Source organism: Brienomyrus brachyistius, chromosome 17 (assembly GCF_023856365.1).
Source record: "Brienomyrus brachyistius isolate T26 chromosome 17, BBRACH_0.4, whole genome shotgun sequence".
NCBI classification, from domain to species: domain Eukaryota; kingdom Metazoa; phylum Chordata; class Actinopteri; order Osteoglossiformes; family Mormyridae; genus Brienomyrus; species Brienomyrus brachyistius.
The window spans coordinates 17634192-17746972 of record NC_064549.1 but is presented as its reverse complement, the minus strand read 5'-3'; the positions used below and the strand labels follow the sequence as shown (position 1 = coordinate 17746972).

General features: G+C 41.2%; 4 protein-coding genes across 9 annotated transcripts; 2 read left to right on the top strand and 2 right to left on the bottom strand.

Moving 5' to 3' along the window:
• Positions 1-6112: 6112 nt before the first annotated feature.
• On the bottom strand, positions 6113-22634 carry dhx40 (DEAH (Asp-Glu-Ala-His) box polypeptide 40). The gene is made up of 17 exons (XM_048982376.1): positions 22177-22634; positions 21927-22072; positions 21514-21633; positions 21159-21395; positions 20065-20131; positions 19573-19704; positions 16960-17059; positions 16691-16777; positions 13563-13745; positions 13176-13256; positions 11591-11748; positions 10127-10241; positions 9821-9929; positions 9619-9713; positions 9319-9388; positions 9016-9244; positions 6113-7285 (listed from the first exon to the last, which is right to left on the bottom strand). Exons 1-17 carry the CDS (start codon positions 22352-22354, stop codon positions 7164-7166), a joined length of 2229 nt encoding a protein of 742 aa, XP_048838333.1. The 5' UTR covers positions 22355-22634; the 3' UTR covers positions 6113-7163.
• Positions 22635-28730: 6096 nt separating this feature from the next.
• LOC125712394 (uncharacterized) lies at positions 28731-39905 on the bottom strand. Of its 4 annotated transcripts, none has more exons than XM_048982415.1 (13): positions 39528-39905; positions 38709-38934; positions 38096-38446; positions 35142-35252; positions 34837-34893; positions 34495-34548; positions 33888-33923; positions 33509-33529; positions 30434-30490; positions 30275-30325; positions 30060-30110; positions 29885-29914; positions 28731-29018 (listed from the first exon to the last, which is right to left on the bottom strand). In XM_048982415.1, exons 2-13 carry the CDS (start codon positions 38776-38778, stop codon positions 28960-28962), a joined length of 948 nt encoding a protein of 315 aa, XP_048838372.1. In that variant the 5' UTR covers positions 38779-38934; positions 39528-39905; the 3' UTR covers positions 28731-28959. The 4 variants fall into 4 exon arrangements, with proteins under 4 accessions (XP_048838372.1, XP_048838373.1, XP_048838375.1 ...); XM_048982416.1 differs by having other exon boundaries at positions 34849-34893; XM_048982418.1 differs by lacking the exon at positions 34837-34893 and having other exon boundaries at positions 39528-39904.
• An 11464-nt stretch (positions 39906-51369) lies between these two features.
• On the top strand, positions 51370-83535 carry LOC125712378 (integrin alpha-E-like). The gene is made up of 32 exons (XM_048982367.1): positions 51370-51512; positions 52737-52842; positions 52980-53065; positions 53147-53214; positions 57674-57785; positions 62108-62161; positions 63069-63140; positions 63414-63535; positions 64985-65136; positions 65217-65370; positions 65845-65992; positions 66095-66165; positions 66472-66598; positions 66857-66993; positions 68038-68175; positions 68393-68608; positions 68862-68974; positions 69367-69491; positions 69611-69765; positions 71630-71749; positions 72757-72827; positions 73083-73218; positions 80010-80099; positions 80219-80295; positions 80425-80505; positions 80611-80683; positions 81587-81682; positions 81784-81804; positions 81930-82010; positions 82144-82224; positions 82457-82573; positions 82668-83535. Exons 1-32 carry the CDS (start codon positions 51464-51466, stop codon positions 82749-82751), a joined length of 3333 nt encoding a protein of 1110 aa, XP_048838324.1. The 5' UTR covers positions 51370-51463; the 3' UTR covers positions 82752-83535.
• Positions 83536-98637: 15102 nt separating this feature from the next.
• LOC125711694 (P2X purinoceptor 5-like) lies at positions 98638-112190 on the top strand. Of its 3 annotated transcripts, none has more exons than XM_048980899.1 (12): positions 98638-98989; positions 100369-100519; positions 101332-101403; positions 102823-102898; positions 104886-104982; positions 105186-105266; positions 106059-106200; positions 106526-106662; positions 106876-106969; positions 107055-107120; positions 110706-110788; positions 111482-112190. In XM_048980899.1, the coding sequence occupies exons 1-12, from the start codon at positions 98853-98855 to the stop codon at positions 111528-111530; spliced, it is 1185 nt and encodes a 394-aa protein (XP_048836856.1). In that variant the 5' UTR covers positions 98638-98852; the 3' UTR covers positions 111531-112190. The 3 variants fall into 3 exon arrangements, 2 of the variants coding, with proteins under 2 accessions (XP_048836856.1, XP_048836855.1); XM_048980898.1 differs by having other exon boundaries at positions 98645-98989; positions 111505-112190; XR_007383087.1 differs by lacking the exon at positions 111482-112190 and having other exon boundaries at positions 98643-98989; positions 107055-109712; positions 110706-110753.
• Positions 112191-112781: the final 591 nt, after the last annotated feature.

Here is a 112781-nt window from a genome sequence, read left to right as displayed (position 1 = left end):
AGCATCGCACTGTTATTTAGGACCTGGTTGAAGACAGCTTCAAATTTTATAAGCGAATCAGAAGTTAATCAGAAGTTAAATCTTACTAGCTATATATACATTCTGTTTGCCTCCTGATGTTATAACAAATTGTTTTTGTGAACACACTTCTTCGTCACCTTTTGCAAACAGGTTTATGTCTCAACTTACACACTTAAGACTAGTTCATGTACACTTTTCCGCGTGCGCTTACGGTTGTGCACGCGGAATCTTGTACGAAAAAACATTCCTTACAATACACAACAGGGTTCTCCAGTTGCCAGTCTGCAACACAGTTTGCAGATTTCTCTGCTCAAACACACCTACCAAACCCGACAATTAGCTGATGAGCTGAATAAGGTAGCCTATGTTTAAGGAGGGAAAACTGTGTTGCAGGCTGACCCTCCAAGACCAGAATTGGGGAAAACTGATATACAACATACAAGCACTTAAAGTCACATATGTAAAAACAATAAGGTAAAAAAAATATTGCACAAAGTGAAACTGGAATATTGTTGCTACATTAATACAATGTGGAGTGTTGTCTGCATATTACTGTAAGTAATATGAATGAATGAAAGTGTACAGTCCTGCGGAAGAAGCTGTTCTTCAATCTGTTTGATAGCTTTGAACCTCTTCCGTGATGGCACACTGATGAGACAAAGAGACTGTGCCCTGGGTGGGTTGGGTCCCTTAGCCTTCTTGCACAGGTACCTAGCATGCACAATTTCAATTTTTAAAGCTCAGTTCTTATGATTTTCTGAGCAGTTCTTGCTACCCGGGCCAAGTCCTTTTTGTCAGGTGTAGCTGGCATACCCAGGGACGGATTACGGACCGGGCCAGCGGGGCCGCTGCCCAGGGGCCCTTGGGGTGCAGGGGGCCCGTGGGGCCCCTAGCCCAAAACAATTTACAACGCTTATCAACAATGTATTTTCGTTTGTCTATTTTAGAGGGCCTACATTCTTTGATCCTCTGCCTACAAGGGCCCCTGACCCTATAGGGAGTGCGTTTGGCTGCCAAGGGCCCTTGAATTATGGTGGTTGTGGTGGTGGTGCTGGTGGTGGTGGGGGGCCCTTGCAAACATTTTGCCCAGGGGCCCACACAACCCATAATCCGTCCCTGGGCATACCACACCATGGAAGAGGATGCTTTCTACGATGCTGCAATAAAAGTTGGCCAGGAGCTGTGGGGGGAGTCCACTGTGTTTGAGTTTCTTTAAGAAGAGTCTTTGTTGAGCTTCCTTCACAAGGTGGGAGGTCTTAAAGGACCACAAAAAGTAATCTGTTCTGTGAACTCCCAAGAGTTCCCAGGTCCTCTGTTATGTGTTCACCCTCTCCACCACTTCACTATTTATATCGAGAGAGGAATGGGTGGTCTTCCTGTGTCTCCGGCATCCAAAATGATCTCCTTGGTTATAGTGGTGTTAAGAACATAAGAAATTTACAAACGAGAGAAGGTCATTTGGCCCATCAAGCTCATTTGGGTGGCTCATCGTTGTATATGCACCACTCAACCAGCTGTTGGACCTCCTCCCTGTACCACAGGCATGAGTCCCATTTTAGTAGTATAGAACTTCACTACAGCGATACATGAGTGTTGGGGTGCAATCATGGGTTTATTGCAACAAACACAGATACAATAAGTATAATCAAATGGGTAGATTTTTATGTCATCTTTTAAGTGTTTGCAACTTGGTATTATGCTTGGGTAGTATTGAAGTAGGGAGACATGGTAGTGCAGTGGTTAGCACTGTTGCCTCACACCTCTGGGACCCAGGTTCGAGTCTCCTCCTGGGTCACATGTGTGTGGAGTTTGCATGTTCTCCCCACGTTTTCATGGGGTTTCCTCCGGGGACTCTGGTTTCCCCCCCACAGTCCAAAAACATGGTGAGGCTAATTGGACTTGCTAAATTGCCCGTAGGAATCCGTGTGTGAGTGACTGGTTGTGAGTGTGCCCTGCGATCCTGGGTTGATCCCTGCCTCATGCCCATTGCTTCTGGGATAGGCTCCGGACCCCCCATGACCCAGTTGGATAAGCGGTTTGGAAAATGGATGGATGGTATTGAGGTATTACAGCGTCTCTCAGAATTTTGAAATACACCCCCTCCCCCCCCCCCCCCTACCCGGTGCACAACCAAAAGTGAAGTAGGAATTGGCTCTTACTTCGCTTTTCCATGTGCACTTCAGTCTGTGCATAGGGTGAATTTTGAATTGTGTGTAACCCAGATTTTTACATTCAGCTGACATTATAAGCCTCAGTGCATGTAGACTGCACATATGCAAGAAAATTTACTATGTGTTTCCAGTAGGTGGCAGCACTGACTTTCACAGAGTATAGGTCAACCAACAAAGAGTAGAGTAAGAAGAATTGTTGTTGTAGTAGTAGTTACCAATTCATTCCATCGGTTAGTTTTAGTGCAAGGTGAAGTATGTGTTTATAAATACAGAACATTTTATTGCATCTTATATTTAACTAACATTCAGCATTTTTTAATGAATGACTTTTTCGATTCTAATATACAGTATCTGTTGTGTAGAATCTAAATTACAGGTGTGCACACCCATATATAATAGGTACAAAAAGGCCTGTAAGTTTCTCACACACAGTATTATCATGGCATATTTATTATATATGTGCAGCCAAATACTAAGGGAGCAAGTATTTAGAGATCACAATGATTAGTTTTTCGAATGACTTGTGGCTTATCAGTCATTTTATAACAGCAAAAGCAATTCTGAAGTTTGATGATTTGGCCAGTGGTCCTTGAACAACCTACATTATGAAATCATGCTGTTCCTGTCCATCTTTAAGTACTGACAGCACTTGGACTCTTAGCGACAGGAACATACCAACGGGAACTGGCTGAACGATCAGGTATTTCCCAGCCATTTACTCCCCCAATAAGCAGACCTTTGTATTTAAATTATTTTAGCTGTGCCCCCCAGTCTGAAACACTCTATGCCATTGATCCCAGCCCATTATTCTTTAAGTTATGGCTGGTATTAACTAACTGTCAAGGCACAATATGAAGCTTCCTTAGTGAAAATGTACAGGGAAACATCACAATGCAATTTGCAGCAGTGTCTGGCTTTCCTAATGTCAGTGCTATTGACTGCATACACATTGTAATAAAAAGCTCCATCAGTGAATAAAGCTGCTTTTGTGAACAGAAAGCAGTTTCATTCCATCAATGTGCAACTCATCTGTGACTTCAATACTAAGAAACTCCAATGTAAGACATTTTTATATACAAGAGGTGTGAGACATATGCCTTTTGTACATACACTATATCTATATACATAGCAGTATTGGGTCACACCTCTCACTTATTGAACTCAGGTGTTTAATTCAGATCCTTTGCCACAGATATATAAAATTAAGCACCTAGCCATGCAGTCAGGTATACAAATATTTGTGAAAGGAGTTGTGAAAAGATCTCAGTTAATTCAAGCATGGTACTGTCATAGGATGCCACCTTTGCAATAAGTCAGTTCGTGAAATTTCTTCTTTGTTAGATATTCTATGGTCAACTGTAAGTGGTGGTATTGCAATGAGGAAGTGATTAGGAACTGAAACTCAGCCATGAAGTAGCAGACCATGTATAGTAACAGAGAGCTGAGGCATATAGTGCATAGAGGTCCCAGCACTCTATTAACTCGATAATTGCAGAGTTCCAAACTTCCTCTGGCATTAACCCCAGCACAAAAACCGTGCGCTATGAGCTTCATGGAATGGGGTTCCATGGCAGAGCAGCTGCATGCAAGCCTCAAATCACCAAGCACAATGCCAAATGTCGAATGGAGTAGTGTAAAGCACGACACCACTGGACCCAGGAGCAGTGGAAACATGTTCTGTGTCGTCATGAATGACGCTTCTCCGGCTGTCAGCCTAATGGACAAGTCTGGGTTTGGCAGATGCTAAAAAAAAACATGACCTGCCTGATAGCATTGTGCCAACTGTAAAGTTTGGTGTAGGAGGGATAATGGTATGGAGTTATTTTTCAGGGGTTGGGCTAGGCCCCTTAGTTATAATGAATGGAACTGTTACATGCCATAAGAGTTTTGGATATGTCTACAGGACACCTCAGTCTTCTGCCCCAAGCTCCACTCACCACTTGCTGCTTCAGCCCATCTCCCAGTTTCCGGCCACACCCCTTCCGCCCTCTGACCTCTGACCCTGGCCCTGTGTTCCAGTCGAGGATAAAGCCTGCTGATCACATCCAGCTTGAGCTCTTGCTCAAGCTTCGTCTTTTGCTGTTGCTGTGTTGGTTTGCTGTTTGATTGACTTCTTGTGTATGATGGTTCTGTTTGGTTTCTGGTTTTCTGCTTCGCCCCTTTTTGTACCTTTGTCTTTGGTTTGTTTGTCTTCTGGTTTTGACCTCTTGCTTAGCTCCTGACCGCTCTCTTTGCCTCGCCCCTTCGGATACCGTGTTTCGGCCTGTGTGTTTTCTGTACATGTCTGTCAGGTGCGTAAGGAGTGACTGCCTTTTTGTTTATGCGTACGTGGTGTTTACTGTGGTTTTGGTTAGGGAGTTAGATTTAGTCTTTGTCATTTCGTTTCCTCTCGTTTTCATTACCTTTAGAGTTAGCTTAGTTTGGGACGTGTTCATTAGCCGTTTTGGTTGTTGTTTTGGCCTGGGTCACTCCCGAAGTTTGTTGCACCTCGTATTTGTAAAAGTCTCTGAATAGATATAAAAAAATACAAAAAAATATCCCTTTGTTTCCCGTGTTCCCTTTTCCCATCCCTTGGATGTCTCATCTTCTCCTCTCCTTTTCCCTCATCTTTCTGTTGGTCCTTAACCCTAGACTGGGGATCGTAACGGAACACTTAATGCATCAGCATACCAAGACATTAGACAATTCTACAACTTTGGTTGAGTGAGTTTGGGTGAGAATTTGACTGGCCTGCGCAGAACCCTGACCTCACCCTCATCAAATATGGTCCAACCAACTTATGGATCTGCTGGAGTTTGCCTACCAGCCCCGCCTAGGAGTGGATGACGCCATCAACCGCCATCTACCTGCTCAACCGAGTTTACACCCACCTTGACAAGCCAGCGAGTATTGTGAGGATCATGTTTGTTTTAAACATGTTTGATTTTAAGTTTGATTTCTCCAGTGTGTTTGACACCATCCGTCTGGCTCTGCTGGGCAATAAACTAACAAGGATGCAGGTGGATGCCCCACTGGTATCCTAGATTGTGGATTATCTGACTGGCAGACCACAGTATGTGCGCTTAAAGTGCTGTGTGTTGGACAGTGTGATCAGCAACACCGGGGCACCGCAAGGAACTATGCTCTCTCCATTCCTTTTCACTCCCTACACCACGGACTTTAGCTACTCCCCAGAGACCTGCCACCTTCAGAAGATTTCTAATGACTTGGCAGTAGTTGGATGCATCACTGGTGGTGACGAGAGTGAATATAGAACTGTGGTGGACAATTTTGTTACTTGGAGCAAGGAAAAGCACCTTCAGCTCAATGTGACAAAAACAAAGGAGTTGGCAGTGGACCTGAGGAGGACCAAAGTGCCAGTGACAGCGGTTAACATACAGGGTGTCAGTGTGGACAGGGTGGAGGAGGACAAACACCTGGGAGTGTACTAGGACAAAAAACTGGACTGGTCTAAACATGTGGACATCGTTTACAGGAAGGGCCAGAGCCGTCTCTATTTTCTGAAACGGCTAAGGTCCTTCAACATCTGCTGGATGATGCTGCGGATGTTCTACGAGTCTGTGGTGGTCAGTGCCATCATGTATGCTGCTGTCTGCTGGGGCAGCAGCCTGAGGGTCATAGACATCAACTGAACATTGACTCAACAAGTTCATTAAGAAGGCCAGCCAAGTTGTGGGAGTAGAACCGGACTTCAATAAGGTGTTGGAGAGGAGAACATTGTCCAAAATAAGGACAATACTGGACTTTCCTTCACATCTGCTCCACTATATGCTGAGCAGCCACAGGAGCTCGTTCAACAACAGGTTAAAACTTCCACACTGCACAACAGAGAGACAGGAAATCATTCCTGCCGGTCCCAATAAAACTGTTTAACTCGCATATCTGATCACTCAAACCAAAAAACACAAATATAAGCACAATCACCTTAAATAACCATGTATTTATTTAATACATTATTAATTAATTTATTTATTTATGTTTGCTGTAATAACCCAGGAACTATGCAAATTATGTTTAATATATGCCAATGTTAATTATACTTGCTGCTATACGTTTACTTTTTATTGATTATTTTATTATTTTATTTTAATTACTTTATTGTTCTATAGTTCTATCTAAATCTCTTCTATCATCTGTACATAACTGTCCTAAATCTTTTATTTTCATCAGGAGTTTGTTTTTGTAATGTAAGACAATTTCCCTACGGGGATTAATAAAATAATTCTGATTTGGAAATACCTTTTGGATGAACTAGAAGAAGATTGTGAGCCAGGCCTTCATATCTAACATCAGTACCTGACGTCACAAATGCTCTTCTGAATGAATGGGCAAACATTCCCACAGACACACTCCAAATTCTTGGGCAAAATCTTCCCAGAAGCAAATACACAACTGACAACATTTGCTAACTTCTTACAAAGTCTTTTTAATGTAATGGGCATTTAACACTGTAGCTTAAAACACACTCAAAAGATAAACTATGTACATATATAAACCTAATACTAACAATCTTAAATTCTGGTTCTGGAAGGTTCCACTGTGTACAGGTTCTGATTCTGCAACTGAGTGAGGCCAAATATCTTGGTATTCCAATGCCCCCGTTGCACATAGCCAATAAAAATCTTGATATTATTGTTATTCTACTTTCAAATTAGCAAGGCTAATAATTCTTGGAAGATATCTAGAAAACCTGAATATACTCGTGCCCCTACAGAACCAGGACTGAACATTTCTGGAAACTTAATTTGAAGGCTTCAGTTCTGTGTTTGAGACACCCAGCAATACCTTATGGCATAAGAAGGTAATGAAACAGTGAGCTTTTTGGTCTGTCATTTAATTTATTCTACATTTATAACGGCTCCCCCTTCTGTCATTACCAGACTGATGGAGGACAATCCTAGACTTCAAAGCTGAAGCGATGCTCTGTCTCTTCACATGTTCTAATGCTCAGTAATGGCAATAGCACCTCCCTTAAGATGCTTTACTCATCTGACGCTCCTGCTTCCGCTGCAGGTACCGTGATCGGGCTGCTGACACAGAGTCTTCGCTGTTCCTGCGTTCCAGCTTCTTCAGCGCATCTTCAGCAGCCACTCCTGCAGAGAGCAATTAACCACAAACCTTCTGAATATCTGAAAGTGCTGTACAGTCACCAGCATATACATAAATAGATTTGAACAGTTCATCAATTCAATAAAGACGCATCCCATCCATGGTGCACCCCACCCTCGTCCCCTTTGCTGCCTGGGATGGACTCCGGCCCCATGACCATGACCATGATAAGTACTTAGAAGATGGATGGATCAATTTAACAAATAAAACCATTATTAAAGCTCCAAACATAGTGGTTAAATCCCACTGTTTATTATTATTTGCATTATGCCCTACAACTAAACAGTGAGCAAAGATTCTAAGGCAGATAGAGAACAAATTAGGTGGAGTAGGTGCAGTTATGGTCTGTGCATTTATGTTTCGGCCCATACCATGAGTGGTACAATTAAAAAGATTTTCCACAAATTGCTTGGCTTGCGTGAAACAAAACCGCAATATACACCAGCCTACTTAGATCTTTTGCTAATCTATAGCCTCATCTTTTTTATGTAGTCCTAGGAGTTTGCCTAATCTGGATTAATGTGGTCATGAAAGAATCAGGGATTCAAGCGTATAAATAATAATAATAATCCATCCATCCATCCATCCATTTTCCAAACCGCTTATCCTATTGGGTCGCGGGGGGTCCGGAGCCTATCCCGGAATCAATGGGCACGAGGCTGGGAACAACCCAGGATGGGGGGCCAGCCCATCGCAGGGCACACTCACACACCATTCACTCACACATGCACACCTACGGGCAATTCAGCAACTCCAATTAGCCTCAGCATGTTTTTGGACTGTGGGGGGAAACCGGAGTACCCGGAGGAAACCCCACGACGACACGGGGAGAACATGCAAACTCCGCACACAAGTGACCCAGGCGGAGACTCGAACCCGGGTCCCAGAGGTGTGAGGCGACAGTGCTAACCACTGCACCACCATGCCGCCCCTAATAATAATAATAATTATTATTATTATTATTATTGATGTAAAAATTTTGCTAACAATACAGCACCAGCCACACCCAAGTTACACTCATTTTAAACAAACACCGGCTAGTATTCACAAAATCTGATGGGCAAGCAGCAAAGGGTGATTGTAAGGAGCCAGTGTAAGACCGGTGCCTTTTCATGAATAAGGGGTGATACAAAAATGTAAACATATATCTGTCTAATTGTTTTCTGAATCCAGGTGAAATTCTGTGCATTTGATCTTCACCTTAACTGAAAGCTAATGGTATTGATGGCAACATGTGTTTTTAGACATCAGCCAATGGGGTTTCAGCAGCTATTAACAATGGCCAATCAGGACTAAGCCTGTCTAGTGGGTTCCTATGTGGACTTGTCATACAGTATAGATTTCTAAAAGACTACCACCACCCATAGTTACCCTGGAGTAATATTTATACTTTGTTCTATCGGTTTACATTCGCATTTGTATAATTTCCTGGCAGATCACAACCAGTAACTGCCCTTTAATTATAATGCCCCCCCAGCACATATCACCAACAAATAAATGCAGATTTTTGTTATTCGAGAGATAATTATATTGTATTTTACACTGATTGTGCAATGTTCTTTGCTCAAGTTGCAAGTTAATCATTCCTGGGGATTTCAACAGTTCACTCAGAAATGCTTGATCTTGTCAGCCTGCAATTTGGTTCCTAAGCAATCCACTTTTACCAAAATTTAAAGTGCTACTTAAAATATTCTTGCCATTGTAGGTTTCTCACCTGGAGGTCTTTTGAAAGCTTCCTTAGTCTCCCATTTGGTTATTTCTTTATCTGTTACTTCTTCCCGGGCGACACTGCTCAGCTCATGGGCTTCTACCTCATGTAGTTTAGGCAGCAAGTCCTTCACCCACTCGTAACGGATTGGACACACCGCTCTTACATATATTCGAGAAGTGACTAGGACATCATGGAAGAGGATCCACTCCAGTTTGGCCTCCTGTTCAAACAGCTTAAAGAACACCAGGAATCCTATTAGATCAATGGAATTCATATTCCTTATAGCACTGAGGAAGTGGTCCTTACAGTTGATGAAGGGTGAATGTGAACAACAGACCCATGTCCATCCATCGTACTGAATGTCCTCCCTACTGACCTAGTGAAGAAAAACAAAGACTTGTACTTCAGTAACATCATTTTTTGATACGTATAATATGTTGCAAGTTATGAGGCTGCACACAGAAGAATAGGACATATAAATAAAATCAGTTTACTAGAAGCACAGGAATCAGATACATACAAGTAAAGAATAGATACATTTCTACAACAAATATCCACATGAAGAAAACAGCCATCATTTTTAATATTCAATACTTATGTTCTTACCTCCTAGCTACATTGGCAAAGTATCCTGAGCACAGACATCTCCGTAAAAGTTCACTCCGATGACCATCAAACTTCTCTACTGGAAAATCTGGATTCTGCAAATGCATAAGATTAACAAGAGAAATGAATACAAAATTGAAATTTAAGTGTGAATGGTATAGAATAGCATGTGCTGATTGAAAATGCCTGACTGGATGGTCACCTGTTTGAGACGGGTGAGAATCTCTGTCAACTGCTTTTCAACACTGAAAGCCATCTTCATTGCTCTCCAATGGATCCAGTTCTCTCGACACCATGCTGGTGGTGATTCACTTCCCATAGAATAAAAAACAAAACACAAATCTAACTGGATAAGGCTGACAAATAGAACTTAAATACCAGACTGAATGTGGCCATTAACTGGAGTGAAATACTCAGAAATTACCATTTGCAAGAAACATCCTACTTAAAACTTATATTAAGTACTTATGTACTTTATCTAATGGTGAAATGGGGAAAAATACAGTACCTGGCTCTGCACTTCTCAAATACACTGAGCAGGACGGCAAAGTCATTACTACTGCCAGCCTCTGTAGCCAACTGCTTGTGTTTCAATTCTGCCTCATGCTGCTTCTCTGGATGACCTGTAGGTGGCACCACACATAGGGATTCTGTTCCTCTGTATATCCATAATCAAAGACCATAATCCTGTCCCAAATATCACGCAAGATACCCATAGGCTTCAACAAAATCAAAATATAAAATGGATGATACAAAAACTGTCATGAATGTGGTTAACCCTGGTCACCCCTAAAAACAGTGAACCTAACATTCTATTACACTGAGCAACACTGAATTTGTAACTGACTTAAGTGTCATATTCTATAGTATTCTGATGTGCTGAACATGAAAATGACCATGAAATATTTTTATTGACTCTCGTTTGGAAGATAATTCATATAGCGCATTTTCTACATTTCACCGTGTAAATTTATCTAGTAGGACTGTAACAACATCTTAAATAAGCCTAGAATGACGTAATATTGCACCAAATGGCACAATAATTATAATCCAGGGTTTTTTATTGCATCATTTTCTGAATAATAATGAACCTGCTAGGCGGCTGCTGAAGTAAGCTAACGTCAGCAGTGTACTAGCATGAGCAACGTCAGCATGCAATATTATGCAAGACTTCGTGGGATACAGATGAAGCTATTGCTAGATTAAACTAATTATATATTAATTATTTCATACATTTAGTCATAACAGTAATGCCTCGAAAGTGTGTTAATAACATTGACAACTTTTGCTAATTAGCCATAGACCTATTACTATTGGCATTCAGTAATAGACGTAAACAATATATTGCAAATAACAAAAAAACTAGAGCCAATTTTGCATTTTAACTGTCATATTCGTGTTCAGCACATAGAAATTGATAAGAATTGGCTAATTTCCTTTCAGTTACATGACTTTTGTCAAAATTTGTTGCCCAGTGTTATTAGGATAATATCCCAAATATCGATAAAACCAGATATTATGCTTAAAAATGCAGACCTCACCATTTGTAAGATTAATCTCAGTGTAGAGTAGATAATTAGCAAAATAGTACAAATAAACTTTCATTTAATTATCAACTAAATCTCTTACAATTAAAATGTCTCACTAATATAAAAATGCAATAGAAAAATTATGTACAAGATATTCACTCTTTAATGATTGAGGTATCTAGTGTAGTGTTTCCCAACTCGGTCCTCTGTCCACGTTTTTACTCCCTCCGAGGTCCCAACTAAACAGTCCACATGTGGACTGTCTGCAGGTCCCTGAGGACCAGGATGGGAAAACACTGCTCTAGTGCGAAGAAAGGAGTTGAACTGTAGCAGAGTATGAAGAAACAAATATAACCGATTTACATATTCTAAATAAATACATATTTTTGTCTGCTACTTCTGTTTGAGAATCAGCAGATATTTTTGTGGCCAGTGACAGTCACCTGGCCGTATGAAGATGTTCTCCACAGACAGCATGGCAGCCACAGGAAGCAGCAGCTCCTCGCACTGGAGCGCAGCAGCCTTCAGCAGCACTCGAGTAAGGTTAGGGGGGAGCGGAAACTCCACTATCAGCTGCCCGAACCTCGTTACTTGACCCCTTCTTCATAAACACAAGAAAAGGCAGATAATTAAGATATGTGCTGCTTCAAAATATCAATGTCAGAAAAAAACTAACCACACAGACATATACATCACCCAACTGAATGTGCATAACATGCGATGCTGGTATTAATATTGCACATCCTTCAGCCCGATAATATATTACAGCAATTTTTCGAATCCAGTACAAAATACTCCGCCTCACGTTGTGATATCATTCAGTGCTGCTACCAGTTTTTACACCAGTGGAAAACTAATATTTTGAAATACTGTACTTTTCCAAAGCATTTACAAATCAAAGTATTTGTAACTCTTGACTCTTTCACTGACCGCATACCAATTCCTTGCCCACCAAACAAGGAATACTGATAAACAAGTGACTATCTTTCATTAAACAGCATGATCATGTGAAAGGGTCATTTGTATGCTACAATAAAACGTATACTACAGGTCAGAAATTTGGGCCCGCCCTCCAATTTTTAATACAATTGTTTACATCAATTCTCAAAATGAAAACATTCAGATTGAACCAACTTTCAATATCAATCCACACATTGCTATTAGCCTGTCTTATCTGATGACAAGGGGCATGTTAAGGTGTTTGCAGCTGTTCTGGTTGCTTATGTTTATGTTGGTTACGTTTACGTTCCTTATTTTTTTAAAGCTGTTTAATATGCCTCTAGAATGTAAGTATTTTCTTGTAATAAAAGTTTGATAAAGCAGTGTATCGTTTATTTAAAAAAAATCTGTGGGTGGGCCCCTCCATGAATCACCACCTAATCGTGATGAAGGGATTTTTGTGCCTCCATGATCCTAGTAGCTACGCTGTCGGGGGCAACTGCCCCTGGTAGGGTCTCCCAAGGCAAACTGGTCGTAGGTGAGCAGCCAAGCTAAGTGTGATTAAGAGCACCCCATGAAGAAAAATAAAATAATGGATAATGCTGCCCCGTCCAGATTGGGGAGACCAGGGCCTTGCCCTGGAGCCAGGCCTAGGACGGGAGTTCAAGGGCAAACGCCTGGTGGCCGAGCCCTCCACCCATGGGGGTTGCTAGAAAGTGCCCCCTTTTGGAGACTCCACTATTCTGCTGAGGGACTTTAATGTGGGTAATGACAGTGGGTAATGACAGTGAAACCTGGTGTGATTGGGAGGAACGGCCTGCCTGATTGTAATCCAAGCGATGATCCATTATTGGATTTGTGTGCTAATCATAGCTTGTCCATAATGAACACCATGATAAATGACTTGTTAGGTGATTTCGTTGTTGTGCGAACATAAAGTGTTCTTACACAAACCTATATGGTACAGCCTATTACACACCTAGGCTATATGGTATAACCTAAATAATGAAACAAAGTACAGTTGCAAAGTTGACAAAGATCCATCAACATACCATCCATCCACACAATAAGACTAGGGTAGATACACACCTGTCAATGGCATCACACTGGTACAGCTGTTTCAAAGCAGCCAAGATAAACTTCTCCTCTGGGTGGTCCAAGTATGGAAATCTTAAGAGTAAAAACATAATAAAGAAAACAATATATTGTATAAACATAAATCAATGAAGACATTAAATGGTTTCAAGTTAATATATTTATATTACATTAAATTTAGATCTTGGTATTTAAAATTTATATTGCATTTACATATCCATTCTTATAGCATTTTCTGAAAAAATATGAAAAATTATTTACATTTTCTTGACAAACGTCACAGCAAATTTATAGAAAATTAAAATCCATCTGACAGAGATAAGAAAAACAGATCTTTAAACAGTTATTCCATCTCAGAGCTAGTGTGACCGATTTAAACACCTGATGACATCATGGACTCCTAGGCACTTTAGGGTGAGGATGACCATGGTCAGGCTGGTCCTCTGGACCTCAGGAACAGTGTAATCTGGCATGCATTTCTCCCAGAATTCCCTGCTGTATATCCTAAAGCATTTTCCAGATGAGGTTCTGCCAGCCCGTCCAGCTCTCTGCTGAGCCTCGCTCCTGCAAAGCAGAGTCTTCATCAACTATGCAAAACCAGTAACCTTATAACAAAAGATGAGACAAGTGAGAAAACATTTGTAAACCATCTGAAATTACTTGCATTCTTGCACATAAAGCTCCTAACATGTGATCTGAAATTCAACAAAAGGATAAAAGTTTTTACAAAACATTACAAACTTTTTACTCTATGATAACGCTGTAAATGAAGGCATCCTTTCTCACATGCACTTAAGTCAAAAAAGCACTTGGCTGCGCATTTTTTTATTTTTTTACTTTTTTTTTATCATATTCTCCCATCTACATAAGTGCGGAGTTTAAGTGTACTGAGGCTAGATACATACTTTTGGTGGAGAAACACAAAATATGGACATGTTGCATGTAAATGACCCTTAAGCACATTCTGCCACTAACTTAAGTGCATTTTTCCGTATGTGATCTGGAGGGCTGTATTAGAAAATACACGCCTACCTGGACAAATGCAATATTGCAGTTTTCAGAGAGCCAAACATGTAACGAAACAAAACTTTCTGACATGTATCATAGGTTTAGAAACAAATGTTAGACTCCAAAGCTCATGCGAATAATTTTTATAATAAAAGAATTACATAAAATTTTATAACACAATACTATATAGGGCAGTGTGTGGCTCAGTGGGCTACGGCTCTGTGGCTGCAATTGGCAGAAGAGTCACATCTGTGGGCCCTTGAGCCAGGCCCTTAACTCCCAGCTATATGGGTGCCGCTGCATGCAAGTGCCCTAAGCTGCTAAGCTTGCTCTCACCTACATATGCATCTGTGTGTTCTGGAGAGCAAGACGGGGTAGGCGAAAAGAGAATTTCCCCACTTTCCCATTTTAAAGTGTCATTAAAATATATATGCACATACAAGTATATTACTCAGGATTCAAGTGACACCTACCTTGCCAACTTGCCAAGTAAGCAAACCAACTAGGCTAAATGACTGGTCAATTAAAACAATTCTTTCAATTAAAATGAGTTTTAAAAAAAGCACCATTATTTTATATGCAAAATTCTTTTGAGCATCTCCCAACCGAAAAAAAATCTACCAAATCATACGGAATCATTCCCATTCCCATTCCCAAAAGCAGGAATGAGATGACAAACAGCCATAAAGTAGAATGAATGTATCTACATTGCAGTTTCACTTAGCAGAATCAATACAGTATTGCTTAATGACAGGGAAACATTTTGAGAAATGCGTTGATGGGTGATTTTGCCACTGTGAGAAGATCATGGAGTAAACATACACAACCCTAAATGGTACAGCCTGCAACACATCTAGGCTATATGGTATAGCTGAAATAATGATTAAAAAAGTACAGTAAAGTACATAAATTAGCAACAATTATTATTATGTACTGTAAATAATGGACATAATGACTGGTCAATTAATTTTATATGACTGGCAGCACAGTAGGTTTGTTTACACCAGCATCACCTATAACGAGTAATGTGTTGCACTATTATATTACGACAGCTGTCATTACGCAACTAGATTTTTTCAGCTACATCATAAGTTTATGAAAGTGAAAGTTCTATTTGCAATTACTTCAATTAGTAAAAACAAGTGCAAATGTAGCCCTTTCGTAAAAATGGAGTAAAGCGAACATTCATAAAGCCGTGTATAATTAAGGAGACAGATTTATGTCTAATGATTAAAGTAACTGTACATAAAAAATGAGCTGCAAATCTGAAATTATATTTCCATGTCTGTAACTTACCCTATAAGCAAAGATTTTGCAACAGATTCATACATTCAGTTTGCACTGCACGTTACAAGTTCACAGATTCTCAGTTTACGAGAGTAGTTTAGACAGTTTGCACACGCTAATGTTCAATTCATAGGTGTAGGCACATACATTTACATCTAAGGCAATCATACTTAAATGTCACAATGTTCTTATAATTGGATGAAATGCAAATCCATATTCAAGGTTCCAAAATGTGTACCTGTCATTCAAGGTTTCACGAAATCAATCTTCATATTATAATAAGGAATCACAATTTACAAATTTACAATGCTCAAGCTGTGATTACAAATCAGAGTTGCATTTGGGACTCGTACTACATTGAGTAATCAATTGTTACGTGGGGAAAATTAGACTGCCAATGGATTTCAACAACAAAAAAAAAAATCTCACTTTGATTTTGGATTTGCAATTCATTTTTTTTTTACATGCAATTACTTTACACATACATCTTCTCCTGCTTTCAGACCAGCCCCTCAGTTCGCTGGAGCTCTCCATTTGGGTTTTGCTCATGAGAACTTGATGAGAACTAGAACCTAACTTTCCCCACGTAACTAACCGTTCATAAATGAAGTGCTGAAGTTGTAAATGTGCAAAATGAAATTCGTAATCACAACCTGAACATCATAAACTCCTAAATTAGGATTTGTAAATACAAAATGAGGATTGTAGTTGTGAAACTTAGGTGGTACACCGGCACACATTTGCAACACACTTTCATTTTAAAAATTAAAAGGTTTCTGTGGATTTCCATTAGGTTCACAATGTAAATGAAATAGTCCATGTTCCATGTTTTGCCTGCTGCAAAAATCACTGAAGGCATAACCCTTTTCCTGCTTGAGTTCAGCACAGTGGGTATGACCAAGCTGATGAGGGGAGAATACCCTTAACTCAAACATATGTAACTTTTGAGGCTTAAATGCTTCATGGGAGAATCGACCCCTAAATGAATAGGTACAGTTTAAAAGTCACATATCACAAAAATCATCTTTATTATTTTAAAGTTAGGATTTTGGTCCACTTTGATGTGATTGTGACTCTGCAAGCACGTCATGGGTAATATCCCAGCATGACAAAGTTTAAAATCCTGAATTGGGTGATGGACATGTCTGTGTCATTGACAAAGAATATGTGGTGAGTGTCTGATGGGAGACATCCCAAAATCTTTAGGAGCTTACTTTGAAATTGGTACCACTTCCAAAACATCCAAGCCCACTCTGGAGTTATGGTTCAGCTGCTTCACAAACCCACTGTCAACGATATACCTGCCCGACAGAAATAAAATCATCTTAAAAATCTATAATTATTTCTCCTAAAAAGCAGTTTATTTCCCACAGACAGAACAATGGTTATACCCTGACAATTGTATAAAGAGGACTAGTTATTAACTGTACTCCACAAACATTCATGTGATTCACCTTATTCCACTAAGAGTGGCTTCACTTACCGGATTCCTGGTATGGTCAAAGATGTAGCTGCGATGTTGGTGGCCACAACACACTTTCTGACACCAGCCGGAGAAGACTGAAAGATCATCTGTTGCTGATCTGTAGACAGGCATATAAATATCACTCTAATCACTACAGACACCAACCACTACAGTTTAAACTATTATTTTATCTAGATATGTGACTGTTGGAAATGACAGCACTGTATTCCCTGGACAGCCCCGATACCCGCTCCCCCCATCTAATCCTTACTCATCTCACACCCTCTACAATTTCTAGAAGTACTGAATGGATCAACTGAAAATGTAAAAGCCCATAAATGTATCCTAATTGTGACACATAACTCTGAAACTATACCTATTAATTTATTGCACAATTAACTTGTATGCCAATTTGCACAATCTTTCCCCACCAATTAGGTGGTTACCTGTATTTCTTTATATATGTCTTAATGTCCATGTTTTAAAACATCAATTATTTTATATATATTTTATATGTCTAAATATGTATAGTCTATTTCTCAGCACTGGTATATATGGGAACTTGGAGTAACCACAGAAAGATGCTTTTTTGTTTTAATGGGTAAGGTGTGCTACATCATGCACACAATTTAGTTTAACGTTCCCACAGAATACTAAACTAAGCTCATAAAATACATTATAGTGCACATAATGTACGTTTTTATGCTGTCAATATGTCATTTTCAGTTCTCAAAGAAGCTGGAGACAATTATATGAATTCCATGGGTCTTACGATGGAAAATTTACTCAAATCTTTGTAATAATGCACGTCTCCCAATCCAATTTAGAGCAGATTAAATCTTATACCGCTAGACCTGGCACTTGTCCAAAAAAAAAAGTTTAAACCAATTTTTTGGTTTAAATTAAGCGTTATGGCAATCATATTTTTCATATAGCGCATAGTAATAAGCAACATATCCATACAACTGAGTTCATGTCTTTATATCTCAAAGTTTTCCCTCATATGTCTTCATTCCAGATTCCTACTCTCTTACTTTTTTAATGGACATGAACTACACTTTGTGTTCTTTTATGTATCAGGTGGGTATTTTAACGAGTAGGTTACACAGCTCAACATTAATGTTGTGCACTGCATTACATTGCATTACATACAAACCAAAGCACATATTTGGTTCCCTTTGCTGTTAGAGTTTTCAGCCTCAGGGTATCCCCTAAATGCCAACTTCTGTCAACCAAAGAATTAAACTGCATGAATCAGCATTTTCCAAATCTCATGGTTTTTCCCTCATGGTGTTGTTGTGTTTGGCCAACTACAGAGGCAACTTCTTACAGTATTTACATGGGATTAGCTGCAATCAACACAAACAATATTTAGCCTTTTTTGCTTAGAGTATACCAATTGCTTGATGAACAAGTAACTATATTGCCTGATGGCTGAACTCACATTCTGAGTGAGTAAATACAGTTAATCACTTAGATAAAAACAAACATACAAAGAAATACAGGTCTGACCTGCTGAGGTATGGACTCCATAAGGCCTCTTGGTGTCCTTTGGCATCTAGCTCAAAATCAATAGCAGATCCTTTAAATTCCAATGCCAGGACCCAAGGTTTTGCAGCAGAACATTTTCCAGAGCATCACACTGCCTCCGCCAACTTGCCTTCTTCCCATAGTGCATCCTGGTGCCATCTCTTTCCCAATAAACGATGCACACATACAAGGCTATCCACACGACGTAACAGTAAACGTGACTCATCTGACCAGGCCACCTTCTACCACTGCTCCAGTTCAGATGCTATCCTGCCCGTTGTAGGCGATTTCTGCAGTGGACAGGGAGCAGCATGGGCACTCTGACTGGTCTGCGGCTACACTGCTATATAAACAGCAAGCTGCAATGTACCGTGTCTTCTCACATCTTGCTACCATAGACAGAATGACCTTTTTCAGGAATTTGTGCTACAGCAATTCTGCCATGGGATCACACCAGATGGGCTAACCTTCACTCTCCATGTGCATCAATGAATCTGGGGTGTCTGTGGCCCTGTTGCCATTTCAGTGGTTGGCCTTTCTTTGACCACTTTGGTAGGTACTGACCTCTACCTACCAGGGAACACCCCACAAGACCTGCCGTTTGGAGATACTCTAACCCAAACATCTTGCCATCACAATATGGCCATTATCAAAGTTGTTCACATGCCATTGCTTCTGCTTCAAACACATGAGCTTCAAGAACTTACTGTTCACTTGCATAATATTTGACAGATGCCACTGAAAGTAGAAAATCAATGTTAATCACTTCACTTGTCAGTGGTTTTAATGTTATGGCTGATCCATTTGGGAAATACACTTAAATTGATTGAAATATTCAGAGAAAGTCCAATCAAAGCATGTTTTAAAGAAATCTTCTGCCTTCTTTTGACCATTTGAGATATTTTAGGTATGTGAACCTGTCAGTATTATGTCTTTTTAGAGATTGGTATAGCCAAACAAACTCTTTACAGGACAGCAAAATGCTGTAAGGGTAAGGCAAAATACATTTGTTTATTCATGAAAGGTCACCCATATAATACTTGACCTGTATTACTGCTGAGGACAGGGAGACTGCAAAAATCTAATTCTCAATGCCCCCACCTGTCGGCATGGATCCATATAAAGGCAGAATTAGAAGACCTTCCACAGAGTGATCATGGACATCATAGGGGTAGTGTATGGACTCAGCCTTCTCATAGAGCATGTCACAAGCTTTCTCAATCTCTGACTGTCCTGCTCAAAAGAAGCAAAAAATGTGCTAGTCAACACATATAAAACAGAATTCAACTAAAAACTACTGCTAATGCTGGATTTTTCCACTATGCAGTACTAAGCTATATATTCCCAAAACTCTGGAAAGTTATGTGACTATATACCCCTTTCTATAATCATGACTGCCAGTTTACAAGCAAATTAACCTTCCAGATTGCCCCGCAATTTTCTGAACTCTGAAGAATTACAGTACACAAAATGCTAATTAATCCCCTTATGTTTAGCTACTATTTTACCCAAATTTACCGATCTTACCCAAAACATTTCTCATAAAATTTCTGCAGTCTCCAGCCAAATAGAAAATCTGGTGTGGTGACTTACCAGTAAGAAAAACAAGAATATCCCCAGCTGGCTCACTCGTGTGTAGGTCCAGTGCCATCTTTACAACCTGAGAGGAAACACAGACAAGGATAAATCAGACAGCATGGGGGTGGCTCAGAAGGCCAGGATTCTGTGCCTGTAATTGGACAGTTGCCAGTTCAAATCCTGTGGCTGACAGAGTGAATCACATCACCACTTCGCCCTGAACAAGGCCCTTAACCCCACCTGCTACAGAGACTGGCCAAAGGCGTAAATCATTGTAAAAAATATCATTGTAAACCTAACTATGTAATTTTAAATATTTTGATAAATACTGAAAGCGGTTCAGCAAATTATAAATGCAAAACAAAGCATTTTTAACTCTGGATAGAATTTGTTCCCCCTTTCCCTATCAGTGGTTTGATCCATTGCCTGCTATCCCAAAACCCACTACCCACGCATTAGACTGGCACGACTTCCCTTGATCTGTGGTGGCTGACCACCAGTAAGTACTTTACAAATGTTCACTTAAAACAGCACATGTATCAAACATGTTTCTTTACTTCTCTCTCTTAGTACAATAACACATATTTGCACTTGTAACCAGACTGCATCTTTTCCACTCCATTATCTCTTGGGTGGACCTTTAGCTTTATCAGCTTCAGATCAGTTAATGGGTATTGCTTGTATGTATTATCCCGTTGTGGGGAGTTGAGAAAATGTTCCTTTTAGTTATGCACTGGCAAATTTGATCTGAATGATCAATCAGACTGAATAGATTGTTAAGGTGACGATACACAGAACAACATTTTGAGCAATGATATCTAGCAACTGCCAACCAGGTGACACAAAGGGCAACTTATCTTCATCTGGATGACCGTGAAAAGTTGCCCACTGCCAAAGTTTTTCAAATATAAATTTATTGCCCAATATCAATAGGAATGTGCCCAAGCAACATTGATCAGCAATATTGCCTGGAAACATTGCTCAAAAAGCTGCCCTTTGTATCTTCACCCTTAGAGTTCTGATTTAGTTTACAATGCATCTAAACAGTCACTCCCAGTAAAACCTTACGACCTGCACCCAGCAGCCTTGTAACACATTTTATGTCTCACCTCCTTCACATAGACAGAGCTCTCTGTGTCTTTGGGGCCAATAAGATTGCAGAACATCTCCGTCACAGGAAACATGCGCCCAGGAATGGTGAAGACCGGACAGTCTCCCAGAAAGACAGAAAGCTTATTTGTCTCCAATGTGGCCGACATCACCACAATCTTTGCAGGGACTTTGCGGCTTGAAGACTCCCCTCTGTCTTGCAGAAATTTCTTTTTCAGCAGGCCCAACAGGATGTCCTACAAGGCAGACAGGCAGAGTTAAACTAAATACTGTGAAAAAATAAACCAGGAGGAAAAACAAAAAAATCTGTGACTTTTAAAAAATCTATTATACCAGCTGTTATATCACTCTCACCGTGTTCAAACTTCTCTCATGGACCTCGTCAAGAATCACCACACTATACTGCTTCAGCGCAGGGTCTGCCAGGATCTCTCTCAGCAAGCAGCCATCGGTCATATACTTAATGACTGTATCCTACAGAATGCAACAGAAACGAAACTTAAAATTCTAAACTTCACATTCTAAACTAGACAAAATTACTAAATAGTACCCACTCTACTGATTTTGTCTATAGCATTCCATAAATAAATGCAACAGGAGAAGAACTCATCTCCCACTTGAGCACTATAGTTTTACCCAGTCTGGATAAATAAAATCAGTGCCTGTTTCTCAAGTTTAGTTTCTCATAATCTAGGACACAAGAACAACCCAGGTATCTATTTCTATGCTATATTTCCAAGCAACCGAATGTCCCTTTGGAGTCTCACCTTGGATGTGCAGTCATCAAAGCGCACCTGATATCCCACTTCACTTCCGAGAGAACAGCCCAATTCCTGGGACACCCTTTGAGCCACAGTGATGGCAGCCACTCTCCGTGGCTGAGTGATGACAATCTTACCATGTTTGCAAAAACCTTATGAATGGGGAAACATTGATAGAGAACGTCAATTTTATTAATAAGTAATTAAGTGGCAGTTATCAGAATAACAGCTTGCAAAGTATATACTGGCATTTTACCGGCTTGATGAAGGTACTGTGGAAGCTGAGTGGTTTTACCGCTTCCAGTCTCTCCAGTAACAACCAAACACGAAGTATTTTTGATTGCCTGGACAAGTTTTTCCTTGTGTTGGTAAATGGGCAGCTTTTCAGTCTCCAAAAGTTTAACTTTGCGGTGCGATTGTTTGCGTTCTGACATCGGTTTAACTGACAATCAAATATTAGGTGAGAAAACTACTAAAGAACAACCAGGGATGATTTTCATCGCAAAAATGCTAAAGTAAAACGTTTTACAAAACACATCAATAAATAAATGGCTTCCAAATTGCCGACGTAAAATGCAATAAATTATATCACTTTATGTTCTATACTTTAGTAATAAATATTTCACTTAAAAAAATCCGAGTAACATAAATGAATTACGGTTACACCACACTAGTTTATTTTTACAGTTCTTCCGTATTTCTCTAAATAGTTCCGGAGGTAGCCGGAAGTAGATGTGGAACATATCGCGAGATTTTACTATTAACGTATAACTGGCGTGTACACGATTTCCAACCCAGTTCCAGCAAATAACGTCCCCAGTTGTGTCTAAATCATAGCTGTGGTTAAGCATTGGCATGGTGAAGATTTGCGATCGTGACAACTCTGGTGGTAATTCAGATTACTGACATGCTTTGTGCCTCGTGGATTATATTCATAATCATTCAATTTTAAACGTTTGTAATTTAATTGTGTGTTATTTAATGTGTTTTTTCGTTGTAGAAAATGTTGTATCCGTATAATAGTGTATCCCGTGTCTGTGCCCCTTCTCATTGTTTTCGGCATATAGCGGCTTCCTCTTTATTATTATTATATAAAATCATCCACCACATAAATCGGAGTACAATAATACACTGCATATCAGCGATTCTTAACCCGTGGGTCGCGATCCAAATAAGTTCAAAAATGTTCGTGAGGCAGAGAAAGCCCCAGTGCTGATCCCTGATCAGATTTCCTAGTCCCAGTCCTCGAATTTACCTGAACAAACGGGTCTTGGGTCTGCAACTGCGTAATGCAAAACTAGTGAATACAACCAATCGAAGAAACCAAACCACAGATATTTATCAGTCACTGGCACGTCCAGTCAGATTTGTGCGAAAGCATTGAGTGGCGTAAATTGCAGAGTGCACTTCCACGATCACAGCGTTAATGTAAACCTGCACTTGATATAGGGTCGCAATGTAAATATAGCTGGAATGTAAATATTGGGTCGCGTTGCAAACAGAGAACCACTGCTACATGTTGAATAGTGTATAAGCGACGAGTGACCACTGTTGAATATTCGAGAATATGTATAAAATCGAAACAAAAAATAAAATCGAATAATGAATTACAATTTACTATTACTTACTATTTACTATTTTACTATTTACTATTTTAAATATTACTTAGAAATATAATCAGCTGAGATTTGTTCGCCCTTTATCTGAGTTTGCAATTTATTTGTTCTGAAGTTTATGTCGGTTAACCACTGTTTTTGCGAGAGCTCTCCGACCCAATACTAATCATCCTTGTTTATTCAAAGTAAAAATTTTAACAAAATTTAGTGAGGCGATCAAGCGAACAAGATCCGATCTCAAGATGACATTTAACTCTCTGTAGCTGTATGGGAATACTTTGAATTCCAGAGAGAGGATATTCAGCAAAAGCAAGTGTAAGGGAATCTGATTATGCTGCTGATGTTAACTGTACTATATTGTAGTGAGTGTGTGATTCATTTTAATAAAAGGGGACTGCCCCTTTTAGAGGGAGAATCAGTCTTAATGATCACGCGCCTCAAGCGGCAGCACAGACACATAAGTCAACAAATTTACAAGAAAGACGCACTTACAGTTACTCACTTACGAAAACACAACTTTCACAGTAAACATTCCACAATTATGACACTTACTGTTTACCACATAAATGCATTAATACACAAATTAATTTATACATGCTGATGCAATGCATGCCAGTAACCGAATAATTATTTATGCTGACCAGCCCTGTGGCATCACATTGCCCCCACCCGAAGGTTCAAGTCCAATACAAAGTCCCACAGACGCCCAGGGATCCTGACTTACCTTCTACTTTTAGTGTGTACCCCATAGCAACTGCATGGCGATCAGTTCAGGCCAGGGGGCGATGTTGTGCTAGGTGATTCTGATACAGAGCCTTTTGTTACCTGGGCAGCCGCAAGCATTAAATGATGTCAAAGAGATGCTTGTGGATCTCTCACAGTCCCCCCCCCCCCCCCCCCCTCCAGTGACTGTCCAGCTTGTATGACTGCTCCTTCTTGTGAATTGGGCTGTACATCCAAACTGGGTACCCAACATCTGCCTGTAGCTGCGTGCATCATAAGCCTGCTTCTGTTGGGCAGTCGTTATGCCTTGGTGCTACCGAACCAACTCCTATATGGCCTTCAGACTTTCCTGGAAGCACCAAGGATACTCCATGCCTGGCTGCCTCGGTACCTTGGCTCCAGGGGCGGTTTGAACACCAAGTCCAGAAAGCAAGCAGCAGAACGTCTCAATGAGCTTCTCAGCTGTTGACTCTGTGCTCTGGTCTGAGACCTGTACACTTTGGGCCACATGGTGAAACAGGCCATGGGCATGTAGCGATTAATTATGTCATTAAATGGCCGAGTATCTCCACCCCAGCCCTCTCCATCAGCACCCTTTTTTGCTATGTCCAAGTGCTCTCTGGACTGTTGGCTTGGGCCCTTCTGGACAGTGCATGTGTCACCGCAGTGCACAAACAGCTCTGTGTCCGGATTGCATCCAGGGCAACAGAGGTGGCTCTGCAGCTAAAACACCCAGCTGTTTGTTCCAGGTTATCATTTTCTGTGACTAGTTTTGCAGTCATGTCCTGTAATCCTTGTACCACCAATGTTCCTTGTATGTCCTAGTGTTTGAATCCATAGTGCTTTGTGATTGTTTAAGACCCACACCTGTCCCTTATTTAGCCCTTGTAATCAGTGTATGTATGTAGCTGCTCTTTTCATTTGTCAGTCATTGTAAGTGTTGTGGTCGCTGAATGTATGTACTGTTAGTTGGTCCTTGCTGTATGCTCTGTTTGGAGCCTGTGTTATTCCTCTGTTGTATCCCTATGTGTTAGTCTTTATTAGTTATTGTTTTGCCGACCTGCCTTTGTTTAGACCTCTTGTGTCCGTTTTGTTTAATGTCCTTTAGAGTTTATTTTCTAATAAAGAACCCATTGTTCATAAATCACAGGTGGATCATCATCCCTCATGGCCTATCGTGACAGGGAGAGGGCTGGTAAACGTCTTTCATACCAATTATCCCAATCTTTAAACAATAAACTAATATGAGAAATTATTGAGGAATCTCAACTAAAAGAAACAGACCATGCAAATATAAATGACATATTCAAACATTACTATTCAAACCTCTGTGCCTCTCATAACACGTCACACCCCTCTGACATTAACTTGAAAATTCGGTTAGCCAAGATCAGCATGCAACTTTGGAAAGCCCCTTTTTACAATGTGACATTGAACAGGCTATTAGTGCGTTACTTGATCCATGCTTTTCCATGAATGCCTCGTTCTCTTCCTGTGTGGTCATACTCTTGATCCCCTGCCTGGTGAGTCTGTGTCTTGATTCTTTTCTCAGTGTGTGTGTCTCTCCATTCTTCTGTGTCTGACTGCCTTCCCTTTCACCCCCAGGAGTGACCTTCTGCTTTTCTGACTTCTGCTTGTGTTTCTGATTACGTCTCCTACTTTTTCAGATATAGCTCTGAAAAACATTGAAATCACAGCAGAGTTCTTTTCCATCCACTCATTTTCTGAAACCAGGGTCACAGGGGGTCCAGAGCCTCAGCAAGTTTTTGGACTGTGGGGGGAAACCAGAGTACCCAGGTCCCAGAGGTGCAAGGCAACAGTGCTAAGCATTTGTTTTTTTCACTCATTTCTCATTTTTTGGGTGTGCAACCTGTGAATTTTTTAAAATATATATATAATATAGTGTGGGGCGGCATGGTGGTGCAGTGGTTAGCACTGTTGTCTCACACCTCTGGGACCCAGGTTCGAGTCTCCGCCTGGGTCACATGTGTGTGGAGTTTGCATGTTCTCCCCATGTCGTCGTGGGGTTTCCGTCGTGGGGTTTATATATATAACATAGTGTGTGTATATATATATATATATATAACATAGTGTGTGTATATATATATATATATATATATATATATATATTGTCATGCCCGGCTCGTCCGCTCCTCGTGTGTGCCACGCCCCCTGATTACCCACGTGTGCTTCCCTGATCGTCTCCAGCTTTGTCCACTTACTTTGATTAGTCCCATCCTATTTAGGTCCTGGTCTTACCTGTTTGCCCTGTCCGTCATTGATGTTAGTTGTCGTCAGATGTCTCCTATCCCGAATCCTGGAATTAAAACCCCTAGTTTTGCCCTGTACTCTGCCTGCCTGCGTGATGCTTGCCTGCCTACCTGTCCGTGCGATACCCGATTTCGGCGAATCGTGACATATATATATATATATATATATATATATATGTATATGTGTATGTATGTGTGTATGTGTATATGTATATATGTGTGTATATGTATGTATGTATGTGTATGTATGTATGTGTATGTATGTATGTATGTGTGTATATATATATATATATATATATATATATATATATATATATATATATATATATATAATGTGTGTGTTGTGTAGAGGGACGTGCCTGTAGATAAAAACTGCATGTGCAGTTTTGCTTTTTTATTACTTAGCTGTCTATGACCTTTTTTCTATCCATCTTTCATCTGCTTGTTTTAGTTAGGGCCACCTGGACTTTATCCCAGAGAACACCCTGGATGGGATGCTAGTTCATAACAGAGCACTTACACACACACTCAAAGCCATACAATATGGGTCATGGATAGATACTTGGTAGTCTAACTGCATGTCGTTAGCCTGCAGTGGAAACCCAAAGCACCTGGAGGAAACCCACACAACTTGCAAACTTCACACGTAGTAGAGGCGGAATTCAACCCCAGCACTCTAGGTGTGACAAAACAATGCTACCCAGTGAGCCACTATGCTGCACTTCGTTTTATTTTGCTGATTATTTAGTTGGTTCCACTTGTAGGTTTTTCATGCTCAACAACAACTGCACTATCTCTGAAAACCAGGATTTATTTTACATAGTCATAGATTTGCTAAAAACACTCTTCTTCACAAAAGTTTATGACCATTATAAGGATAACATGAGTGATTAATTTAGGCTTGCTGGTTTTAAGCTTTTATTTATTGGATGGAGTATGTGTCAGTACGGTAGGATTCCAGGAATACAGTGTAGCAGTATTTTAATCCTAATCTTATATATAATTTAAGTTTTAGTACGATTCAGGCAGCATGAACATGAACTGTAAGCCTAATTGGCAGCTTTGAATCAGATTTGATGGTGCAATACTGACACAAACCAGGAATTATGTGGAAAATGAAATATTCTGCTTTGAGTCAGCTACTGTATATGGTGGAGCAAGGGCTTGGGCATCTCACAGCATCCTCATTCATTCACCTTCAGCCAATTTCCCGTGATGTATCATTTTTTTGTTTTATTCTCAGGTTTTGAAAGCCCTGATACTCTAAGACCTCTCCTGTGCTACATCTCCATCTGTTTTGTGTCCCTGTGTTGTCTTTTGTTCTTCCACCCATCTGTGTTGTTAAACTGGATTTAAAATAAATTCCCCACTCCTACCTCACATTCCATATTGTAATACCCATACTGCAGTAAGCCATAAACAATTCTTCCGATCCATATGAACAATGGTCACAAATGAGTGACCCACACTATGTTTGGTTTGGTTTACTGTGGTTTAGGCATGTGCTCTTATGATGCTTTTCTCAGGTTTAATGCTCACATTGTCAATATTTCAATTAAACCTCTATTTTAAAAAAACAGTTTGGCAGGAAGTATTACAATTAAATAGTTTAATAACATACTGTATATAAGAATAATTGGGTAAAATTGTCATCCATCCATTTTCAGTACCTGGTTGTCCTGTTCAGGGTTGTGAGGGTCTGGAGCCTATGGGCATATGGCAGGAAACAACCAAGGAGGAGGAGCCAACCCATTGCAGGGTGAACACACATTCACTCAATCAGGCAACTCCAATTCATTCAGCAGCAAACTGGAGAACCCAGAGAAAACTCCACGATAGCATGGGGAGAACAAGCAAACACACAGAACCAGGGCAGAGACTCGAACCGCAGCCCCGGCATTATGAAGCAACACTGTACCACCCCTGTATGGAAAGCAGAAAATACTAATGCAATGAGTCCTGTGCATGAGTAAGGGATAGTATGATAAGATGGGAGCTGTGCAGATGGCAAGAACTGTAAAAGTAACTAATTATGGCACGCTTATGTCAAGGACATGGGGTGGTAATAGTGGCAAACCTAGATTGTTGTAGTCTTAGTTATACTCTTTTGTTTGTAAGTGGGTATAGATAATGAATGAACGAATGAATGAATATTTTCTATACAATGTACAATGTATTCAGTATACCATATATCTGAGATATAGAATATGATGCCTGCTATTTTATTAAGCATACAACAAAACTTTCATCATCTGAATGAAAAACATGTAATTTAGATTTTTGGTACAGGACATGCAAAATCAATTATCAATGCAGTTATTCAAAACATAAAATTCCATTATTGCGGCTAAAATAATCATCATAGCATTAAGTAAATAGACTGGAAAACACATTCTGTCTTTATACAGTGTTATAATTAGGTAAAATATTCTAAAGCTCATGAAGCTGCTCTCTGCTGTTGGAATAGATTGGGTTTTTGTATTCAATACCTGTTAGAAAGAGGAAGAATAAGGATGTTTAATTGGTTTCATACACAATGTATTACAATTTAATGAAATGCTGATGGTATGACAAGGATATATTCCTCGGATGACCTTGTCAGCCCTCCCCCATTTAATCCCTAGTCCTCTGGATCCCCCCAACCTCTATATTCTCTTGGCCCCCAGCTCATCCTTTTGATGTCAGCATGTGGAACTGGTTTAGTTTTGGTGCAATTGGTCTCAAAAGATATGGAACTATGAACCCCAGATTATCATCTATACAATGTGCTTTAAAAAACTTTTAGAGGTGCTGTCTTCTGCAGCTCATTTGTTGCCACCTAGTACTGCCAATTTAATTGTGTTTTGTTTCTAAATTAAGCCAGGTGTAGATATTCATCCATATGATGTTTTGGTGAAGTGGTAAAAAGATCCATCAAATACTTTTTGTATTATCGCACCAATGAGATCAAGTTTAATCAGTTCCAGATCTTTACCCACATAGTTTATCTACAAAGACCCATCAAACTGAGTTATCTCACTAATGAGAAAATTGTCTAAAGTGGCAGTGGTGAACCCATCCAGGTAATACAATTACAGTATATAGTTCACAGTTTCACACACTTCATAGCTGTAGAATGAAATATTATGTCATTGCTCCGTATACAAAACAGTTAGGATTGTACCAATTGTTTCTTTTTCTTTCCTTCATTTGTTTGCTTGCTTGTTTATTTATTTTCAACCACTTAATGTAACCACAAAACAACAGAATTTGTCTCGTATTTATGTTTTTTCTTCAGTAAATAAAATGACTCAATTTAGGTATCAAATAAATGTAAGGTAAAACTCACTGAAATACCTTTAGGAAAAAAACTTACTGTCATTAGCTTTTCTTCTCCATAAGCTTCCTGTCAAGAAGGTTAAAAGCTAGTTATCTTTCTGCTACTGCTCAAGCAAATATTGTTAATATATATTAATAATTTTGTTTTTTTGTACAACATATATTGTCACAGTCACTAAATAAGTAACAGAATTTAAGTGATGAATCCTTACTTTTATTCTTCCTTGTTTTGGACTCTGTGTGCACAATTTCAGACTGGTTGACTGAAACAAATGGCAAGCATAAAAATGACAATTTCCCCTGGAGAATTTAGCGTGAAGTGTTTAATTAAAATTAGCTTGCACTAAGTTATCATATTCTCATACTTACATGTTTGACTAAGTGATAATCAGTAAATCAACGAATATATCCAAATGTTTAGGCTTACCATACTGCTGTTTTTCAGTTATATGTTGTGTTCTGGAGGTAGATATAGTGTCTGGAAATAATACATTTATTAGAGCTTGATACCTTTTGTTATAAAACATATAAATATATTAAAGCATGTATTGCAGCTCAGAAACAGTGCTGCAGTTCTGAGACTTACTTTGGTATGAATTAATTTCTCTCACACAGGTCCAGCTTGGATCATGTTCATTGTTTTCTGAGATTTCAGAACAATAAAAAAATCAAAAACACACATGAAAGAATGCAACACTGGAAGCTGTGATGTAGTTAAGACCACATAAACCGAGACCAAATCCTTACCAAGACCAGAGTATATGGAGACAAGACAGGAGCAAGACCAAGGCAAGCCGAGACTGAGACAAGACCAAGAGCAGACCAAGGCCAAGACTAATGTTTCAGTCTACATAACACAACACAATGTAAAATGTGGTGCATAGGCACCATCTTGAGGTTTAAAAGTTATGTGACAGTATAATTAACTATGGACATTTTTCTTAAAATTTCAATATAAATGCTTATGTACGAATGAAGTTTTTTTTTTTTTTTAAATAAGACATCTTATTTGTTGCATTTCAACTTCGAAGCAGAATGTTTTATACCCAATCACAGTACTGTGTTAACCCTTTGAACCCTATTCATTTCTGAGCATTTCCCTGTCCCTTTGATTTTAAGCTTATTACATTGTATGTACATGATACACTTCAGCCACATGGTTATGGTTTTGTTTTTGGGACAACCTGGGCTACTCAGATATGTCATAATTTGACATGTGAATGCTGACACAGTCTTGATATCACCTTCTTATGAGGAAAAATTACTTGTGCCTATTGAAATTTCTCAATTTTTAGTCTCATCTAATATAAATATTTTGCAGGCACTACAAATATAATCTTATAAATGTTGAGATTCTCTATGAGCCTCTATGATGTGGGAATGCAGGGGTTCACAGGGGATCCTTCTATGGCTTAGTATTGTGAAGGAATACATGGTTAATGTAGGTGAAAATTTATATTTGACTTTGCATCGATATGGTAACTTGTTGAAGTTAAATGATAGATAGCTATGCGTGGTTTTATATATTCATTTTTGTGTGTTACTATATAACATCTGAAAGAAATTGAAATGTAAAAGCATTCTTTAGTTTATGATTCACTGGATGAACACAGACAGACAGTTTTAGAATCTGATGCTTAATGTTTATCACTGTCATTTTTCCACCTATATATGCTATGATTGAATTTGAATTTAGTGTTTAATTGTCATTGTTGACACACCACAGCACACAGACACAACAACGAAATGTGTTCTCTGCATTTAACCTATATGTGACAATGTGACATAGCAGGGGGCAGCTAATTCAGAGCACGGTTAGCAGTGCTTCGGGATGGTACTTTGGTGGTTGGGGATGTGAACCGGCAATCTTTCCGTTTTTCAAGTACAAGTGTGCTTCCCTAACCATTAAACCACCACTGCTCAAACCAGTTGGAAATAAAACGTTGAGTCAGCATTTTAGCCTCAAACAACAAACCAACCAGCTGATGGACACGTTCTATTTCATATGTTTTGATGGAGCTCGACATCAAACATACACATACAATCTTCTGTAAAAAATAAATGTGAAAGTATCAAGTAATTATATATAATTTTGCCTTATTTCTAGAAGAACTCCAGCCAATTTGAGAGTTTTTCTATCCATTTATTTATAGGCTTAAAATAAATTATACACGTTTTGGTAACACTTTCTGTGAAGCCCATATTCATAAACTCTATTAACTTTTCTCATCATTCATTGTAACATTCATACACTATTATAGATATTGCTATAATGTCGTGCACGCCGACCGGGGAAGCAGGAGCAGGGAGACGAGGAAGCAGGGATTTATTATTGGAACACGAAAGGCAAAGCACAAGACTGATGGAAGACTTCCATGACCGGACTGGGGAAAACATACCTAACGCAGACTTAAATATATTGGACTAATGACAACAATCAGAAACAACTGGTAAGCATAGGAAATCCACACGAAGGAGCAGATGATCAGGGCATGACATATCCATCCATCTGTTTTCCAAACCTATCTTACTGAGTTACGGGGGGTCCGGAGCATATCCTGGAAGCAATGGGCACGAGGCACGAGAAAACCAGAGGAAACCACACAACGACATGGGGAGAACATGCAAACTCCACACACATGTAACCCCGGCGGAGACTCGAACCCGGGTCTCAGAGGGGTGAGGCAACAGTGCTGACCACTGCACCACCATGCCGCCCCGGCACGACATATAAATAAATAAATAAATAAATATTATTTATTTATTTTTTAAAAAAGATATAGCACATTATAGCCATGTTTCTCATGCATTATCGTGCTCTATGAAGGTCTCATCTATAATACACTATAAATACCTTCATAATGCATAATAATAGTCATTGTAACAATTAAGGATGCTTTGTGCTGCATTATGAAGGTATTTATAGTGCATTATAGATGAGACCTTCACACAGCATTCATAATGAATAATACACATGACTATAATACTTTATGCCTTTTTCTGAATAGTGATAGCCATGTTTATGATACTTTATGAAGGTATGACTGCTTTAAGTATTACGTGTTACCAATATTTTTCCCAGAGGGGCAGTAGGTGGATCATTGCACATGTACACTTAGCTTTCCTTCTAATGTGAATAATAACAATGTTTTATGGATTATTTGGGGTACTTTTTGTGTAAAATCTTTAAAATATATGCCTCATTACACACAGAATTAATGAAATATTTTAGTGCGCAATGCTGCAGCTTGGACAACCGGATATAGCAATTTCTCTCCATTGCAAAGATATGCGATTCATATGTCTGTGCATTATACTTATGTAAAGTATATAAAGACTAGTCTGAGGTTAATGCGTGCGAAAAACAACACATTTTGCGTTCTCGGGTTCTCATAGATAACTAACAGACCCGTTGTGATAAATTCTGAGACGTTTTGATGAGTGATCTTAATTGGTCTTTGTCCTCTATGTCAGAGACCGAGACAAGACCGAGTCAAAATACAATTGATTCCGAGACAAGACCAAGACCTACAACACTAATCGGAAGTGAGAACAGGTTTCTCTACTGTATGTCATACACAGTATCAACACTTGCCACAAACTGAATTAACAAATATTAGCCTAAGAATTTATATTCATGGGTAACCTTGTTTATACATACCATAAATGGTTACTGGATTTCCTGTTTAAAATGAAACATATAATGTCAGTTTTTCATGAAATGCATTAAAAAATAAGTAAAAATGCCACTTAAATGGATCTTGGTTCAATGTTGCAGATTGCTGGTGGTTATGCATTCAGTGCTATTAACATTCTGTTAAAGTTTTTACTCTTTATAATAGGATATCCCAATACCCTAAGAAGTGAGAGCAAGTGTCCTATTGTTCATATTAAATTTCAGTAGGTGAAGTGAATTCAAAGTAAATGTATTATTTAAACCTATGCAAAATGATTAATTTGGCATAATTTGAGGGCCATAGCTGGAAGCTGATGTTTTATCATCAAATTTCTGGTAGTGCTTTAAATAAAAATGACTGTACCACTTTGCTGTACGTCGGAACTCTGCAGTTGATTTTCTGAGGGGCCAAAAGAGAAAGTGACTTGAAGACAAAGTTGATAATGATAAGTACAAGCATATATCAAATGTACAGATAAAACTATGCATGTATAATGAATATCTACAGCCACAGGGAAAAAAAAAAGAACACTATATTTTTAAACAAATTTGCATTTTTAAATCCTGGTTTAATTGTGGTTCTGCTGGCATCCAGGTTCACCAGTATACAAGAATAAGGTGAAGCAGGAGACACTGCGAATGATGGGAAAGTCGGCAGTTAAAGGGCAAGAGTGACTTTCTAATGCCAGAAATGACTGTTAACCCATCTGACAGTTTCTCACAAATCACAGGATGACATCAAGTGACCTTCAAAAGGAATGGGAAACATTAACTGGAGGTGTGACGTGCACTGCTAGGACAGTTCGTGTCAGACTTCAAGAAGCAGGACTGAAGTCCCAGAAAATAAGGAAGAAGCCCTTCATTAATGACATACAGAGAAGAATCAGAATTTTTCCTATGGCTGTATTTCATGAGTTAAAAAAAATCTAAATTAAAAGTATTTTGTTATGTTACACTAGCAACAGGTGTACCTTTGCTGGCTTCCCCATCCATCTGGCCACATACGGTATCCATGGGCTCATTGCCTAGAAGACCACAAAAAATCACATAAAAAAAAATTCAATTATGAGGTGAACAGTCTGAAAACCCAGAAGGTTTTTCCCGTTAGACATACTATAAAATTTTCCTGTGGCACCCAAATGATCTTACTGTTATTCCACATGGCTCAAGCCTCAGTGAAAGCAATTAAATCTATAGTAGGTGTAAGTCAATAACATCATTTTTAAAATAAACTGGAATTTAAGATATAAATATATATATTTAAGATGTATAAGGATTATCGTTTATAAGCTGAAATTTATGAAAAGATGTACAAGGATCCCAACTTCCAGTGTAGCCTTCATTGACATAATCAGCATCATCAGGTTCACCTAAAAATGGGAAAATGTACAAATGTGTGTTTTTCAGCCTGACCTTATTGTCTCCTGCTACAGCTTCCATAATCCATCCATTCATCGATTCATCCATCCATCAATTCATCCACCCACTCACTCATAATCACTGCTTATTCAAATAAGGGTCAGTTAATTAGGATCACAATAAAACTTGTTTCTTAAAAAGAGAGATACAAGATTATAGCCTTTCGCTGAATGAGAAAACAATGAGTGCATGTGCTTACTTCTTCTCTTCATGTGGCAGGCACAGATGACGATAAGGGCAATGAGCACCAGGACTCCAGCAGCGGCAATATAGTACCAGCTGCCTGCCAAGAAACGCTTCACAGAGTTCCCTGCGATGGAGCCAGAGAAAGAAAAGGGTTCACATCAACATTATTAAGAGACACCAGGCTGAAAAGAAATTTGCAGACCAAGGCTCAGAATTAACTGGATATTTCAACTGCATCCTAGCAGTAGTGAATAGAGTATCTGAAAACCATCCTTGATGAAAACCAGACTCTGGTAAGTCACCCATTAAATATCACTTTAGTAATACTGACTCATCCCCCCTCCAGGACCTTGCGATCTCCTTCGACAACTCCCTGATCCATCCTTTGGTTTCTGCTAGAAACCTTGGAGTTACCATAGATGATCGGTTGTCATTTTCCTCACATATCGCCAGTCTTTCTCGCTCTTGTCGGTTTATCCTCTTTAACATCAGGAGGATACGTCCATTTCTTTCCACTCAGGCTACCCAGATACTCGTCCAGTCCCTCGTCATCTCACACCTTGACTACTGCAACTCGCTTCTAGCGGGTTTACCACTGAGCGCCATCCGTCCCCTCCAACTGATTCAGAATGCAGCTGCTCATCTTGTTTTCAACCTTCCCAAGTTCTCCCACACCACTCCTTTGCTGCGCTCCCTCCACTGGCTTCCTGTAGCTGCACGCATCAGATTCAAAACACTGATGCTCGCATACAAAGCCAAAAATTCTCTGGCACCATCCTACCTAAAGGACCTCATCACACCCCGCACTGCACCACGATCTCTCCGATCCTCCAGCACTGCTCGACTGGTCCCACCTCCCCTCAAGGCACAAGGAAGACACGCATCTCGGCTCTTCTCTGTCCTGGCACCTAATTGGTGGAATGAACTCCCCCTAGATGTCCGAACAGCTGAATCCTTGAATGTCTTCAAGCGACGACTCAAAACTTTTCTTTTTCAGAAATACCTGACGTAGAACTTCTATATTCTTACTCGACTCGACGTGTGTGTTTAAAAAAAAAAAAATAATAAAAATAAAAAATTCTGCACTACTCAATGGATTTCTCAGAGATAGTATTCATAGCTTGGGTCCTTATTGAGCTAGCATCGGAAATTCATTGCAGAGTCTCAAAGCACTTATGTAAGTCGCTCTGGCTAAGGGCGTCTGCCAAATCCTGTAAATGTAAATGTAGTAAAAGTTTGATACTAACAGTAAAGTATCAAAAGTATTTTGCTGGTGTTAAATGTATGCTTATGTAAATTCATCTAAATATTATATCTGAGCTTAAGGTAAATATAGAACCACGATGGGGTGTGAGATTAATACTGATTAATCATTTTACACCCCTCCTTATGTACCTTCCCCTCCCCCATCACCAAAAAATATGTCAGGGGTTACAGTCAGATGGAGTTGGAATTGAAGTGTCATGACTTTATTTTGTATTTGTTGTGTTAAGACACTAATTGGCTATTTAATTATACTTTTGAAACATCACATTTGTATGTAAGACCACGTTCCTCTGTGTTAATTATGTGAGCATTTTCATGCTTAAGCGTACACCACATCACATTGTAAAAGTTGGCATTGGGTTTAAGTCGGGCTTGATCTTATTAATTCTGTTAATATTTGTGCTATAGTTGGGATTGGTCAAGCTGATGTTTCATTTTGTATTATGTATTACTTGTAATTTGTATTACTTTTGTATAATTTTTTTTCCTATGCCACAGTAGGCAAAATTACATTAGCCAGTCAAAAGGTAACGAGTAATGACTCTTGTCAATAGAAATTGTACAAAAATCTTTTATAATTATAGTTCAGTAGTGACAGTTACTAATATTGTTTATACTCAGTGGAAGTACAAAGTTACTAGAAAAATAAGCCAATTTAAGTATGGCACATAACTGCACCTATTATTAGGCCATAGTGAATTATCCATCCATCCATTTTCCAAGCTGCATATCCTACTGAGTCGCAGGAGGTCCGGAGCCTATCCGAGAAGCAATGGGCATGAGGCAGGGAACAACCCAGGATGGGGGGCCAGCCCATCGCAGGGCACACTCACACACCATTCACGCTCACACACGCATTCCTATGGGCAATTTAGCAAGTCTAATTAGGCTCAGCATGTTTTTGGACTGAGGGGGGAAACCGGAGTACCCGGAGGAAACCCCACGACGACTTGGGGAGAACATGCAAACTCCACACACATGTAACACAGTGGCCTTATAAAAGGTGCAGCGTAGGGCCACAAAAATGATTCCTGGTCTTAGAGGAATGTCATACGAGGAATGGTTACTTGAGCTAAATCTGTTCAGTCTCAAGCAAAGGAGATCCAGGATCCAGGTATATAAGATTCTAACAGGTTTGGATGCTGTTCAACCAAATAGTTACTTCAGCATTAGTTTAAATACACAGACTCGTGGCCATAGGTGGAAATTAGCGGGAGAACATTTCAAGCTGGATTTAAGGAAGCACTTCTTTACACAGCGTGTAGTCAGAGTATGGAATAGCCTTCCTGATAATGTAGTGCAAGCTGAATCCTTGGGTTCCTTTAAATCAGAGCTAGATAAGATTTTAACGACTCTGAGCTATTAGTTTAGTTCTCCCCAAGCGAGCTTGATGGGCCGAATGGCCTCCTCTCGTTTGTATAGTTCTTATGTTCTTATGTAACCCAGACTCGAACCCGGATCCCAGAGGTGTGAGGAAACAGTGCTAACCACTGCACATAGTGAATTATTCTTATACAAATAGCTTCTGCAAAATAACATTTTGCAAGAATGCATATTTAATGCATATAGTTTCCACATAAAAGGTATAGTAGTGTAAATAGCATAATATTAAATTCAGGTAGCAAGGTATGCAACCTGTTGGCTATCACTGTATCAAATATGGAAAAGCTTTAATATCACAAATGTGTGTTCTTACTGTACCTTCTAGATTTTCTTCTAAATCCAGAGTAACGTTCACTTTGTTGCAGGCAGATGATGATCCACCCTGTACCTCACAGCAGTAAATTCCCAGGTCGGACTGCTGGAGATGTTCCAGTCGGATCGAGAAATTTCCTTTGTTGGACAAGTAGGGAAATGTCTTCACTCTGCCCTCTCGGTTATCAAAGAAATTGACATATCCATGTGTTCTGATTGTCACTAAATCAGCGGCTTGGCTCCACATCACAGTTTCAGTGTGATACACGGTTATGTTGCACGGCAGTAGGACAGCAGAGTTAATGGTACCCTTGACCAACGCAGTAATCTCACATGCCTTGTTACATCTGCTATGACCTGAGCAGGCAAAAAATGAAAAAATGGCACAACAATATAAGTTTCTTTACATCCTGAAATTTATTGGTATTCTTGGGATGAGTTGGCATTCTACAGAACAACAGATCTTTCATATAAACTTTCCATAAAATCTAATACCTCCTAATAAGAACAAAACTATAAAAATCAAAATCAAATTAAGTTTAATGTTAAGGAATATTTTCTAACATTTAATATTTAACCTTATATGAATTTATTTATCCATAAGTGCAGATGGACTTACCGCATGAAGTTGGAACGTTACAATACAGTAAGATCGACAAGACCCAAATCTGAATTTTGTTCAACAGCATGTCTCCGAATGCAGATATATATGAATAAAACACAAAGAGTCTAGTTCAACTAAGAGCATTCAGCTTGTGTGTGACTTCACTTGCACCACCTTTGAAACACAGTGGTTTAGGTCATTTCCTTAATGCCGACTTGTTTCCTACAAACTGTTAACACCACTGAAAAAAAAAATCATGCAGATACACAAGTAGCATAAGAACAGTTCTTTTGCATTCTTTATAGTAAAAATAACTGCAACCGAAAAGCTCTATTGTCTGCTCAAATAGCATAAAGTATTTTATAGTTACTCCTGTTATTTCTAATCACCTAGTTAAAGGAATAACCTACTTATAACAGTGCTTTACCTCTGTGTGTATCAAAGGGCATACACAGGTATAAGAAACCTAAACTCAGCAAAGTTTAGTCATTTAAATATTTTAAAACATGTCTATGTCTGATCTTCATGTACACACTATCAATGGAAATTTGTACTTTTCATTTGTTTATTCACCAAACATTAACTTGCTTTATTTCATAGGGCAGAAACACTAAATACACCTTCAGCTTCATCTTATTAGCTGGTGAAGCTATTTACTGCTGCTGCTGCTGCAAAAAAGATCTTTCCTGTTCTGATGCACGTAACTATAGTATAGATCAAAAATAAGAAGTATGAAACTCTTCAGCTACTAAAAGAGTGGCTGCATCTATTAACTCAGCCTGATTCTGTGCTTTGCAGCTACAGTCTACAGAATATTTATTATTTAATTCCTACCAGCGGAACCCCAGCTCTCTCCCAGTCTTCATGTCATTCAAGTGCTGAGCACTGAAACACAGACAACTACAGTATTAAAAGGATTTCACTGCTGAATACCAGTAGGTCACATAACACAAAATGAGTCACAGTGTATTTTAGTTTTTGGCTGGCCTGTCATCGCTGGTATTTTTAGATTTTCCATGGGTGGCACAGTGGCTTAGTGGGTAGCTAATATTCACCTCTGCTGCGGCCAAATAAATAAATAAATACAATTTGAAAGTTTAAAGAAATTAGCTTTAAGGGCCGAAGCTTTTGCAAAAATTTCTTTAATTTGCTTTATTTTGAAGCAACCATTTTCTCACGTCTATATATAGCTATTGTATAGAAAAACAATACTTATTCTAACAGGAAGACAGAACTGAGGCTGTTCTGAAACAGTTGTGTCTTTAACCTACAGTAGTTTCCTGTGTTGATGCATCTGTGTGACAACAGAATGGTTTCCGATGAACTGGAAAAATCTAGATGACAAATAACAATAGCGTAACTGCTGCTACCAAGTGAGGGGCTGCAACTATATTTTAGCTCAATCTGAACATTTTTAACTACTGGGGCTACTGAATATTTATAATTTGGAATTCCATATCATGGATTTTTTTTTTATAAGGTAAGATGCCGAAGTTATACTTAATGGGCATAGCAGCAGTTTCCAAATAAAAGATTATGTAAAAAGCATGATAGCGAAGTTATGCAACAATAAGTTTGGCCAGTATTTTATTTCTACACTCACTGGCCACTTCATTAAGAACACCATTCTAAAACTGGGTTTATTCTGAGAACAGTCTGAATTCTTTGAGGCATAGACTCAAATAGACAAAATGCTGGAAACCCAATGTGGTCTACTGCTGTTGTAGCCCTTCCACCACAAGGTTTGACTGTTGTGTGTTTTCAGATGCTGTTCTGTTTGTCTCCGTTATAAGGATTGTTTTTTTGAGTTACTGTTTCTTCCTTTTGGCTTCAACTAGTCTGGCCATTCTCTTCTGACTGCTCTCATCGACAAGGCATTTTTCTCAACAGAATAGTTGCTCTCTGAATGCTTTGTTGTATTCTGTGTAAACTTAAGAGAATGATGTGTGTGAAAGTCCCAGCTGTTCCTGAAACAGTCACACCACCCCATCTGGCACCAAAAACTATGCGATGGTCAAAGTCACTCAAATCTGATATTTCCCCATTCTGTGGTTTGATCTGGCCATTAACTGAAGCTCCCAAGCTGTGCCTGCTGATTGTATGCAGTGAGCTGCTGCCACATGATTAGCTAATTAGATATATGTATGAATAAGCTGATGTCCAGGTGATGCCAAACAAAGTGGCCCATGAGTGTATAACAAATATACAACAGTTATTATAACTCAACCTTACAGTGGACCATAGATAAACATTCACTTAGTTTCAGCATTGAGTTCCCTTGTTGGACTGATGGATACAAGTTAAGTCAAGTAGGTTTTATTGTCATTTCAACCATACACACAGTATATTGAGAAATGAGATAACGTTCCTCCAGGACCATGGTGCAACACAGAGTAGGACAAAGACAGAGCAACATCATAAGTGCAGACAGGACAGCATAACAGTGCAGATTGACAAGACAAGACAACATACAGTGCCAATTAACGGTGGTATCAATCTGAATACAGCATTTAAGTTACTGTATGGTAGCAGCGAAGGTTATATGTGCAAAAAAGCTGTGCAAAAATGCCGTGGTATAGAAGAGTAAGGAATAACTAAAGAGTAAGGCAATAAATAACAATAAATATTTTATACAGATGTACAGATGTGTATGTGAGTGGGGGGGGGGGGGGGGGGGATTGTATTCAGTTCCGGTTGAGGAGTCTGATGGCCTGAGGGAAGAAGCTGTTCCCCGTTCTGGCAGTGGAGGCCCGTATGCTACGGAACCTTTTGCCAGACAGGAGGAGGAAGAAGAGTGTGTGTGAGGGGTGTGTGGGGTCATCCACAATGCTGGTGGCTTTGCGGATGCTGCGTGTGGTGTAGATGTCCATAATAGAGGGGAGAGAGACCCCAATGATCTTCTCAGCTGTCCTCACAATCCTCTGTAGGGTCTTGCGGTCCGAGATGCTGCAATTCCCGTACCAGGCTGTGATGCAGCCACAGAGAATGCTCTCTATGGTCCCTCTATAAAACATGGTGAGGATTGGGGGTGGAAGGTGCACTGTCCTCAGTCTCCGCAGGAAGTAGAAACGCTGCTGGGCCTTCTTGGCAATGGAGCTGGTGTTGAGGGTCCACGTGAGGTTCTCCGTGATGTGGACACCAAGGAACTTGGTGCTCTGGACGATCTCCACCGAGGACCCGCCGATGCTCAGCGGGGAGTGATCTCTCTGTGCCCTCCTGAAGTCGACAACCACCTCCTTTGTTTTGTCCACGTTCAGGGAAAGATTGTTGGCTCTGCACAAGTCCGTCAGCCGTCGCACCTCCTCTCTGTAGGCTTCCTCATCTTTCCCACTGATTATACACACCACAGTTGTGTCATTGGCGAACTTTATTATGTGGTTTGAGCTGTGCATTGCTGCACAGTCGTGGGTCAGCAGCGTGAAAAGTAGAGGGTTGAGCACACAGCCCTGGGGGGTTCCCGTGTTCAGCGTGATGGTGCTGGAGATGTTGCTCCCGATCCTGACTGACTGAGGTCTCCCAGTCAGGAAGTCCAGGACCCAGTTACAGAAAGAGACGTTTAAGCCCAGCAGTCTCAGCTTCCCGATCAGATGCTGAGGAACGATGGTGTTGAATGCTGAACTGAAGTCTATGAACAGCATTCTAACATAAGTGTCCTTTTTATCTAGATGGGTGAGGGCCAGATGAAGGGTGGTGGTGATGGCGTCATCCGTAGAGCGGTTGGGACATTATGCAAACTGCAGGGGGTCTAGTGAGGGTGGCAGTAGGCACTTGATGTGCCTCATGACGAGCCTCTCGAAGCACTTCATGATGATGGGCGTGAGTGCAACGGGACGACAGTCATTGAGGCATGACACTGAAGACTTCTTTGGCACAGGGATGATGGTGGCGGTTTTGAAGCGTGTTGGGATGACTGTGGTGCTCAGGGAGATGTTGAAGATGTTTGTGAGAACATCAGCCAGCTGTTCTGCACATCCTCTGAGCACACAACCAGGGATGTTGTCTGGTCCAGCAGCTTTCCGCGGGTTGACTGTAAGCAGAGTTTTCCTCACATCAGCCACGGTCAGACAGAGCACCTGGTCGTTGGGAGGTGGGATGGACTTCCTCACTGCCATGCTGTTTTGGGCTTCAAACTGTGTGTAGAACCTATTCAGCATGTCTGGAATGGAGGCCTCACCGTCACAGGCAGGTGGAGATGCCCTGTAGTTGGTGATGGCCTGGATACCCTGCCACATGCGCCAAACATCCCCAGTGTCTTTGAAGTGGCTGTATAGTTTCTGGGCATGGGCACGCTTCACCACTCTGATGGCCCTGGACAGGTTGGCCCTCGCTGTTCTCAGGGCAGCCTGGTCACCTGAATTGAAGGCGGTATCACGGGTTCTCAGCAGGGTGAGCACCTCCGTAGTCATCCAGGGCTTCCGGTTGGAGCGTGTGGTGATGTTCTTGGAGACGGTGACATCCTCAATGCACTTGCTGATGTAGCCAGTGACCGAGGTCGTGTACTCCTCCAGGTTAGTAGAGTCACCGTAGGTTGCAGCCTCCCTGAACATGTCCCAGTCATGCGCACAAAACATGCACAAAACTCTTGAAGAGCAGAGATGGCTCCTGGGGGCCAGATCTTTGTCTGCTTCTGGACGGGTTTGGCGCATCTGACGAGAGGTCTGTAGGCTGGGATGAGCATGATTGACACGTGATCAGAGAATCCGAGGTGGGGGCGGGGCTCAGCGCGGAACGCGCCAGGGATATTTGTATAAGCACAGTCCAGCGTGTTCACCCCCCTCGTCGGAAAGTCCACTTGCTGGTAGAATTTGGGGAGAACTGTCTTGAGGTTTGCATGATTAAAGTCCCCAGCGATGATAAACAGTCCGTCGGGGTATATGTTTTGGAGTCCACTGATGGCTCTGTTCAGTTCTGGCAGCGCGTTGTTAGTATTAGCGCTGGGTGGGATATACACCGCGGCTATAAGCACGGTGCTGAATTCCCTCGGTAGTTGGACCCGGAGTGACCGCTGCGACCTAGCGCGCCGCCATCTTGGAATTTTATACAATCTAGGGGCATTGAGATACTGCCCTGATTATTATTAAAATTCCTTCACTGGAGATAGATGGTAGCTAGACCCCATCCATTTTCCAAACCGCTTATCCTATTGGGTCGCAGGGGGGTCCGGAGCCTATCCCGGAAGCAATGGGCACGAGGCAGGGAACAACCCAGGATGGGGGGCCAGCCCATCGCAGGGCACACTCACACACCATTAAGCAAGTTTAGCAAGTCCACTTAGCCTCAGCATGTCTTTGGACTGTGGGGGGGAAAACCGGAGGAAACCCCACGACGACATGGGGAGAACATGCAAACTCCACACACATGTGACCCAGGCGGAGACTCGAACCCAGGTCCCAGAGGTGTGAGGCAACAGTGCTAACCACTGCACCATCATGTCATCCCAGTAGCTAGACCCTCTCAACATAAAACACTTTACCAGACTAAAAGGTTTCAGGATAACTATGATGTTTTCCTCAGACTGGCCCGTCACCCGTCCACCACCTGTGTAATCCCTATATTTTGAGAATATTACTGTAATACTGCCAAAGCCTAGCTTACATACTCTACATACTTCTCCAAAATCAGTCTTTACTGAAAACCAGACTTTGTGTGACTTTTCTCAAAATAATCAAGTTCACCAGATATGTGCTTGTTTTTTCATAAGTTACCCCTAACTATAACTAGGTCTAGGGTTAAATTGATTAAATTCCCTGACAATTTCACTCAGCTCCCCATGATAAATTTTGCTCCCTCACTATGGGACTGTCACTTATGAAAACTGTTGAGCCTCTGGGGCTGCTGAAGTAAATACAATAAAAAAACTATAATTTATAATTGTTAAGATCAGTAATCAGGATTAGTAAATTGTTCCGACATGTCTCTCATTTGTCTGGTATTCATTATCTATTTTTCTCTGTCAGTCATTTTTAGTGCTGTGTGTTTGTTCCTGCTTGTGGTTTGCTGGTGTTCGCTGTAACTGTATTTGCTAGTATTCCCCTGTGTTTAGTTAGTCCTTGTTCCTTTTGGTTTACCCTTTATGCTGCATTTGTTCACCCCTTGCGGTCCTTTGTTTCTGGTTAAATGTTACGCGTTGAGTAAAGTCCCTTTTCCTGTCTGAAAGTTGTGTCATGAATCACCAAGCCTTTCCCGATAGGACAAAAATATTCAGAAAATCTTGCACCCCACAATTTGAGTCCCACTAACCCTAACAATGTTTCAGGGACATTTGAAAAAGATTCATCCAGATTTATATTCTTCACAACACGACTTCAGCCTCCCTTTCCGTCCTCTTCTGTCACCTAGTGGTACTGCTACAAAGATCAAATACAGTAATAAGATCAAACAGAGTTATCCCGAATTTTAGAATTTAATTGTTGACACACCATAGCAATATGTGTTCTCTGCATTTAACCCATAGCAGGGGATAGCTAATTCAGCACCCAGGGAGCAGTACCTTGCTCAGGGTACCTCAGTGGTGCCTTGCTGGTTAGGGATTCAAACCTGCAATCTTCCAATTACAAGTGTGCTTCCCTAACCATTAAGGCACCACTGTCAAGCGTTTTCTGTAGTCCCTTCCCGTTTTCTACTGTATTCGTGGCGTTACTTCAGTTTTAGTGAGATTTGTTGTTAAATTTTAATTATTTTCACAAATTTATGATTAAAAGGTTGAAAATGATTTGTCAAATACTTTCTATATTTTTATATCATTATGCAGACCAGTTAGAATCTTATACACCTGGATCATGTCCCCCCTTAGTCTCCTTTACTCGAGGCTAAACAGATTCAGCTCAGCTAAACTCTCCTCATAAGACATTCCTCTAAGACCAGGAATCATTCTCGTAGCCCTATGTTGCACCCTTTCCACGGCAGCAATGTCTTTTTTAAGGTATGGTGACCAAACCTGCACATAATATTCTAGGTGGGGTCTTACCAAGGAATTATATCATCGTAGCATCACCTCCTCCACCCACCTCCACACATCTAGAGATATAACCCAACATCCTATTGGCCTTTTTTATTGGTTCCCCACACTGGCGAGAATGGGACATGGAGGCATCAACATACACACGAGGTCTTTCAAAAAAAGTGTCCTATCTTTTTCAACTTCAAATTTAATATTTATAGAGTCATTAAGGGGTGGCATGGTGGTGCAGTGGTTAGCACTGTTACCTCACACCTCTGGGACCCGGGTTCAAGTCTCCGCCTGGGTCACATGTGTGTGGAGTTTGCATGTTCTCCCCATGTCATCATGGGGTTTCCTCTGGGTACTCCAGTTTCCCCCCACAGTCCAAAAACGTGCTAATTGCTAGGCTAATTGGAGTTGCTAAATTGCTCATAGGAATGCATGTGTGAGCGTGAATGGTGTGTGAGTGTGCCCTGCGATGGGCTGGCCCCCCATCCTAGGTTGTTCCCTGCCTCGTGCCCATTGCTTCCGAGATAGGCTCTGGACCCCCCGCGACCCAGTAGAATAAGCGGTTTGGAAAATGGATGGATGGATAGAGTCATTAACTATATTCAGGACATTATGGTGACTTGGTCAATTTTTGTTTATTGTTTACTACCAGAAACCTGGCAGTGCTCCTGCTAAGGAATGTGAGTAACATTTGCATTGAGGGAGTTGACAGTGGACACTCTGACAATGGCCTCTCATCTCATAAGAGTTCAACTATTTATGGGTATTCAGCTAAAAAAAAGTGCCCAGAAGTGCTGACATGCACACTGTCTCTACTGCACCACTGACAACTTGTAGTGTTCTTACAAGATGAGGCAAGACTGAAAGCTTTAGTGTACATTATTGACAAGTTGTTAGCAAGTTAGACAGACAAACCATGGCATCCCACGCTGCAGGCTGTGCCTGCGCACTTGCGTGTTGAAGACTGTTGCTATCTTTGGTTGATGTTGGAGGACTCTTAAAGCGTGATTACCGTGAAACCAGTAACCATTTCATCCAGAGCTCTCAAGTCTCACACATTGACCCTCAGACACACATTTCACCCAGGTGACAGGCACACATACCACACCTTTCTCATGCTGAGAAGTAAAGGATAATGCCCACCAAGGTGTCCCTTTATATAGAATTAGCGGACGAGGTGCAGGCAAACTTAGTGGAGTTTTCTGCCAAGTTATTAACTGTCTCAAGCTATACAGAGTTAATAATCACCTACCAGCCAATCATAAAATAGCATTAGTTGTTTCCAGGTAAATTCCAAAATAAATTACATATGATCCCACTGCATGCACATTATTACATGGATGCACTCGCAGATGGAGTGCAGAAAAGGTGGAAGAGGAAGAGCAAAATCTGATAGATGCGGTAGGCAGGGCTCTCAACAGGGTTGCCAGCTCTCACGTATCTGGCGTGACACTCACGCTTATAGACTCTCACACAAGAAATCTTATGGCAAATTTATATTATTCTATTATAAACCTAAAATTACGTACAATGGGGTATTTTGCAAACCCTATAGACTATTTGCAAGGTTGCATACATGTAAATGCATGTGCAGACTATAGTCTCGAATTGAAAATTTCATGCCAGCAGCTGACCAAAGCTGGCAACCCTGTCTCAAGTCTTTTTGCCCTTAATGTAATCTAACTCCAAACTTTTGATGAACAGGCAACGTGCATCAGGAGACACAAATTCTTCAACATCCCATAGGGGGCACGATTGAAGGTTCACACCCAATCAAGTTCTTTATCAAAAGTCTTGCCTGTAATATATATCTAGGTCACATTACCTGGTTCAGTTTATTTGTTATCCTGTAGTCATCCTGACCAGAAATCAATATGGCCGCCAGTGTTGAGGGTCTGCTGCCCAGCTGGAAAGTAATTATATATGTATCGCAGTTATTTTCAATAAAACAGTAATATACATTCATGAAACTATTTATTACTATTGCCTTAATATGGCGATGAAGAAAAAAACGGTCAAACTGTGTTTGTTGTAGTGTGGAGCAACTTGTGAAATGTACGTATCCACTGAGATACAGTACATTGTACGGCTAGAAAGGTGGTTAATGTGAATTATTCAAAACTTAGTTTCAGTCTGGAAGATGTTAATATTCACTGCAAAATCTGATATTATAATGCACAATTATGCGGATTATGACGGTAAACCCATATATATTTTCCTGCAGTCCATCACAGTTAGCTCATTTTAAGGTGACAGAAAGGCATGTAGATTAATGACAGAGAGGATGAGAGTGATAGAGGAGATCCCAGCAAGCTCTTCAGACTTTGACTTGATGAAGATGAGGAAATCATTTTCTGACAGCATGAAAATATGGAGTCGGTAAGTGAAAATAGTTCTACTGGGGGGAGGGTTGAGGAGGAGGAAGAGATGAATCAAAAGTTGACAAAAGCCAATGGATTTAGGTGACACTGTTTCTATTGAGGGAAACTTACATATGCAATCTTGAGGAAATCTTTGGAAGGTACAGTCCATAATTATTTTACTGTAAAACATTTAAATATGAACTAGCAATATGAAAAAAATATGAAACAATAACACTGCTGTAATGTGAAAAAAACAAACTTACTGTATGGTTATGATGTTTACTGAAAGGGGGCAAACTACCCAGCTAACTTGAAATACTGCTTTATACCGGAAGAAGCAAAGTGAGTCACTTCTTGTTCAGTATAATACGGAATTCTTTCTTATGCTGGAGGTGTACACCAATATGTACCCTTCATAAGGCAACGCATAAAATCCAAAATATACAAAAAAAAAACTTATTGCGCAAATGTTGTACTTAGGTGCAAATGAGATAAGAAGTAACATTAAATTATTTTTTACAACTCATTTTCCACTCCTGCTTGTTCAATGGTTAAGAACCTTGGTATTGTGATGACATGTGATTGGGAAAATGTCATCAGGTGGGTGTTTAGCGGTTCAGAGGATTATCGGGGCATTGTTTTAATTGCATGAGAGGCACCTGGAGGAAGTTTTAAGGAGAGAGGACCTTAGTTAGGGGGAGAGACGGTGGAACTGTTTTTCGTGAGGCAGAGATGTTGTTACGCCGCTTAGTTCACAAGAAAGGATGTTTGGGCTGTATTGGATTGACTCTCGGATGGAGTGACCGGCAAGGGACATACGGGAATACTTTGTGTGCGGCATATTGTTTTTGTGTGTGTGTGTGTGTGTGTGACAGAGGGAAGTTCAGTGGGGTATCTACTTTAGTTTAGCGTGGAGAGTGGGTGGTTTGTTGGGGAAAGCTGTATGTATGGAGCATTTAAGTCTAGTAACTGCCCTTTTTAGAGTGACGTTTTGTTGTGCCTTGTGTTACTGAATTGGAGTGGTGATTTATTTGTGAATAATGAAGTGTTAAAGTCTAACCTATGACATCTACAGGCCTTTTGGGGGTGTGCAATACTACGTGATGATGGGTGGTGCCAGTGGCTGGCTTGGTGTTCCATAGGTTGGATAGCAAAACCATATTCCTGCTTACATTCACCTAAACCTGGCATCTTATGAACAGTATATTTTTGTAAAGAATAGAGGAAAGTGTACTTGTTACTGTTTTCTGTGTGTGGGTTTTTTGTGGGGAATCTGGGAACGAATGTTGCCATTGTTGTTGGTAGCCACTTTAATAAGGAAATTTCTTTTACGTTACAGTATCATCCCTAGTGCAAAGCAAAGACTGATTTCACGGGCAGATTAAGAGTACAATAAATATGTCGCGTATGAAACTGTCTCGCGGGTAGTTTGAGACCCCCACCTTGTTTCGCGTGCCGATACGCGGATTGCCGACATGCGCACTGTAGTGCACGTACAATGTGCGCGCCGCCGTGTACGAACCCGGACCACGAAGTGCGCGCCTAACCTTGTAATGTGGGTTAAACAGCTTTTCTTTGACATGGCGGATTAGAAGGAAATCAGTTCTTTTCACATTATCAATCTGAATTAACACACTGCCAAATGTATAAGCCTGTTAAAACGCTAACGTAAGATTTTACTGCGGCACAGTAGATCAGTAATGGGGTTTCTACCTTTTGAAACAAGCCTTGTTGTTTCACAAGTCCAACTTTAAGCCCACACTTATAACATCTGAATTGTGGTATAGCATCAGCACAGCTTGCGCAAAACATGTTATCATTCTGAGTTTCATCAGAGTGGCGAGCAGGCAGGCAGCATTTATCATGTGCTAATGAAGACACATGGGGTGTTACATAACATCTTTCAATTTCAGGAAGTCATCTGGTCAAACAAATTTTAAGAGATTACTTTCAAACCTTTTTGTGTACACAACCGGGCACATTGTAGTCTTTTTGGTTCTGCTGATCGGGTCTGATATGAAAAATGTGGCGAGTTATTTCCTGTGCGGATGTGGTCATGAAAGTCCACACGCAGGAGCATTGCCGTTAGTAACAAATGTTCGATTGCCAAAAAAAAAAAAATCTAAAAATGCTCTACATTAAAAAATACGAAAATGTGAAACTAACCGGACATTATAAAACATTACACTGTAATCACCCACGACATTCCGAAAGTGACTGTCAGTTGTGCACTTGCTTTGCCCACAGCAGCTTTGCCTCTAATCTTGAGATGTGCAGATGAAAAAAACATCTCAAAAAACATTGCGCTATTCTTGAGTGTCTTCCAATAGAAAATACTCGACTATTTCTATCGCGTATTTCAGTTGAACGCATGTATATATCAAACCTGAATATACAGTCAACTGACACGTTTATTAGGAAAACAATGCAAATATCTAACAAGACAATCATTTGGCAGCAAATGATTTTCAATGTCTAAAAACATGCAGGTCAAGAGCCTCAGATAACATCCGAATGTCTAAAGCGCGATCTAACGCAAAAACGCGAAGTTGACTTTGACCACGATTGTTGGTGCCAGGCTGGGCGTTTTGAGTATTCCAGAAACTGATCTCCTGAGAATATCACATGCAAAGGTCTCTAGAGTTTATACAGAATAATACAACAGCTACATGACTAATAATAATAATAAGAACAATAACACGCCAGCCCTTGAGGTGAATGGGCTAGTAGGTGGCCACAATGGACCACACTCCTATAGTTATAGTATAGGACCTGAGACTATACAGTGGGCACAGGCTAACTGATACTTGATGGTTGAAAACTGGAAAAATTCTTAAATTTAGACCTGTAGATGGGTGAGGTCAGAACTTAAAATGAATCAATGGATCCAATTAACCAGCCTTGTGCCAATAGTTTAGATGGTGGTCGTGCTGCAGTGACATGGAGAATGTCTTCTAGGCACGCATTAGGTACCTTAATACCAATCAAGCCACCAAACAAGCCACCTTTGGGATGTGATTTAAGACCATTTTTGGGAGATCTGGCCAATCTGCAGCAATTACATAACACAGTCACCATGAACCTGGATCTCTGAGGAATATCTCCAACATGTTATTGAATCCATGCCTCAAAAATTTTAGCCTGTGTTCAGAGCAGGGGGGTCCTACCCATTATTAGAATGGTATTCTTCTAGAAAAATACGTTCCGGCAGTTGCTCATTTGGGTTTATTCAAAGGAAAAAAAACTCGTCTATTTTACATTATACACATTACGGAAGTTGAAAAATAAAGAAGAATGTGGTTTTCCGACTTGAGCTTTTTTAAAAAAAGAAATCCGTATGACGTGTAATCAAAAGTTGGCCAATAGCAATCTTTAGAGATGTACACCTCCTCCAGCTATGAAATTAAAACGAGGTAAATACGAGAAGCGACAGGAACCAAGGATTTTAATCGCAGAGTATGGGACGCTATATTTTTAAAATGATTCATGGATACATATTGCTCACAGGTATGTACTTATACATAACTATTTTTTAGGACAAACAACCAGTTTATTACCTGTGGCGGGAACTACTCCTTACCTGAAACATGAATATTTTCGTTTCCTGTTGTAGCAATATTATAATTATAACCGTGATAACCTGAGAATTTAAAAATGTACATTATTTCCGTGCATCGGAATACATCTCCTTGCAATCTGACATACTGAAGTTTTATAAAAACGTAGAATTACTATGACCGGTAAATTATACCTTTAATTACCTTTTATCGGATGCTGCTAATTGCATTATGATAATATATTATAATATAGATGTATATTAGGACTTTCAGTGCTATGAAATACTGCTACGAAACCCACAAACACTAAGTTCCTCATTAGTACAAAATTTCTTCAGATTCAGGTCCTCACATCAGGTTGACAATTAATGTAACTCACAATAGGTTTGTAAAAGAGGAAACTCAAATTGGGATAAAAACGAGGAAATGAACCTAACGTAGAAACATGCTTTGAGAAGTATTTTACAAAATCAAACAGTAATCCTTACAGGAACGAAAAGTTGGATTGACTTTGAAATTGTAAAGCATACTAGTGATCTATATGGTTATACATATGTATAAAAAGGCTTGATACATTATAGCTATGTTGCATTATGAAAGCTTTATGAAGCTGTCATGTATGATGCACTATAGATACCTTAATAATGCAGTTCAAAGAATCCTTAATTCTTATACTGACCATTATAATGCAGTTTTATAATGAAGTATTATAATCAGCAGTATAAAGACTTATGACTGTCAATAGAAGATCTTGTAATGCCTTATGAAGGTATCCATAATTCATTATAGATGACAGCTTTAAGGAAAGTGTTACCACATATTCTTTTGGCTTTTGAAAGTAGTCCTAATATCAATATCATTCTTAGGCTAGACTTTTGCATTGATCATTCTTTTGTAGCTCTATTTCCAACCATACTCTCAATTAAAATATTTGTTGTGATGCGAGGAATCATACATTAAGAACACAAACTTTTAATATTCATTTATTATTTTGGGCCGGTAATTTCACCATTGGGGCCTGCTTTCTCAGTATGACATAACTTTAATAAAAATATCTGGTAAATAAAAGTGTAATTTTATTCAGCAATCTGTGTTCAGAATGCGTGCATGCATATTTGCTGCAGGTGTCTGTGGAATGCCATGCTGGTCAATGTTATGTTTTCTGTCAATTTAGTCCTCTCTTCAGTGGTGACCTTCAACATCCACACCACACCTGTGGGTCGCTTTTCCAAAAAAGATGAGAAGCAATTTGGACAAACTATAATTCCATACAAAAATGGGTGACTACAGACTTTTTTATAATGTGTTTTTCTATATTGATTCAGGTATTTCATATGTATTTAAATGTTGTTTTAGTTAATAATATGCATAAACAAATGAAGAGAGAAAAAGATAAATTCTCTTTTGTTCTGCATAGAATTTTGGTTGCCACTTCAAATTCAACAGTCCGAAAACTGCATCATTGCACTCTGGAAAAAAACTGTACTGAATTGACCATTAAAGGTATAGTAGATCTGTAATCTGAGTGATCTTTAACAACATTATTGAATGAAAATTGGGTTACCAAGATGTTTTTTTCTGCAGGGAATGCAACTAAAGGACTCAAGCCCATTGTTTCAGCAGCCAAAAGTCTGAATGGAGATCAGTTTGTGGTACGCAGTTGATTTTATCATTCTATGTTATAATAATTAGTAAATTAAAGTAAATTAAAGAAAAAGATACCTGATCATTTATTAAGATGCTGAAAATATTCAAAATGTAATTTGAGTCACTCAGACTAATCTTGGGCTGGGTGATTTTGAAAAATATTTTATCATGATGATTTGTATTCCATATCAAATGATATTGATAATTATTGCAGTATAATTCCTGTCATTATTTACTTCAAAGCTCCATTTTTGCTTAAAATTCCCTTAGAATTACCCTTAAACAGATTCAGAACAGAAAAAGGAGACAAATTGAATGGACTGCAAAATGGAAATCTAATTTTTATCAATAAATCAAATGAAACTACTCTTTTTTAGTCATAGGGTGTAACCCTAGAAAATACCAAAAGTACATTTTTCTTGCTCAGTTTTTTTCTCATACTGCCTTGTTCGTTCTAAAATTCATATGTAGAAACAAATAAAATATGACAGATGGTTTTGAGTTTTGGGGCGGCATGGTGGTGCAGTGGTTAGCACTGTTGCCTCACACCTCTGGGACCCGGGCTTGAGTCTCCACATGGGTCACATGTGTGTGGAGTTTGCATGTTCTCCCCATGTCGTCGTGGGGTTTCCTCCGGGTACTTCAGTTTCCCCCCACAGTCCAAAAACATGCTGAGGATGATTGGAGTTGCTAAATTGCCAGTAGGTGTGCATGTAAGAGTGAATGGTGTGTGAGTGTGCCCTGCGATGGGCTGGCCCCCCATCCTGGGTTGTTTCCTGCCTTGTGCCCATTGCTTCCGGGATAGGCTCCGGACCCCCCTGCGACCCAGTAGGATAAGCAGTTTGGAAAATGGATGGATGGATGGGTTTTGAGTTTTTCTGTTCATGACAACCATATTGTTTTGCTAGTAGTTATGGAGCATGTGACAAGTATAATGATAAATTATGCCAACAGGCTAAGAGTTTGATGGAATTTGTGTAAAAATGGTGCATTATAAGGATTAAGACAACAATCACAATACTCAAAATATTCAGATTGATTATGATATGAAGGTACATAATCACAATAGGATATTTTATCAATATATTGGCCAGCCCATGGTTGTGCAGTGATTTGCACTATTGCCTCATACCTCTGGGACCTGGGTTCAAACCTCCACTTGGTTTGCATGTCCTCTCTGTGTAATTATGGGGTTTCCGTCTGGTACTCCAGTTTTCCCCCACATTCCAAACACATGCGGAGGTTAATTAGAATTGCTGAATTGCCCCTAGATGTGCTTCTGTGAGTGAATGTTGTGTGAGTGAGTGGTGTGTGAATGAATGGTGTGTGAGTGAATGGTGTGTGAGTGTGCCCTTTAATGGGTTGGTGCCCCATCCTAGGTTGTTCCCTGATGTATGGATACTGCCCAGCCCTATATTAGTCTCTGTTCTTCTGTGTGTTGCTGATCTGTATTTTGTAGCAGTTTTCTACGTAAAAAAAAATCTGCAGTATTGAAATGTATGAAATTGCTAAGTCCGATGCTTCTACAACAGGATGCCGTATATGGAGCTGTGAATAACATACAGACTTATTTAGGTTATGTCTGTTTTACAAGCCACAGTTTCCTCTTCTTTGGTGTCAGATGCTACAGTTTTTCTTATGACTCAGATGACAGCAGGAAACTCTTGTGTGGCTTTCTATATATCGGTGTCTGAGAAATGGTTTGTTAACAGCACCCAATGGAAGGTAATTCGAAGACGGGAATTGCTACCAGGCATAAGTTGACTTACAGGGAAATAATAATGAGCAGGATAGTTTTTAGTAATTTTGTTGTGAAAAATTCTTAATTCAAAATACATTGCTATGGGATATGGGTTAAATTTCTGTTTCCAGCTTGGTGGAAAGTCAACCTTTGCAGCTGGGCCTGTGGTAACTAATACAGCTCTAGGGTTTTTTTATTTTAACTCATTTCAGTTGTGGTCTTACTGGAACATCAACCTTTATCCCAGAAGAATATTAAATAATCTCTATAGTAGTTATTTTGTTAAATTCATTTTAATGTCGACATGATTCCCTCCTGCTGAAAACTAAACCAATTGCATGGTGCTGCAACCACCCTGCAGACTCTAGGGATGGTGTCAGCTGGGTCATGGGACTGTTTTGTACCAAACATGAGAGGTTGAAGTCACATTGTTATTATGTGGGCTAAGTGGGTAGAGAACACATTGAAATGTGTTTCCCGCAGACTTGTTGTAGCTAAAGTGGCACGATGTATGTTATAAATCAACGGTCTTGCGATCAGTATGATGTGCAAACTCTCAGAAGAGCCTTGCTTTAGAGAAGAGTTTTGCACCAGTTACAGGTGTCACACATATTGTGGTTTGGGTGACTATATCAGATAAGATATTGTGAGGGAAGAAGACTTTTGACGTTGTACATTTGATCTAAAAGGCAGGGAATTAGAGGTTTTACAGTTTGGCTATTGAAACAAGATAGATTCAAGAGAGCAGTAGGATCAAACCTAAAAGAACAAGATAAACCTTTAACCCCTGATCAATGACAAATATCCCCTAATATTGCTCAACTTAGGAAGTGTGATAGAGATGTATTCCCAAGTTGCAAAAGCCACTGAAGTTGGTCTCATGTATTACAAACTCCCATCTGACTTTTATAAGACCTCTCTAAAATTCTCCAGAAAGTACTGTGGCCAAAATTGTGGAAACACTTCCAGTTTTTAGAGATTGCAGAACTTTATTCCAGTTACTTATTTAATCATCCAATGTATGATATTTATAAATAGTCTTTGTTTGTTTATAAACATTACGGCCAATATACTTGCTGTAATTTGCTTATCCTGGAGCCATCCACCCAGTCAGTTGCTCAGGTCTTCCTGGTTCCCTGTTTCTAGCATGATGTATGCGTGGCCCAGGTTGAGGTGTTCTGTCACAAACATAGTTTTATGGAGGCCGATGAATGTTTTTTTTAACAGTAAGCCACGTCTGGGTTGTGACAGAGTGCCTCCCAAAGCACGGCTGGAGGCCTTGCCAGTTATTGACATTCCCTTTGAATGTTTGGGAATGAATATTGTAGGTACTGTAGCATGTAGATGTTGGAATTTGTTAGTAACAAATTCGATACCCTGAGGTCTTACCTCTAAAGAACATTAAGGCTAAAGCAATATGTTTTTCTTTTGTCCACCTTTTTCCTGGGAATGTTTACAAAAGAGATTCTAAAGCATAGAGGGTCTAAATTTACCTCCTTATTTGCTTATTGAGATGTCCCTCAATTGTCAACAGGTTGTCCCCTGTTCTGCTTGTGCATGGCCATGAAGTACTGGGTCCCCTCACCTCTTAAAAGATTCTAGAGAGGGAAGTTAATTTGAGTGAATCATAAGTTAGTGTTGTCAACTATGTATTTAAAATTGCAGAAGTGACACCGGCTTGAGAGAAGTGAGAGTGTCTCAATGATTTACGTCATTTAGCCACTCAGGATCAGACAAAATGGTTGGTATGGTAAGAACCAGCGTAAACTCCTGGGTAAGTGGCAAAGGCCAGTTGGGGCACCCATATCAGAGAGTTGACAATGATGAAGCAGTTATTTGAGCAGTACCTACCGGTCTCAGAGCAAACCCAGCATTGACACCAATGATCACCTGCCACTTTAATGGCAAGAACAGAAACTAAGTCTTTGTGATCCCGAGCTTGTTAAATGTAAAGTGGAATTCTTGGCAGTTCTGTTTTGAGACCTGACTAAGTTTCAGGGACAAATAACATGAACATGTTTGATGTTTTGCCAGAAATTTTATGCAAATAGCTCTCTGTTAAAATGACCTTTAGCTCTTTCGACTTCCTATTACCGTTTCCTGGTGTTTCATTGGTCAGGATCTCATAGATAACAAAGAATAGACTTTAGAAGACCTATATGTTGAACCATCTCTTTCTATTCCCTCATTCCGCATTCTCATTTCCCTGGGCAACAAAGCTAAGACCAGATTGGTAGATTCCCATTTCTTTTTTCTGAAAGTTGTCTTGGTTATCTTCTTTTTTTCTTCCCAGCAGACTTGTTATTAATTAATTCACAAACTGAAACTGCATCACTTTGCTTCCGGTCGATGTGACCACAGTAATCATTGGGGATAACAAGGAACAGGCAAATTTGGTTATTTTGGAAGGCTTTATGATAATGATAACAGTGGCCTACAGTTGAGATGGGTACTCATGTCTGGGATTTAGTCAGCATAGCATTGAAAATGTAAGAAAGAGATGGATGCAGAATGGTAATAGTAAGAATCGAAGGAAGGTGAATAATAAAGTCTTTATGACTGTTCTGATAAAACAACAAACCATCAACCAGAAGCCAGTCATCACTCAATCATATGCCAGCAACCACCCTGCAATTAGACATCAGGAACTTGTCTTTCAGAAAGTAATTGCATATGAAAAGCCAAACTTTTTATAGATGTCCGGTGTTATCTTCTCTCATTAGATTTGCCAGCAAGTCAGAAGGCGTCAGTCAGAGGATGAGGACTTGAATGGAGAGTGTAACCTTATGTCCGACCCATTAACAGTAGAAGTGACCTTGCCTCCCGCAGCTCGAGGTAAGCAAACGAACTGGAAACATGAATTGTCACAATTTTTAAAGATTTTTTAAAATAGAAATTATAATTCACCATTTGTCCATTGACATATATGCACATACTGTGCCTACATTTATATGGACTCAAGATTCACATATATCAAATAAAAGATTCAAGATTCCTTTATTTGTCACATATGTAGTTATACAAGTATGTAGTGAAATGTATAAAAGTATTGGGATGTCTTGCCATTATACTTACAGGAACTTTTATGATATGATTCTAAATCTATATACATCAATAAGGAGCTGGTCCTACCTTTGCAGCCTTTGCAACAGTTGACACTCTTTTGAGAAGGCTTTCCACGAGATTTTATAGCGTCTGTGGCAATTTTTGCCCAATCATCTAGAAGAGCATTTGTAAGGTCAGGCACTGATATTGGGTGCTGGAACTAAGGGGTTTACCCCAACCCCTGAAAAACATCCCCATACTGTACCATTATCCCTCTTCCAGCAAACTTTACAGTTGGCACAATACAGTCAGGCAGGTAACGTTCTCTTACCCAGACTCATCCATCTGCCAGTCAGAGAAGTGTGATTTGTCATGACACAGAACACGTTTGCAATGCTCTAGGGACCAGTGACAGCATGCTTTACGTGCCACTCCATTTGACACTTGGCATTGGGCTTGGTGTTGTGGGACTTGCATGCAGCTGCTCGGCCATGGAAGCCCATTGCATAAAGCTCCCAAGGCACGATTTTTGTGCTGGGGTTAATGCCAGAGGAGGTTTGGGTCTCCGCAGTTTATGCCGTATGTGCCTTAACACTTGGTGACCCGTTCTTTTAATTTACATGGTCTGCGACTTCGTGGCTGAGTTTCTGTTGTTCCTAAATGCTTCCACCGTGCAATAATATCGCTTACAGTTAACCATGGAATATCTAGCAGGGAAGAAATTTCATGAACTGATTTATTTCAAAAGGTGGCATCCTATGATGGTACCTCGCTTGAATTCACTGAGCTCTTCAGAACAACCCATTCTTTCACGAATGTTTGTGAACCAGACTGCATGGCTAGTTGCTTGATTTTATACACCTGTAGCAATGGTGTCACGTTCCGTACCGAATTAAGCAGATGATCGCTTGGGCAAGCGAGCAAGCAGGAAGCAGGCAGGCAGAATATGGGGCAAAACAAGGGGTTTAATCGGAAGACGGGGACCAGGATACATCACACGCCAACTAACATCAATGACAGACGAGGGAAACAGGCAAGACCAGGACTTAAATACAACAGGACTAAGCAACGTAATCAGACAGGGCTGGAGACAATCAGGGAAGCACACGTGGGTAATCAGGGGGCGTTGCACACATGAGGAGCCGACGAGCAGGGCATGACAGAACCCCCCCCCAAAGGCGTGCTTCACTGGGCGCGCCAGGGAGGAGGCGACAGACGGGACACGGGAACCAGGACCTGGAACCGAAGAACAGTACAATTAACGCGATACCGGGAACAAAACAGAAGAACACGGCGAGGGACAGGACGTAAGACAGGACGTGACAAAGGATCAGGAAAGCAGAAAGACAGATAAGGGAGAAACAGGAGGGACAGGCGGGACACTAGAAGCAGGAGTGCAAGGAGGGAACACCGGGAAATGAGGAGCATGAAAGGGCGGAACAGATGGGCGAGGAACAAAAGCAGGCGGGGCGAAGACAGGAGGGACAAAGGCAGGGGCATAGGGCGAGAAGGAGGGGGGAGTAAAGGGTCGGCCGAGGGAGCCTGTGCGGGCCACGGGAGGCAGCCGGAGGGGTCGCAGGCGGCTGGGAGGCCGGAGCCGGAGGGGACCCCGGAGGGGCAGAGGAGGCAGGGCGAGGGACCGATGGAGGGGCCAAGGAGGGAGCAGGAGGGAGCACCAGGGAAGGGGACGAGGGAGCTGGAGGGGACCCTGGCGAGGGCAAGGAGAGGGGGGGAGCCGCAGCAGGCGGCGACGTCTTCCAACGCGCCAGAGCAGGGGGAACCGCAGGCGATCGAGGAGCCGCCTCTGGGGAGCCCGCCGGCGACCGACCAGGCACCGGAGGGGGGAGCGAGGCAGGGCGATGAGGCCGCGGAGCGGGACGCGCAGGCGATTGCCGGCCCGGAGGGCCAGGACCCGCAGGCGCCGACCAAGCCACATCGCAGGCGAGGGAGAGCGAGCCAGGGGGCAGGGTGGGAGGGACCCCAGCCCTACGTCGGTGTCCTCTCCCCTTGCGGGACACCGACATGGGGGTCCTTGGCCGGGGTCCCGCTCGCTGGGGTGAGGACCAAGGAGTCATCAGGGAGGTCCCCGAGGGGTCCCACTCAAGCTCCTCTACCTCAACGGAGGGAGGAGCGGTGGTCGAGCTCACTGGGACCTCAGGGACTGGGACTGGAAGGACCAGGGCTCGGTCAGGGACAGGAGTGGGGCCAGAAACAAGAGCCCCAGGGAGCACAGTCACAAGAGGCGCAAGGGGCGCCTTTGGGCGTGGGGGCTGCAAGCAGGAGCGCCTCGGGCACGGGCGCGGGGGCTGCAGGCAGGAGGAGCGCCTGCTCGAGAGCTGCAGGCATAGCGCCTGCAGGGACTGTAGCAGGTGACGGAGGCGAAAGGAGTGCCTCGGGAGGCACTGTAGCCGCTGCTGAGAAAGCCTGCCCCTTCTCTCCTCTCTCTCCTCTGCGACGGCCAAGCTCTGGAGCGGAGACTCTGAGGTAACGGCGGCGAACTCCTTCTGCAGCTGTTCCAGGAGCTCAGCCACCTCTGGGGAGTCTCTGAAGGCTGGTTCCCCCCTCACGTGCCAGAACAGATCCTGGAGGGCAAAAACTGCTTGGCCAGGATCATGGCTGCGGACTGAGTAGGAGCAGGGAGTGTACTGGCTGTAGCAGGTGCCGGAGGCAGCGCCTGAGGCGGAGACAACGCCTCGGGTGTAGTTGCTGGCGGGTTGTCCGCTGGCGGGACAGGCAGGTCCCGCGCAGACGAGACGGGCGTGGCCCCTTTAAGGATCCGGGGAACCCGTGGAATAGCATCCCTAACCGAGCTGGCCCCTTTGTTGGCCAGTCGCTCCGGCCGGTAGGAGTACTGCTCGAGGAGAGGCGGTAGCTCCTCGGTGACGGGTCGTGTCCTCAGGAAGGAGGGAGCAGCCCGTGCAGGCAGTTTAGCAGCGGCGGTGATCCCAGAACTGCCCGGAGAGTCCTCCTGATCACTGGCAGGGAGACAAGCGGGGACGAGAGCGCGCGCCCCCAGGACGATCGTCAAGGCGATCGCCGGCTTGCTCTTCCTTTTCTTCCGCCGGTTCCTGATGACGGCGGGAGGCTGCGCACTGTCAGCAAAGGCGGACGGCGGGAGAATAGTCCCCGGCTCGCGCGGCTTGACATACTGCTCCTTCCGGAGCTCGTCCAGCCGCTGAAAGTTCTCGCGCACCTCCTCCGCGAGGTGCGCGTCCTCCTCCAGGGACATACGGTCCAGGATATCCCAGCTCTGGTCAACAAGGTCCCATGCCGGGGGATCTTCCCGGATACCGGGCTGGGCAATCCAAAATAGCAGCTGGTCCACGTAACTGCGGTAGTCCTCCTCAGCTACGGAAGCTGGCTTTTCTTTCGGGTCTGTCATTCTGTAACGTTCCGTACCAAATTAAGCGGGCGATCGCTTGGGCAAGCGAGCAAGCAGGAAGCAGGCAGGCAGGCAGAATATGGGGCAAAACAAGGGGTTTAATCGGAAGACGGGGACCAGGATACATCACACGCCAACTAACATGAATGACAGACGAGGGAAACAGGCAAGACCAGGACTTAAATACAACAGGACTAAGCAACGTAATCAGACAGGGCTGGAGACAATCAGGGAAGCACACGTGGATAATCAGGGGGCGTGGCACACATGAGGAGCCAACGAGCAGGGCATGACAAAGGGGTCTGAATGAAACACTTGAATTCAATGAGTGAGAGGTGTGTCCATATAGTGTAAATATATACACACACAGGGGTATGAAGAAAAACTCTAGCCACATTTTGCATTTAATTTTAGGGTGTCTATGCCCACCATCGCCACAGTGTGTATGTGTGTGAGCGGGTATACCTATCCTTATGGGGATACAATGTCCCCATAACGTGATAAATATCTGTTTTTCCCCCAAAAGGGGAAACTGTATTTTATAGAAATTGGTGACTGCTATGAAAAAACTAAAATACAAAAACTTTTGTATTTTGTTTGGTAACTTATTGTGTGAGTCCCCACAAAGATATTATTACAAACCTGTGTATGTGTGTGTGTGCTATTTTGAAAAATGTTTAATTGTCTAGATCACAGAGTAATTCAGGACTTCTTATATTGTTCATTACAGTTGTAGAACAAATGAAAAATGATATCACCAAAAACAAAAGTACTCTAGAAGAAAGTAAGTATATTATTTTGTCATTGTTTAACTCCTTTTGCATACACATATTTTTAGAGCTAATAAGCAAAACACTATAATGTATGTGTGACATATGGTATATATTGCATATTGTGCCATGGATAACTGCAATGAATTTAAAACTGTTTGGGACATAAAACGTTTTGGCTATAGTTAACATTGCTATTATCCAAGTGTTCTTGGTGGATCACTTCACATACTGCTTTTTTCAGCTAAACTGTTCTCTGAGAATTACTCTTTAAAGTCAGATGGTTTAATGTGATATTTGGTAGTTTCTACTAAAAGATCCAGAGATGCACCGATTGTATCGGCTAACTATCAGTATCAGCCGATACAGCAACAATTCACCATTGGCCACTGATTAAAAATGAGCCGATATTTACTGCTAATAATTCCCTTTAAAATGATGACCTGTATTGCCTTGCACAACTATGTACTAAAGTTAGAAAAATGTCTGTTATGTGGAATTATTTTAACGTTAGTGAAAATGATGTTTAAAATGCTTTTTGCAAGCATTGCTATCCTGCCTATCCACATACGAGTGGTTGTTTTTATTTGGCTCCCTCTAGTGGTGGTATTCCCACGGTATTCTCACGATATTTCAGTCTGAATAAGGAAGTACATGGCGTACCGACGGCGTGTCTCCTGTAGCAAACCTGATGTCGCCTAATCTTGCGCTGTAATTGGTTTTGTGCGTGGGAACGCATAGTCTTTTAATAACCTTTGTATACTGTTGATATAACAGAAACAAAAGAATGTATGTGACTATGACGGGATAGCAGGAAAACAACCACTGCTCTAAGAACATAGATGTGAACCACAGTAATAGGGCAAGTTTAAATCACAATTTCGTTAAGTGTCTAACTAATTATCCTGTTGTGTGCTGCAGCTAATGGCAAGACCAGAAGTAAACGCGCTAACAGGAACAACAACAACAACAATAACTATGAGGATGAGGAAGGTAATGGGCATCTGGTACAATATTAAGTCTCACAGAGCATCTGACTCCATATTTGAATGCACCATTCAAACAGATAGGCATCCATTAGAACACCAGACATTTAGTTAATACAAGTTTAGATTAAAATATTTTTTTTTAATGAGATTAATTCAAGTCTCAATGTGATTATTTTTTTATAGATCAGTCTTTGTGAAAAAGATACTTTGCTAGCAAAATAGTTTAAAGGAATGTTTTATAGCGGCATATATTCCCTAATTGAACTTCTTTTTATAGATGCTGGGACAGAAATTGCCTTTGTTCTTGATGGATCTGGAAGTATTGAACCTGAAGACTTCAAAAAAGCAAAAAAATTCATTTGCGATATAATGAAAAAAGTTTGGGAAAGCTGTTTTAGTGTACGTACTTTGGCTTAATATCTTGCAAAATATAATATAATATATGGGAAGTCGAAATGAAAATGGTAAGGTATCTTGAGCAGTTCAGTTTACAAGGGTATTCTTCTAGTACACAAATCCGGACTTGGGAGGATAACACCTGTTGCCCCTTCTAGAAAAAGAAAATCATGAATTTTTTCAGTCTAGGTTTAGACCACATGACGGGATGGAAACTGCATTAATGAAAGCAGTGAATGGAGCATTTTATATTGTAGTTGATAATATCCTTTTGGACCCATTAGAATCATTAATTGATGTTAAAGGACAGCTGTTGAAGGTCGATCCACTGTAGGTGAACCTTTTTATCCTTAAAAAACTTCAGCTGGTGCAGAATCCTGCAGCCAATAAGTTCGGTCATATTATACCTGTTTTGTTATTGTTACATTGACTTCCTGTTAAGTTTCCTATTTATTTAAGCTGCTATTACTAACTTATAAATCCCCAGATGAACATGCCCCAGGCTACTTGTGAAATATTTTCGTTCCATAAAAGCTCTTTGTCCACAGAAGAAAGGGAAAGGAGTTGCAGAGCAAAATCCTCTATAGTTTTAAACTGAATGTGTAAGATTTAGGCTCACTCTCAGTATTTACATGTAGGCTAAAAAATGCTTGTTTTGTTTAACATATAGGAAGGTTATCTCTTGGTAGTTACTTGTCTCCAGCTAGGGTCGTAGAGCTGGGTGGGGATCAGTGTCATCAGCTTCAGACGAGCTGCCCTTTTGTCTGGGCTCCCAGTTACCTCTCCCTCCTGGTTATACTTCTTTATGGTTCCCACCCTGCTGTCTTGCACTGTTGCTTTTCTGCCCCACATTTGCTCATTCATTTTGCTGACCCTCTCCCCCCTGAATACCAGCCCCCTGCTTCTTCTACACCAGGGTTCCCCAATTCCGGTCCTGGGGGGGCCAGTATGCAACAAAATTTGCAAAGTTTCCTTTTGAAACACACCACATTCAGCTTACTAGCTAATTGCCAGGTTTAGTAAGTGTGGTTGAGTCTGGACCCTCCCAGACCGGAAGTGGGGATTCCTGTCCTACAGCCTGCCATTGCCACTGAACCTGCTACCTCACCTGTTCAAACTGCCTGTGCCATACTTACCAGCGCTATCCCACCCTGCCTGAATTAATCATTTATCTGGACTCTCCAGAGGACAATGGGCTTCTCCCAGTCTGGCTTCTCCCAAGGTGTGTTACTCACTGGGGACTGGGCCTGGGATTCTCTAAAGTGCTTTATGACAAGGGCCCTTCTTAAATGTTACATGTCCTCTATACGGATGGAAATGGAATTGATTAGAAATAAATTTAATTAGTAATTTGGTTTTTTGTTTTTGATTTATGGGTGAATTAAACATATAAACGACCATATAAACTCAATCAAGGGATTATAAACACTTATTTTTCTTTTTTTCTGATAGTGTAACTTTGCTGTTGTTCAGTATGGAAATGTAGTACAACCAGAACTACTACTCAGTGAAAACGCTGAGAGCGAGAAAGCCCTTATGAAGGTTCAAAACATAAAACAGATTGAGAAATACACGATCACTGCATCGGCCGTAAACTATGTGCTGTAAGTATGGAATTTTTTTGCCATATGTTCTTTCAGACTCATTGCCATTTTTTCTGAAATTTTTCTACTTTTCATTACAGTGAGCATGTCTTTGTGCCTGAAAATGGGTCAAAAGAAAACTCAAGAAAGATAATTATTGTGCTGACAGATGGAGAGATAACAGAGGATAAAATGGATCTTGCAACAGTTTTAAATTCACCTAAAATGAAAGGCATCACCCGTTTTGCTATTGGGGTTTGTTTTTTTATTACAATTTCTGCATTTTATGTATTTTAGATTGTGAAACTTTTAGGAATTATCCATTCATCCATTTTCTGAAACTGCTTATCTTAATCTCACACACACAATTTGGTAACTCAAGTAGCCTCAGCATGTTTTTGGACTGTGAGGGAAACCGGAGTACCCAGGGAAACCCCACGACGACATGGGGAGAACATGCAAACTCCACACACATGGAACCCTGGCAGAGACTTGTGCCAGAGCTGTGAGGCAACAGTGCTAAGCACTGCACCACCGTGCTGCCCCACACTTTTAATAACTAAATAATTGCAAGTTCAGAGTTGTATTTGTGTGCCACCCTGTTATCTAATTGAAAGCATTGTGAGAATGGGGCACGGGGGGTAATGGCAATGGTAAAAGTTGTCAGTTGCGGGGGAAGGGGGGCTTATTTTTCCCATTAAGTACAGCAAGAACTTTTATGACTTTTAGGTAGGAGAAGCAACCAGAGGAAAGGGGCAGAAAGAGCTACAGCAAATTGCTTTGGAGCCACACGACAAGCACTTATTTATGGTGAATGACTACGGTGCCTTGGAGGATTATCTCCAACAGCTAGAAACAAGCATAATTGGAATTGAAGGTGAGACTACTAAAAGTGACTTTGCTGTTGCTCAGTATGTATCACAGCAGTATTTTAAAAGGCTGCATCAGTTTGCAGTTATTAAATGCTCTGCTTCCACAGGAATCCAGCAGGGGGCGGCATTTCACTTCACCCTTTCTGAAGCTGGATTTAGTTCTCATTTAGCGCATGATGTAAGTGAAGGTTTATGTAATGTGCATAAAATGACATGCAGTGAGCCTGCCATTAGTATCAGACTAACACATTACTAGTGTATATATTAGATTTTTATGATACAAAAAAGTATAAGAATGCAATTGTAAAAAATGCGACTGGTAAAATACAAAATGTGTAATTAACAGTATTGATTAAAGATGAAAATACAATCTTGAAGGTCCAACACTGAATTCAACCTCTAAAATGAGTACTACTCAATGAGTGCTTGTACCAGGGTGTTCTGCACTATTAGAGACTTGATATATGTGTTTGTGTCTATACAGGGATCACGTCTTTTTGGTGCTGTGGGGGCATATGATTGGAGTGGGGGAGTGATACTGAGTTATCCTACGAATAACCGTGTGAAATTTCTAAACACAACATCCACAGGAAAAGAGTTTTCCTATTTAGGTAAACACCTAGAAAATTAAACAACAGTATGTTCATGTGTTAACCCTTATAAATTTCAGTCAGAAATGTATCTACTAGTATTACTGTAAGTTCCACTTTATCAAAGTTGAAGCATTCCCAGCATATGATATATACATTTGTTTGTATTAAATGCATGATACTGGGTATTTAAGAACTAATGAAAAATATGCACATAGTACATACTGATGAAGAATGTAGATATTATGGTATACAGAACTGTGCTGTTTCTCTTTGAAGGATATAGTGTGACATCTGCCAGGACACCCAGCTTTAGCCTGTACATTTCAGGCGCACCTCGACACAATTTAAGTGGTGCTGTCTTTGTGTTTGTCGAACCCTCCCAAAAGTCGATACAGACCCTATATGGAAAGCAGGTCAGTGATTCCTTTGGTAGTGATTGAAAACTTCAACCCATCTCAAATTCTGCCAGACTTACTTTGCAATTTAAAGAGAACTTTTTCACTTAACATTTTAGTGTTTCATCAAGTTTTTTGACGAACTCTATGCACTGGGACCAAGACATAACTTTGACTGTGATTGAAAACAGGGGCTTCATGATTTAATCAACATCTAATCAGTACTGATTGGTTTTCACTTCAGATTTGTTATAGGAACTTCTGATCGATTTTGTAAATTAACTACAGTTCACAGGGGTTACATCAGAATCAGAGAGAAGGAGAATCACTGTAAGGTACGGGGGGGTGGCGGGGGGGTTAGGGTTTGGGGTGGCTGGAAAGTCCCAAATAAGCCACTCAGTACATTTGTTTATTAGTTAGTTATATTTGCTATAGGTATTCTATTGTGGCTAAATAGTGCCGGATTTTTTTTGAAACACGTCAATGAAACTTAAAAATGCATCAAGATAGCTTATCACTGCAAGTGACATTCTTGCTTATTCATTCGTAATATTCGCATGAAAATTCATTAAAATATTAAGTTATTTGCCGACTGCTTCTTAAATACATCTTAAACTCTAGCACAGTTTGGCTAGTTTGTTAAGTTTTGGGAGCAGTATAGCAAACGAAATTAGACAAAATGCAATCAGTCAGGACATAAATCAAGGAGTCATGTAGAAATATTTCAGCCACTGGAGAAATGACAATACCAAGAAGAAGAAAAGGAAGAATAATGAAAATTAAAGTTGATGAAAAAAAAACATGATTTTTTTGTGCAAAACTGGCTTTTTATTAAACTGTCCACTTAGAATCTTTTGCTAAATTCTGGGACATTAATAAACGAGTTAACGTTGAAGGAGGCAGAGCAGCACTCCAGCAATTAGGATGTAGGGGGGAGAAGCTGGGCTCTGCAAGGCTCCGTCTATATCTGTAACCTAACAGTACATATGAATACGATTGTCTAAGCAGACATGATTTCCAGCAGTAATGTTCTTAATGTTCAGTCTGTCCCAAATGGCTCAGGTCGGCTCATACTTTGGATCAGTGCTGTGTGCCTTGGACCTAGACAGAGACCAGAAGACTGACTATCTGCTTGTTGGCGCACCTTTCTTTCATGCTGAAGGAGAGGAGGGAAAGGTTTACATTTACAAACTTGAGGAGGTGAGTCACAAGCCTTAGACTGTTTACCTACCCTGAAACTGGTATAACTAGACACTGTAGGTACAGGTTAACTCCATCCATTCAAAAAAATGTCAAATCTGAGTGCCAGGCAGTTTTTGTCAGAAGATATTTTGCTTTAATAAAAAAAAATTACACCCTATTCTGGGTAAGTGTTTGAAACGTGGATGCATAGAACTAATTGGCTGTGATCATGCAGGGAAAATTTACGGAGGAGTACTGGGAGATGGAGGGCATGGATAAATACATCTTTGCCAGATTTGGCTCTACAATCACAGACATTGGAGACATTGATGGAAACAGTTACAATGATGTTGCTGTTGGAGCTCCACTAGAAGAAGATAATGGCCAGTCCAGTGGCAGCATCTATATTTTCAATGGCTATGAAGGAGGCATCAGGAACCGTTTCTCACAGGTCAGCTACCATTTCTGTCATGAAGTCACACTTATACAAATAACACAAGATTTTTCTAATTAATTCAAGCAATGATTGTTTCTTTACGTAACTACCATAGGTAAAAGCTAAGCACATATTGCATATTATTGCAAAAATAAAGATTCACAGGTATTATAGTAAGCCCCTGAAAATACATACTTAATTTGTTTTATTTTCTTTAAAAATGTGGTACATTAGAAGTGTTTTATCTGCTGTCTGTTTTTCTTTCTAGAGAATTTCAGCTGCGCATTTTGAAACGGGGCTGCAATACTTTGGCCAGGCAATCACTAAAATGTCTGACCAATACCTTGCAGTGGGAAGTGAAGGAATGGTCACTATTTTAGAGTAAGTATAAACAGAAAATGCCATTATAATGCCATCAGCATCTAAGTGCATTCAAATGTTTCAAAAGCAAACAAAATGAAAAATCTTCATGAAATATTTCTTTAAAATCTTCATTGCAAATCTCAAAGTAACTTTTAATGAAAATATATGTGTATATATATATATATACATACACACACACACACACACACACACATGCACACACATATATATATATATATATATATATCCATCCATCCATCCATCCATTTTCCAAACCACTTACCCTACTGGGTCGCGGGTGGTCCAGAGCCTATCCCGGAAACAATGGGCACGAGGCAGGGACACGTATATATGTGCACATATATATTAAAATTAATTGTGCTGATCTGTTTCTTTACTGTTTATCTTAGAGCTGTTGCTGTTATACAGTTAAGCCCAACAATACAAGCCGATCCTAAAATTATTTCTCTTTCTCAAACGGAAAAAAATATTAAGTTAAAAATTTGCTTCAAACCAAAGAGAGGGGGCGTGAAGGGTAAGTATATGTAGCTACCTGTAAGCTGTTTCTATCTGTCACTGTCAGTAAAATGTTTTATCAGCATTCCATTTCATTAGCATGATTGACTGTATTGTCTGTTATCCATTTTGCTCCAGAGGGGCATCTCTTCATTCTTTATAAAGTGGACCTGGATGCTAAGCAAGAGGAAAAGCGTCTTATTTTTGTTAATGGATTAAAATCATCGACTGATGGCACCTTTAGTTTGACAAAAGAGATAAACTGCCCTGATTTAATGATCACCAAATTAAAGGTATGTAAAAAAGAGGAACATGGATAGGGCAGTAAGGGAACCATCATGAAAATGCAAAGTGCACCCTGAAGTTGCAGTGTTGTGGCTGACCCATATTCATCTATCTTGATTGTGTATCCAGTCCATCCCTCCAAGTCGAAAAATATGCAGTCAAATACATCAATGTCCCTAAATGATCCATAGCAACTCTGCGCTATGCAATACTGCTCAGGGCCCCCCCTCTCTCATGCCTGTGATAGTGGCAGTTCTAGCTTGTATAGCAACCTGGCTGAACCTCCCGTTTTAGCCCCGCCCCCCCAAACAAAAATTTTGTTCATCTCTCACTCCCTGCCCCCCCACCAACAAAAAGCACCATTTAAATACCATTTTTAAATACTATATAAATATAAACACATATACAAAATGATGCATAAATATCAAAACCAGAAATAAACACAAATAGAAACAAATTGTACATAAAAGAATTGAATTATAATTTAAAAATAACGTTTAATTTATATAAAACATTTCCAGAGCTGAAAGTTGCCTTACAAAATCTTACAACAAACCAAGATAATACATTAAAAACAATTTAAACTAAACAATTTAGAGATTAATTGTCATTGTTGACACACCACAGCACAAGGTGCACAACAGCGAAATGTGTTCTCTGCATTTAACCCATATGTGACAATGTGACATAGCAGGGGGCAGCTAATTCAGTGCCCGGGGAGCAGTGCTTGGGGGCGGTACCTAGCTCAGGGTACCTCAGTGGTGCCTTGCTGGTCAAGGATTCGAATCTGCAGTCTTTCAATTACAAGTGCGCTTCCCTAACCATTAAGCCACCACAACAAACAAAGCAAGTTAAAAATTTCAAACAGAACATAAAATGAAATTAAGCAAATTTAAGGTAAACAATACAAACATTATGACACGAGACATACTCTCGTCATAGAGAATGACTTTGAGAAAGATGTAAATTATGCAGTTAAGACATCACAAAACCGCACGTCGGACCACTTCATTCACATATAGGTAAATAAATATCTAAATGAAAAATAATAATATTAACCCATAAATAAATCATTTATATTTACGACAGTATTATATTAAGACATGAAAATGCGAATGCGTCTATCGTTCTGAGAAGAGCCACAGCTTCATGCTCAAAGAGCTGAACACGGCTGGTGAGTTGCAGGTTGCCGACCCCTGACCTAAGAGTTTGGACAGGAGCAGTTCAGTTAAGTACTGTGGCACAAGGCCATGGGGTGCCTTGAAAGTAAGGAGCAATATTTAATCTAATGTATTAAATATAGAAAGTGAAAATCAAAAATGCTTCAAAATGGCTTATCACTGCAGTGAAGGTTATACAGAGCAGGCGTAATATAAGCAGAGTGTTTTGTGGGAGTAAGAATCCCAGTGGCAGAATTCTGGACATACTTGTCACCCCGACAAGAGGAAACACAACCCAGATGCAGACTGCAATGCCTCACAGGGAACTTTAATAGCAGGAACAAAAGCTATAAGCTGTTGATCCCTATAACTGGGATCACCGGGGTCATCCCAAAAACCCGCATACACACTGGCTCTTTGTGGAAAAGACTGGACACACCTGGCTTCGACCGTTTCTTACCCGTTTGTGTTATTTTGGCACTTGAGCATCAATACATTATCCATCTCCCAACTGTGTAAACTGACAGTCAAAACTAAACAAATTCACCTTAGAGGTCTGCAGACTGAGCTCTGAAACTAAAATCAGACCACCTTGATGTTAATATGATACCCTATATCAAGCAAAACAATTTGTTCTGCTTGCAACAAGTCTTGTGTTGGGTATGATTTCCAACAGCTGCATGCACTCACTGATTTATGAATTTTTTTTCAGGCATGCACTGACTGCTTCTCTCCGATAGAGATAAGGCTGAAATTTCAGTTGGTCAATGAATCTGGCAACATTCCATCACGTGTTTTGGATGCATTCAGCCCCATGGAGTCAACCATACAGGTATTAAAGGGGAAGTGAGTTCCTTTTAAAAATGCCCAGTCCTTCATTGTATTAGTGTGCACACAGAAACTGTCAGGCTCTCAAAGCATTCAGGCCAGTTGATTCCACGGGTCATATGGTCCTGGCCAGGGTCTCTGAGGTTCCTAATGTTAACAGAAACACTTAAACAACTGGGAGAGGTGCAATGCTGTGGTGCAGTGGTTATGAGTAGCACTGGTACTTCTGTGAGCAGGGTTTGAGTCTCTGCTATGGCTCCATGTGTGTGGAGTTTGCATGCTCTCCCCATGCTGTTAAAGTTCACAGGTTTCCTCCAACTGTCCAGAAACATGCTGAGGTGAATTGGAATTATTAAATTGTCTGTAGGTATGCATATGTGAGTGTGCCCTGTGATGGGTTGGCAGCCTTTCCTGTGTTATTCCCTGCTTTGCACCCACAGCTTCTGGGATAGGCTTGGGACACCCCCCTTCCCATCCGCAACCCTGAATAAGACAAGCAGTTACAGAAAATGGGTGGACTTTAACAATAGTGAAGGGCATTTCAAGGAGAGCTACAGCCCATTATTTACAAACACTAGTTTAGTAATGCCTTGGATTAATAAAAGAATTTGCAATATTCTTTTGTAGGAATGTTATTTGCACTGATACAAAGCTTAGTGATTGAAAACACTTCAGGATAAATATTCCATAATTCCATATCACCTCCTGTATTCCTAACTTGACATTCCATTGAAGTAATAAGTAATAAGTTTCCTGCATTGCATAGTTTCAATTTAAAAACAAATTTAAATGAAGCAGAATGAGCACACCAACAAACTACATTTCTGTTATTTTGTTTAGTTAATACATTCCCTAATTTCCTAGTGGCAAAACATTTGTGTTAAACCCATGCTCTGAATAAAAGAATGCAAGCCATCAGAATTCGGACCTGTTCTTCATTATTTTGACTGGATTTAAGTCTGTGTTGGCCCTGTGTTACGTACCTATATACTTACTGATTGCTTTCCACAGATTCCATTTGAGGTCAATTGTAGCAGAGAAGTATGTGTGCCACAGATATCGATATCAAACTCAAAATTGAGGTGAGTCACATACGGTTTGTCCCATGCCATTTAGTTCCCTTTTTGTGTTGCCTATGTTCTACACTGAATCACAAATGTAGACTTAGACTTAGATATTACCATAAACGACAAAAGTAGATACAATCACGTGACGTTGTAGTATACATGGAAATGCACACGCAGTGGGAGGGTATGCCCATATTGGCTGCTTGTTACTGCGTCATGTATATAAATGTTATGTATATAAACATTTAAATATTTGTGTTTTTGTTACAGTACAGACATTGTTGTATTGGGAGTTACAAAGAATTTGAATATAGATTTCAATTTAACAAACGAGGGTGAACAATCATTCCGTACCAACCTGCTCTTGACATATCCAGACGTCTTTAAGTTCAACAAAGTCTCAAAGGTAAATCAGCTGTCTTTCCAGTAACGGTTTATGCATACAGTAAGTCGGGCAGTTGCCTCCATTCAGTGTGTTTAAAAGCATATAATGCATAGTTTGTAATGCATTAACCTGTGATACCAAGTGTACCGCGTATTTGGCTTATACATTTGTACTTGAAGGGCTTATTGTCATGCTTAGTAATCAAAAATTTGTTTATTCATAGAACTACTATTTAGGCTTGGGGGGACCACCCTCCCCTACTCGGTGAATTTTATCACCAAGATATTAAAATACTGGAATACCATTGCTTTTTTTAAAAAAGTTGAATTACCGTATACCATGATGTAATGTGTGGAAAGCATGAAAAATTAGATACCAATCAAGCTTACTACTAATAAACATTTTGCTCATATATTACTCAAGCAACAATCTTTAATTTTAAATTAGTCAATTGCCAGTTTGAAATTGCCTGTTGTTACATGCAAAATCAGTCTTTTTGTACAAACATGCAAGTGGTAACTTAACTCAAAGCCATGTATTATATAGTTTTTTGATATAAATATACACACACACACCACACACACACGCTTCATTTATTTATTTATTTAGTTACTTTATTTATTTATTTTATTTTATTTGGGCATGAAAGGACATTACGTCATTAATTAGGAAAGGAAATTACGTCGTTTGTATAGTTCTTATGTTGTTATGTTCTTAAATCATTTTAGTATTTCATCACTGACCTCAGCCTGAAGCACTGTTCTTGTTTACATGATCTTTAGTAATTTGTTTGCTTTTGCTGTTTCTGATAAGTAATGCTAGTTACATGTAAAGATTATAATCACGCATTGATTTACTACTGGGATCCCCCTGGCTGGCTCTATGTTTGCTGATATAGAAAATTAATCAACACTCTTCAAATTAGAGAATTCGACAGAGCCATGGTATAAATTGAATTAATCATATTCTCTGGATGGGCAAAACATGATTCTGGGACCGGTCCACTGCTGTCACCGCTGCTGCAGGCACTTTCTCTCTGAGAGCTATCATATTTTGAGACAAATCACATAAAAATTGAAGCAACGCCAAACTATGATAGAAAATAGTATTTTTAACGCTTGATCCCGTTATCGTGCGATAAATCAAAATTTATATGAAGAATATTTTTCAAACATTGTTGACATATTGTATTGGTAAACAAAGGATAAAATTTTGAGACAAATTGTCCCTAAGTTGAAGCAATGCTGCTTAGTGACATGTTTGATATTGTGAATGCGATAAGTCAACAATTTTGATGAATGTTATTACTGTTACACAAAAACGTTATATGATTGAAGATCTACACCTGATTTCATTTTGAGACAAACTGCCTAAAAATGCAGCAGTGCTGTATGGCAGCAAAGGAGCAAAAATGCAGCTGTAGAAGACAATTGGGCGTTTGAACACAGTAACTCTAAAATTATTTTTTTTTAAAACTTTGCAGACACATTGTAGGGGTGAAGATCTGGAAGTCTTCAAACAGATCACCCAAAAACAGAAGGACAATTGCATACCACAAGGGGCAGCTTCTGAAACTATATTGTTACTGCCATAACTTAAAAAGTATTTGACAAATCTTGTTCATCATATTGTGGGGGTGAAGGGTGAAACTGGTCAAATTTTGAGAAAAATCACTCCAAACTTAGTAGCAGCAAAGTGAAGAGTGACTGAAGAAGACTCAACTTACTCTATTTGATTTTTGTTGGATTTTGTTGACATTTCATAAACACATTATATGAATGAAAATGTACATTTGATAAACCTGAGACAAATTACCTCAAAACTGATGCACTAGTGTTAGACGGCAGCAGAGCATGAAAACGAGGCTGCAGAAACCATGTTGAGAAGAAAGTCAGTCTTGATGGATCTTTTCAGATGTCCCAGTAACGTTGTATAGGTCAGTATTTCTCAAACTGTGATAATTTTGTGAATATTCTGGTGACGGGGCTGCCTGGGAATACATTGTTGTAGTTCTGATAGCATCTTTTCTAGTTAAGGAGATGTTATATGCATGTAACTGGAAAGCTACATGTTGATTACAGTGTCAAAGTGTCAGAATGACAAAGTTTGCATATTTTTTTGTCACCAGTCCCCCACTCTTGACAAATTTTATCAGTAGTTGGTTGGTGAAATTCATTGTGGTAAGCTTAGCAGAATTAATTGTGGGGACATTTAAAGTTGGAGAGTTAAATTTGGGCAGAATTATGGTAATTTTTTTTCTTGTGCTAGTCTTAACTCATATGTGACATAACAGGGGGCAGCTAATTCAGCGTCTGGGGGCGGTACCTTGCTGGCTAGGGATTTGAACCTGCAATCTTTTAATTATAAGTTCATTTCCCTAACCATTAAACCACCACTGCCCACACTGAAATACAAAGGAACACTTTTTAATCAGAGTATAGCATCAAGTCAATTAAACTTCTGGGATATTGATTCTGTCAGTGAAGTGGTACAGCGGCTTGTTAATTAGTTTCAGCTGCTTTGGTGTTAATAATATTAACAACAGGTGCACTAGAGGGGCAACAATGAGACGACCCCCAAAACATTAACGGTTTAACAGGAGGAGGCCACTGACATTTTCTTAAACTTTTCTGACTGTTTTTTCACTAGTTTTGCATTTGAATATGGTCAGTATCAATGCTGGTAGCATGAGGCGATACCTGGACCCTACAATGGTTGCACTGGTAGTCCAACTCCTCCAGGATGGCGCATCAATACGTGCCATTGCCAGAAGATTTGCTATGTTTCCCAGCACAGTCTCAAGGGCATGGAGGAGATTCCAGGAGACAGGCAGTTACTCCATGAGAGTTGGACAGGGCCGTAGAAGGTCCTTAACCCATCAGCAGGACCGGTATCTGCTTCTTTGTGCAAGTGGGAACAGGATGAGCACTTTCAGAGCCCTACAAAATTACCTTCTGCAGGCCACTGGTGTGAGTGTGTCTGACAAAACAATCAGTAATAGACTTCATAAGGGTGGCCTGAGGGCCCGATGTCCTCTAGTGGGCCTGGGCTCACTGCCCGGCACCTTGGAGCTCGATTGGCATTTACCATCAAATACTGGAATTGGCAGGTCGACCACTGGCATTCTGTGCTTTTCACAGATGAGAGCAGGTTCACCCTGAACACATGTGACAAACGTGAAAGGGTCTGGAGAAGCCGTGATGAGTGTTATCCTGCTGAAACATTGTTCAGCATAACCAGTTTGGTGGTGGGTCAGTGATGGTCCGGGGAGGCATGTCCATATCCATGGAGGGATGCACAGACCTCTACAGGCTAGACAACGGCACCTTGACTACCATTAGATATCGGAATGAAATCCTTGGACCCACTGTCAGACCCTACACTGCTGCAGTGGGTCTTGGGTTCCTCCTGGTGCACGACAATGCCCGGCCTCATGTGGCTAATGTATGCAGGCAGTTTCTGGAAGATGAAAGAATTAATACCATTTACTGTCCCCCATGCTCACTTGAACAACATACAATAGAACACCTCTGGGACATTATGTTTCGGTCTGGGGCCACCAGGTTGCACCTCAGTGATGCCCTGCTTCAGATCTGGGAGGAGATCCCCAAGGATCATCTCATTAGGAGCATGCCCTGATGTTGTCAGGCATGCATACAAGCATGTGGGGGCCATATAAATTACTGAGTATGATTTTGAGTTGGGGGTGGCATGGTGGTGCAGTGGTTAGCACTGTTGCCTCACACCTCTGGGACCCGGGTTCGAGTCTCCGCCTGGGTCACATGTGTGCGGAGTTTGCATGTTCTCCCCATGTCGTCGTGGGGTTTCCTCCGGGTACTCCGGTTTCCCCCCACAGTCCAAAAACATGCTGAGGCTAATTGGAGTCGCTAAATTGCCCATAGGTGTGAATGTGTGAGTGGATGGTGTGTGAGTGTGCCCTGCGATGGGCTGGCCCCCCATCCTGGGTTGTTCCCTGCCTCGTGCCCATTGCTTCCGGGATAGGCTCCGGACCCCCCGCGACCCAATAGGATAAGCGGTTTGGAAAATGGATGGATGGATGGATGGATTTTGAGTTGCTGCAATGAAATTTCATGCCGCATCATTTTTTTCACTTTGATATTCTAGGTGTCTTTGAATTCAGCCCTCTGTAGGTTCATCATTTTCATTTACATCAAACAATCTGGCATCCTTTCATTCCTAACACATTACCCAGTCCATATCAGTATAGCTATCCAGCATGACTTTTTTTCCCATTGAGTTCCCATTCAGATTGTGTTTTCAACGTGTTCCTTTAATTTTTTTTGAGCGGTGAACCATATTCTGGTAGCATCTTTTCTAGTTAAAGAGATGTTATGTGTGACGCCCGCTCCGTCCGCTCCTCGTGTGTGCCACGCCCCCTAATTACCCACGTGTGATTTCCTGATCGTGCCCAGTCGTGTCTTGTTTCCTGCTGCCTTGTTTCATGTATTTAAGTTCCTGATTTGTACTAACCCGTGTCTGTCATTGATGTTAGTTGGCGTTACATGTCTCCTGCTCCCCGTTCCTTTATTAAAACCCCGTTTTCCCCGTATCCCGCTTGCCTGCCTGCTCCTTCCACTCCTTGCCCGCACGATCGCCGCTCTGCTCGCGATCGCTGCCGCCGTTCCCTTGACATTATGCACTGAATGTAACTGCAAAGCTACATGTTGATTCCAGTGTCCAAGTGTCAGAATAACAATATAGCGCCAGGGTCAAAGTAGGATTAGTATTAGAATAAGGTTTTATTATAATTACATTTGGTAGCCCAAATTATAATGAAGTATGTCAAGTTAATTTTATTTTTAGAGCATGGTCAAAGCATGACAACGGCAGCTGATTGCACAATTTTTTGTCATAGACAAATAAGTGCATAAAACAGAGTAAACAACCAATAGACACTCATGCTAGATTAAAAAGCCAAGGAGAAAAGATGGATTTTTAAAGGGGCCCTATTATATTAATTTTTACCATTCATAATTTTATTCTGGGGGTCTACTAGAATAGATTTACAACCTTCAATGTTCCAAAAACACATTTTGTTTCTCATATTGTACATCTCTATTCATTCAGTTTGAAATGCTTAGTTAGACCTTTAAGCCCCCACCCCTGATGAGCTCAGCTTGCTCTACACATTCTTCCTTTGTTTTGCAGTCTACAGACAGATCTATGCGAAGAGTTGGTCAGTAAGGATTGTGTTACAATAAATGTGACTTTATCATGATTAGAGAAGAGTGATTCTTGTTTTCCTTTGATGTGTACTTTGGGCTTTAAGACCTTGCAGACCGTTAACAAGCATGTAAAGCTATACAACACACTAAAGTAAAGGGAAAAACAGGAAAAGAATAATAGGCCCCTTTAACATGGACTTAACGGTGACTGAAACTAGAGCTCGGCATGACCATAAGCATCTGTTCAGAGGACCTGAGCAATCTGGAGGAAGAGGGGGCTAAACCATTCAGACATATAAACAAACAATAACATTTTATAATCAATCCTGTAGCCAAAAGGAAGCCAGTAAAGAGAGACTAAGACTGGTGTGATATTATTGTTTTTGTGTGCCTATCAGGAGCCTGTCCACAGTGTTTTGGACTAACTGTAGATAACAAGGAATGACTAGTTGACTGCAGTGTAAAATTTATTACAATTGTCTAACTGAGACAAGACAAAGGTATGAATGAGCTTTTCAAATCAGCCACAGAAAGAAAAAGCTTAAACTTTAGCTAATACCCTGAGCTGATAGAAACAGGTTTTGGTGACTGAGTTAACTGGTACCACTTTACAATAAGGCTCCCTTTTGCCACTTGTAAATGGTAGTAACTCATTAATAAAAATAAAATTGTTATAACTTGTTTAAAATTGTCTATTAATAATTTACAAAGTGTTACAACATAATTAATGACCAGATTATAAACCATTCATAAACTCTGTATATGGGTAGTCTAATTGTAAAGTAGCACCAGTTAATTTAATTGTGAAATTTGAGTGCACTATCAAAAATCATACCGTCATAATGCTTTTAGCAAAAGGTTTTCAGTAGGTTGTCAAAAGACCAAAGTTACTTGCAGAAGCACAGGTAGGGTCAGTGGGCCCAAACATCACGATCTGTTTTGTCATTAAGAAAATTTTGTGACATTTTTACTTTTTTTTTTAGAAAAATTGTGTTCCTTTTTTCAGGGGAAGATATATATATGTATATCTCCTACCTTGCAATGAATGGAATTGTTGCATATTTTGAAAATAGATCATAAGGGAAGCATTAACGGTGGCATGGTGGTGCAGTGGTTAGCACTGTTGCCTCACACCTCTGGGACCCGGGTTCGAGTCGCCGCCTGGGTTACATGTGTGTGGAGTTTGCATGTTCTCCCCATGTCGTCGTGGGGTTTCCTCCGGGTACTCCGGTTTTCCCCCACAGTCCAAAAACATGCTGAGGCTAATTGGAGTTACTAAATTGCCTGTAGGTGTGCCTGTGTGAGTGAATGGTGTGTGAGTGTGCCCTGCGATGGGCTGGCCCCCCATCCTGGGTTGTTCCCTGCCTCGTGCCCATTGCTTCTGGGATAGGCTCCGGACCCCCCGCGACCCAGTAGGATAAGCGGTTTGGAAAATGGATGGATGGATGGATGGGAAGCATTAACGGGTAAAATAGAGTAGTCCAAGGATGAATCCTTGGGGCATCCCTTTAAGTAAGAGGAGCCAAGGAGGAGCACAATCATGAGGTCCACCTGACTTTATTAACATTTTATTTAGATTCTTCTATCATTTGAATGTCATGTAAACGTTGTTTTTATTATTTACAGAATGCTGGGTCTATAGTCTGTATAAATGAAGAGTCCCAGTTTCAATTAAAGTGCAGAATTTCATATCCAATGCTGGAACAATTTGCTAAGGTAACACCATCTCTCTTATACTGTCTAATAAAGGAATGCTCTTTTTTGTTTATTATTTTATAATAAGACTGTATCATTAATAATAATTATTAATACTTTATCTTTTTTTTGCAATGCAGGCAATTTTCTCCATCTCTTTGCAGCCTGTTAAAGAAATATCAATGAAGACTGTTAGTATCAGCTCTACATTAACATGGTTAGAAACCTCCTCTTTCCCTGAAAATATCTTGAAGAAAAATATTAAGTCATAATATGTGGTCAATATGATAGCAGTCTTAATGTTCAGTATTTAACTCACTGACTTATTCAACGTCTACTCCCTAAGTGAGAACAATGGCATTCAGATTCTGGATAGAAAGAACTACACATTAAGAATGAAGAAGGCCTTGAAAGTTCAGTTAACTGGGTGAGTATGATTTTTCCTGGTAAAAAAAATAATTAGTAAAAGCCCATTTTAGGCCCCTTGTGTAATCTTTGTGCAGTGTACATTATGGTGATTTCTCTGTTCTAGAAAGGTTGACCGATCAGTACTGAACATTGCTGAAGACAAAGGAGTTGAAGAACAATTCAAATTTACTTTTGAGGTAAACTTCTTGTATGTCAAGTATGTCTGTCTGTCTGTCTGTCTGTCTGTCTGTCTGTCTAAAACATAGTTTTTTTTTGTAATAACAGCATGCAGCTCCAGCTCTGCATAGTGTGGAAAGAACGAAAAAGTGTGGAAATGTCACATGGGGTGGGAAGAACGAAATAAAGACTTTATTTAGGAGGGCACTGAAAACTAACAAGACTAAACTGACTGAAAATTGTGTCAAATGATGACAACTGTATAAAACCATTTGCATGTACGTATTAAAACATTTGTAAATCTGTGTGAAGCAATGAGAAATGATGGTGTCTATGCAGAAGTGAAATTATGGTGTAGGGATTACACTTGTAGTTTTACAAATGTTAATTTTCATTTGAGAAATGTTCCAAGACAATCAAGGAAAACTGTAACTGATGCATTAAATGTAATTGAGGTACAAAAATAATTCCATCTGCTCATCTTTTGCATTACTTCTGTCTCTTTTCCCTGTAACTTCCAAGTTAGTGTCTGTGCTTGTGGTCAATCAGTCAGGAAGTTCCTCATTCCAGAAATAGGTTCTGGTTACTGAGAAAAGTTCCTGAGGCATGAAAGTGTCCTATGAGACTCTGAAATCTCTGTTACATTACAAAACTCTGAAATCTTAAACCCTGAAATCTTTTCGGTTTCAGTTCACCTGTAGGTGGGCTGGTTTATAGTTCTGGGGGTTATCGGCTCTATGTCGGTGGTAGAGTAAACATATCAATATTGAGCTGTTGAGCTCTTAACCTCACGTGAGATGCTTAGCAGATGATAACATCTAACCCCAAGGTGTCTGCTAAATGTACTGATGTTAGCAGGACTGTGGATATAGGACTAATCTGTATGACACAATGTAACAATGCATATGCCTCTGATGTTACAGATCATGGGAGAGAATAAGTACAATGCTTTAATCACAGTAACCATTAACATACTGCTCTCACCACCTGAGCTGAAAATCCAGATGGGTATGTTGAAGGTAGGCCTACTATAAGCAAAACCTTAAACGATGCCTTGTAAATTCTAACTGACTGTGAAATCTCACTGCCATTTAATTTTTGCTTCCCGGATGTCTTTCAGGAAAACTGTACTTGGAAATCCGTAAGTACCACATCCTCCAAATCTTGTATTGTTTTACTAATATTCTGTATTCCGCCATTTTTAAAAAAATTCTATCCACTTGTCCTGAGAACTGTGGTAATAACAGTGTGTTACATTTACTTAAGAACACTTCCATCCAGTGCATGGCCAGAATGCTGCCAAAAGAAATTGTGGTTGAGGGCAATGTCGTGATTGACAAGAATCAGGTAGGGTGGATCCGTATGAATGGTGCTTCAATTTAAAATTTACAGTTATCTAGTAATTTACTGGCCAATGAGATTATTCATTGTTGGGATTACTCATTATTAACTTTTACATCAATGTTTTTTCTCATGGCAGATGCTGGTGTCTAACATACAAGCCACAGCATCACTAAGCTTTGATCAGGAGGTGTATGACGCAGAAGAAACGTATGAACCGGTAAAGTATGCAATACTGTAAACCAGGGTTCCCCAATTATTCTTCCCCTAAGGTCAGATTCCATTGAGAACACAAAGCCAAGGACCACTGCTCCTAATACAAGTCTCTGGGGTGACGGGCGCTGATGATAAAATTTGCCAACTGTGAGGGACCCTGCTATATACCATCACACCATGTAGACGTTTAAGGTTGTGAAAATTACTGACTGCCCAGAGATTTGTGTGTCAATCAGGTCTCTCAGACTATGACTATTAATAAGCTGAAGGTGGTGAGTTCAACCTCTGCCATAATAGGAGGTTCCATGGGAGGTTTTATTCTTCTGATCATTATCATCATCATCTTGTTCCAGGTACAATTTTTCTTCCTTCCTTTCTTCCTTCCATCCTATTCCCACATTTTACAAACTTTAATAATGAATATCTCTCATCTGTTGTGCTTTTCAGTTTGGCTTTTTCCGAAGACGATACCAAGAGAGTCGGAAGGCCCAAACTGAGTCTCATAATATCCAACCTTTGGATGACAACTAAGGACATAACTAAGGAAAAAATGTGCTTTTCATTTAAGTAAACTTAAAGTGCTAAATAGTAAACCACAGAAATTGGCCAGAGATAGCAACTGTGGTTGAAGTAGTTCCCCATTGCTTCTGTAAAGCACTTTAGGTATCTAGGAAAGTGCTATTTTAATGTAACATTCATTCATTCAGATGAGACTTCTAAAGATGCAAGTGTCAGTGATTTCCAGGTTAACAGTTACTCAGGGCAAACTGTCAGGATCAATCCCTTGCCAGTCCTTTTCTGTCATTTCCCTGTTTGGTCAGCAAGTGTCACTGTGCTGCCATGTAGCTGGATGGGCTAAACTGTGATACTCTACCATCGTGCTTAATTATTAGTTTTGTTTACCCATTGTTAATATGTTATTGTATGTTTACTATAGGTTCTTGTTTTTGTCTCCTTGTTTCTAGTTACCCCTACCTCGTTTAGATTTGTAGTAATATCATGTAGCCCTTGTTCCTAGTCTTTTCTAGTGTTTGAGTACAAAGTGTTTGACAATAAACTTCACCTGTTCCCTTTAGCCCTGAGTCCGTCCTGTGTAATTAGTAATTAACCCATACTTGCCCCTTGTCCATATTTGTGCCTGCTAGTGTTACTGCTGTGTGTTATTCTCCTGCATACTGCCAGTCCTATAGATTCCTGTGTTTCCCTTTAGATTCCCTGTGTTCAGTCCCAACCCTTGTAGTCCTTCTGTAACCCACTTGCTTTTGTTGCCTAATTTTATATTAATAATAAAATAACAGCACAAGCTCCACCTCAATCACTGAACACTTCTCTTCTTTTTATTAATAATTCCCCGCGTATGTCTCTTTTTAAGAATAAGACAAGGGCAAAGCACTGCCACCCTATGGCAGCTCTAAAGGGACACAACCCACAAGAATCACCTAAGCGAAAGTTTGTTGCACATGCCCCCACACAAAAAAATGTCCCTGTTTCAACAAAAGAAAAGAACAATCACAAGTCCACAGCCCACAACAAACAAAAATGAAAAACTCTGGGTGTCCAGTACAGAACCAAATAAATTCCAGGGCACAGAGCTGTACCAAAACAGGGATACGTTTACATGAAACAAAGACCAAAACAGGGATACGTTTACATGAAACAAAGAACAAAACAAGCAAAACAACAGCAAACAGAACATCCAGTAAACCACAAAGTCTGAGAGATGTACAGGAGGCCGCAAAACTTGTCCGGCCTGAGAGCGCGCCTTCCTGGGGTCTAGCAATAGTCTCTCCGACAACCCTGTATCCAATCGAGGCCCTGCCTCGTCCAACCCAGGAGATGGAGGGTGGGTGGGGCGCTGACCACAGGGGATTAACTCAAACTGGTTGAATGGGCAGGGGGATCCAAAATATGGGGGACTGGTAACGTGTAAGGTTTTAGTCCATTCTGATGGACCTGTTCCACCTGTGCCCTTCCATGATAAGTTAGTCCAGCTTCCCCCTCTGAGTCCATCACTTACACAATCTGGTAGGGGCCCTTCCAGTGGGGGGGGGGGGGGGTCAATTTAGTACGGCTCTCTGAGGGGTCATTTAACCATACCATATCACCAGCAGCGTAGCCCCCATGGTGAGCATCTTCATCATGGTACAATTTCTGTTTCCCATGTCCCTCAGCCAGATTAACCCTTAAAGCCAACTCAAGTTTGCGCTGCCGCAAAATCTGCAAGATTTCCCCCATCCCTTTGGTCTAACAACCTGCAAGGCACCAGCACATCAGCTGGGACTCGTGCCTCACAGAAAGTTAACCTTCCTAACATTGTATATTTTTGTTTTGGACTTTGCTCTTCAGACACTAAAATTAACCTCAAATTTAACTATGCTATGATCACTACCGTCCAGTGGTTCTAAAACCTCTAATTTTCCAATCCTACCCTAGTTATTAGAGAAAACAAGATCAAGAATGGCTTCTCCCCTGGTAGGGGTATTAACAAAGTGAGTAAAAAAACAATCCTGTACTAATTCCTGTCACGATCCTGGGCGTGCGAAGCAGCGATCGTGCGGGTAGGCGTACAAGGAGCAAGCAGACAGGCAGATATCAGGGTAAACTAAGGGTTTAATCGGGGAATCAGGACTTGAGAAAATCGACAGGGTACAGATCACACCAAACCACAGCTAACCACAATGACGGACAAGGGAGACAAGCAAGACTAGGACTTAAATAAGACAAGACTGAGTAAAGTAATCGGACACAGCTGGAGACGATCAGGGAGGCACACGTGGGTAATCAGGGGGCGTGGCACACACGAGGAGCGAACGAGTCGGGCATCACAATTCCACCATCTCAAGTTAATTTACGGAAGAGCCAGAGACTGTGTCCCACTGAATCCCAGGTAAATTAAAATCACCCATAACCACCACATCATTTTTATTACTCATAATCCTGATATAACATCTTATAGCATATATAAGATATAATATATATCTTATATTATCTTATTTGTTATATATATCTATATAACATTCATATATATATATATATATATATATATCCATCCATCCATCCATTTTCCAAACCGCTTATCCTATTGGGTCGCGGGGGACCGGAGCCTATCCCGGGAGCAATGGGCACGAGGCAGGGAACAACCCAGGATGGGGGGCCAGCCCATCGCAGGGCACATTCACACACCATTCACTCACACATGCACACCTATGGGCAATTTAGCGACTCCAATTAGCCTCAGCATGTTTTTGGACTTTGGGGGGAAACCGGAGTACCCAGAGGAAACCCCACGACGACATGGGGAGAACATGCAAACTCCGCACACATGTGACCCAGGCGGAGACTCGAACCCGGGTCCCAGAGGTGTGAGGCAACAGTGCTAACCACTGCACCACCATGCCACCCCCATATATATACATATATATATATATACATATACATATATATATATATACATATACATATATATATATATATATATATATATACATATATATATATACATATACATATATATATATATATATATATATACATATATATATATATACATATATATATATACATATATATATACATACACTGAACAAAAATATAAACGCAACACTTTTGTTTTTGCTCCCATTTTTCATGAGATGGACTTAAAGATCTACAATTCATTCCAGATACACAATATTACCATTTCTCTCAAACATTTCTCACAAATCAGTCTAAATGTGTGATAGTGAGCACTTCTGCTTTGCTGAGATAATCCATCCCACCTCACAGGTGTGCCACATCAAGATGCTGATCTGACATCATGGGTAGTGCACAGGTGTACCTTATACTGCCCACAATAAAAGGCCACCCTGGAATGTGCAGTTTTGTCTCACAGCAAAATGCCACAGATGCCACAAGCATTGAGGGAGCGTGCAATTGGCATGCGGACAGCAGGAATGTGAACCAGATCTGTTGCTCGTGCATTGAATGTTAATTTCTCAACCATAAGCCGTCTCCAAAGGCGTTTCAGAGAATATGGCAGTACATCCAACCGGCCTCACAACCGCAGACCACGTGTAACCACACCAGCCCAGGACCTCCACATCCAGCAGGTTCACCTCCAAGATCGTCTGAGACCAGCCACTCAGACAGCTGCTGAAACAATTGGTTTGCATAACCAAACACTTTCTGCACAAACTGTCAGAAACCGTCTCAGGGAAGCTCAACTGCATGCTCGTCGTCCTCATCGGGGTCTTGACCTGACTCCAGCTCGTCGCCGTAACAGACTTGAGTGGGCAAATGCGCACATTCGATGGCGTCTGGCACGTTGGAGAGGTGTTCTCTTCATGGATGAATCTCGGTTTGCATTGTTCAGGGCAGATGGCAGACAGCGTGTGTGGCGTCGTGTGGGTGAGCGCTTTGCTGATGTCAATGTTGTGGATCGAGTGGCCCATGGTGGTGGTGGGGTTATGGTATGGGCAGGCATCTGTTATGGACGAAGAACACGGGTGCATTTTATTGATGGCATTTTGAATGCACAGAGATACCGTGATGAGATCCTGAGGCCCATTGTTGTGCCATACATCCATGAACATCACCTCAGGTTTCAGCAAGATAATGCACGGCCCCATGTTGCAAGGATCTGTACACAGTTCTTGGAAGCTGAAAATGTCCCAGTTCTTGCATGGCCAGCATACTCACCGGACATGTCACCCGTTGAGCATGTTTGGGATGTGCTTGACCGGCGTATACGACAGCGTGTACCAGTTCCCACTAATATCCAACAACTTCGCACAGCCATTGAAGAGGAGTGGACCAACATTCCACAGGCCACAATTGACAATCTGATAAACTCTATGCGAAGAAGATGTGTTGCATTGCATGAGGCAAATGGTGGTCACACCAGATACTGACCGGTTCTGAGTCCCCAGACCCCCAATAAAGCAAAAAACTGCACATTCCAGGGTGGCCTTTTATTGTGGGCAGTATAAGGTACACCTGTGCACTACCCATGATGTCAGATCAGCATCTTGATGTGGCACACCTGTGAGGTGGGATGGATTATCTCAGCAAAGCAGAAGTGCTCACTATCACACATTTAGACTGATTTGTGAGAAATGTTTGAGAGAAATGGTAATATTGTGTATCTGGAATGAATTGTAGATCTTTAAGTCCATCTCATGAAAAATGGGAGCAAAAACAAAAGTGTTGCGTTTATATTTTTGTTCAGTATATATATATATATATATACATATAATAATAATCCCCACTCGCCCTCCTGTGGGCGGTCTTTGTCCTTCAAGCTCGGGTCCTCTACCAGAGGCCTGGGAGCTTGAGGGTCCTGCGCAGTATCTTAGCTGTTCCTAGGATTGCGCTCTTCTGGACAGAGATCTCAGATGTCATTCCTGGAATCTGTTGGAGCCACTCTCCCAGTTTGGGCGTTACTGCCCCGAGTGTTCCAATTACCACTGGGACCACTGTTACCTTCACCTTCCACATCTTTTCTAGCTCTTCTCTCAGCCCTTGGTATTTCTCGAGCTTCTCATGTTCCTTCTTCCTGATGTTACCATCGCTTGGGATTGCTACGTCTATCACTACGGCCTTCTTCCTCTGCTTGTCCACCACTACTATATGTCCAGTTGGTTAGCCATTACCAGTTTGTCAGTCTGTATCTGGAAGTCCCACAGGATCTTAGCCTTATCATTCTCAGCCACCTTTGGAGGTGTCTCCCATCTTGACCCTGGGACTTCCAGCCCATACTCCCCGCAGATGTTCCTGTACACTATGCCAGCCACTTGGTTATGGCGTTCCATGTACGCCTTGCCTGCTAGCATCTTGCACCCTGCTGTTATGTGCTGGATCGTCTCGGGGGCATCTTTGCACAGCCTGCACCTGGGGTCTTGCCTGGTGTGGTAGACCCCAGCCTCTATTGATCTTGTACTTAGAGCTTGTTCCTGTGCTGCCATGATTAATGCCTCTGTGCTGTCTTTCAGTCCAGCTTTGTCCAGCCACTGGTAGGATTTTTCAATGTCAGCCACTTCCTCTATCTGCCGGTGGTACATGCCGTGCAGGGGTTTATCTTTCCATGATGGTTCCTGTTCTTGCTCCTCTTCCTTCTTGGGTTTCTGTTGCCTGAGGTATTCACTGAGCACGTCATCAGTCGGGGCCATCTTCCTGATGTAATCATGGATCTTCGATGTTTCATCCTGGATAGTGGCTTTGACGCTCACTAGTCCTCTGCCTCCTTCTTTCCGCTTAGTGTATAGTCTCAGTGTGCTGGATTTAGGGTGAAACCCACCATGCATTGTGAGGAGCTTCCTTGTCTTGATGTCAGTGGCTTCCATCTCCTCCTTTGGCCAGCTTATAACGCCAGCGGGGTATCTGATGACTGGTAGGGCGTAGGTATTGATTGCCCGGATCTTGTTCCTCCCATTCAGCTGACTTCTCAGGACTTGCCTTACTCGTTGCAGGTATTTGGTTGTTGCTGCTTTCCTTGTGGCCTCTTCATGGTTCCTGATTGCCTGCGGGATTCCAAGGTACTTGTAGCTATCCTCAATGTCTGCTATGTTGCCCTCTGGCAGTATGATCCCCTCGGTTCTGACTACTTTCCCCCTCTTTGTTACCATTCGACTACACTTATCCAGCCCGAATGACATTCCGATGTCATTGCTGTAGATCCTGGTGGTGTGGATCAGTGAATCGATGTCTCGTTCACTCTTGGCATACAGCTTGATGTCATCCATGTAGAGGAGGTGGCTGATGTTCGCCCCATTCCGTAGTCGGTATCCGTAGCCAGTCTTGTTGATGATCTGGCTGAGAGGGTTAAGGCCTATGCAGAACAGCAGCGGGGACAGGGCATCTCCTTGGTAAATCCCGCACTTAATGGTAACCTGTGCTATTGGCTTGAAGTTGGCCTCTAGAGTTGTTTTCCATAGCCCCATTGAATTCCTGATGAAGGCTCTTAGAGTCCTGTTGATCTTGTATAGTTCCAAGCATTCTAGGATCCATGTGTGAGGCATTGAGTCATAGGCTTTCTTGTAATCAATCCAGGCGGTGCTCAGGTTGGTATGTCTGGTCTTACAGTCTTGAGTGACTGCTCTATCTACCAGTAGCTGGTGTTTTGCTCCTCTGGTATGTCTACCAATTCCTTTCTGGGTCCCGCTCATGTATTGATCCATGTGCCTATTCATCTTAGCCGCTATGATGCCTGATAGGAGCTTCCATGTTGTGCAGAGGCAGGTTATTGGTCGGTAGTTGGATGGGACCGGTCCCTTCTGGGGGTCCTTTGGTATCAGGACTGTCCTACCTTTGGTCAGCCATTCCGGGTGGGTCCCATCCATTAGCACACTGTAAAAAATTATTCATTGACTCAACTTGACTTAGTCAAGTCATCTTGTTGCTTTGACAGAGTTAAGTCATATCTATGTAAAGTGATAAATTAACTACAATTAAAATAATTTGTTGATACAACATGAAGCATGTTGACTGAACATTTTGTGTCAAATAATTTGGATTAAAAAAGATTAGCTAAAATAAACCAATGCTGGGTGAACTTAATTCATTAAATTGTTTTTACAAATGTGAATCATGCTTGTTCAACATAAAATACTTATTTTTTTCAACTTAGTCCTCAAATTTAGTTTGGTTAAGTTTACAGAGGTTGATAGAGCATTACAAAACCTACCAGGATATGCAAATAATACCTACAAAGCTACTACTAATCTACAAAAGAAGTAGTCCAACAAATATTAGCATAGAAAATAACCCAAGACATATTTCAATCTGGAATATTTATTCTCAACTGCAGACAAATGTCAACTAAGACACATGGTCAACTATCTTAACATCAAAAGTACAGGTACTGCTCAAATGTAAACTCCGTTCAAGGCTCCTTTAAAACCAAATAAAATAGTGTCTCAGAGACACATTTCCTCTGAACAGAGTGTCACGATCTGGCGCGGGGAGAGCGGCGATCGTGCGGAAGGGCGCGGAAGGGCGTGAAAGGAGCAGGCAGGCAAGCGGGATACGGGGGAAAACGGGGGTTTAATAAGTAACGGGGAGCAGGAGACATGTAACGCCGACTTACATCAATGACAGACAACGGGTTAGTACAAAACAGGAACTTAAATACATGGAACAAGGCAGCAGGAAACAAGACACGACTGGGCACGATCAGGAAATCACACGTGGGTAATTAGGGGGCGTGGCACACACGAGGAGCGGACGAGCCGGGCATGACACAGAGCAGCCACAACAAAAAATATCAAATGTCAATTGTACAGCTGCCAAAAAATAATAAAAATAATATAGTGTCTTGCTGATACATTAAAGAGATACTTTAAATATTACAAAAATGCCTCTGTTCACGGGAATAGGGCTGAAATACATAAAGTGTATAAGTAAATATAAGTAAGTATATAGACACATTTGCTTCAAAGATCAGCAAGAACATCAAGACACAGAAAATCAAAACATAACCAATGAAGATGCTTGCATTATCTAATTAAATGAACAATTTATTCTTCAGAGAGTGGACTCTGGCAGTGCATGCGTCCAGCCCTATTCCCATGAATAGTCGTTGAATTACTTCAAAAGTGTACTTCAAGTCTTTTGGATAGTCAATGTTCAGAATGTACAGCAGTCCCATCAGATTGACAAAAGCACTGGGTACATCTCGCAAGTGGCGAATGACAATAATTTCTTCAACCACAATGGCAATATCATTGTAGGAAGCTGGAAGGGGCTCCTTCACATCCTCAGCAACTAAGAGTATTCCAGTGAGCATTCCCCTGATGACATCCTCCTCAGGATCCGTGGGCTTTAGGAAAAAATACAAGGGTTTGTTCTTTAGGAAAGTTTTGCCAAATAATGCACAAGTGTATCCCTGTTCCATGTGAATTAGCTTTTTGGATGACATGACACTTCTTACCTCACACATCTTCATGAATGCAGATGGATTTTCCTTCATGTACCACGGTAGACCATGCAAAGCTGTTGCCCTCTTCTTTTGGTTTGATACCTGCCAAAACACACGAGTAATATTTATTTTAGTTTGAAATCTAAAACTGGGGATACACAATAAGAAACATTTTGCGCATGACACTCAGCTGCATCACAATAAGGTGATGAACACATGTCCGTAATTAACACTGAACATATCAAGCAAGTGGCAGTGTTGCAAGCAGAATGCTGGATGCTGCTATCAATCAGCTAAAATATGAGTTGTAAAAGGGAGGATTTGACTGAACTGTAGCACGTGCTGGAGTTCCATGTGGGAGTGAGCATTTACATGGTGAAAGATGTCACTGATACGGTTTTATGCAGGTGCTTGTTTTTGTAGACCGATGAAGGTGTGTTGGTGGTGTGCTGGCGCTTGTTTCCAGTCAGACATCATGAGTGCAATGTCCCCTTTTAAAAGGCGCTATCTGCCAGCAAGCAGTTTCACCAATTCTATTAGCCAACTTTATCAGATTTAATGTATTTTTTCGGGGCAATAAAAATATCGGCCGATAAATTATCTGTCCGATAAATATCGTGCATCCCTACCTAAAAGTAAAAAGAAAGTGATAAATCAACAGTAGGGTGAAGTAAGAGTTTACCCCTCATTTTCTCTCTCCTTCACTTCTTTCCATCCCCACTCCTTCTCCCTAGTCATAAAAGATCCATTCTCCCACCCAACTTGTTACATAATATAGGTGTGTAAACTACTGCTAACAATGAGTGATGAAGACCTGCCAGTTGCAGGGTGTTCACCTTACACACATAATGAAAGAAAAGTGAAAAACTGAGTGATTGTCATTGTGAACATAGCACAGCACAGCACCACAACAAAATGTGACCTCCGCATTTGACACATCTGAAGGAGCAGCGGGCGGCTAACATAGGTAGCAGCCAGGGTCCAGGGCTTGGGAATGGTACCTTGCTCACCAGTGGTACCTTTAACAGTCTGGGACTCAAACCTGCGACCTTCTGATCACGCGGCCAGTTCCCTAACCATTATGCTACAGACTACCATGTCAAATAAAAGCATTTTAGTTTTGTTCAAACCCCTGAAGTTTGAGCTCTGAGTAGTAAAAAAATTGTGCATGTATATGTGATGAAAGTGACACAGTGTACAGCACCTTTGGTTGATAAGATTTGAAATGTTTGACTGAGACTATATTCCACTCATGCAGAGAGCTTTTCACAACATGGAACAAGCACAGCATACCCGAGGTATCCAAGAAGCACCTGTATGACCACAAAGACCCAGCAGAAATATACTCACATCCTTGTCAAGGCTCTCCAGTAAGGATGTCATTTCTTTACTCCCCTCAAAGCGCTTTGACCTCAACAACTGAAGAAGTCTGAGCAGGTGACTGTCCAAACGCTCATAGAACAAAGTGAGGTCCATAGACATCAGCCTGGTGAATTCTTTGACGATCTACAATAAGAAGGGACATTTTAAAAACTTGTGACAGTACACTGGCCTTTCACTATTTACTTAAATATAAGTGACAGTAATATTTACATTCCAGCAAGCTGTCCAGAAACAATACTCAACATTGCCCTTGCCTTTGTAGACGGTCTTCTCTTTTCAGGCTACCCTACTTTGTGCTGAATGAAATCTTCAAGAAGGCACTATAGAGGAAGGAGATTACATGTTAACCCACAACCGCTTGAATCACATATGATTAAACTCGTTTCAGTATATATAACTAATAAATATTTCAGGAACATAGAACAAGCCACCTACCTCTCCTCAGAGGGTAAAACTTGCCGTTTTAAGTAAGCATGGCGACAAAAAACAAAATTCACAAGAGCTTCCAATAATGCGAACAAAAAAAAGCACAACCTACGTACATTGAATAGGATCTTCAACAAAACAAGATTGTTAAATAATCTCTTCCTTATAGTTATCCCGTTATTGGTGAAATGATTTATGAGCTATATAAATATTGAAGATTTAACAACTTCTCTGCTACACATACATGCATGATTGAACGCAGTTTACATTAAAACACTCCAGTGATTGAAACGGATTTTCGCTTGAAGCGAGATCAGTTTGCTATAATATACGCGTATCCACTCACCCTTAACCTTATACTAAAAATAAAACGCGGCATGTTAAAAGTTAGCCAAATTATCACATCATCATAAAAAATCCAACCAACGGCTAGCCAGAGCTACCTAAGATGCTAATCTATGTCCAATAACCACAACGAACTAAATATAAAATATGGATAAAAGGTTATGGTAACTGGCCGTGTAAGACAGAATAGTTTATTAATTAACTATGTTGCCTAATAAACTGTGTCCAGGTACTTGCTTGTTAACAGCATTGTGGTTCCAATTTTGACGAAATGGCGGGCAATTTCTTCATCGGGCTTTGTGTGTCATGTGACCCTGGCGCAACATTAGTGCGCATGCGTGTTATGTAAAATGCGGATTGCGACGCATTTTTTGCAGTTAATTGAACGAAATATTTTGAGTTCATGAGTATTTTTGTGAGTTGGAGTTGTTCTAACTGATCTTACTTAGTCACAATGAGCAATGAGTTCACTCAGCATGATTACACTAGCCCATCTGACTAAAACCCCAGATCACTTTTTACAGTGCAGCTGGTTCATCTGTGCTGCCAGGCGCTCATGGAGTGCAGTTAACTTCTTTAGCCAGTAGGCGTGGATCATGTCAGGACCTGGTGCTGTCCAGTTCTTCATGTTTGAGACTCTTTCTTGGATGTCTGCCAATGTGATGGTTACTGGGGCTTGTTCAGGGAGGTTGCTGTGGTCTGCTCTTAGTTCCACAAGCCACTGTGCATTGTTGTTATGTGATGCCTCTTTCTCCCATATGCTCTTCCAGTATTGCTTAGTCTCCAGCCTTGGTGGGTCTATCTTCATGCTATTACCCTGCCACTGAGAGTACACCTTGGATGGTTCAGTGGAGAAGGTCCGGTTTATTCTCCTGTCTTCTATATCTCTGGTGTACCTCTTCAGACGGGTAGCCAAGGCTGTGAGTCTTTGCTTGGCAGTTTCTAAGGCCTCAGCTATGGACAGCTTGTTATACTTCTTAGGTACCTCTTTTTTCATCACACCTTTCTGTAATTCCGATAGCTGGCTAACTTCCCTCCGTGCTGCCTTGATTTTAGCCTCTAACCTTCTCTTCCATGGGGGATACTGCTCCTTGCGGCTGTTGTTCATCTTATAGCCAAGCACCTCAAGGATCACTGTTGCTGTGGTGTAGATCAGCTGGTTGGTGTCAGTGATGGTTGTAGTAGGGATTGTCCGTAGTGCTGCATTCACATCTTCTAGTAGACCTTCTGAGGGTACTTCACGCATTCTTGGTAATCGGTGTCGGAGGGTCCAGGTTTCCAGCTTAGCCATGATCTTATTTCTCAGGTCAGCTGCTCTTGTATTCAGCCTACTAGGGCTTGTAGTTCTTGGGGCTTGGTACCCAATCTCGGAATGTGGGGATGATGATGATGATGATATCTCCCCCCTGACCTGTCGTCCTGGCTCCCCCTTGTCGTAGCATTCGTGTTGTACCTCATCAATCTCTAGTTGTGATAGCAGTTGTTTCTTGCGGATGTTGGAACATTGAGCTACTAGTTGTTTTGGTGTTAGTCTTGATGTGGGGTGTCGAAGAATCCATAGGTCCCACATCCGCTTCATGTAACCTCTTTCACTGGGGTTACTTGTATAGTAGCATTCCAACAGTCCCTTGTTCTCATCTCTTGTCCATGCATGTCTTGTTCTTGTTCCAGTAGCCCACTTATCGTCAGATTGTCCTGGTTCCTCAACATCTGGCGCAGACCTTGTTAATCCGGGCGACGTCTGAGCCGGCGTGACTCTATTCGTATGTTTGTCTCTCATATTTGAGGTAGGCACAGTATAGCGTGAGGAGGTCTTGCCTAAGGACCCCTACTGGAGGTAGGCCACAACCGGGATTCGAACCCCGGTCTCCCGTGTGAAAGGCGGCGATCTTACCATATATATATATATATATATATATATATATATATATATATATATATATATATATATATATATATATATATATATATATATATATATATATATATATATATATATATATATATATATATATATATATATATATATATATATATATATATATATATATATATATATGGGGGCGGCATGGTGGTGCAGTGGTTAGCACTGTTGCCTCACACCTCTGGGACCCGGGTATATCATATATATGATATAATGTAATATAACATTCTGCTTTCCTCTGCAGCTACATTAGATGCTCTATAACAAACACCGACAATTAGGCCATTTGAGTTTTTAGCATCTACTTTTATCCATACAGCTTTACGTATCCTGCAACACCACCTCCCTTCTTGCCTGTCCGGTCTATACATCCATATTACACGTATAACCATCCATATTAAATTCTTCACCATCCATTCACTCATTCATGTTTCAGTTATTCCTATAATGTTGTAAGTGTCTGATGATATTAAAGCCTCTAAATCATGAATTTTGTTCCTAATACTCCTAGCATTTAAATACAGACCGCAAAGGGTAGGTCTTTTACAGTGCCCACTTTTAATATTTATTAGGGCTTTCTGTCTCTCCCCACCTATATTCTTAACTAACCTCCCTGCCCCCCCAGATCCTAGTTTAAACGTTCCTCAACTCTACACATACGCCACCCCAACACACTGGTTCCCCTCTGGTTTAGATGCAACCCATCTGGCTTGAACAGGTCCCACCTGTTCCAAAAGGTCTTTCAGTGCCCCATAAACCTAAACCCATCTTCCCTACACCACCATTTTAGCCACGCATTTAATCCCCTTATCTCAGCTAACTTAGCCTGGCTTTCATGTGGCATGGGAAGTATTCCAGAGAATACCACCATGGATGTTCTGCTTCTAAGCTTATCCGCAACTTCCATAAATTTATCCTGCAGAACAGCCCTCCTACCCTTTCCTATGTCATTGGTGCCAACATACACCACCTCTAATAATTGAATGCCCTACTACCACCACCTCCCTCCTCCTGGGTGTAGGAGGCTCCTTGGTGCCCAAGGACCCACCTGCCTCCCCAGTCTGTTCCAGCTCTAAGGTTGGAAGCACCTGAAAGCGGTGAGACCACCGTTACTTCCGGTGATACCGCCTCTGTGATCTGTATACGCTCTTTTCTACGTCTATGACCTACGTTCACCCAGCTCTCTTGACCTACCTGTTCATCATTCTCCCCCCCCCCCCCTTGTGACATACACACAGTCTCCCTAAAAAGCGTATTATCTCTCGTATTATCGTATTATCAACTCATTGTTGTGTTGGATGAGAGCCAGTTGCTCCTTGAGGTCCCGAACCTTGACCATGAGTGAGTCCACTAACTTACATCACTCACAGATGAAGTCCGACTGGATGCAAGCTTCCAGAAGGGCAAACATCTTGCAAACACAAAACTGAGCTGGCCCCATAATTAACTAGCTCACTATGACTCTGTCCTTTACTCTCAATGCAATATATTTATATAGCTTATTTAACTTTGACTTGATTTAATTATCCATCCATCCATCCATTTTCCAAACCGCTTATCCTACAGGGTCGCGGGGGGTCCGGAGCCTATCCCGGAAGCAATGGGCACGAGGCAGGGAACAACCCAGGATGGGGGGCCAGCCCATCACAGGGCACACTCACACACCATTCACTCACGTTGATTTAATTAACGTATAGTTAATATAATAAAATGCCAAGTACAATAAAATACTAAAGACTTGCATTGAAACTGAACTTTTCAAAGTATCCGATAGGGTCAGAGATAACAACCTTAGAAATTAACTTTTAAAATAAGAGCCTGCTTGAGGTAGGAAAAGGCCACCTCAGTTGCAGTCCATTCAAAGGGCATGTTTTTACCTCTCAAGTGATTCAAAGGTGCAGCATGTTGTGAAAGGTTCTTAACAAACTGCCTATAGTATGAGTAAAGGCCCACAAATGATCGGACCTCAGACGGGGTATGAAGGGTGGGCCTGGACCGTACTTTGTCTGTGTTCCTTGGGTTTGGAATGAGGCCATCAATGTGGCTGTAGACCAAAATATCATTCAGATACACCATGCAGATGTGCCACGGCAGACTCCTTAGCACCAGCTTCATCATCTGCTGAACGATAGCCGGTGAATTGGTCAGGTCCATGGGCATGGCTTGCTCCTCATATAGGCCCCTCCCTGTCACAAAGGCTGTCTTTTCCCTATCCTCCTCAGCCACTTCCACCAGCAGCCATTAGAAAAGTCAAGAGTGGTGAATCAAGTTCATCCAGCTAATGCGATAAGGCTGTCATCTAAATTGGGAAAGGGATGGGAGTCCTTGACTGTCACGGCATTCAGCTTACGATAGTCCGCACAGAACCTCCACTCAACCTCTTTCTTTTTAACAAGCACTACTGGTGATGCTCAAGGACTCCAGTTCTCCTCAATGACTCCATCCGCTAACAGTCCAACCAACTCATCATTGATTTCTGCTGATTTCTCCAGAGAGGAGCGATAGGCACGCTGTTTGATTGGGGGGTGATAACCCATCCTTATAGAGTGCTTTACAAGTGTACACCGGCCCATATTCAGTTTATAAAGGATGAATACATCTTTGAACTTGAACAGCAGGGCCAATAGCTCTGCTCGTTCCTGCACTGTAACAGGAGACTCATCTAATGTGATTGGAAGCACCCGGGGTGAAAAAACCCCAATCTCCTCCTTCCCAGTCTTGGAGGGAGACGCAATATCAGAGTCCTCGATAGGATACAACTCCCCCATGTGTAACCCCTGCTTTAATGTAATGAGTGCACCGGTAGGGTTGAGCACATGGGCCAGCGTGACACCATCACTCACAGTGGACACTGTATGGGCTACCACCTGTCCTTGTTGTGTTTGGCACATTTGGCTCCATATAGCCACTGAAATAAGCGACCATCAGTGTGCCTGCTGGGGCATGTAAGGCCACTGAGACCATGGCTTCACTCAAGGGTGGAACTGTTATAGTGGTGGTCAGTAACTCATTGCAGCACTCAGGAATTAACTCCCTGCTCTTCTTACTTCACCCTATGGATCTTCTCTCCGTACTTACCTCTAGTCGAAACAGAAACTTGTAATGTAAACTTTATTTCTCCCATTTTACAAACCTGATATATATGATGAACTTTATTGATAGATAAATAAATATATATTAATGTGTATGCGTGTGTCATATTTCTATTTTTATATATTACATGACACGGGGTTAAGATAGAAATGCAACAGAGACTAATACTGTTGTAACGTGAGACGTCGCAGCTGTTCGCACGTTTGTATAAATGTCGGATTATTTATATTCCACTTAGTTATACTGTTACATCACCTCATTCAAATTTTTACCTTTATTAGATATTACCAGACATTTACTCCGGTGGGAATAAGAGGTTTGACAAAGGATTGATGGATTAAACAAATTTAATATTTATCATTTACAAGTTTGTACAGAATTTTATGATCTACAAAACAAGAATCAAGTTTAATTACAGTTGATATGATAACTAAACACAGTTAATTGCAGTTTTAACCGCATTTAACAGTAATATGTATAATATTATAACAGGAGCGCACCACTTCTCCTGTAGGTTTAAACACTTCCCCACGCAGTTTTACTTAGCGATAGGCGGCCGTTAACAGGAATGGCTGGGACCGGCTGGCGGGGGCATTTCCTCTCAGTATTTGATTATAAAACGGAAAAATACGTAATTGCAAAAAACAAGAAAGTCGGCGTCCTGTATAGATTTGTGCAGCTAGCAATCCTGGCGTATATCGTCTGGTAAGCTGTCTGTTTTTCGCTTTGTACCATTGTTTTTTTTGCCGTATACAATCCATGCAATATACTTGTCAATGATTCCTGTGTCTTGTAACAGGCATGTTGAGTTACTTGGCAATTATGACGTGAGTAATATATCCAAGAAATTGTAAGGTTTACTACTTTAATGGAGGCGTATCGGTAGTATGCCTCAGCTTGCTTATTTATCGGGATTCATTTTTGAGAGAGTCCCAAAAAAATAAACAGGAAAAGAAAACCTGAACAATTCATTATCGAAATAAAAGCTGATTTCATTTGCCCTTTAAAGTAAGCTTATGTAAAGCCGTGTACGTATGCAAACTGGTGCATACTCAGAATGGCATACTCTCCTCAGAGCTGTCTGGTAGCTTTTATTTTTATCGAGCTCATGGAGCAGCTTTTTATTGTAATAGGAGCCCTTGATTAAGTTAAGTTTATTACATGAAATCTTCCTTATATCAGCACACTTAAAGATAATTTATAACACTTCCTTTGTCCACAATTTTAGTTAGAATTTGTGTTTCATTGGTGTCTCATTAAATTAATGAGAAACTATTCTGTTTACAAAATGGCTAACTTAACAGATAAAATCCTCAATGTAGTAATACTGGTATGAATTTAAAGATTTTAATTTATTCTCAAACTATTCATGTACAAAGGCATTTCTGAGAGAAATATGAGATTTTATATAGTGCCAGTCAAAAGTTTGGACACACGTTTAATGTTATTCGCCTTATAGTAAAAGGTCTATAATATATATGAAATAGGCCTATTGCAATGATCAACAGAACAAATATTTCTCAAATTTTACACTCTTCAAAATAACCCCGTTTCACTTTTATGACAGCACTGCAGACTCGGCATTCTTTCAACCAGCTTCCAGATTTAGTGACCTAGCTGGAATGTTTCTCCAACAGTGCTGGAGGAGTTTCCACAAGTTCTGGGCATAAGTTGGCTACTTTACTCTTATTCATCGACATGGGCGTTGTTAGGCCCGATCAGTCGGGGCTATAGCCCAGAGTATTTTAACCCTGATGCCCATTTTTCTTCAAAAACAAAAAAAGACAAGCCCCAGGTAAACTCCACTTACCCCTGATCTTTTCAATAGCTAGAAACCCCCCTGCTCACCCCGAACCAGCTGTACAAGGTCATATTAGGTCAGGGAATTGTGGGGGGCAGGTCATCTGTCACAGTACTCAATCTCTTTCCTTGTTCACCAGATAACAGTATTTACACTCTTGTACTTTGAGGTGTGCTTAGGGTCATTATCGCATTGAAAAATTATTTTTAGAAAGTGCATCCAGACTTTTGATTGGTGCTGTACATGGATATCTGGAAGTTTTATATCCAGTACACCTGTACAGGTGGGTCTTCCTGACAAAGAAAGGCTACCAGGAAGTGGAGGAATCTATCCAGAGCTCAGTGATCACTAAACTTAAGGGTGTGATACTCACCAATACCACAGAAACGGGAGTACATATGTGGGGGCCAGAAGATTACGTCATTCCCCCCCAGGTAAGTGTATGACTTAAGTTCCTTTTTGTTATAGCATATACATATTGCAGCTTGACAATATCAAAATATGTTCCTTGTAATAGTTTAATGAATTCATATAGAGCACACAATACTTTCTTTACGACAAAGATTCAGGTAGTTTATTGTCATATGTATGGAATACACAATAAAATTCTTAGTTTGTTCACTCCCACAGATGCTGCAAACAAGAAAAAAAACAATAGTACATTAGATATAAATATAAAACATACATATCCACCACAGATAAAACCATTCAAGAAAAAATAGGAGTACCTAACAATGTAAAACTTGTATTAAATATATGTAAAAATATGCATATATTGTATGCATACGTACATAGAATATGCATAAATATATACCTATATTGTTTGGGAATATGCAGAGTAAAGTGGCTGGGACTTCTTAGTTAAGTAAAAAGCAGTGAACACAGAAACAGAAGAAAGATCTGCAGCAGGGGGCGCTATCTTGAATTTAACATTTTTATTTATTGACATTAAATCTAGAATGGACAGTGTAATATTTTATTGCCTGCTAACTTTTATAAATTATATTGGTCACATATTTCTGTCTTGTCAGCAAAGAGTCAGCTACTTGTAAGTTAATTTAGAATTCTACTTTTTGACACAAAAATTTTTGATTTAACAGACCTTATGAGCTTATTGTTTAGCTGCTGTGAACAAGAACATTCACGGGTAATTTCTTCTTTTCTATAACTCGGTGGTTTTTCTTATTTAAAAGAAATTTATAAAAGTAGTAGTGTTTGAAAGAAATATTACTGTGTGTGTTTCCAGGGGGAGAAGGTCTTTTTCATCATTACAAACTTTATTGAGACACCAAAACAGGTGCTTGGATACTGTGCTGAGGTAAGAGAGGTTGAACAGTAGTTTGGCAATGTCTGGCAGATTTGGTGACCCGTTCTTTGAAGCATAACAGTAAATCTCTCTTTACAATCAGTGTTTAGTACTCACTGAAGTAGACTGCATTAGTTAGTTGTAGCTGTGAAAGTTTTGGTTAAATATCAGTTAAAATCTATTCTTTATGCGATACTGGCAGTGGTCTTCATTAATGTCAATCACACTGCGTGTTCTTCCTGTGTTTGCAAACAATCCAAAAGCATGATTCCTTACTAAGAGGGTCTGATAGTGAGTGTGTACCTGCTATGGACTCACATGCCATTCAGTGTGTTCCCTGTTTTGTGTTCTGTTCTTCCTGGGATAGACTCCAGGCCCACCGCAACCCTGTAGTGTATAAGATTTATAGATGTATGGATGGATGGTTGGCTACTGTTCCAAAAGTCGACTAGATCAGCAATGACTCCGTAATGAATAGCAAAAAGTCAGTATAAAGATTATGAGATACTTTCAAGCGCTAGCCTACAAAGCTACATGAGCATTCAGTGTGCCAAAATGGAGATGTAATAAAAGAGAGTGTTGCCGTCCTCATCATCTCTGTGTTGGCCAACATTTTACTTTTCATTAAATGCAACTGAAATTATCTTAAGGAAGCACTTAAAGAGGCACTTCTGAAACTACATTCACTATTCATACTATTATTCATCACATTTTCATAGTTGTCTCTTTAAAGCATTTCTTAATTCTGAAAAATATAAACAAAAATTGCAATGCCCCTTCACTGCGTTCTCCCAGCACTGGTAATTTAATGTTGAAAAAGCATTGATGTTCTTATTGCAAGAACTGTATTCCCCACTCTTTTAAGTCAGTTGCTGTTTTTAGTGGTTGAAGTAAAGGTAAAGTTAAAACATTGAAGAATATTGAAATCTTTCTGGATATAACAATGCTAAAGTTAATTTACTGGCACCCTAGCTAAGAATGGACCATGAGACCACAAAGTTTGCATGTAGGTGAAGTGGTAGGAGAGCCTACATCATTGTTTCCTGGTCAAGAAATTGCCACAGAAACTTGCCTTACAGAAAGGTCTCTTTCTGGGTATGACTTTTAGACCATGCCAGCTGACGAAATCTTTCCTTACATGGGGCTATAATCCTAAGGTAGCTGGGCACAATTCCAGCATATTTTCCACCCTGGACAAGAATCTATATATACAAAAGTGATCTCAAGTGTAAACTGTTTTATTTTCCTGATGAATCTTTTGTGAGTTATTGGCATGCAGTAAAATCACTGTTCAGCTTTAAACAAGACATAGTACAGTGTCGTAGGATGTTTATAAGCCATTTCACTCAGAAAACTGTGTTGAAACTAACTAGCCTTTAAAGCAAATCAAACTGTAACTGATCAATAACATGGATATGTTTGTTTTTATAGAGTTCCAGGGTCCCAGATGGCCGCTGTACTGAGAATATAGACTGTGCAGAAGGAGAGATGGTGGTGGCTGGGCATGGTAACAATTAGTGAACAACAGAGATATTTCTTTGAATGAATTACTGATACAGGAACATGCTTGTACCTGAAATACAAAGTCTGAATACAAATGCCACTGCAAATTATAAATAAGTTCATACACATTTATGTTATTTTCATTTTATATACCGATTAGCCATAACATTAAAATCATCTGCCTGATACTGTGTAGGTCCCCGTTGTGCCACCAGAACAACTTGATGCATCAAGAGGTTGTCTTTCCAAGACCTCTGAAGGTGTCCTGTGGTATCTGGCACCAATACATCAGCAACAGATCCTTTAAGTCCTGTAAGAGGCAGGGCCTGTTGTTTGTCCAGCACATCCCACAGATGCTTATTCGGATTGAGATCTGGAGGCCAAGTCAATACCTTGATACTATATTTCATGTTCCTCAATCTGTTCCTGAACAATTCTTGCATGGTGCATTATCCTGCTGAAAGAAGCCACAGCCATTGGGGAATTCCGTTGCCATGGAGGGGTGTATTCGGTCTGCAGTAATGTTAGGTGGTATGTGTCAAAGATACATCTGTATGAATGTCAGGACCCAAGGCTTCCCAGCAGAGCATTGTCCAGAATGTCACCCTGCCTCTGCTGGCTTGCCTTCTTCCCATATTGCATATCCCCCTGGTGCCATTTCTTCCCTAGATAGGTAAATGACGCACATATACCTGGCTGTCCACATGACATAACAAAGAATATGACTCATCAGACCAGGCCAACTTTTTCCATTGCTCTTTGGTCCAGTTCTGACACTAAAGTGCCCATTGTAGATACTTTCAGTGGTGGACAGAGGTCAGCGTGGGCACTCTGACCGGTCTGCGGTAATTCAGCCGAATACACAGCAAGCTGCGATGCACTCTACTTTCTGACACCTTTCTATCATAGCCAGCATTAACTTTTTCAGCAATTTGTGCAACAGTAGCTATTCTGTGGGGTCACATTCTGGGAGGTTGGCTACAGTCCCATGAATCCTATCCTTTTTAATAATATTGCCAACTGTAACAGCAACATGAAGCTGCTTGTCTTATAGCCTTTACTTTTAGCGTGGTCATCAATAATCATTCTGCTGAGCTCCTCAGACACTCATTTGCTTTCTTTGGTCCATGTTCAGTGTGGTGCACACAATTATACCAAACAACAGAGTAGCATGTTCTTTCTCTTTTCACAATGTGTGCCTCAGCACTTGGCGATCCCGCTCTGTTACTTTATGTGATCTGCCACTTTGTGGCTGAGTTTCTCTCATTCCTAAACACTTTGTTTTGCAGTAACACTACTTACAATTGACCATGGATTATCTAGAGGGGAGTAATTTTCACAAACTAACTTAACGTAAAGGTGGCATTTTATGACAGAACCACACTTGAAGTCCCTGAGCTCATCGGAACAAAACATTCTTTCACAGATGTTTGTAAACCTGACTGCATGGCTAGGTGTTTTATTTTATTCACCTGTGGCATTGAGTCTGTATGAAACACCTCATTTCAGCAATTAATAGGTTCTGTTCCATTACTTTTGTCCATATAAAGTAGGTGTCATTGTAACGAGATAATCAGTTTTATCCATTTCACCTGTCAGTGGTTTTAATGTTATGGCTGACCAGTGTATACTTTGTACTTGGAGTCTCCAACCTTTTTTTTTACAGTGAGAGCTACTTTTACAAAGAAAAATATTTGGGGAGGTACCAGAGGATGGGCCTGTAATTCATTATCCTTTCATGACCACTCCGTGCCACACCATGACTGCAGCACTTATCATCTGAGACGAAATCATACTCATGGAATGCAAAAAAATATCGATTTGTCAATATAATGTAGGATACTTAGTAACTGCAAGCTACTAGTAGCTTGCAGTCACTGCATTGGCAACCACTGCTTCATGAATTTACCTAACACAGGAAAAACACACAAATGGTAATGAGCTGTGAGTATCGTGTTAACACTCAATCTGAAAATTGTTCTGTCTGGCAGGAATTAAGAGTGGCCGGTGCCTGAAGAAGGACAGAAACTCCACTGGCACATGTGAGATATATAGTTGGTGTCCAGTTGAGAGGGGCCGTCAACCACGGTAAGTACCACTCTCAACACCTAAACATGAACACTGCACCCTCACAGTACCTTTGTGAAATTGGTCTGTGGTATAATTCTTTGTGTGTCCCTCAACAGAAGCAGATTCTCTACCATTTAGATTACTGCAAATTATGATCCAGCAATAACAGGTATAAAAGTTTTTACAATGGACATAACACCTTTATTAATGTTTTTCTTTAGAGAACCAGTGTTGGGACGAGCTGAAAACTTCACCATCTATATAAAAAATTTCATCCAGTTTCCTAAGTTTGGATTTTCAAAGTAAGTGCTTTGTGCTGTTCCAGTGTTCCACAGATTACATTAAGACTGGAATTAATTAAATTACTTACCTTTCTGCTCTAGAATTATGAAGCAGGAAGATACCCAGAGAAGACGTCATGTTAGCTGCTAGCATGTTAGCTGGTTATTAGCTGTACAATTTCTGTTGTTGAATAAAATAAAAACTACAAAAAAGTCTTTATGATTATGACAGATGCTTAAGTAATAAGTACTTTCCGTGCTTAGATTCTTATGACTTTTGTCACCAAAGCTAAAATCTATCTAGTTATTCATATCTAAATCATCATCGGTCTTTTGAGGACTTATCCTTGTCATGGTCATGAAGCAATTAAAATTTAAAACTATTACACTTGACCTATCATGGACTAATTTGAATGGATGGGACCTTCAGAGAAGTTTACGGTAGTCCTCCTGTATCCGCGGGTGATACGTTCCAAGACCTACCGTAGATAGCCAAAACCGCAGGTAATAGCGAACCATCTGCGGACCCCAAATATAACGCGATTTTCACGTACTTAAATATCATAAAGTTTGATGAATGCTTGATAAACAACATACTGTTTTACATTTTTTTTTCTAATCATGGTAAACGGACTTAAACTGCAGATACTGAAACTGTGGAAATGGGGGAGACCATATATCAAATGACTCATTGTGTTTTCAGAATACAATTTCAAACAAAAGCATAGACCTTAAGTGTACGAACAGTTTATTGCTGGCCATAAAATTATTGAGATTTTAATTGGATTCCACTCTCCTTTGCTTTGTTCTCAGATCAAATGTACTGGAAACTAATGATGACCAGTACCTAAAGAAATGTTCCTATGACAAAATCCAGCACCCATATTGCCCAATTTTCCGCCTAGGGGACATAGTTAGTTGGGCAGGACACAATTTCCAGAAAATGGCTGTTATGGTAAGTCATATACTATTGCCATGAGAAAATTTGCAAATAGGCCAGAAGACTCATTTTCTGAAGATTGATTTTAACTATGGATTTCCATGCTGCTCAGGGAAAATAATATACAGGTTTGTTTGTTTAGTGTGTGTGCAGTCTTGGAAATGTCCTTATCTTAACTAACACACACAATGTATTCCCTCATGCATTATGTACCATACTAGGGTAAGAATAAGGTTTCCCTCAAAAATGTCTCCATTAAGAAATTGTTGTAACTTTGAAGGGGAAAAGTGTCCTGTAATTGGTGATATGATCTGTTGTGATTATGATTGCCTTCCTTTAGGGTGGGTCGATTGGCATTATGATTGAGTGGAACTGTGACCTGGACCGGGATTACTCCCAGTGTAACCCCTACTATAGCTTTGCTCGGTTGGATGTCATCTCTGCCTCCAGCTCAGTCTCATCTGGCTACAATTTCAGGTACAGTATTCTCATGAATTGTAGAAATATATAAAGTCACCGGGCCGGTCAATCTTACAGGCAACATAAGCAGCTGCCTAGGGTACCGACTTCTGCAGGGTGCTGACTTGCCAACCAGTTTCACTTGGTCTCAGACAGGGGGCAAGTATACCTACTGTGAAATTTTTAATTCTTATGGTCATTGAAATATATCATTACACTGTTCTTACCAAGATTTGCTAAGTATTTCAAAAATCCAGCTGGGAAGACGTACCGAACACTGGTTAAAGTGTATGGAATCCGCTTTGACATCTTGGTTTATGGAAAGGTACGCATAACTTGCTCACCATGACACATTGTGAAACTTTGCATTCGATTACCTTGTTTACAGTAATTGTCTGTTCTATTTTCAGGCTGGAAAGTTTAACATCATCCCTACAATAATTAATATTGGCTCAGGTCTTGCTTTAATGGGAGCTGTAAGTATTAATATTCCATCCATCCATCCATCCATCCATCCATCATCTTCCTCTTAATCCGGGGTCGGGTCGCGGGGGCAGCAGTCTCAGCAGGGAAGCCCAGACTTCCCTCTCCCCGGCCACTTCATCCAGCTCTTCTGGGGGGATCCCGAGGCGTTCCCAGGCCAGCCGGGAGACATAGTCTCTCCAGCGTGTCCTGGGTCTTCCCCGGGGTCTCCTCCCAGTGGGACATGCCCGGAAGACCTCACCAGGGAGGCGTCCCGGAGGCATCCTAATCAGATGCCCGAGCCACCTCATCTGGCTCCTCTCGATGCGGAGGAGCAGCGGCTCTACTCTGAGTCCCTCCCGAATGACTGAGCTCCTCACCCTATCTCTAAGGGAGAGCCCAGCCACCCTGCGGAGGAAACTCATTTCGCACCCGCAATCTCGTTCTTTCGGTCACTACCCATAGCTCATGACCATAGGTGAGGGTAGGAACGTAGATTGACTGGTAAATCGAGAGCTTTGCCTTTTGGCTCAGCTCTCTCTTCACCATGACAGACCGATGTAGCGCCCGCATGACTGCTGACGCCGCACTGATCCGCCTGTCGACCTCCCGTTCCATCGTTCCCCCACTCGTGCACAAGATCCCGAGATACTTAAACTCCTCCACTTGGGGGAGGACCCCATCCCCAACCCGGAGAGAGCATTCTACCCTTTTCCGGCTGAGAACCATGGTCTCAGATTTGGAGGTGCTGATTCTCATCCCAGCCGCTTCACACTCTGCTGCGAACTGCTCCAGTGAGAGCCGAAGGTCACGGTCCGATGAGGCCAACAAAACCACATCATCTGCAAAAAGCAGAGACCGAGTCCTGAGGTCACCAAACTGGACACCCTCAACGCCCTGGCTGTGCCTAGAAATTCTGTCCATTAAAGCTATAAACAGAATCAGTGACAAAGGGCATCCCTGACCGAGTCCAACCCTCACTGGGAACAAGTCCGACTTATTGCCGCCCATGCGGACCAGGCTCTGGCACCGGCCATACAGGGACTGAACCGCCCTTAAAAGGAAGCCCAGTACCCCATACTCCCGGAGCACTCCCCACAGGACTTCCCGAGGGACACAGTCGAATGCCCTCTCGAAGTCCACAAAACACATGTAGACTGGTCAGGCAAACTCCCATGAACCCTCCAAAACCCTGCTGAGAGTATAGAGCTGGTCCACTGTTCCACGGCCAGGGCGAAAACCACACTGCTCCTCCTGAATCCGAGGTTCGACAATCCGGCGGACCCTCCTCTCCAGGACCCCCGAATAGACCTTACCAGGGAGGCTGAGGAGTGTGATCCTCCTGTAGTTGGAGCACACCCTCCGGTCCCCCTTCTTAAAGAGGGGGACCACCACCCCGGTCTGCCAGGCCAGAGGCACTGCCCCCGATGTCCACGCGATGCCGGAGATGCGTATCAGCCAGGACAGCCCCACAGCATCCAGAGGCTTGAGGAACTCCGGGCGAATCGCATCCATCCCCAGGGCCCGGCCACCGAGGAGCTGTTTGACCACCTCAGCGACCTCCGCCCCAGAAATAGGCGAGTCCACCCCCAAGTCCCCACACTCTGCTTCCATATCGGAAGGCGTGTCGGTGGGATTGAGGAGGTCTTCGAAGTATTCCTTCCACCGACCCAAAAGTTGAGGTCAGCAGCGCACCATCCCCACCATAAATAGTGTTGATGCTGCACCGCTTTCCCGCCCGGAGCCGCCGGATGGTGGACCAGAATCTCCTCGAAGCTGTCCAGAAGTCGTTCTCCATGGCCTCGCCAAACTCCTCCCACACCCGAGTTTTTGCCTCAGCAACCGCCAAAGCCACATCCCGCTTGGCCTGCCGGTAGCTGTCAGCTGCGTCTGGAGTCCCACAGGCCAAAAAGGCCAGATAGGACTCCTTCTTCAGCTTGACGGCATCCCTTACCACCGGTGTCCACCAGCGGGTTCGGGGATTGCCGCCGCGACAGGCACCGACCACCTTACGGCCGCAGCTCCAGTCAGCTGCCTCCACAATGGAGGCGCGGAACATGGCCCATTCGGACTCAATGTCCCCCGCCTCCCCCGGGATATGGGAGAAGTTCTGCCGGAGGTAGCAGTTGAAACTCTCCCTGACAGGGGATTCCGCCAGATGTTCCCAGCAGACCCTCACTATACGCTTGGGCCTGCCAGGCCTGGCCGGCTTCCTCGCCCACCAGCGGAGCCAACCCACCACCAGGTAGTGATCGGTTGACAGCTCCGCCCCTCTCTTCACCCGAGTGTCCAAGACATGCAGCCGCAAGTCCGACGACACGACTACAAAGTCGATCATCGAACTGCGGCCTAGGGTGTCCTGGTGCCAAGTGCACATATGGACACCCTTATGCTTGAACATTGTGTTCATTATGGACAATCCATGACGAGCACAGAAGTCCAATAACAAAACACCGCTCGGTTCAGATCGGGGGGGCTGTTCCTCCCAATCACTCCCCTCCAGGTCTCACTGTCATTGCCCACGGGAGCATTGAAGTCCCCCAGTAAAACAAGAGAGTCCCCAGGAGGAGCGCTCTCCAACACCCCTTCCAAGGACTCCAAAAAGGGTGGGTATTCTGAACTGCCGTTTGGCGCATAAGCGCAAATAACAGTCAGAACCCATCCCCCCACCCGAAGGTGAAGGGAGGCTACCCTCTTGCCCACTGCGGTAAACCCCAATGTACAGGCGCTCAGCCAGGGGACAATAAGCAAGCCCAATCCTGCCCGGCACCTCTCCCCGTGAGCAACTTTAGAGTGGAAGAGGGTCCAACCCCCCTCAAGGTGACTGGTTCCTGAGCCCAAGCCGTGCATCGAAGTGAGCCCGACTATATCTAGTCGGAACCTCACAACCTCGCGCACCAGCTCAAGCTCCTTCCCCACCAGAGAGGTCACATTCCATGTCCCTAGAGCTAGCTTTTGTAGCCGAGGATCGGACCGCCAAGGTCCCTGCCTTTGGCTGCCGCCCAGATCACATCGCACCCGACCCCTATGGCCCCTCCCATGGGTGGTGAGCCCATTGGAGGGGGGACCCACGTGCCTTGTTCGGGATGTGCCTGACCAGGCCCCATGGGTGTAGGCCTGGCCACCAGGCACTCGCCATCAAGCCCCACCCCCAGGCCTGGCTCCAGGGGGGGCCCCGGTGACCCGCGTCCGGGCAAGGGAAAACGTGGTTCCAAAATTGTTTTCTTCAGTATTAATATTATGCATAAAAATGTTCTAGCGATCACTGTAAACACTGACACAGTACCTGGTCATTTCACATTCTCACCCTGAATGCCTGGCCAGTGAAGGGAAGATTTTCACCTTTTTTGCTGATAAGGGGTGGGCACCAGCAGTTTAATAGCTTTTCTTCAGAATCTGTTTAACAGTGTATTGCTGGTTTTGAAACTTAATTTTAAACTCAGTGGAACATGAGTAATACCTTGTCCAAGACATACAAAGCAGGTTGTTACTTTTGAGGTATGGCTTGTATTCTGTTTCCCAGTGAGGCTTGAGGGAATTTTTAGTCTCTCCTAAACAAAGGAAATTCATTCTTCTCATAAACAATACTTACTTTTCAGGGTGCCTTCTTCTGTGACCTGATACTTTTGTACCTGATCAAACAGAGCACGTTCTACAGAGAGAAGAAGTTTGAATTAACAAAGTATGCTTTTACAGTGTTATATTCTTTATTTCACATTTTTGATTCTTCATAGATTGATGATTTGTATGTTTCATATTTGTATATTTATTGACTTGTTTCATATTTGTTATATTATACTATGAAAGTAATCACTAGTGTTATGTGGCTTTTTAAAACAATATGCTTTAAATTGAGTAAGGACTGACAAAGAAATATATTTTGTGAAATGATAGAGAACAATTGTTCAGATCTTGCATATTAAGCTACATTGATACCTTTAAATATATTTCTTCATTATGAGTAAAGAGAAAGAAATGTCCAGCTCTACGGAAACTGAAAGATTTTAGGTTCCTGAGTATATTATTGTGCAAAACTGTAGTGCAGTGAGTGTTGGTTTTCAGCTATCTGTAGTTAATAATTGCTCTATTCAAGCACTGCAGTTATTTGGATAATATATGATGGTCAAATGAAGCTTAATGAGTCATTTCTTATATTTTCTCACTCCCACTAGATGGCGCTCTCTGTTCAAAAAAGGGGTCAAAAAATATTCCAAAGCAAAACAACAGCACGTGTAGTGGGGTCAAAAAATACAGCAAATGGTTCATCAAGCTTCATTTGACCGCCACTATGGATAATGCAGTACGCTGACAGCAGTATATAAACAGTTGAGGAGAGTGGATGGATACATTTGTTTGCAGATTTATAAGAAATTAGTGTCCTCACCTGTTTCTTTGCAGAAAGGATAAAAGCAAGAAGGATATAGATGGGGTGGAGGCAGATGGACACAAGAATCCTGGGAAATAGATCTTGCAGGATAGAAGGTGTCCTCTGCAGGCCACCAGAAGGGAATGTCATGCTAGCGGCTTTCTGGAGCTCCAATACCAAGGCAGGAAGAGGATCTACAAATGCACATTCATCTGTTAGCATGTCAGCACTCCCACCAACACTCTGAGCACCAAATAGGTGGTATGGTTTTGGGGATCTGCGAAGGGCTGGACGACGGAAGATTCTCACTTCATCAGTACTAAACTTGGTGTGAAGTTCCATTGCGATGTGACCATGGAACAGAATTTGCAGCAAAAATATTACTCTCGTTCAATCTCTCCACATCTATCTTGCTGCATAAAATGTGTTATTTCTGAAGGCATAGTCCGATCAGAACCAAAATAGATCCAGTTTAACTGGCCTACAGGCATGGCTTTCAGATGGGATGTTCTGTACTCACGTTGATTGCACTTTTAGTAGATGAGAACCATGAACCCTGAATGCTTTTTGATATGAGCATTTTGTAAGTGAAACAATATCAGACTGCATTCCTCAAATGTCAAGCCTATAAGTTGCCCCACAAGGGTGTTAATCTGTGTATGATTAATGTCACTGGTGTGTGCTTATTGTATACAAAATTAAAGCATTCCCTTTCATATGTCTGAGAAAACCTCTTCTGATTAAACAATTGTTTGTAAATGTGGCCTCTCATCTTCACTGAAATGGATTACGCTAAATACTGCAAGCCTCAACAAAGTCAGATACGCTTGTTCCCTCGACGTTCTTGAGGTTGTATAAACAATACGAGTTAATACAGAATATATTGTACCAGTACAAACTACTTATAATATGCAAGTGAATTCATATAAAACATATTCAATTGGCAGAAAGAACATCTATTTACTAACCAAACTACAAAGGAGGACTGTTGGAACGGCAACTTTGTATTCCCAGGACAACTCTGTCACTTGGTCTGACCATCTAATCTGTACTGGTTCCATTCTCGCCAATCTGTACAATTTCTAGAAGTGAATGGATCTTTTGGAAATGTAAAAGATAAATGTATGTTACCTGAATGTTCTAAGTCCTTGTTGACACGTTTTGGAAGCTTCACTTGTGCATTCATTGCACGTTCCACTTATATGCAAATTTTTTTAATCTTTATCCACCAGTTAGGTGGTTAATTGCATGTCTTAATGTTCATGTGTAAATTTATTATTTATGTATATATTCAGTAACGCTTTACATT

What these genes read in the sequence shown, in the direction of transcription:
- dhx40 (XM_048982376.1), bottom strand. Translation starts at nt 22,354, where the DNA reads ATGTCAGAACGCAAACAATCGCACCGCAAAGTTAAACTTTTGGAGACT. An exon ending in ACAGTACCTTCATCAAGCCG is followed by an intron (nt 22,073 to 22,176) that starts GTAAAATGCCAG and finishes CCCATTCATAAG; the next exon opens with GTTTTTGCAAACATGGTAAG. An exon ending in TTGATGACTGCACATCCAAG is followed by an intron (nt 21,634 to 21,926) that starts GTGAGACTCCAA and finishes TGCATTCTGTAG; the next exon opens with GATACAGTCATTAAGTATAT.
- LOC125712394 (XM_048982415.1), bottom strand. Translation starts at nt 38,778, where the DNA reads ATGCTGTTGAACAAAATTCAGATTTGGGTCTTGTCGATCTTACTGTAT. An exon ending in AGAAATTAATTCATACCAAA is followed by an intron (nt 30,326 to 30,433) that starts GTAAGTCTCAGA and finishes TATTATTTCCAG; the next exon opens with ACACTATATCTACCTCCAGA. An exon ending in AACTGAAAAACAGCAGTATG is followed by an intron (nt 30,111 to 30,274) that starts GTAAGCCTAAAC and finishes CATTTGTTTCAG; the next exon opens with TCAACCAGTCTGAAATTGTG.
- LOC125712378 (XM_048982367.1), top strand. Translation starts at nt 51,464, where the DNA reads ATGGGACGCTATATTTTTAAAATGATTCATGGATACATATTGCTCACA. An exon ending in CAAAAGTACTCTAGAAGAAA is followed by an intron (nt 62,162 to 63,068) that starts GTAAGTATATTA and finishes TGTGTGCTGCAG; the next exon opens with CTAATGGCAAGACCAGAAGT. An exon ending in TCAGGAACCGTTTCTCACAG is followed by an intron (nt 68,609 to 68,861) that starts GTCAGCTACCAT and finishes TTTTCTTTCTAG; the next exon opens with AGAATTTCAGCTGCGCATTT.
- LOC125711694 (XM_048980898.1), top strand. Translation starts at nt 98,853, where the DNA reads ATGGCTGGGACCGGCTGGCGGGGGCATTTCCTCTCAGTATTTGATTAT. An exon ending in TGCTTGGATACTGTGCTGAG is followed by an intron (nt 101,404 to 102,822) that starts GTAAGAGAGGTT and finishes TTGTTTTTATAG; the next exon opens with AGTTCCAGGGTCCCAGATGG. An exon ending in GTCTTGCTTTAATGGGAGCT is followed by an intron (nt 107,121 to 110,705) that starts GTAAGTATTAAT and finishes CTTACTTTTCAG; the next exon opens with GGTGCCTTCTTCTGTGACCT.